Genomic DNA, 144,179 nt, shown 5'->3' on the forward strand with positions numbered 1-144,179 from the left:
TCGAAGGTTCTTGTGTTGTGAGGACCCTTGGAGGGGCAGACCCAGCTTTACCTCGGGCCGCAGACTGTGCTTGGTCGGACCTTCGAAGGTTGATCGTCAAAGGTGCATTGAAAGGCAGCTCGAGCGGTGTTAAAAATGGGGTAGGTTCCCCGGAGAGAGGAGACGCCGTCAAGAAGGGACTGTCAAGGGATTCGTATCCGCCTGGATGCAACCTTTGAGGCCGCTAATTTGGCCATAGATTTAGGCTGTGTTGTTTTTTCTATTGATCTCTCTATCTGTATATAGCGCTTTTATTTTGGCATATGTATATGGAGAAACCTCGTGACTCTGTGGCCCGTTTAGGCTGGTTGATACGGCCTCTGATATGAATTGTCGTGGGGGGTCTCGCGCCTTTGCTCAGCCAATTTGCGCTGAGTCTCCGGGTCAAGTTTGTCCCGAGCTTTACTGATTTCCGCTTTCCTCCATGATCGGACGATGGTGGTTTTTTGTCTTGTGCCCTTTGGCATTCGTTGTTTTTAACTATTTTGGGTCCAATATCCGAGTCGCGTTGCGACTCGAGCTGTAATTAACCCTGAAGTTCTTTCCTGCCTGCATGAGATGATGATGATGGCCTTCTGTGCTTTGAGTCAAGATGACCTTACAGGCGCGTCGCATGGAGGCTCACTCGGCTGGTGATGATGGCATTTATGTCGTGCCCTTAGGCATTTTGCAGTTTAACTACTCTGGGTCCAGTCTCCGAATCGCATTGCGATTCGAGCTATAATCGACCCTTAAATTTCCTCGATTTCCTAGCCGATGATAGTGGAAATTTATGTTGTTTGGTCGTTGAGACCTTTCAGTATGTGGCCCGGAGGCTTTCATAGTTAACTATTTTGGATCTGGTCTCCGAATCGGGTTATGATTCGAGCTCATTTTAATCCTCAAGTTATCAAAATCTTTGGCTGGCGACAATGGCTCTTACGTTGTTTGGTCGTTGAGACCTTTCAATATGAGGCCCGTAGGCTTTCTTAGCTGGCGACAATGGCTCTTATGCTATTTTTGCCCATGGGCTTTTTGTATGCTTTGTTTCCGCTCGTTAAGGTCTTTTAGAGTATTTTTGCCTGACCCGTCATCGGTTCTAGAAGAACCTCGATTTCAAGTCATTGTCGGCGATGTTATGAGCACCTCGTAAGGTTCATAACTCATAGGTTGAGTAGATCTATGCTTTGCAATTTGGAGTAGACGTAATCGGAGCTCGTTTTTTGCCTGTTGAGGGAAGAATGTTTTAACCAGTTCTTTCTAAAGTATATTCGGAGTAGTGGCCTGCAATTTTTAGCGACAGTCGGGCGTCCCCGAGTCACGTTATTTTGGTTGTATCAACCGTTTTGACCATAGTCATATGCGTTTGGTCGTAGCCATTTTTGATCTCTAGTGATAGTTTAGGCATCTACATTGAGGGTATGCCCTTTAGGGATTCTTACAAATATGATGTATAGCCTAAACTTCAGGATTTCATGCCTATTGAGGTCTTACAGTTTGTCATGCCTATTGAGGTCTTACAATTTTTCATGCCTATTGAGGTCTTATAGTTTCGGATTTTCCAGTGCATGGTGATTGGCGACAGTCTCCGAGTTATCGAGTTTGTTTAAGCTTGAAGACTGCTTCTCGTGAACTCGGAGTTGCATTGTGAGGGTTTTGTGAGCCCGGAGTTCCAACCCTGGGGTCATGTAGGCATTTGAACCGTTTAAGTCTCTGAGCATCTCGGGACGTATTCGGCGGAGAGGCCTTTGCCGTAATATGCCAAAATAGCCTTTTTCGAAGCACTAAATGTCGAAAAGATATCCTTTATTGCTTGGCGTAAATATAGTTTGTAAATACATATTGTCCCGTTACTGCGAGCTCGGACCACATGGGTACAGCTCCTCAGGTTGTTTGGCTCGGTGCATTGCCTCCTGTCGGAGTCCCGTTCACCATTTTTCCAAAGCTGGGCTAGTTGGAAAGGAAATCCCGTAGGCCCCTTTGGAATTCTTTTTTAAGGAGTGTGCGTACGTCGCCTCATTAGAAAATCATGTCGGCAAGAAACTTGTTTTGGGATAAAAAGCCCGATTGAGGCAAAAAGAGTGTGACGCTTGCTCGAGGGCTCCTATGGGGTTTTATGATCGAATGCCTTAATAGTAATATCGCTTGAGCATCGACACATTTCAGTTGCTCGGGAGCTGCTCGCCTTCCATGGTGCCAAGCTTATAGGAGCCTTTGCTAACTATCCCAAGGACACAGTATGGCCCTTCCCAATTCTGGCCTAGCTTCCCTTCATTTGGGGTTTCAGGTGTTGAGAGTAACCTTCCTTAGGACCAAGTCTCCGATTCCGAAATATCGGAGGTTCGTTCTCTTATTGTAGTATCTTTCGATTTTCTGCTTTTAGGCGGCCATCCGAACTAGCGAGGCCTCCCGTCTTTCATCGAGCAGCTCGAGGGCCGTTGCCATGGCCTCGTGGTTTGATTCTTTGTTAGCGTTCCAGAATCTGGTGCTTGGTTCCCCGACCTCTACAGGTATTGGTGCTTCAGCACCATACACTAGAGAGAAATGTGTCTCCCCTCTGCTTGATTTTGGAGTTGTTTGATATGCCCACAGTACCTCAGGCAGAGATTCTCGCCATTTTCCCTTAGCGCTTTCTAATTTCTTCTTCAAGTTTTGAATGATGGTTTTATTTGTGGATTCAGCCTGGCTGTTCGCACACGGGTGGTATGGCGTTGAAAGGATCCTTTAGATTTTATTGTCCTCAAGGAACTGTGTTACCTTGCTCCCGATGAATTGCCTCTCGTTGTTGCATGTTATTTAGGATGGGATCCCGAACCGGCATATGACGTGTTCCCATATGAAGTTGATGACTTCCTTCTCTCTTATTTTTTCAAAGGCCTGCGCTTCCACCCATTTCGAAAAGTAATCAGTCATAAATAGAACAAATCTATCTTTACCTGGTGCCGTTGGCAAAGGGCCGACGATGTCCATTCCCCATTTCATAAATGGCATGGTGATAAAATGGAATGTAGCTGTTTGTCGGGTTGGTGAATCATGGGGGCGAATATCTGACACTTGTCGCATCTTCGGACGAACTCCTTGGCGTCCCTTTCCATGCTATCCCAGTATTAGCCTGCTTTGATTACCTTTCGGACTAGGGAGTCTGCCCCGGAGTGGTTTCCGCAGCTGCCCTCGTGGATCTCTCGAAGCACATAACCCGTGTCGCTCGATCCTAGGCATACTGCCAGGGGGCCATCGAACGTTCTCCTATACAGGGCCCCATTTTTGTCGAACGAGAATCGAGCCGCTTTGGTTTGCAAGGCCTTTGATTCTTTTGGATCGGTGGGTAGTTTCCCGTCCTTCAGATAAACGATGTATTTGTTTCTCAAATCCCATGTTAGGCTGGAGGAGTTGATTTCCGTGTGACCTTCCTTGACCACGGACTTGATTAATTGGACAACAAATCTGGGGCGCAAGTCTTCCTCCTCAGCAGACGATCCCAGATTCGCTAGGGCATCGGCCTCGTTGTTCTGCTCTCGGGGTACATGGACTAAGGTCTATTCTTTGAAGCGGTGCAACGTGATTTGGATCTTATCCAGATACCTCTGTATCCTGTCTTCCCGGGCTTTGTTGCTCCCGTTCACTTGACTTACCCCGAGGAGCGAATCGCATTTTTCGTCGATAACCTCGGCTCCCAAGCCCTTGGCCAACTCCAAACCTGCAATCATAGCCTAATACTCGGCTTCGTTGTTAGTTAGCTTTGTGGTTCTTATGGACTATCGGATTATGCTGCCTACAGGCGGCTTTAGGACTATACCGAGTTCGGATCCTCTAACATTTGTGGCACCATCCGTGAACAGGGTCCATACCCCCGATGACATGCCTGATTTTAGTAAAAGTTCCTTCTCTACCTCGAGGACGAGGGATGGCAAAAAATCGGCCACGAAATTCGCCAGGATTTGGGATTTAATGGCCATCCGAGGTTGATACTCGATATCATACCATCCGAGTCCAATGGACCATTTGTCCAGTAGACCCGACAACTCTAGTTTGTACAGTATGCTCCGGAGAGGATAAGTCGATAGGACAAAAATGTGGCGGCACAGAAAGTAAGGCTTTATCTTGCGCAAGGCACTTATTAGTGTGAGCGCCAATTTTTCTAGATGGGGGTACCGAGTTTCGGCGTCCCCCAAGGTTCGACTTATATAATACATAGGAAATTGCGTACCTTGCTATTCTCAGACTAATACACCACTCACTGCTATTTTGGACACGGCCAGGTACAGGTACAGCGTTTCATCCTCCTTGGGCGTGTGCAGCAAAGGTGGGCTAGACAGGTACCGTTTTAGTTCTTCCAAGGCGCGTTGGAATTCCGGAGTCCATTCGAAGTTGCTCTTTCTTTTGAGTAGGGCGAAGAAATGGTGGATTTTACCTGACGACCTTGATATGAATCTGCCCAGGGCCGCAATCCGCCCTATCAGCCATTGGATGGCTTTCATGTTGTTCACCACTGTGATTTCTTCGATAGCACTTATTTTGTTAGGGTTGATCTCAATCCCCCTGTTTGAGACCATGAAGCCCAGGAATTTGCCCGAGCCTACTCCAAAGGCACACTTTTCGGGATTGAGCTTCATATTGTAGCTTCTAAGGATATTGAAAGTTTCCTGCAAATGGGTCAGATGGTCCTCTGCGTGCAGGGATATAACTAGAATATCATCAATGTATACTTCCATCGATTTACCTATTTGATGCTCGATCATTTTATTAACTAGGCGTTGGTATATTGCTCCTGCATCTTTTAGCCCGAAGGGCATCACGTTATAGCAATAGGTACCAGATGATGAATGAGGTTTTTTCCCTATCCTCGGGGTTCATCTGGATCTGATTGTACCTCAAGTAGGCATCGAGAAAGGTGAGGGTCTCTTGGTCGGCCGTGGCATCGATCAGCCGATCGATATTAGGCAGCAGGAAGGAATCTTTGGGGCATGCTTTGTTTAAATCTTTATAATCTACGCACATTCTTAACTTATTCCCCTTTTTTAGTACTACCACTACATTAGCTAGCCATTCGGGATACTTTACCTCCCTAATGGATCCGATTTTAAGAAGTTTCGCTACCTCCTCTTTGATGAAGGGGTGTTTTACCTCAGACTGCAGTCTCTTTTCTGCTTCACAGGTTTGAATTTGGGATCAACGCTCAGCCGGTGGGAGGTTATTTCCGATGGGATACCTGTCATATCTAGGTGGGACCAGGCAAAACAGTAGATATTTTTACTAAGAAATTGAATAAACCCTGTACTGAGTTAAGGGGTTAGCCCCGTTCCCAGGTATACCTTGCGATCCGGGAAGTTCTCGATTAGAACGGTCTGCTCCAGCTCTTCGACTGACGACCTGGTCGCATTCGATTCTTCGGGGGTGACGAAAGTTCGGGGGGCGAAGAAATCTTCCTCATCGTCTCCAAGAGTCTGCATGCTTCTCTCCACGTTTGTGGCCGAGTGTATGGGGGTTGGCATCTCATGGTGGACTGCGAACATTTCCCTTGTTGCCCAGTGTTCTCCATGTATTGTCATGATGCCATCCCTTGTGGGAAACCTTATTACATGGTGCAAGGTCGAGGGCATTGTCCTTATATTGTGTATCTAAGGCCTGCCAGGCAAGGCATTGTACCTCATGTTGCCGTCGATGACCTGAAACTCAGTGCTCTGGGTTGTTCCAGATGTGTTGATCGGGAGGATGATTTCTCCTTTTGTTTCTTCTTCGATCATATTGAAACCGTGGAGGATACGAGGGATGGGGACAACTTGATTGAGCAACCCCAACTATTCTACTACTTCTGACCTGATTATGTTAACCAAACTACCCGGGTCCACAAGCACGTGCTTTATCCTTGTGTTGTTTAAGAGAAATGAGATCACCAGCGCATCGTTATGTGGTTCCCCCATGGCCTCGAGGTCTTCCTCGGTGAATATGAGTGTTTCTTTGGATAAGAATTTTCGGGTTGGTCCCTCTTCTACAGTAGATGTTTTCATTCATTTGGACATGGGTCCTTGGAGATCGTTAGTTCCTCTGATAATCATATGGACACTATGTTGGGGACCCCTCCAATTCGCTCGGATTAAACACGGGGGTGCACTGGACTCTGGGTTGGTTGTGTCCTCTTCTCCGTCGCTTTTGAGGTTTCAGCTTCTCATTTCACTAGCCAAGCCAGGCGTCCTACCCTGAAAGTGAAGATCCTCAGCAAAAAGAAGTATGAAAGATAACTTGCGTTTTTGCAACGAAACCAGCAAGAAAATAATTACTATTATTTTTAGCCCCATGGTGGGCGCCAAACTTTTTGCCGTGAAAATGGTAACAACAATTAAATTTGTAAACGGAATTCTAAAAATACGAGATCTATTCCCAAGCTAGTTTTTAGAGCAGTTGTTGCTAAGAATGCTAAGTATAATAATGAAAAGCGAGCTAAAATGAGGCACTAATCAAACCAAAGGGGCATGTTGCTCGGATGCAAAGTTGGTCGACGGGGCCTCGGGGCCAAGGTTCGAGCCGAGCTCGGGCTACCAAGGGCAGTCAGGAATGGAGTAACAGGCAGAGATATGATTGAGCAAGGCTCTATGTTACCAATATTGAGCAAAGTAGTGAAGAACAAATAAGAGAATGATAAATGCTAAAGCGGCCTCGGGCAAATGAGAACGAACAACTTAGAAGAAAAGAGAGAGAGAGAGAGAGAGAGAGATATTATTGTACTTGTGGAGAAATGGAGCAACAACAGCCCCCTTGCAAAGAGGTGGGGTTCCCATTTATATAGGAGGGGAATTTCTTGTAATACAAAACGTGTTGACCATGAAAGTACAAAGATAGGATGGCTAGATGTGACACCTTGAAAATAGGCCTTAGATAGGTCGGCCTTGTCAGGTTGAGTCGCGTGACTTGGGAACTTTCCCCTTGCTCGTTGCAGCCCGCTACATTAGTCGGAATGCGATATCCTTTGGATTAGCTCTAGACGAACCCCGAGGATGAGTCTCGACCTTGGCTCCGAGCTTCGAGGGCAATGACTACGAGATGACCTTACGATGGGGAATTCGGGCCCCCGGATTCATCGCATACAAGGCAAGTCTTGAATAGTCAAGATGAACACAAGCACATAGAGTCAGTGCAAGTTCAGTCTAAGAAACTCAGTAGAAATATATCGAGGCAAGATAGTCACGAGAAATCATAGAAACTCAAAACGAGAACTGGCCAGTCATGCTAATACACAGAACCAAACGAAAGAACCCTAATAATTAGGGCTTTCAGCATAGATGAGTTAAGATGTAGTAGACTCATAGAATCAGTCAAAATATGTAAGAAATAAAAGTTTAAACATAAAGAATCAGTTAGACAAGGTTTTAAAAAGAAGTTCCGAAAACCCTGATTTTAGAAGAAGATGAAAACACTTGAAATCACATGATTCTTGTAAAGAACCTCAAGGATAGTGTAAAACATTCAAGAAACAAACTCAAATTGTCCTAGATCTGTATAGATCTAGGAGGTGTAGAAAAGAAATTAGGGTTTCGAAAGAAACCAATATAGAGATGAAGAAACCTGTCTAGAATCCCAAGGATCGTAGCAAATATAGAATGATTCTGCTTGAAATCACACTAGAATAGCCGGGTATAGGTAGGAGATGAACCCTAGATGCAAGTCGGCGTGGTCCTGGGCCCTTGAGGACCTTAGAGAAGGCAAGAATGGCATGAGAGTAGCCATTGGAGGCGTAAGAGACGATGAGAGGTCACTGGAGATGGCCAGAGATGGGAAATCAATGTTTGAAGATTAGGGTTAGGTTGAGAGTGTTTTGAGAGCAGAGAGGACCTTAGGGCGGCGGGGTGGGTTAGAATGAATTAGGTTTTGAGGGTATTGGAATTTAAAAAAGGCAAGTTTTAACGAAGGTCGTTGATCTTTTAGATCAACAGCCATGATCTGATGGGGTCTTGGGTTGGGTAGGTATATTTAGGGCCTGGGTCGGGCAATTTAATTAGGAATTGACCTGGGTATTGCGTTGGATTTAGGCTAAAATTGAAATACAATTTGGCTAAGTTTTAAATAGCCAATTTAACCCTATATAATTTATAATAAATAATAAATAATTTCTAAAAAATAATTTCATGTACTAAAATGATTTAAAATATATATTTAACATTTTAAAATATAGAAGATCATTTTATGCATATAAATATAATTATGCATTAATAGGGCTAGTATTGCAAATATATGCAAATTAGCTTTAAAAATGCAAATGCAATTATAAAAAATGCACTAAAAATATTTTAACAATATTTTGGCATAAATACAGAATTTAAATGGCTAAATCACCACAAAAATAATTTAAAGGATAATTATAGGAGATTTTATGAGTAAAAAGGTATGAAATAAATCAATTTGAAGTCTCTATCTATAATAACCCATACTACGTCAAACTTCCTCTGAGTCCGTGGGAGTCCAACAACGAAATCAATAGTGATACGCTCCCACTTCAACTCAGGAATCTCAATCTTCTGAAGCAACCACCCGGTCACTAATGCTCGTACTTTACTTGCCGACAATTCAAACACCGAGCTACATATGCAACAATATCCATCTTCATCCTCCTCCACCAATAATGCTGCCGCAAGTCCTGATACATCTTAGCAGTGCCCAGATGAATAGAATACCGGGAACTATGAGCCTCTTCTAGAATCAACTCACGAAGCCCATCCACATTAGGCACACAAACACGACCCTGCATCCTCAATACTCCATCATCTCCAACTGTAACCTGCTTGGCATCACCGTGCCACACTGTGTCTCTAAGGAGAAAAAAATTAGGATCATCATACTGCCGCTCCCTGATATGCTCAAAAAAGGAAGACTGAGCAATTGTACAAGCTAGAACACGATTGGGCTCAGAAACATCCAACCTCATGAACTGATTGGCCAAAGCCTAAACATCTAATGCAAGCAGTCTCTTATCGACTGGAATATACGCAAGGCTACCTATACTAGCTGACTTCCTACTCAAAGCATCGGCCACCACATTGGCTTTCCCAAGATGATACAAGATGGTGATATCATAGTCTTTCAATAGCTCCAACCACCTTCTCTGCCTCAAATTGAGCTCCTTCTACTTGAACAAATATTGCAAACTCTTATGATCCATGAACACCTCACACGACATGCCATATAGATAGTGTCTCTAAATCTTCAACGCATGAACATTGACACCCTGCATCAATACCGAACCAAGTCCAATACGAGATGCGTCAAAATATACGGTATAGGGCTATGAACCAATACTGGCAATGTGGGCAATACCAATACTGGCAATGTAGTCAAATCTATCTTGAGCTTCTGAAAGCTCGACTCACACACATCCGACCATCTGAACAGGGTACCCTTCTGGGTCAACATGGTCATCAGGGCTGCTATAGATGAAAATCCCTCTATAAACCGACGGTAATAACCTGCCAAACCCAAGAAACTCTGGATCTCTATAGCCAATGTGGGTCTAGGCTAGTGCTTGACTACCTCAATCTTCTTAGGATCCACCTAAATACTCTCTGCTGATACAACATGACCCAAGAAAGCAATTGAACTCAACTAAAACTCACAATTCGAAAACTTAGCATATAATTGGCTATCTCTCAAAGTCTGAAGAATGATCCGAAGATGATGCTCATGCTCCTTTTAGCTACGGGGGTAGATCAAGATATCATCAATGAAAACAATCACAAAGGAATCCAGATAGGGATTGAACACCCGGTTCATCAAATCCATAAATGTTGCTGGGGCATTTGTCAAGCCAAATGACATCACTAGGATGTCGATATCGAGTCCGAAAAGTTGTCTTAGGGACATCGGATGCCCTAATCCTCAACTGACGGTAGCCAGTCCTCAAATCAATCTTTGAAAACACCTTAGCACCCTGAAACTGATCAAATAAGTCATCAATCCTTGGCAATGGATACTTGTTCTTGATGGTGACTTTGTTCTACTACCGATAGTCTATGCGCATCCTCATCGACCCATCCTTCTTCTTTACAAATAACACTGGCGCACTCCAGGGTGAGACACTAGGTCTAATAAATCCCTTATCAAGCAAATTTTGCAACTGCTCCTTCAATTCTTTTAACTATGGCGGGGCCATACGGTATGGCAGAATAGAAATGGGCTGAGTTCCCGGAGTCAAATCAATGCAAAAGTTGATATTCCTATTGGGTGGCATACCCGAAAGGTCTACAGGAAAAACCTATGGGAACTCCCAAACAACTGGTACAGAATTTATGGAAGGAACCTCCATACTAGAATCACGAATATAAGCCAAATAATCCAAACACCCCTTCTCGACCATACGTCGAGCCTTCATATAAGAGATCACCATGTTGGTAGAATGACCAGGAGTCCCTCTCTACTCCAATCGAGGCAACCCTTGCAATGCTAAGGTCACGGTCTTGGCGTGACAATTTAATATAGCATGTTAAGGTAACAGCCAATCCATCCCCAAAACGACGTCGAAATAAACCATATCGAGAAGTAGGAGATCTATGCTAGTCTCAAGACCCCCAATAATAACCGCACACGAGTGATAGACACGATCTAATTAATAGAATCTCCCACCAATGTGTACACATATACGGGAGCACTCAAAGAATCACGAGACACAACTAAATATGAAGCAAAATAAGAAGACACATAAAAGTATGTAAACCCCGAATCAAATAGAACTGAAGTATCTCTACTGCAAATCGAAATAGTACCAGTGATAAAAGCATTAGAGGACTCAACCTCAGGCTTGGCTGGGAAAGCATAACATCGGGTTTGGGCCCTACCACTCTGAACCATATCCCTAAGACGGCCTTATGCTAGCTGGCCTCCACCTCTAGCTGCATGGCCTCCACCTCTAACGGCTTGGCCTCCACCTCTAGAGAACTGACCCCTACCTCTGGTTCCTCTAGATGGTTGAGTGGGCGGTGCCAGCATCATGGCACGAGAGCCCTACTGTTGTGGCTGAGCACCTACTAATCTCAGACAGGTCCTACGGATATGCCTATACTTACCACACTCGAAACATCCATCCTGATACTACGGCTGAGAAAGCTGAGATTGACCTTGACGAGCCGGCAAACCGCGATAATAACTCAAAATAGGAGGTGTTCTAATAGGATCTGGCGGTGCACTATAAGCTAGCTACCCTGAAGAAGGTAAATAAGGACCATGACCCCTTGAAGCTGCATGGGATGTCTGAAGTGCTTAATGAAACGGCCTAGGAAGATGGCCCCTACCAAAAGTACCCGGGCCTCCAAATAAGGCCCCATTGAATCAATCAGAGTGACGAGGCCTCTTTTCAGACTCCTAATCACTCCCCTAAGCGAAAACTATCTCAACTCGTCTGCCCACATTGGCTGCATCCTGGAAAGAAATCTCACTCCCTGACTCATTAGCCATCTGCAGTCTGATAGGCTGAGCAAGTCCCTAAATAAACCTCTCTCTCTCTCTCTCTCTCTCTCTCTCTCTCTCTCTCTCTCTCTCTCTCTCTTTCTCTCTCTCTCTCTCTATAGGAAGTAGAAGAAGAGCATGACGAGCCAAATCCACAAAACGGGTCTCATACTGGATACGGTCATAGAACCCTGTTGAAGGCACTCGAACTGCCTCCGATAGTCCACTTTCTGAGTGATAGGAAGATACTTCTCCAGAAATAGCTGAGAGAACTAATCCAAGTCAAAGCAGGCGACCCAGCTGGTCTAGCCAAACAAAATTCCCTCCACCAGTTCTTGGCGGAACCTGACAGATGAAAAGCAGCAAAGTCAACCCCATTGGTCTCCACTACCCCCATGTTCCGTAACACCTTGTGGCAACTGTCCAGATAGTCCTGGGGATCCTCTGAAGATGTACCGCCATAGGTAGTGGTGAAAATCTTGGTAAACCTATCCAATCTCCACAAGGCCTCAAAAGACATAGTTGATCTATCGCCGGTCTGTGCTACAACACCCGGTAGAACTACCCTAACTAGCTGAGCTGCTGGAGTTTGAAACTGGGGAGTCATCTGCTCCAGAGTGTGAGTAGCAGAAGTCTGTGCTCCTCCTCCAGCCCGAGAGACGGCTGGTGCTGTAGGGAATGTACCGGCCTGAGCAACACTCTCCATAAGGCCCACTAGACTGACCAAAGCATACTGAAGTACCAGGGTAGCTATGAACCCCTCTAGAACCTGATACGGCCCTGCTGGAATGGTCGAGCCGGAACCTCATCCTCAAACTCTACCTGAGGCTCCTCCACTGGTGCTACTGCTCGGGCTCTGGGCTGAACCCTGTCCTTGCCTCGACCTCTAGCACGGCCTCATCCTCTGCCCCTAGTAGGATCTGCCATTGGGGGCTCAGGCTGCTGATCAGCTGATGAAGCGGTATGCGTTCTCTCCATCTGTGAAGGAACAGAGTAGAGAGTTCAATTAACATTGAGAGACCAAATCGCACGACAGAGAAGAATAGAAGTGAAATTGTTCCTAACTTTGTAGCCTCTAGGGAATAAGCACAGACGTCTCCGTACCGATCCCTCAGACTCTACTAAGCTTGTTCGTGAATTGTGAGACCTAGGCAACGTAGTTCTCTAATACCAATTTGTCATGACCCAAATTTCCGACCGTCGGGACCGTGATGGCGCCTAACATCGCACTCGCTAGGTAACCCAATGTTAGAGTTCTATTCACCTTTTCCCTTTAATTTTTTTTATAATTAAAATTTAACAAAACTAAATCAATGGAAATAAAAGCATAGGTACATAATTAACTGATTATCCTTATACTATTAACAAAACCGAAACAGTTACCACCCAGAAACTGGTGTCACAGCCCACGAACATTCTATGAATATCTACAAGTATTGGTCTGAAAGAAAAGTACATCTGTCTCGAAAGAAAATAAAACAGAAATGTAGAACATAGGTGGGGACGCCAGGGCCTGCGGACGCCTGCAGGACTACCTTGGGTCTCCTAGATGAATGCATGCAACTGACCTCTCGATCTGCCACAACGAGCTTCAAAATCTGCACAGAAAGTGCAGAGTGCAATATTAGTACAACCAACCCCATGTACTGGTAAGTTCCGAGCCTAACCTCGACGAGATAGTGACGAGGCTACGGCGAGGAGTTTATAAAACCTGCATACAGTTTATAATAAAGGAAAAAGGAAGTACGGAACGAAATGGAATAGTAACTTGCAGTAAATAAATACGGAACCCAGTTATCCTGCTAGTATCAGCTCTAACCAATCCTTAAGAGAGTTCAATGTTACAGAATAAAATCACAGCAGAAAAAGAATACATAAATAACAAAATGATGCAGCGCGCATCCCGATCCCACCATATAATCAGTAACAGTGTGAACATTCACCCTTATTACTCATGTTACAGCGTGCAACCCGATCCCACCAGTCCACCCTTATTGATCCTCAATATATCACCCTTATTCCTCCTGTTGCGGCGTTCAACCCGATCCTACATGTCCAGACTTATTACTCCTGTTGCGGCGCGCAACCCGATCCCACCAGACAATCATGTTTCACCCTTATTCCTTCTCTTGTGGCGTGCAACCCGATCTCACCATATCAGTACCAATCGCAAAATAAGAACAAGTATTTCACAATTTGTCTCAAACCCTCCATAACATTTATGCCTCAAACCAAACCAAACGGAAATCTATACAATTATAAAACCTCATCACTTAATACTACACAGCGAGACCAACCAAAATGTATCATGAAACACTGATAAACCAACTTAAACCAATAATGTGATACATGAACTACGGAACAATTATACCTTCAATAAAGAAAACAACATCTAACAAGAAGCAATTAAACATGGAAGCACTAATAAGCGTGTAGCAATTAAGATAGGAAAATAATATATTAGGGACGGGGAAAGGAGCAGGCTAAACAGATAATTTGGTGGTGCATAGGTACTTATCACCTCACCTATACGCCAAACACATGGGTTTTCACATAGCAAATAAGTTGGGGATCCCTAATCCCTCAAGTCAAAGTTAGACCAAACACTTACCTCAAGCCAACGGCCAACTCAAAGCTCAATTACCACTTTTCCTCTAGATTCCACCCCCAATATGCTCATATATAGTCATAATTAACTTAATAACATCAATTACCGCTAAAGAAATCAATTCTAATGCATAATTATAAGTTGTCCAATATTTTCCCAGAAAGTCAAAAACCGACCCCGTGACCGCTTGGCCAAAATCCAAAATTCGGACCAAAACCCGATTACCCATTCACCCCCGAGCCCCGATATAAAATTATTTTTGGAATCCAACCTCAAATTGAGGTCTAAATACCCAAATTTTGAATTTCCTAAGTTTTGCCCAAAAATCCCCAATTCCACTATGAAACCCTTAGATTCTAGGATGAAATCTTATGAAAAGAAGTAAAAGATTGAAAGAAATGAGTTAAGAATCATTTACCTATAATTTCGGGAAGAAAAAGCCTTTGGAAAATCGCCTCTTGTGTTCTAGATTTTGAAAAATGGGAGAATGAATGAAAAATCTCGTCTAAGTCTAAACATATCAGCTGCAGATGTCGCATTTGCGACCTGAGCTTCACAAATGCGAAGGTCCCATTGTAAATGCGAGAACCCTCACACCTCTGTTGCCTTCAAAATTGCGAAGGAATGTTCGCAATTGCGAACATGAACCTCCGCAAATGTGACAAAATGATCGCATTTGCGATAACCGCCCTTTCCCAACTTGCTTCGCAAATGAGAAGAAATCTTCGCAATTGCGAGAATTGCTGGCCCAGCCTTTCTTGGCAAATGTGATGAAGGCCTCGCAAATGCGGAACCTGTGGTGTTCGCAATTGCAATTCTTGATCTCGCAAATGCGAGATCAGAGGCCTGCAATAGGTTCAGTCATACCAGCAAAAAATTTTAAGTTCTAAAATACCCTGTAGCCTATCCAAAACTCACTCGAGCCCTCGAGGCTCCAAACCAAACATGCACACAAGTTTTAAAACATCCTCGTGCAATCAAATCGTCAAAATAATATCCAAAACTACGGATTTAATACCAAAACACATGAAATTCTTAAGAACACTTGAAATTCCTCTTTTCTCCATCAGATGCCCGAATCATGTCAAATAAATTCCATTTTTCACCAAATTTTACATACATGACTTAAATATTATATTAAACATGTACCGGGCTCCGAAACTAAAATACAAACCTGATACTAGTGAGATCAAACATTAATCAATTTCTTTAATTCTTTAGATTTTCAGTCTTACAATTTTCATCAAAAATTCATTTCTCGGGATTAGGACCTCGGAATTTGATTCCGGGCATACGACCAGGTCCAATATTTTACTACGGACTTACTGGGATCATCAAATCACGGGTCCGGGTCCATTTATCTAAAACGTTGACCGAAGTCAACAAAAATTGTTATTACATAAATTTTCCAAATAAAGACTTTCCGGAATCACGCCCGGACTGCGCACGCAAATCGAGGAGAGATAAAATGAGGTTTTTAAGGACTCGGAATACGAATTTGAGTTCTAAAACAGAAGATGACCCTTTGGGTCATCACAATTAGCTTCTTATTTTTTACTTTGTTTGGTGATACAGGTGTAACGTATATATTTTCTTCTTTTTTTAATCAACGAGCCTGTTTTTATTCAATACGGAGTATAAAAAGGGAGTACAAAATGCAAAAGAGTTGGCATCCTAAACTCTCTATTCCTACAGAGGTGGAACATGCTCCAACCAATACATATGTAGGTCATCAAATGTTTTCACAAAAGGGAGATAGGGAGTGAGAGATCTTCCCTATGCTACAAAAAAGAAAATCAAAGTACATCAAAATTATAGTCTAAGCAGTTGTCGATCCATGTTAACCTTCCCTTGGGAGATGTTGAAATATTGTATACAGGTGATGGCGCTACAATATAAACCACAATTAGATAAATTCTCTACCCCTTTGTTACCTTCTCAGTGTAATTCACCTTTGTCTCATCAAATAGCTCTATCTTGATTCTTATGTCGTTCACTTCATTTTGTAATCTCCAGGGTATACTAGATGTATTTGTTAACCACTGGACCAGCATCAGGGAGCCACTTTCTATATATCAATATCATGAATGATCAATGCACCATTCAATTCCAGCTTTCTGCAGTATTGTTAGTCACTGTGCCTAGGGGCGTTGCATAAGCGGAATGAACAATATGTGATTGAAAGGTTAGGTGAAGCAATATATTTTGCTGGTACAGGGGAGGATATGCCACTTTTGCTAAAGTTTTTAGCTCAGATAAAATACTAGAGGCGTTCCACTGTTGTAAGTGTGGATTTGGATTTTTTCAGTGTACGTATCTTGGTTCTTGTTGACGATGGTATTCAATTGAAAGAGATCTCTGGCGGCTAGGTTTATGCAATGTATCACATGATATCAAAGTTGCCTCCTTAAACACATTAACAGGGACACGTGGCTTCATCATAGCCCTTGCTCTTTACTTGTTTGTTTTAATTTTAGCCATAGGATCTTCTTCTAGAACTTTCTTGTACATAAACTATAGTTAGTTTATTTAGAGCACGTGTTTTCCCAGCTAGTGGAGGAACACATGTATATATATATTACAACACTGTACAGAATAACCGTCCGAGATATCAAATACAAAGTAATTTTACTTTCAATTGGATTTCTTCTTCTCCAAATTTTACATGGTATCAGAGCATATCAATTTCACTAGATTCAATTGCGATTTAGTATACAAAATTTCTGGAATATCAGTAATCGTTTCATCTTCTCTCGTTGAATATGGTTTTGGCTGAAGATTCTGGTTCCAGTGTTTCCGCTGATTCTCCTGCTCCAATAATGGCGAAAATTGATCATCTTCATCCCTATTATCTTCATGCATCCGATTCGCCAGGTATGGCCTTTTTTTTTGCTTTCGATTGGACTGGTTATGGATCATGGAGGAAATCTATTCTAGTCTCCTTATCTGCTAAAAACAAACTTGGATTCATAGATGGGAAGTTAGTTAAACCAAAGGAAAATTCTGAATTTTTTAATCTGTGGACAAGGTGTAATGATATGGTTTTTGCTTGGCTATTAAATTCTCTTACCAAGAAAATTAGATCTAGTGTAATTCACTCTAAGTCTGCACATGATCTGTGGGAACAGCTTGAGAAGAGATATGGACAGTCTAATCTAGCGCAATTATTTGATCTACAAAAACAAATAATGGAAACTATACAAGGTTCAAACAATATTGCAACATATTTCAATAATATGAAAGCCATATGGGATGAGATTGATCTACTTGATTCTAGAGTTGTATGCAGTTGTGTTGATTATAAGTGTGGGGCTGTAGAGAAAAACAGTGCACTTGAAGAAAGGCAGAAATTAGTGCAATTCTTAATGGGTCTTAATGAGACATATACTGCATGTAGAGGCAATATAATGATGATGAATCCCTCACCTGATATTGATCGAGCTTATTTTCTGTTACTACAAGAGGAAAGACAAAGAAGTATACAACCTATGGGGATTTTACCTACAGACTCTACCTTTTTCTCTATTGCTAGACAGTCATCCATTTAGGGCAAGGCAATCAGAGATTCAATATGAAACAAGGATCATTTTACAGTACTTCAAAGCCCAATTCCTATCAGGACAATCGGAGAAATAATTCAAGCTGCAAATATTGCAAAAGGACAGGACATACTATACAAAAATGCTTCAAGCTTCATGGATATCCCACAAATTTTCAACATGGAGGATTTAAGAACAACAAACCAAGGAAGAATGTACAACCAACTTTTTATAATTCAGCACATAGCAATGCCATCAGCACTTAGCCAGACTCTACACAGCCTACAAATACTGATGTGTCTATTGGATTAAATCAGAGCAAATTTCTCAATTGATGGAGATACTACACCAAGTCAAAATTGGCCAACAAACTACTTCTAATTCTGAAGCAAATGTGACAGTTAACTGTGCTGGTATTGCTTCCTTTACTATCCTAACTACTCCTAAAAATTCTATTTGTCATTTTTGGATATTTGATTCTGGTGCCTCAGAACACATAACTTTTGATGAATCTATTCTTTTCAACATCAAACCATTATCACAACCTGTTTTTGACAACCTACCTAATTCTTTTAGGATTAAAGTCACACATGCTGGACAATCTTATATCCATCCTGATCTCACTCTTAACATAGTGCTTTTAGTTCCTAGTTTCAAATTTAACCTTTTATCAGTTCACAAACTATGTTCACAATTTAACAGTCTGCTTACCTTCTCTGCTACATCTTGTTTCTTACAGGGCCCTTCCTTGAGGAGGCCTCTAGATCCTGGTAAAGTGAAGGATGGACTCTATCTGCTGCAGACCTTTCATCCCATGTCTGGAACTCACCTGCAGACAAACCAAACAATTTCATCTCCTGTTAATAATTGTCATCAGTCTGTTTGCACCTTGTTTTCTAATTCTGAATTTTCTTGTAGAACTTTATGGCATGTAAGATTTGGGCATATGCCCATTTCAAGTATGAAACACATCTCTTCTCTACCACAGAATGCTTTTGTTTCTGATCCTCACCCTTGCTCTATTTGTCCTCTAGCAAGACAACATAAGCTACCATTTCCTAAAAGCACCTCTTCCACATCACACATATTTGAACTTATACATATTGACACTTGGGGACCCTATAAAACAACTACTTATGATGGTTTTAAATATTTTCTAACCATAGTGGATGATTTTAGTAGGGGAACTTGGACCTATCTTTTGAGCAACAAAGGCAATGCTTTCACTATTCTCAAATCCTTTATTGCCATGGTTGAAAGATAATTTGACACCAACATTAAAGTCATTCGATCTGATAATGCCTTAGAACTAGGGAGTGGTTCTACTGCTGCTGCTTATTTTCAGTCTAAAGGGATCATTCACCAAACTAGTTGTGTATCCACCCCTCAACAAAATGGTATAGTTGAGAGGAAACACAAACACTTACTTGAAACCTGTAGAGCCTTGCTATTTCAATACAAAGTTCCTACAATTTATTGGGGTGAATGCCTCTTAACTGCCACCTTTCTTATTAACAGATATCATACCAAATTGCTTCACCACAAGACACCTTATGAAATTGTTTTTGGCAAATCTCCTGACTATAATATACTTAAGTGTTTTGGTTGCCTTTGTTTTGCCTCTACTTTGTCTCATCAAAGAGGGAAACTTGATCCTAGGGCTATTGCCTGTGTATTTCTTGGTTACCCTTTTGGGAAGAAAGGCTATAAGCTCCTAAACTTGCAAACTAACCATGTTTTTATTTCTAGAAATGTTGTGTTTCATGAATCCATTTTTCCTTTTTCTGTTTTGCATTCTGCTTCTTACCCCCTCTTTCATGTTTCCCCTACTGTGTCTTCTTCCAACTATCCTCTCTCTATCCTTTCTTCTCATCCTAACTCTCCTCTTCCTAATGATTCCCATCTGAGTCCATCCTTCTCCTCTCCTCCTTCTTTTTTTTCTCTTCTTCCTTCCTCTTCTCCTACATCTCCTATACAATTACCCTCTAGTTCTGCCTCTTCATCTACCTCCACTGATACCTTTATTCCTATGTCCCCTACCCATTCTGCACCTTCTCCTGTTCTTCTTGAGGCTCGCTTGCGCAGGTTATTAAGAGAACACAAAACACCTGCCTACCTTTCAGATTTCATATGCAATGTTGTCCATCTTACTGATGTTTCTACCCCTTGCTTTCTTTATCCTATTTCACCTAATGTTCTATCCTTTTCCACCCTATCTCCTCTCAGTCGTCAGCTTGTTAATTCTATCTCCCACATTCATGAACCCACTTCCTTTTCTCAAGCTGTTACTCATCTTAGATGGCAGGAAGCCATGGCTAAGGAATTGGATGCTTTATTGGCCAATGAGACTTGGACAATAGTTCCTCTACCACCTGAGAAAAAGGCTCTACCCTGCAAATGGGTTTACAAAGTGAAACTTAAATCTGATGGCAGTGTTGAAAGGCTTAAGGCACGTTTGGTTATTAGAGGTAACACTCAACGTGAGGGTATTGACTTCACTGAAACGTTCTCTCTGGTTGTTAAAATGACTACTATTCTTTCCATTCTCGCTATTGCTGTTAAAAAGGTTGGGGTCTTTATCAACTCGATGTTAATAATGCTTTTCTATACGGGGATCTACACGAAGAAGTCTATATGAAATTTCCTGCTGGTTTTCCTTCCCCCTCTCCCACTTATGTTTGTCGCCTTAAGAAGTCTCTCTATGGGCTTCGTTAGGCCTCGCGCCAGTGGTATGCTAAGCTCATTGCTGCCCTCAATTTTAAAGGGTTCTCCCACTCGCTCAATGACTACTCTCTCTTCTACAAGAAGTCTGGTTCATCGGTCTCACTAGTGGTTGTGTACGTTGATGATATACTACTTACTGGCAACAATGAGCAAGAATTGACTGAATTGAAACATTTCCTTGATGCTGAATTTAGAATTAAGGATTTAGGGCATTTATCTTTCTTTTTGCGCATGGAGATTTTGCAGGAGCCTTCTGGTTTGCTTGTTAGCCAATGCAGATTTACTCTTGAACTGCTCACTGAATTTTCTTGTTTGGATCTTTCTCTAGTCACCTCCCCTTTGGATCCCTCTATCAAGCTCTTTGCTGGAGTTGGTCCTCTTATCCCTGATCATTCCCTTTATCGTCGTCTTCTTGGTAAGCTCAACTTCCTCACTCATACTAGGCCAGATCTTTCTTTTGTTGTTCAACACCTATCTCAGTTTATGCAAGATCCTTGTTCTCCTCACCTAGCTGCTGCCATGCATTGTCTTCGCTACCTCTTAAAAGATCCTGGTCTTGGTCTTTTCATGTCTTCTTCCCCTTCTTTTGATCTTCTCGCTTTTTGCGATTCCGACTGGGGTTCTTGCCCTGATTCTCGCCGTTCTGTTAGTGGTTTCTTCATCAGTTTGGGTGGTTGTCCCATTTCTTGGAAATCCAAGAAACAACCTTCTGTTTCTTTGTCTTCCGTCGAGGCAGGGTATCGCTCCATGTGCCGTGTAGTGGCAGAATTAACCTGGCTTTACCGCCTTCTTGCGGATCTCTCTGTGCCTCCCTCTTTACCGATTCCCCTTCATTCTGATAGCCAAGTTGCGATCCATATCGCTAAAAACCCCGTTTTTCACGAGAGGACGAAATACGTCGAACTTGATTGCCATTTTGTCCACCAACAGTTTCAATCTCAACCATTATTTCTAGTGTTTATTCTCTTTGAAAACTTCAAACTCTAGAAAAACAAAACCAAAAAGATCTATTACTCCCAACTTCTTGTTTTCACTCTTGCTCTGATATGTGTTGACGATGGTATTCAATTGAAAGAGATATCTGACGGCTAGGTTTATGCAATGTATCACATGATATCAAAGTTGCCTCCTTAAACACATTAACAGGGACACGTGGCTTCATCATAGCCCTTGCTCTTTACTTGTTTGTTTTAATTTTAGCCATAGGATCTTCTTCTAGAACTTTCTTGTACATAAACTATAGTTAGTTTATTTAGAGCACGTGTTTTGCCAGCTAGTGGAGGAACACATGTATATATATATTACAACACTATTCATAATAACCGTCTGAGATATCAAATGCAACGTAATTTTACTTTCAGTTGCATTTCTTCTTCTCCAAGTTTTACATCAAATGCAAAGTAATTTTACTTTCAGTTGCATTTCTTCTTCTCCAAGTTTTACAGTTCTTGAACGTAAAACATACCATCTCCCCTTCTCTGATTGTCTTGGTACACATATGACTACATAACTGCAATGTAGGTATCAAATTAATCTAAGTACACAAGTAATTGATGATGTCCATCTCATTGAAGAAGTATTAGGCATGTGCCTAATAAGAGTTTTCTTTGGTTTGGTAGCCAACCTTGTTGACTTGGTTTGGTTGGTAGCCAACCTTGTTGAATTAGTTTGGTTTGGTAGCCAACCTTGTTGAATTTCTTTGGTTTGGTAGCCAACTTTGTTGAATTGTGAAAAGTGTGTGTAAATTGTCAAATATTGTAGGCTTTAGAGGGTGAAGCTTTGGCTATAAAAGGAGAGCTTCAACTCTCATTTCTACACACCAACAAAGAGAGAAAGAAAGAGTGAGGTTTCACAGACAAGGTATAAGAAAATAGTCTGTGAGGAAAATAGAGAGTGAGCGATATTGTAGTGAGGTGGGAATATCAAAAGAGGGTTATTTCTTTTGAGTGTTGTAGTGGTCTTTGGAGTATTTACCTCCGACCTACAAAGTGTAAAATTCCTTACTATAGTGATATCAGTTGCTCCTCTCGGGGTCGTGGTTTTTTTTCCCTTATTCAGAAGGGTTTTCCACGTAAAAATCTTGGTGTCATTGTTACTCTTTTATTCTTGTTAATTACCGTATCTCGGTGCTACATTATTATTCCGCTTTATTACCGTGAATATTATTTTGGTAAGGGGTTTATTCCCAACAACTGGTATCAGAGCACAGGTTCTGCTCGTTCACTGAAATACTATTCACTGTCGGTAGTACTATACTTGGTGAAAAATAAAAATGTCCGGAGTAAAGTACGAGGTAGCAAAATTCAATGGAGATAACGGTTTCTCAACATGGCAAAGAAGGATGAGAGATCTGCTCATCCAACAAGGATTACACAAGGTTCTAGATGTTGATTCCAAAAAGCCTGATACCATGAAAGCTGAGGATTGGGCTGACTTGGATGAAAGAGCTGCTAGTGCAATCAGGTTGCACTTATCAGATGATGTGGTAAATAACATCATTGATGAAGACACTGCACGTGGAATTTGGACAAGGTTGGAAAGCCTATACATGTCCAAAACGCTGACAAATAAATTGTACCTGAAGAAGCAGTTATACGCCCTACACATGAGTGAAGGTACGAATTTTTTGTCACATTTAAATGTGTTTAACGGACTAATCACACAGCTTGCCAACCTCGGAGTGAAAATCGAGGAAGAAGATAAAGCCATCTTGCTATTGAACTCGTTGCCATCTTCATACGATAATTTGGCAACAACCATCCTGCACGGTAAAACTACTATTGAGTTGAAAGATGTCACATCGGCTCTTCTACTCAATGAGAAGATGAGAAAGAAGCCTGAAAATCAAGGACAGGCTCTCATCACAGAAGGTAGAGGCAGGAGTTATCAAAGGAGTTCGAACAACTATGGTAGATCCGGAGCTCGTGGGAAGTCAAAGAACCGATCCAAATCAAGAGTCAGAAATTGCTACAACTGTAATCAACCAGGTCACTTCAAAAGAGATTGCCCAAATCCAAGGAAGGGCAAAGGTGAAACCAGTGGCCAGAAGAATGACGACAACACAGCCGCCATGGTGCAAAATAATGATAATGTTGTCCTCTTTATAAATGAGGAAGAGGAATGCATGCACCTGTCAGGTTCAGAGTCGGAATGGGTGGTTGACACAGCGGCATCTCACCATGCCACACCGGTAAGAGATCTTTTTTGCAGATATGTAGCAGGTGATTTCGGCACAGTGAAAATGGGTAACACAAGTTACTCAAAGATTGCGGGGATTGGTGACATTTGTATCAAGACAAATGTCGGATGCACATTGGTTCTAAAGGATGTGCGGCATGTACCTGATTTACGGATGAACTTGATCTCGGGAATTGCTTTAGACCGAGATGGATACGAGAGCTATTTTGCAAATCAAAAGTGGAGACTCACTAAGGGATCATTGGTGATTGCAAAGGGAGTTGCTCGTGGCACGTTGTACAGGACAAATGCAGAAATATGCCAAGGTGAATTGAACGCGGCACAAGATGAGATTTCTGTAGATTTGTGGCACAAAAGAATGGGTCATATGAGCGAGAAGGGATTGCAGATTCTTGCCAAGAAATCACTCATTTCTTATGCCAAAGGTACAACGGTAAAACCTTGTGACTACTGTTTATTTGGTAAGCAGCATAGAGTCTCATTTCAGACATCGTCTGAAAGAAAATTGAATATACTTGATTTAGTATATTCTGATGTTTGCGGCCCAATGGAAATTGAATCAATGGGCGGTAACAAATATTTTGTTACTTTTATTGATGATGCTTCACGAAAATTATGGGTTTATATTTTGAAAACCAAAGATCAGGTGTTTCAAGTTTTCCAGAAGTTTCATGCTCTAGTAGAAAGGGAGACGGGTCGAAAGCTAAAGCGTCTCCGAAGTGACAATGGAGGTGAGTACACTTCAAGGGAATTTGAAGAGTATTGTTCAAGTCATGGGATCAGACATGAAAAGACAGTTCCTGGAACCCCACAGCACAATGGCGTAGCCGAGAGGATGAACCGCACCATTGTGGAGAAGGTGAGAAGCATGCTCAGAATGGCTAAACTGCCTAAGTCATTCTGGGGTGAAGCAGTTCAGACAGCCTGTTACCTGATCAATAGGAGTCCATCAGTTCCGTTGGCGTTTGAAATCCCAGAGAGAGTCTGGACCAACAAGGAGGTGTCCTACTCGCATCTGAAGGTGTTCGGTTGCAGAGCTTTTGCACATGTACCAAAAGAGCAGAGAACAAAGCTGGATGATAAATCTATTCCCTGCATATTTATCGGATATGGAGATGAAGAGTTCGGGTACAGACTGTGGGATCCTGTAAAGAAGAAGGTCATCAGAAGTAGAGATGTAGTCTTCCGAGAAAGTGAAGTTGGAACTGCTGCTGATATGTCAGAAAAGGCGAAGAATGGTATAATTCCTAACTTTGTTACTATTCCTTCTACTTCTAACAATCCCACAAGTGCAGAAAGTACGACCGACGAGGTTGCCGAGCAGGGGGAGCAACCTGGTGAGGTTATTGAGCAGGGGGAGCAACTTGATGAAGGTGTCGAGGAAGTGGAGCACCCCACTCAGGGAGAAGAACAACCTCAACCTCTGAGGAGATCAGAGAGGCCAAGGGTAGAGTCACGCAGGTACCCTTCCACAGAGTATGTCCTCATCAGTGATGAGGGGGAGCCAGAAAGTCTTAAGGAGGTGTTGTCCCATCCAGAAAAGAACCAGTGGATGAAAGCTATGCAAGAAGAGATGGAATCTCTCCAGAAAAATGGCACATACAAGCTGGTTGAACTTCCAAAGGGTAAAAGACCACTCAAATGCAAATGGGTCTTTAAACTCAAGAAAGATGGAGATGGCAAGCTGGTCAGATACAAAGCTCGATTGGTGGTTAAAGGCTTCGAACAGAAGAAAGGTATTGATTTTGACGAAATTTTCTCCCCCGTTGTTAAAATGACTTCTATTCGAACAATTTTGAGCTTAGCAGCTAGCCTAGATCTTGAAGTGGAGCAGTTGGATGTGAAAACTGCATTTCTTCATGGAGATTTGGAAGAGGAGATTTATATGGAGCAACCAGAAGGATTTGAAGTAGCTGGAAAGAAACACATGGTGTGCAAATTGAATAAGAGTCTTTATGGATTGAAGCAGGCACCAAGGCAGTGGTACATGAAGTTTGATTCATTCATGAAAAGTCAAACATACCTAAAGACCTATTCTGATCCATGTGTATACTTCAAAAGATTTTCTGAGAATAACTTTATTATATTGTTGTTGTATGTGGATGACATGCTAATTGTAGGAAAAGACAAGGGGTTGATAGCAAAGTTGAAAGGAGATCTGTCCAAGTCATTTGATATGAAGGACTTGGGCCCAGCACAACAAATTCTAGGGATGAAGATAGTTCGAGAGAGAACAAGTAGAAAGTTGTGGCTATCTCAGGAGAAGTACATTGAACGTGTACTAGAACGCTTCAACATGAAGAATGCTAAGCCAGTCAGCACACCTCTTGCTGGTCATCTAAAGTTGAGTAAAAAGATGTGTCCTACAACAGTGGAAGAGAAAGGGAACATGGCTAAAGTTCCTTATTCTTCAGCAGTCGGAAGCTTGATGTATGCAATGGTATGTACTAGACCTGATATTGCTCACGCAGTTGGTGTTGTCAGCAGGTTTCTTGAAAATCCTGGAAAGGAACATTGGGAAGCAGTCAAGTGGATACTCAGGTACCTGAGAGGTACCACGGGAGATTGTTTGTGCTTTGGAGGATCTGATCCAATCTTGAAAGGCTATACAGATGCTGATATGGCAGGTGACATTGACAACAGAAAATCCAGTACTGGATATTTGTTTACATTTTCAGGGGGAGCTATATCATGGCAGTCTAAGTTGCAGAAGTGCGTTGCACTTTCAACAACTGAAGCAGAGTACATTGCCGCTACAGAAACTGGCAAGGAGATGATATGGCTCAAGCGATTCCTTCAAGAGCTTGGATTGCATCAGAAGGAGTATGTCGTCTATTGTGACAGTCAAAGTGCAATAGACCTTAGCAAGAACTCTATGTACCATGCAAGGACCAAACACATTGATGTGAGATATCATTGGATTCGAGAAATGGTAGATGATGAATCTCTAAAAGTCTTGAAGATTTCTACAAGTGAGAATCCCGCAGATATGCTGACCAAGGTGGTACCAAGGAACAAGTTCGAGCTATGCAAAGAACTTGTCGGCATGCACTCAAACTAGAAGACAGTGCTACCTCCTCTAGATGAATGAGACTGGAGGGGGAGATTGATGATGTCCATCTCATTGAAGAAGTATTAGGCATGTGCCTAATAAGAGTTTTCTTTGGTTTGGTAGCCAACCTTGTTGACTTGGTTTGGTTGGTAGCCAACCTTGTTGAATTAGTTTGGTTTGGTAGCCAACCTTGTTGAATTTCTTTGGTTTGGTAGCCAACTTTGTTGAATTGTGAAAAGTGTGTGTAAATTGTCAAATATTGTAGGCTTTAGAGGGTGAAGCTTTGGCTATAAAAGGAGAGCTTCAACTCTCATTTCTACACACCAACAAAGAGAGAAAGAAAGAGTGAGGTTTCACAGACAAGGTATAAGAAAATAGTCTGTGAGGAAAATAGAGAGTGAGCGATATTGTAGTGAGGTGGGAATATCAAAAGAGGGTTATTTCTTTTGAGTGTTGTAGTGGTCTTTGGAGTATTTACCTCCGACCTACAAAGTGTAAAATTCCTTACTATAGTGATATCAGTTGCTCCTCTCGGGGTCGTGGTTTTTTTCCCTTATTCAGAAGGGTTTTCCACGTAAAAATCTTGGTGTCATTGTTACTCTTTTATTCTTGTTAATTACCGTATCTCGGTGCTACATTATTATTCCGCTTTATTACCGTGAATATTATTTTGGTAAGGGGTTTATTCCCAACAAGAATATCCCATTATGTACATATTGTACATAGAAGTCTTTTGGCTATGGTTATCTGTTTTAATTTCAATGGCAAAACGCTGCCAGAAGTAAAGGACAGGCTCCCTTTATTTCTCCTTCGTTTTGTTTTTAAAAAGAAGAATAAACTAATAGAAGTTACTACCTAAACAAAGGTTAGGGGTATCAGTAGGCCAAAAGTATCAAACCAAATCTTAGTTGAAAATCGACAGAGCAGAGAGGTCCCAACTTCATTCAAAAACTTGAAGTCATGCTCATTGAAGGATTAAAATTATTGTACTATCACCTCACCTTATGGGTTAAATGACCACGATAGCAAGAACTGCAATATAAAAAAACATCGCTGTCAAAACTAAGAGTAGATAAACTCAATCGCGTCCGAGTTGTAATAGCGTACAACTGAAATCAGAGAGGCGCCCACCTGTTATAATAATCATGTCGGGCTCGTGCTTTAGCACGGGCCTTTGATCATCTAGTATTCTAATATATTTTGATAAAAAAGAAAGAAGAAAAGAACTCGTGCGTATGACATTCTTTCTACTTATATAGAAACCAGAGCTTGGGGTCGTCCAGCTCTGTTGTGCATTTTATTGGCTCTCACAATAATTTATTTTAACTACGTACTTAATTAACTCTCACATGTGACTGACGTGTTGTTCCTGCTGGTTTTAGAGAAAAACTGCCACGTCTGCATACCTGATGACACTGTATATGCCCCTTGTGTAGGCCATGCTGGTTGTAGCTGCATAAGTGTGTATGGAAGTGCACAATTTGATCTAATTTCTTTGGGTCCCATATATTTAGGAGTAGCATATGTTATTTCTAAGACTTATGTGCGGTTACTTTTTTGTGCAAGCGACACATTGAAAATGTATCTCATCTGAGAAATTCACCTGCTAGGTGACTTACGGAATTACGAAAAGAAATTTAAAAAAAAATGCATTAACAAAGCTATAACAGCATAAGTACTTACATTACTAATTAGTATTTTAGGACTTTTCAAGAATTAAGATGAAGACGAAGAGGAGGTGATCCAACATGTTACAAAAAAAATCTGTGTTTTTGTGCAATATGCTATTAGTATTCTCTCGATCCCAAACGTTCGACCAGGTATTTTCCCGAAAAGGCAAAGATTTATTTGTTTGATGTTCTGACAAAATTTTACAAATAAAAACGAATTTCAAGATTGATTTCTTGAAGGAAAAAAAAAGGAATAAGAGAAAACAAAGACAGTAGCTACATTGTTTTATTGAGACATGGTTAGTCTTTAAAAATGATAGGATACTTCAGATTCGGTGTAATATGAATTAAAACATGTGTTAAGTTATAAATTTCTTTAACAACTTGCAAATACGATTCACAAAGGCAATAGCTTGTACAAGCTATTAGGCAGGTCCCTAACCAATTGAGTGAGTTACGAAAACTTTATTGCCCTTTTGTTTCAATGAATCTCTTGTTTTATGAATTTGCTATTAAAAAAATCTTGATATAGCTACACATGGTAATTTTTTTTGAAAGTATAGCTACAAATGATAAATATAGTGTATATGTTTGCTATATCACGTAATTCTCCCTTTCTAAAAAGAACTGAATTAATCATGATTAGTCAATAAAACGTGAAACTTCTAATGGAATCGATTTTTTAAAGAAGTTTTAACAATAAGACTAACACTTCAGTAAATAAATTTGTTCGTCAGCCTCAAACCATTGAGAAATTTACCAATTAACACTCAAAAAGATTAGCGCAACATCATAACTCCAAAAGCCAATCTTTTTAGCAGTATTATTAAGGGGTTGATCGTTTAGAAGGATTAGTAGAAATTTTTTCCAGAATAAAGTTCCTTTAAAATAGCACAAAGTTTGATCAAAAAGATTAAACAATAATTTCACATGATTGATGCACTTTTTATTTGACTATATAAAAAAATTCATCGCATAAAATACTGTATAGTTTAGTTAGGTTGCCGTTTTAATAAATGTACGTCTTAGGTTTTGCAAAAAGTTATGTACTACTTCCGTTATAATTTATGTAACAATGTTTGACTCGCCATAGAGTTTACGAAAAAAATAAAGATTTTCGACAATTGTGATATAAAATGAGCCATAAATATTTGTGTTCACTATAAATTATCTCATTATGTGTACTACGGCCATTTTAAGGCAAAACTATTATCAAATATATATAAAATAATATTCTTTTTTTGAATTGACTAAAAAGAAAAAAGTATCACATAAAATATGATAAAAGAATACCATTTTAAATGGGATAAAAAATTAAATAAGAACACTCATCTTAACACCGTAGGGTTAAGAAAAGGACAAACGAATTATTACAAAACCTATTTTTTCAGAATACAAGTTGGAGTCGGAAATCTTAAAAAGGAAAGGAAGATCAATATATTTTTAAAAAGGCACTACTAATATTTATATAAATAAAATTAAGTGAATAATCAAATTAACATGTTAATAGCGCTAGAAAGCAAATAGAAGAATATAGGTTATTCGATAACGTAGAATTGAAAAGTTTTTAATCAGGTAAAGTTACATGTAATATATGAAGAATACGAACATTATTTTTTTAAATAAGACCAAAAAAAGATTTACGCTTACTATGAGGATAAAAAATGAGTTGGATAACTTATCGTGAAAGCGTCAGAAGAGTTACTCTATGATAACATATTCGTTACAGATAATTATACTTTATACTTCATAGTTTTTTAATTTTTTAGTTTTGGTTTTATATTGCCATTAGACAAGAGGGGTTGCTCTGATGGTAAGCAACCCCCACTTCCAACCAAGAGGTTGTGAGTTTGAGTCACCCCAAGAGCAAGGAGGAGAGTTCTTGGAGGGAAGGATGCCGAGGGTCTATTTGAAAACAGCCTCTCTACCTCAGGATAGGGATAAGGTCTGCATATACACTACCCTCCCCAGACCCCACTAGTGGAATTATATTGAATTGTTGTTGTTGTTGATTTTATATTGTCGGAATCAGTGTTGCAACAACAAATAAATTTAAAATACAAAAGTCATTCATTAATTTAAATGTTATAATTATATACAATATAATATTTAAATTTTATATTATTTTAAGAAAAAGTGAAGTTGATAATAAACAGCACGAGGGGTCGATAATAATAAGCTCCATGGCCGCCCTAGAAATTACAAGATATTGGATACTTGAAAATATACAAGGTTTGACAAAATCAGTTAAAGAGGATGCTAAAAGAACACTCTTGAATTGCCAAAGTTATCAAAACCTCGACACTCTTTGGTAAATGATCATACAATTGAAAAAGATAAAGTTACTATCTAAAAGTAATTTGAGTGAGAGACGCACATCATAGACACACCATAAGTTAAAGACATAATCAAAGTTGTTCAATGTCTATTACACATGATTTCTGCCCCTCGGTAGAAACAAAATCTCAAATTCAAGAGGTATGCATTCTATTTTACTGCAAACTTAATTTAATTATAACTTTTATTACAATATGTATTTGATAAAAAGTTACTTTTACATTAGTCACTGGTACATTGACAAAAATATATATATGAAATTATCTTAGCACAAATTTAGAAATCAAATAGAGGACTATCAGAGATTTGAACTAAACATATTTCATCACTTAAGCTGTCTTGCACTATTTGGCGAATATAGCTCATTTTGAGGTCCTTTTAAAAAGTTTCTGAATGATATTAGGATGATATTTCCATTGAGAATCAGCAGAGAAATAATTAAATCAAAATATAAATTCAGACACAAATTAGTCACATAACAGTTGGGCACAGGCTTAGCCGGGCATACCTTGCTAGTTTTTTTATATTTGATAGTTAAAAGGGATAAAATAATATTTTTATTATAACTATCTTAACGTTTAACTTCGTATTCTATTTCCGACTAATCCAGGTATTACTACAGTTAAATATTCAAATCAATCGAGGGACTTCCGCAGAACTCCTATACATTCCTTACAATAGACGTCATTCTATTCAATTCTTTTATACCTATAAAAAACCCGACCCATTTTCCCATTTCCCTCAACCACCATAACGAACCATGAATGTAAACGTAGCACCATCCTCCTCCATCAATTCTCCGGCTACTTTTTCGGTTAACCGGCGGTCCAGTGTCGCGGGGATTCCAGACCCTTTTCTTCTCTGCTACCGGAAAACTAAAGTGTCCGTCTTTTCTTCTTCTCTTGACAGGAAAATCAGAGCTACAAAAGGCATAGTTGTTGTTGCTGCTGTGGAACTGAAAGAAGCAGAGAAAAAGACAAGTAATCCAGTGAGAATAGTGAGTCTTGTTGGAGAGGATAGTGTTAGCCCTCTCAATTCTGCTCCTTGGCTAGATGTCATGCTTCACGCTGTGAGTATTTTGCAACTTCATTCACTCTCTTTGACTCCAAATTTATATTGTATGTATTAATGAGTTTGAGTTTTGTGTCAGTGTAAAAAGTATGTACACAATCAGTCACTACTTTAATAGTATTGATTGGTGATCTTTAATAAATGATAAGTAATCTGTTATAATAAGTTAAATTACACCGATGGTGTAAAAAATTAATTATACTGCAAGTGCGTATAACTTATCATGTATTGGTACATATTGTTAAATTAGTTACATTGATATTCATATCGGTTATTTTAAAATCTTGAACTCGGTGCTTGGGAAGTTTCATGTGTTTCAACTGGGAGTATGAGGTGCTTTAGCTCAAACGAAATGTGGAACCATAATCGAGTATTTTTTGGATGTTGGGCTGACAATTATTGGAAATGATGTATAATATTTAGAAAATATTAAACTTTCGCTGATGTTGACAGCTTGAAATTGAGGCAGTGCAATTCAAATTTCTTGGAGAGTTGAAATTTTCTCAAAGTTCAGTGTTTTGTTTTGTATACAATGGAAAGGGTTGATGATTCTAAGGAGTTTATCCGCCTTTTTCTTTTTCAAATATCACATTAGTAGAGGAAGAGGGTCATTAGTTTATAAGGAGTTCTAGTTTTTTGGAGTAAATGAGACCAACTGTGTTTTACCAAGTTCTGGCTTTGAAGAGTTTGTAGATGTTAGGGATTATTTTCCTGCTTTTCTCTTCAAGGTGGGAAGGAGGATGAGTATTTTCTGATTCTCTTAGATCCGTTTTCTTTTATTGAGTAATATTGTCAATAGCGCATTGTGGCAGCCTGATTAGAACAAGGGTGTTTTGCATTTCTACCTATTCTTTCCTCGATATTCTTATTAGAAAGTAAAGAGGAAGCTCTCACAATTTGAAGTAGTTTTTTTGAGTAAATAAGAAACAAGAAACTGAACAAAGGGATAAAATATTTGACATATTACTACTTGATAGACAGATGAAGTTCTGTTTTACTGTAACATCATCATGAAAAGTTGATGATGAGCAATGTCCGCTGCTTGTTGTGCTGCTCTCAAGAGGAACTTGTGAGATTTTCAGTATAACAAGATAACCTGCTGAACAGAAACATTGTAATTACCAGAGAAAAAGAAAGCAAAAAGTATTATGTAATAGTAGGGAGCAAAATGGGAAGAATGTAATATGCATCTACAACTTCTACAATGTGGAAAACCAAATGACCAATTATTTATGAATAAGTTCCGGCCTCTTATATTTTCTGCTAGAGACTTTTCAAGTAGGAAGGAGGTCCTGATGCTCATTGTAGCACTACCCAAACACTACTCTAAAATCTCTCTCTCCCCCTTCTATGTATATGCACACAAGCAGATTCTTATTAGACATTAGAGTAGAAATAGCTTGTGTATTGTGAGAACATTGCTTCCCTTCACAGTTATGAGAATATACATATTAGATTGTACTTTGTTGACGATATTGTACCTTGTTTCCTTTTATAAATGCAAGGCAGAGAAACTGAAATGGGTTGATGAAGAGATTGAAATGATTGTCTTTTCTGACAACTTTATTAATTCTCAAGATGAAACTGTCAACCACGTTAGAAATGAGCTGGATCGTGCTGATATTTTGGTGCTGGTTGCTGTCTGTAAGGAAGGATCGGTCAACTGGATACAGACTAACAGCCAGAATGTCCCAAACATCATATGCTTTGACTCCTCTTCGGCACTGAGAAACAAGCTCGGCGGAATTTTGATTGAAACTGAAAAAAGAGGAGACATATTCAGCAGTTTACTTCCATTTTCTCAATCTAAGAAAATGAATGAATCTGTAGAGATAGCCCGAATAGTGTCTGAGGCTTGGGAAAGGCATAACTCTGATGACATACGGTTCTGCTTATTAGTTATAATTAATGCTTAATGAACGCCGGTTTCAACACTACAGAACCTTAGAGCAAAAGGATTCTCCACCCTGAACTGCATGGTGACAAATTGCGGACCTCAGCTATTGAATTGTCTACTGGATCCTAATTATAGGAAGGCACTTCAGTGCTTGAACCAGTGCAGCCCTGTAGATCAAGTATGCAATTATCGGTGTATTGCTTCATATAAGAGTCAATACCTGGAAGAGTTTTCTCTCTGTGTACTACAGAAGAATAACTGTCTTGAGCTCGACGCAAATATCCCTGAAAAACCTTATGTACCTCCAATGACCGAGTTTCGAGGGGAAATATTGTCTTCTGAACTTGCTGAGGACCTTTTTGTGGGTTGGTTAGGGACATTGAATTGGAGTTGGCGCGTTGTAGCAGGGCAGAATCCAGCTTATGATCAATTTCCATGCCAGTACCAGCTATACCATCGGGGAAAAGCTAGAGGATCATTCTGGTATGAGCCAGTTTTCCAGGTAAGAACACTTTAAGATAACTTAGTCTGGAGAAGGCGCAAGTATAGAGTGAAAAGAGGAAAACTTCCTGGAACATTTCAATTCAGTGTATTGGATAATGGAGTTGTTTCAATTGAGTCCTGGACAATTGTGGATGTTTCTGATGATTTAAGCTGGGGTTTGTTTCACTATCATGGAGCTGCACGAGTGGCGGGGCAGTCATATACCGGGGCGGTTCTTGTGAGCCCAGATGGCCAATATCCAGCTGAGAGGAAAAAAGAAAGGTTGGTATCTGCATTGGATAGATGTGGCATCAAAGAGTGGGAGCTATTCAATGTTGATAAATGTTCATGTGAAGGTCCACCGTTGGGGCTTCCAGAGAGGTCAAGTTTGCATTCTAAGATTGAAGTCCAAGAGGACAGGACACATTCTTCAGTATAGGAGCCTGCAATTTTTGTTAAAACTTAACTTGTATTTTGTATATTTTATTGATAGGTCAATCATGGTAAATGGCTGTTGTTACATCCTCTTTAAACCAGATGGAATTCAAATAAAAAGTATTAGAGACGAGAGAGATGTTCTTGCAAAATTATAGCGTACTCATTAAGGAAATGACCTTTTTTTTGTTACAGATGATTAAGGGATGTTTTTAAGTTTCATTAATCTCAAGTAAGGGTGTACATGGACCGGGATGGTTCGGTTTTTATCAAAACCAAATCAAACCAACTATATCGGTTTGGATTGGTTCGGTTTTGTCGGGTTTTTTGGGTTTTTGGGTTTTTTTTGTTACATGAATATGATTTCAATCTTATTTTGTTAAAATTATAGATAAAGCTTTGATAAGTGAATATACGTTTAGTAAATATGAAAAAAATTGACAAACATATGATCTATTAAAATATTCTAATGGGAGAATTTTTTTAGTAACACATGATAGTTATTTTCTTAGTCGTCTAACAATAATTTTTCGTTAATTTACGCTTTCAAGGTTAATACATGAGAGGATCCCAAATATTTCTACATTTTCTAAAGAAAATTCACATAAAATCTTAAAAATATAAATAAAATTTATATATTTATATGTCGGTTTGGTTCGGGTTTTTTTACTCAATACCAAACCAAGTCAAACCAAACCTAGTCGGGTTTTTTAATAGGTTTAGTTTAATTTTTCGGTTTGGTGCGATTTTCCGGTTCGGTTTGAACACCCCTAACTGTAGATTAGGTGGGGCGCCTTGACTGAGGATAAAGCTCAGGAGTTGGCAGGAAGGTTATCGGCAATGGGAGCTTGGAGAAGTAGTGGGGACGCAAACACTATGTGGTCGACGACGGCAGACAACATAAGGAAGGCGACGACAGAGGTGTTAGGTATATCTTCTGGACGCACCGGTGGCCACAAAGGAGACTGGTGGTGGAATGCCGGTGTCCAAGGTAAAGTGGAAGCGAAGAAGGCGGCTTACCTGCGACTAGTAGGGAGCACTGGCGAGGAGGGGAAGACAGCGAACAGAGAGAGATATATGGTTGCTAGGAAGGAGGCGAAGATGGCAGTAACGGAGGCTAAGGCAGCAGCTTTTGCTCGTCTGTATGAGGAACTAGGGAACAAAGGCGGGGAGAAGAAGTTATTTCGACTCGCTAAGGTGAGAGAGAGAGAGCGGCTCGGGATCTGGACCAAGTGAGGTGCATAAAGGATGATGACGACAAAGTTTTGACGGGGGAGGACCAGATTAAGAGGAGATGGCAGTCCTACTTTCATAGACTTCTAAATGAAGAAGAGGATCAGGATATTACACTAGGTGAATTGAGGAATGCGGATAGCCCCCATGAATTAAGTTATTGTAGGGACATTGAGGTCGATGAGGTCATGGAGGCAATGCGTAAGATGAGGAGGGGCATAGCTACCGGGCCAGACGAAATTCCGGTTGAACTTTGGAGAGGTGTGGGTAGAGCAGGCTTGGAATGGTTTATTGGGTTGTTTAATGTTATATTCAAGACTACTAGGATGCCTGAAGAGTGGAGGTGGAGTACAATGGTTCCGTTGTATAAGAACAAAGGTGATATCCAGAGCTGTAACAACTATAGGGGTATCAAATTACTGAGCCATACCATGAAAGTCTGGGAGAGAGTGGTTGAAATGAGAGTGTGAAGGACGGTGTCTATTTCAGACAACCAGTTCGGATTCATGTCGGGGCGATCTACCACAGAAGCTATCCACCTTATTAGGAGGATGGTGGAACAATACAGGGATAAGAAGAAGGATCTTCACATGGTGTTTATCGATCTAGAGAAAGCGTACGACAGGGTACCTAGGAAGGTCTTATGGAGCTTCTTAGAGGCTAAAGGGGTCCCGGTTGCATACATTAGGGTGATTAAAGACATGTATGATGGAGCTAAAACTCGGGTTAGGACAGTAGGAGGCGACTCAGAGCATTTTTCGGTTGTTACAGGGTTGCACCAAGGGTCGGCGTTCAGCCCTTTCCTATTTGCCCTGGTGATGGATGTCATAACGCATAATATTCAAGGGGAGGTGCCATGGTGCATGCTATTTGCTGATGACATAGTCCTAATTAACGAGACACGATGCGGCGTCAATGAGAGGCTAGAGGTTTGGAGACAGGCCCTTGAGTCTAAAGGGTTCAGATTGAGCAGGACGAAGACGGAATACCTCGAGTGCAAATTTGAGGACGAGGTGAAGAACGAGGGAGTAGAAGTGAGGCTTGAATCTCAAGTCATACCTAAGAGGGGTAGTTTCAAGTACCTTGGGTCAGTTATTCAAGGGACCGCGAAGATCGACGAGGATGTCACACACCGTATAGGGTGGGGTGGATGAAGTGGAAGTTAGCGACGGGAGTCCTGTGTGACAAGAAAGTGTCACTGTTACTAAAAGGTAAGTTTTATAGAGCAGTAGTTAGACCTGCCATGTTGTATGGTACCGAGTGTTGGCCGGTTAAGAACCTACACATCCAAAAGATGCAAGTAACAGAGATGAGGATGTTGAGGTGGATGTGCGGGCATACGAGGATGGATAAGATTAGGAATGAAGATATTCGAGAGAGGGTGGGTGTGGCCCCAATAGAGGACAAGATGCAGGAAGCACGACTCAGATGGTTCGGGCACATTCAGAGGAGGTGCACTGATGCACCTGTGAGGAGGTGTGAGCAATTGGCGGTAGTGGGTACGAGGAGAGGTAGAGGGAGACCTAAGAAGTATTGGGGAGAGGTAATCAAGCAGGACATGGCGCGACTTAGGATTACTGAGGACATGGCCCTAGACATGGAATTGTGGAGGTCGAACATTAAGGTTGAAGGTTAGGGGGAAGTTTTGAATATTTCTACAGCGCACTAGAGTGAGACTAGCCCGTTAGGAGTTAGGCTTAGGTTACTACTGGTTAGCTACTGATGCAGGGCTTTATACGCTGGATATTAGTTTACCTTCCATCTCTCTCGTATTTCCTATATTCTCTTATATGGCTGTTATTTTGCTATTTTAATTTCTTTTATGTATGTTATGTATTTTATGTTATTATATTATGAGTCTATCAATAGTACTACTATATCGTCACTTGGTGCTTTCTTGAGCTGAGGGTCTCCTGGAAACAGTCTCTCTGCCCCTTGGGGTAGGGGTAAGGTCTGCGTACATACTACCCTCCCCAGACCTCACTTGTGGAATTATACTGGGATGTTGTTGTTGTTGTTGGTTTGAACACCCCTAACCTCAAGGGAGGCTAAGTGCCATGTTATAATTCATAAGAAGAATGAAGGAAAAGCTTGTAACTGAATTTTCTGTGTATTCAAAATAAGCACTGTACGTGAATTTAAACAAAAAGAATGAAGAAAGAATGTAATCCTATTTGTACACCTGGCTCCAATCTACCACCTAATGTATAACTAACTTAGAAAAGGAATATTCTCTAAAAACAAATCTATCTAAAATATTTACACATAGGCAGGAAAGCTTCCTGATGGTGCAAATGGAGTGTTTTGACATAAATACCCTTCCTGCTAATAAAGAATGGCTAGGATTAGATTTATCACACACTCAAATAAACGGTGGTGATTGAGGCCGTGTTTTAAACCTTGTAAAGTCCGAAATTTTGACTGTGCCTGCTTTCTTCTTCATTTGTTCTTCTCCATCTGAAGAACATTTCTTTCCCGAATCACCATCGGGCAACTCATCTGAAATCCTAATGCCAACATGCCATTTCTATAAATTTGAGGGGAGGTCCACGTGATCATCCTTCAATTTACCCCTTTTTTTTTTCTTTTCCTTCCTTATGATGATGATGTACTTCAAAATGAATGGAAGGCTAATTCTGATTGGACCTGTGTTTTCAATATTCCAGATAGTGATATATTGTTAGTCAATGTGTATTACTATAATAACTAAAACAGTAACCTTTCTGAAACAGAAAACAGAAAGTTAGCAGCAACAGAATATCGAAATAATATCTGAAAAAATAATTTTGGAATAAATCGAGCCCACTGAATGCACAGTGTATCCTTAAGAAAATTATTTCTTTCAAATATCCAAAGTGTTGGAATATTATCCTCCCCGAATAGAACGACTTTAACTCACCAGCGTATTGGTTTTAAAAACTCAGATGACCTGCGAACCACTTAATGGCTGTAAATTACACTGGAATAGATTTGTGCGGAAGTAGTCTTGAAGTTTAGAAAATTCGTAAGGAAAACTCTGAGGAATCAAACGAATTTATAGTCGATGGAAGTACTATTTCTGAAAGTTCACAACTCTTCAGAACAATCACTTCAAAACGGGAGGGAAATTTAAATAAAAATCCGAGAGGAAAATTTAAATAAAAATTCAGAATAGTCTGCGCACGAATTCGATTCGGGTTGGATATTTGGATAATTTAATTAATATTTTATTAAATAATTAAAGAAATTTTGTCCAAAAAAATTAATCCATCAATCTATCCAAATCTGAAGCTGACCGACGACGACGCGACGCTTACCTTCTTCTTAACTCTTTAAGATCTAGAGAAGAGCAATTATATATATACCCATCAAAAGTCTTTTCTTCCTCCAATATGGAACAATGTCCCTTTGTCAAGGAGGAAAACTCAAATATTTTATTTTCCCCGATTTCCCATTCACCCTCTTTTAAGGTAAACCAAACTTAAAAAGCCCAACACATATTACTTAGGGAGCAGCTCCTCTTTCAACATCAAGACAATCGAAGCATTTTATTGCTATGGGGCCGCAAAATCGTCAGCAATGGCTCCTCCTCATCAAGTATTCTTGGATGTTCTTTCCAAAAGCTCGTGTCAATTATATTACAGTGTTCAACAACTACTTCGTCATTTCCAGCTAGTTCATCCTGCATTAAAAAGCAAAAAAGAAGATATAAGAACAAGTGATCACCCATTTCACCAGTCTGATCCGCACCAAAAGTCAAAGCAATGGTACGTATTGTGAATGAACCTGTGTGCCGAGTGTAGCTTCTGAATGTGAAGAATACAGATGAGATCGAGAACAAATTACACGTTTGAGATTGAAACTTCTGATGGATTCAAACGAAAACATGCTTGTGATGGATTAATTATTTCATTAATGACAAGAACCAAAAGCCACTTCTTAAGGTAATATTCAAGTGGGGGAAAGACCATATTTGTCTCTGTACTTTGATAAATTGTTCACGTTTACCCCTCGTTCTACTTTCCGTCCAATTACGCCCCCACCGTTAACAAAGTAAACAAAATCACCCCCAACCCTAACAGATTTCCACCATGGCAATGGGACCTCTCACTTAAACTGCCAATTGGGCAAATAATCTTACCCTAATTTTAAAGACCTGTTGTTCTTCACTATTGCGAATCTAGTTTGAGTTACTGAAAGGATCTTTGAAGTTTGATTGTGTTTTGGTGAGGGAAAAACGTGGGTATATCTAGAATTAATCATTATTTGTTGATGTGAAGCTGAATTGACAAAGAATATGAAAGAAAAAAATCAAGTTTACTTAGACATCGAGTTCCTCGGCGTTTTCACTATGTCAACTTCGACATCTGAGCTTCATAGAATATTTGGAAGTTTTCTGTGTGATTTGAAGCTGGAATTGAGGGGCTAAGTTGTTCCTAATGCTTGGTTGTTGTTGGGAAACGAATCGGAGCAAGAAAAAACCACCATTATTGAGCCGCTTTTAAGTATCGAAGTGGGTTTGAATTGAACTCCAATTTTTGTATTTGAAATCAGCTGTGTGTTGCTAAGTATACTCGGTATTGAGTAGAAGAACTTATTTTTGAAGTTTGAGAGCATTTGGACTGGTTTGGCTCGGACTGAATCGAGTTGTGGAGCTGACAATTGAGGAAAAGTGAGGGGTCTTTCAAATTAGGGTTGATAATTTGCCCAGTTGGTAGTTTAAGTGAGGGGGTCCATTGCCACGGTGGAAATCTGTTAGGGCTGGGGGTGATTTTGTTTACTTTGTTAACGGTGGGGGCGTAATTGGATGGAAAGTAGAACGAGGGATAAATGTGAACAATTTATCAAAGTACAGGGACAAATCTGACCTTTTTCCCTATTCAAGTTGTTTACAAGTGATGCCAGACCTAAATTTATTCACAACATCCGCATGGCGGTAGAAGGACAAAACAAAAGGAATTCAGGCTTGGTCTACAATATCATCAAACATAAGATAAAAGTACTTTAAGCAGAGAGAGAGAGAGAGATACTTTGTCCTGGAAAACAGAGGAACCCATCCGAAACATGATTGGTAGCGCATTGTAATCAATGTCAAACTGGGCAAGCAACTCATTCTTTTCCTGAGTTTGGGTACCCTGCAGAACAAAAGGGACACTTATGGTCATTGGATGATCAAGATTAATATCATGCATACCTGCTTATATCTGATCAGAACAGGATGAGAGATATGGCAGTAACAGATCCACTGATTTATCAAGGTTAAATCAAAGTTTGAGTATAAATTTAAGTGTGCGGTCGACTTCTACAGAGCCAAATTACACAACTCAAAAGATTATTAATCTACAGTGTTATTTGTTAAAATCTCCTAGATGAGAAAAGTTACCTTTAGGAACTAAGGTTTCAGTGCCAATAGAGTTCACATAGTATGTCCACCTCTCTGTTTAACGGAATCTCATCTCTGTGTAAGTCTCAATTGCCATAACTAAGTGTGCTTCCCCAACAGACATATGCCACAATAGTCAAAACTAGTGCTAGCTTGAACAAGATTCTTACTTTACCTTTCGAAAAGCTTAGTCCTCGCTATGTGCTAGGCTAAAAAAAAGATAATGCCCAATTGGAAAGACTAACTAAAGTTCTGCATCACTTATCATTTCCACTGCTTTACTTCCAGTGATCATAAGATATCCAATTTCTCAACGACTACTCTCCCCTGGCTTAAGAAGTGTGTTTCCCCAACAGATATATGCCACAATAGTCAAAACTAGAGCTAGCTTGAACAAGATTCTTACTTTACCTTTCAAAAAGCTTAGTCCTTGCTACGTGCTAGGCTAAAAAAAAGATATTGCCCAATTGGAAAGACTAACTAAAGTTCTGCATCACTTATCATTTCCACTGCTTTACTTCCAGTGATCATAAGATATCCAATTTCTCAACGACTACTCTTCCCCGGCTTAAGAAGTGTTTGCATCTTTGAACACTCCCTTTCTGACTGTACTATAAGCAGGAACGGGCACTCAAAGAACTATATATCACATTTTTTATAACTCCTAATACATCTATCACCAAACCAAGTGGGCTTATTATTGCTGAATGTATTTCCAGTCAAAGCATTAACACAGAAAATGTGTGATGCCAACAAATGTAGCGATACTTTACCACTAACACAGGCGGCAAAACTACTTCAAGGTGGAGATATGGCAAACAAACTGATAATAAATGGATATAGCACAATACGTTATACAGCTTATTTTGTTGATTAATGTCAAAAAAGGAATGTATCAAAGGCAACACCTGGTCTTTTCCAATAAACAATTGGGATTCAGAGATTTAGAGTCATCAGTCCACGTAAAAGGAAAGATGGTATTGGCAAGAATATGTCATTTCTAACAATTTATATCTCAGAAATTTAGAAGATCATTTCTTCAGCATCAATAATGTGTATGCTGAGAAAAAAGAAGCAGCTTGTACTACTTTCTATAGGCTTGTAAGCTAGATAGATCTAAAGTAATGCAAGTGAAGCTTGTATTGGATGTTGAAGTTGTTTTTCTCTTTAACATAAAATGACGTAAAAGAGAGAATCCAGCAGATTTAAGCAGCAATGAAAATTTTTCCAAACCGGTCTGTCAGTCCCCAATAATTAATTCTCGCTGACCACGTCCTATAGGGATCATCGAATCAATAGCAATGAGCCCCGTTTGAGGAGGCTCATATACGGAACGGCGCGAAATCACACATTATATTAGATCATGCTACTTCATCTGAAACAAGAGACCTGCTTTAAAATTTTAGAAATGAGATTCCACACCTTCAGAGAGCTTTGCGCTTCAGTTCTACTCTTTCCGGACTTAGCAAGCAGCCAGAAACAAGTATTGTACTGATTGTTTATGTGACCTACAAGTCAAGGTATTAAAGTTGGATTGTCAATATGGTATGATTTGTCCTTTAGCTTGGCACCAAGAAGAACACAAAAATTTCTTCATATAAACCTGATTAATTTGCGAAATTAAATAACAAATAGAATAGGAAGTACTCACAATCAACTTGTCTCCAAGCCAAGTAATCTCGAAGAATCTCAGATGACGGATAGCAAATGGATCGACCATCAAAATAAGGTGGTTCTTTAAACTCTTTCTCAGGGAAAAACTCTTTCCACTTCATCACATACATGGCAGAGAAAAGAGATACAATGGCAGAGACGATTTCACTGAAATGATGATCAGAAGAGCAAGTTAATATACCATTTAATATTACTGATAAAAAAGAAAGTCAATACAACATTGGGCAAACTAATTGGGGATTGCCCTCGTGCAGTGGCCAAATAGACTCACACTGAAACTTCAACCAATTTAATGACAAAGGTTCGAGAAATCGCTGTAAGTCAGAATTTTCTATAAATGCAAAATATTCTAGAAGGGCAATTTCACCACTCAAACAAGCCAAGCATTTTATAGGACACATTCTGACAATCTCCAGTTGGTTCCCTCTTAATATGTTTTGTTAGCTAACCACTACACTTTCCAAGGAACTTATGAAAGGTGATGAAAGAGTTACCTTGGCCGCCTCTGATATAATAGAGATTCTTTCTTCAAAACAAAGCTGAAAGAAAAAATTAATCTCTTGAGATAAACTATAAAAGGAAAAGGAAAAAGGTTATGTTATAAGTGAATCAAAGATGTTAAAGGAACTAATACCTATATTCATCGCTCACCCCATATGCAAAGATAATATCCTTAAACATCTCTAGCAAAGAAACCGCACATGAGTTCATAAGATTCAATGCCTGCTCATTATTTGGCTTCTGAAAACCATTATCTTCACAAAACCTATGATCAATCAGTCAAGATCAGGACACCAGCAATTCCAAACTAGATTTCACAAATGACATGCTCAGTATTAGACATGAGTTTATACTAGTGATATTATATATATATATAAATATATATGCATGTATTATAACCATGATGTTGTGTCTGATACATTTTAAGGATTATTGGCAACAACCAAGAATGGCTTGAATAACTGCAGTTGTTTCCAGGATATAATAGAAAACTAACTTAGCATATGCTTGGAGTTTCTTCTTTAATCCGGAATTAGAAATCCAGACGTGATAAAGAAAATAGGCATATAAGAAAACCCAACTCCCGCTGAAACATGGATTACATTATCCAGAAAATGCATACTACCTATAAATTTTCATACTCTATCAAAATAAGCAAGAATCATGCCACATCACTTTGACATGGAACTTGGGATTTGAAGCAAAAAGAATAAATCAGTCTAAAGCATATCGCAGACAAGAGCAAGTGCATCGAGTGGAAAAGGAAAAAATACAAAAGGACAACAATAAATCAAAAAGAATGATGTCAACACTTCTTTGCAAGTCAAGCAAAAGGTCATAAAACAATTAGTTAGTAATAGTGAAGATCATTGGGTAGAAAGTACAAGATACCTGTGGAAATGACAACCGTCTATCCGGACTACAATCCAAGTAGATAACATCAACTTGCTTTCACATTCGAAAGACCTCAAATACTCAGGCTTAATCTTATTAATGCCTTCTGCAAGCAAACCAAGTTCCTCAGTAAGGCATGAGTAGTTATCCAGAAGCCTTTTATTGCTATATTTTCAGAGTGAACTATGACTGCTTTCTTCCTTGGTCTTTTAACAGGAGTGCCATTTTCTCGGTATTTCGCAATATCTTCCACCAGCATTAAGATGGACAAATATAAACAAAAGAATGTGGATGGGAAGACACATAATATGAAGTACCACCCTTATAGTGATGAGCAAACTGCACCGCGTATACTTTCCGCTCTTCCTTTCCTACCCTTCTAGTGGGGGAATTTTTCATGGGTTGAGCATAGAACAAGCATCAGTCTTTTTGTGATTGAGAGGATTCACAAAAAGAGTCCTTTAGTGCATATGTCATTTTATATCAAGATATAAGAGCTACACATTACTGCTACATGAAAAAGAACAACAAATAAGATGACTCACCAAGGCTCAAAGTGTGGAATTCAATTACTACTCGCTTTGCTCTTTTTTATGCATACATTTAACTGGGTGTATATTAACATGTTAATTCGAAGTAAATGAACTTAATCCATAAAAACAGATCATTCCTCTAAACTTCTAGACTTTTTGTAAGAAAGAAAGAAGAATTTAAAGCCAAAAGGTGATCCTAAGGGAAAGTTTGTTAGCAAACTCAGAAAAAAATAGAAGTGTCTGCTCTTGAAAACATATTTGTCTCCAACTTGGTTTCTATATTCTGTTTTTGGAGAGCCTTGGGCCTACCGTCAGGAAGGTACCATCCAGCAAAACCACCCATCCCTCGCTCGGGAAAAAATCAAAACCATTTTAAATCATTTCTTCTGCCTCAACTTTTTAAAATTCTTAATCCAGTCTCTTGTTTTCTTCCCTAAAACCAATCTTCCAAAACCAACCACACACATCTATTATTTAACGAAAAGTGTGTTTCAAAATCCAAATGCCATTTTCTTCTCCAAATCTAAAAGATCTGAAAAGGAGAAACCAAAAAAAGGAGTAGTGGCACATGCACCAGCATGCTTATACAGATATATACTTCTCTAGGAGAAGCAGGATGAAGGTACCTACCTTTATCTTGATGGCACAAGACCCTTGACGAAAAATCTGTGGAAGGTCCTTGTAGTTGATACCAAACTGCTGAAAGAGTAATTCATTTTTCTCCAGCTTTTGTGATCCCTATTCACATAGTAACAACACCATCAAGCCTCGAGTTCAAAAAGTATGAGGGTAGCAAACTTGCCTTACAGCACCATTTTTCTTTTTGAGAAAGATAATAGTTATATATGAAATTCATAAGCATAAAGATTGTGCTAAGAGGAGTAGACTTGCCTTAGAGCACCCTTATGATACAAGCAGACAGACTAGGAAAGCCTAAAGTGGAAAGAAAATGTGTAAACGATTAGGGAGGCCATAATTCATCTATTGCTATGTTGTAAGGACCACAGCATATATCTGCTTACGAGAATTGACTAATTGAAAGCATATCACACAATGCAAACTCAAATTGACCGGGAAGTGGAAAAAGAATTAAAGATTGGGAAATCCTTTTGTACTTTTTTAAGTACAGATAGGCGAAAAGACTCATGCATCTTGTGATCTTGACCTATAACTTAGAATCTCAGAATCCAAAGCTTTGGCCCCAAGCCAGTATTAGTTAGCATCAAGTAATGTGGTTCATCCTGTTAGCGGAAACGTAAAAGAAAGAACACAAGATTTAACGTGGTTCGGATCAAAATAATCCTACGTCCACCAGAGAACAATTGCCTTTTTAATATTAACAAAGGAAGGGGAGAGTTTCCAATTACACTTAAGAGAATTTCTCTCTTAATTCTCTACTCACTACAATGTGTTGTATTATTTTTGGGATGGTTTCTACAAATGAAAGATTGCATCTATTTATAGAGGTAAAGACCTCCTCTTGATGTCATTGGTGACATCAAACTACCTCCTCTTGATGTCATGGGTGACATCAAAGGAGGAAGCTTCCTCCTAGCATCCACACCAACTCTTTCCACCAACTCTTCCAATTGGCATGCCATTGTTGACTAAACATAAACCAACACCTTCAATCTCCACCTTGGTTTGTGTTTCGAGCGTGCGTGTGAACAACTCTGGCCAAAACTTCTAAGCTTACTGGGCAACCCCGTTGTAAAAAACAAGAAGAATCAAACCATTGTTGAATATACCACCTCCACCTAACAACTGTTCTCTTCGGAGTTGCATCAGTTGATGCACACCCCCGCCAAGTCCTTGCAGTGTGCAAACTTAGCGAGTGGGACTATCTTGGTCAACATATTTGCAGCATTATCGTCTGTGATAACCTTCACGACCTTGATAGTTCCCTCTTCAACAACATCTCGAATAAAATGAAATCTGACATCAATGTGTTTAGTGCGCTCATGAAATCTCTGATTTTTCATTAGATGAATAGCACTCTGACTATCACATCTAAGAGTTGATTCCAGCTGAACCAAACTCAATTCCGCTACTAAACCTTTCAACCAGATAGCTTCTTTCACCGCCTCCGCTGCTGCCATGTATTCTACTTCTGTCGTAGACAAAGCGGCAATCGACTGCAGAGCCGACTTCCAACTAACGGCACTGCCAACGAGGGTAAAGATGTATCCAGTTGTGGACCTTCTTCTGTCAAGATCTCCTGCATAGTCAGAATCTACATAACCGAGAATTGAAATACCTCCACCACTTTTTCGAAAGGTCAGACCAACACCAGAAGCTCCTTTGAGATATCTCAATATCCACTTGACAGCTTCGCAATGCCTCTTTCCTGGGCTGGACATGTATCTACTTACCACACTTACAGATTGAGCAATATCTAGACGTGTGCATACCATAGCATACATAACGCTACCAACTGCACTGACATAAGGAATCTTTGACATATGCTCCACCTCATCCTCGGACTGAGGCATTTGTAACTCTGAAAGTTTAAAATGAAGAGCTAATGGTGTACTTACAGGCTTGCACGTATGCATATTGAATCTCTTGAGAACCCTTTCAATATACCTCTTCTGAGAAAGATGTACAACACCGTCTTCTCTTGAAATCTCCATACCAAGGATTTTCTTTGCAGCTCCTAAATCCTTCATGTCAAATTCCTTACTCAACAGTTTCTTCAAAGCATTTATCTCTGTAATGTTGTTAGCAGCAATAAGCATATCATCAACATACAACAGTAAATAAATCATTGAGTTACCAGACATCTTCTTGTGATACACACAGCTATCAAATGCACTCCTTGAGAATTCATGTGTAGTCATGAATGCATCAAACCTCTTGTACCACTGTCTAGGGGATTGCTTCAAACCATACAAAGACTTCTTTAGTTGGCATACGTGATCTTCTTTTCCCTCAGCTAGGAAACCTTCAGGCTGATCCATATAGATTGTCTCTTCTAGATCACCGTGTAAGAAAGCAGTTTTGACATCAAGCTATTGAAGCTCCAAGTCAAATTGGGCAACCAATGCTAGTAGCACGCGAATTGAGTTATGCTTCACGACTGGAGAGAAAATCTCATTATAGTCAATTCCCTCCTTCTGACTGAATCCTTTTGCAACCAATCTCGCCTTGAACCTAGCATCTTCCACTTCAGGAATTCCCTCTTTCTTTCGGTAGACCCACTTGCATCCAACTGTCCTCTTCCCCTTTTGTCTTTTCACTAAGAGCCACGTCTGATTTTTGTGAAGAGACTCCATCTCTTCAGTCATGGCTAACCGCCATTGTACAGCATCCTTGCAAGAAGTTGCTTCAATATATGAGGAGGGCTCCAGATCCTTAATCTCTTCTTGTGCAGCTACGAACGCATATGCAATCAGGTTTGCTTGATCTATAAGGCGTTCCGGTTCTCGTGTCTGCCTCTTCTCCCTCCCCTTTGCAATTGTGTATGGTTCATTGACAGCAAGTTCTTCAAGGTCTACATTTTCTGACTCATCTTTAACCTGAGTCTCTTGATCCTTTTCCTTGGCAAGCTCCACCGGAAGCTCCATCTGCTCGTCGTTCTTGTTTCCTGAAAACTCCGCGGAAACCTTACGGGGATCAAGTATAGAGGATTCATCAAAGGTGACATCTCTACTAACTATAAATTTGAGTAAAGACAACCACCAAAGTTTGTACCCTTTTACTCCATCCACATACCCTACGAATATGGCCTTCTTAGCCCTTGGTTCAAGCTTTCCTTCATTAACGTGATAATAAGCTGGACACCCAAATACTCGTAAGTATGAATAGTTAGAGGGTTCACCTGACCATACCTCATTCGGAGTCTTAAAGTCAATTGTCGATGCTGGAGATCGATTGACAATATGAGCAGCAGTGTGAACTGCTTCAGCCCAAAATACTTTGGACATTTTGGCTTGTAGGAGCATACAACGAGCCTTTTCAAGAAGAGTTCTGTTCATTCTCTCGGCAACTCCATTCTGCTGTGGGGTATGCCTGACAGTCCTATGTCTTGAGATCCCATGAACCTTGCAGAATTCATTAAACTCTTCATTGCAAAACTCCAAGCCATTGTCTGTGCGAAGATACTTGATTTTCCGCTCCATTTGATTTTCAACCAAAATCTTCCACTCTTTAAATGCTTCAAAAGCATCACTTTTGCCTTCAAAAATGCACCCAAACCTTTCGTGAGAAATCATCAATAAAAGTGAGAAGATACCTCTTTTTGCCCTTCGATGGAAGTTTAGAGGGACCCCATAAATCTGAATGGATGTAGTCTAGCACTCTTCTTGTCTTGTGTTTGCCAGTGCTGAAGCTGGCCTTATTTTGCTTCCCTAGAACGCAGTGCTCACAGAAGTCAAGTGTGCTGATCTTCTCACCTTCCAAAAGGTTACGATTGCGCAACATCTCCAGTCCACGTGCGCTCATATGACCCAGTCTCATGTGCCATAGTCTTGCCTTGTCATCATTAGATAACTACACTGTAGATGCATTTGCAGGGCCAACAATGATGCTTCCGACCAATGTGTAAAGGTCGTTCACCAGCTTGCCTTTCAGCATGACTAAAGAACCTTTAGTCACCTTTATAGTTCCTGTTTCGCTCATGTACCTGTAGCCTTGTTCATCCAGAGTACTCAGGGAGATCAAATTCTTCTTCAGATCAGGAACATGACGGACTTGTGTAATAGTCCTCACGACTCCATCATGGCAATGAACCCGAACTGAGCCAATGCCAACTATTGCACAAGTTGCATTATTGCCCATTACTACGGTTCCTCCACTTTTCTCATAGCTGCTAAACCAGTCTTTTCGGAATGTCATATGCAGAGTGCAAGCAGAGTCTAACACCCATTTGTTTCCATAACTACTATTATTATTACACGATGTTGTTAGTACATAATCATTATCAAAATCATGTACCTGTTCAACTATGGATGCACTCGCCTTTTCCTTGGACTTTGACACTGGGCAGTCTCGTTCAAAGTGCCCCATCTTGCCACAACCCCAACACTCTGTATTCTTCTTGTTCACACGAGACTTTGATTTGTGCTTTGATTTGCTCTTTCCCTGTTGGCTAGTCCGGCCTCTCATAAAGAGCCCACTTGCCTGGTCATCTTTATCTCCTTCAATGTGCCTTCGCACATCACTAGAGTTAAGTGCCTGCCGCACTTGCTCAAGCTTGATAGGCTCTTGCTATACATCATTGAATTCTCAATATCACGATATCCTGAAGTCAATAAAAATAGCAAAGCACATGCAAGCGTCTCCTTCTCCTTTTTAATTCCTGCAATCTGTAAGTCCATGACAAGTTTATTGAACGCATCTAAATGATCTTGTAACGAAGTACCTGACCCCATCTTAAATGTGTGAAGACGCCGTTGTAACAACATCCTTGTTGTCACTGATCGGTCTTGGTATAGCCCTTCTAGCTTTTCCCATAACTGTTTGGCCGTCTCTTCGGTACCCGTACTTACTTCACAAAGCACGTTAGGTGCAAGGGATAGTTGGATTGCACTCAATGCATCCCCTTCAATCTTCTCCTTGTCGGGAGTTGATATATCCTTAGGATACTTTCCGTCAATAGCTTGGATTGAACCTTCCTCCGCAGTAACGCCATCATCTGGATCTTCCAGATATTGAAGTTGTTGCGTCCACTGAATCTATCAATTTCAAACTTCATGGAACTCATCTTTGCTTGTTCTTCCTCCTTGGATCGTTAAAGAATCTTGTTGTTCTGATACCAATTGTTAGCGGAAACGTAAAAGAAAGAACACAAGATTTAACGTGGTTCGGATCAAAATAATCCTACGTCCACCAGAGAACAGTTGCCTTTTTAATATTAACAAAGGAAGGGGAGAGTTCCCAATTACACTTAAGAGAATTTCTCTCTTAACTCTCTACTCACTACAATGTGTTGTATTATTTTTGGGATGGTTTCTACAAATGAAGGAGTGCATCTATTTATAGAGGTAAAGACCTCCTCTTGATGTCATTGGTGACATCAAACTACCTCCTCTTGATGTCATGGGTGACATCAAAGGAGGAAGCTTCCTCCTAGCATCCACACCAACTCTTTCCACCAACTCTTCCAATTGGCATGCCATTGTTGACTAAACATAAACCAACATTTTCAGCATGCCATTGTTGACTAAACATAAACCAACATTTTCAATCTCCACCTTGGTTTGCGTTTCGAGCGTGTGAACAACTCTGGCCAAAACTTCTAAGCTTACTGGGCAACCCCGTTGTAAGAAACAAGAAGAATCAAACCATTGTTGAACATACACCTTTGATAGAAGCTTTCATATCATTTTCTTTTCACATATAGCTATTCCTTTTAAGACCTTCTGTAATAAGCATCTTGCTTTATGCACATGAAGCCACTATATGCTTATAATTGCTTTCCTTCTGTAGATACTACTAGCATTTTAATAACAATCTGTTACTATATCTGGCAAGTGGACCGGCCTGGAGCCCTGGACCAAGACCGGCCCACTTGATCCCTGGCCCGTGGAGAGGGCCTGACCTCAACCCACAATCCACAACCACTATGTGAGCCGCTAGTGGGCCGGTTGAAGATTTTTTTTTTTTTTTTTTTTGAAGTTTATTCTACTTTTCTTCTTTATATGCATTTAACATTATATTTAGGTAATGTTGAATAAAATTTAAAAATGAAGAAGAAGAAGAAGAATATTTGAGGAACAAATCGTAAATCTTAAGCATGTCACTGTATTGAGGAAATAATTCGAGTTTTTATTGCAAAACTTAAGTAAGCACCTTAAGAATCTCTTTGGCCTCCTTTTCTGACTTTCCAGAAACCACCAACTTCCACAAACAAGTATTGTATAGATTGCTTGTATGACCTGTAAGAAGAACCAATATTCTTTATCATCAAATCTTACCCCAATACCCATGTACCAAGTAATTATAAATTGGAGATATTCAATAGGTGAACACACATTCTGTTTGTCTCCATAGAAGATATGCCTGAAGAACCTCAATTGATGCACAGCTGATAACCCGTGAATGGAATGATGGAAACACACTTAACTCCTTTTGAGAAAAGAACTCTTTCCATTTGGTTACAAATGTAGATGAGAAGAAAGACACAATAATGGAGAGTATTTTGCTGCACAGTCAAATTTCTTGTCAGCTAAGGAAAACCATGAGCAGCTTCATCTCAAATGCGGAAACTAGGACTATTTTACATATCTCACTTTTGATTGTCATCCAGATTAAAACAAGAGGGACATTTTGCATCTTATAATCCATTGTACTTAATCCAGTTAAGTTTCTCGAAAAACAAAAACATATTTCTAGTGTTGTCATCTTACAGTCAGAAGACAAATGAGTGGACAGCAAAGGTGACCATGCCTTGAGATTTCCCTAGTGCCTTCGTAAGGAAAGTTTTGTGACCAATCTCTAATTTTCCCTAATACTGTTTATTATGCATTTCCTCAAGTAAGCTACAACAAGTGGCTTTAGCGAGTTGGAGATGATTTTCCCTCTCATTAGCTAAGTGTAAAAAATGGAAGGAAAAAAAAAATATATATATATATATATATAACTCTGAAGATGAGATGGATAGACATATCAAATAGATCAGTTAAATCATGCTAAAGAAGGGGAATGAAAAGAGGGGGCAGACCGGTGTAGAAATGAGTGGTTAAGAGAAAGATAGAGAAAGGGGAAGAGAGAGAGAGTGGATAAATTATCCAAGAGGTATTGACAAATCATAACGGAGGAAATCAATAAAAGATAAGAGGAATATCAGTATTGGATAGCTAGCAGATTCTAAATTTCACCCTTAAATGCCTCATGATACTTTCAAGTCAAAGAAAGGATGGATTATCCAACAGAATCCATAAGCATAATTGAAAGTAAACAAGTACAGTTATATTGCTACTCAAACAAGAGCCAATACAAGAGCAATGGTGTACTATGCACGCGATATATGAACGCAAACAAGACAACGTGCATCATTCAAATCACTCATTCTAAAGAACCAAAAATCATATTTTGATGAACACAGATAACACAAATTTTTGGGCTATGAAAAAGGTTACAAACCTTGCTCGCCTCTGGTAAAAAGTGGTTTCCTTCTTCAAAACGAAACTGCATAAATTATTGTACCACACTGTCAAGCTTTTCAACGGGAAAAGAAAAATTGTATAATTGTCTAATAGTAATAAACGCACCATACCTGTACTCATCACTAAATCCATATGCAAATATAACATCAGAGAATTTCTCTAATACCTTAATAGCACAAGCATTCATCAAGTTCAAGGCTTTTTCATCATTCGGCTTCTCAAATCCCTGCTTCTCCGAGAAACTAGACATATACAATGCAAATTAGCAAATCAAACAACCCCCAGAAACCCAAAAAGGAATACTTTTTCTCTAGCAGTAAGAGTTTATTCACAGTATCTACAAGACCAATTGACAAGAATCACCACTCTAATTCCGCATCAGCATTTAACTTGAACACCGACCTATACTTCAATAGAATTTTAACAGTAGATCTCTTGATTTCAACACCTTTACCTTAATCACTAAGTTAAGGCTTCATATATCAAGAAGAAAAGAACATAACAAGGCACATGCACACCACAGATATTGCATTCGCGGCCATCAATTTGAACAACAATGATATTTGGGTACATTACTTCGTCTTCTGCCTCAAAACATTTTACGTATTCATACTTGCTGTTCGCCATTCCCAGATGCCGTACAATTGGATTGAAAGAAAAGATTTATGTTTAAGTTATAAATGTCCCCGAAAACCTATTTTTTCTCATTTGAATTTCAGTAAACCTATGTGGCAAACCTAGTTTGCCAGAACCTATCAACCCATTCAGCGACCTCTCTTTTTTAAAAGTTACACATTGTCTATTGAGTTTGACAAGCTCGAGTCTAAGAGCTATTTCAAATTTAGAACTATATTAACAAGTCCTTTAAAATCACACCAGGTTATAGAGAATTCTGAAAAGATAAATAGGCGACGGTTTGCATTTGGAGGTCAACAGTCCAAACGCTCTCTACCAAGAAAACAAATAATAGCATGTTTGGCCAAGCTGGAAAAATTTGCTTATTTTGAGAGGTGCTTTTCAAAAAAGTTTTGGAGAGAACAAATCCACTAATGCCTATCAAAGAAGAGTCCTACCGAGGATCCGGTGTCTAAGGTGTCTAGGAGCATTTTGTGTTTGGCTAGTCAATCTGAAAAGCACTTTTGAGCAATAATTTGTGTTTGGCCAAGCTTTTCAAAAAGTGCTTTTAACTATCAAATTACGAATAAGGACAAGAGATTTACTTAATAGTTAATATTATATGAATAAATAAATAATCTTTTTAATAATAATTAAGTTTTTTCATTTTATTCAAGTAAAACATGAAGAAGAAGAAAAAAAGTATTTTAATTCTTTCAAGATGATTTAAATATATCAAAAAATTATTTAACAAATATAAAAGCATTCATCCCAAAAGTTACCATATATTAGAAAGTTATCCTAAAAATAAAAAGAAATATTTATACATTAGGAGAGTTCAATAATAAAATCTCTAATTCTAAGTATTAGATTTAAAATAAGTAAGGTTATTTTGATATATATCATATTTTGTTAAGGGTATTTTTGGTAAGAATAAAAGTCAAAACTGCTTATAAGGAGAAGCTATTTTTTTCAGCTTCTCTAAAACTGCTTCTGCTTCTTCCCAAAAGTACTTTTTTTTTTTTTCAAAAAAGCTTGGCCAAATGCCCAAGTTGAGGGAAAAAAAAAGTACTTTTTGAGGAAAAAAAAAAGTATCACCCACACATAAGGTAGACTAATCAATCACTGTTCAAAAAAAAGTATCATTCACAATCACACAGAAACTTATCCATCATTCTCTAGGAAAACCATGCCCTCCTCTATCACCCACACATAGGCCACTAAAAATTCTACAAAGCCATCCAGAACCAAAGATATCAGTCTACAATTTTCAAAACAAGGTAGATACACATGAATTCTTTTATGCAAAACGATCATATTGCCCATAGAGCAGTAAAATAAATAGCAGTTAGCGAACTAAGGACATAAGAAACCATCAGAGGCACACATAGATATCAAGGTTTTTCTTTGGGGTTGTAAGTAAACAACAAAATTACATTAAGCAATAAAGTAATGAACTAAACATTAGCATCTGAGTGCAAATTAATTACTTCCAGAGATATTACAGCAAAAAGTAATTCTCAAAGATGAAAATTTTAAACTTAACACACACACACACACACTCTTTAGCTGATGTTTTAATATACCAAATACAACAAAAAGTAAACATTGTCTCAGGGAACCAATACACAGGGAAAAAAAAAGGAGAAAAAATTGAACCTGTATTACATTTGAATTTAGATAAAAAAAATTAAAAAAAATACTGCCAGAACCTGACACTACTTCGCCGGCGGACGGTTGACGGCGGTTGATAACTTGAAGTACCTCTGTCTTTCTTATTGGTTGATTTATGTGCTACAGGGCTGGGGCTCTTGTGAAGGTGAATGGGTGGTGACAAAGGCAATGGAAAGACGAAGAGAAGAGAAGGGGGGTAGGTTGAGGATGGAGAGAAAGGGGATTTGATCCTAAATTATTGGGATTTAATTATTTTTAATTTTATTTTGTTAATTTAAAGCGGCCATAAAAGAAAATCTCAAGAGATACAAAATATGCCATTTTTGGAGATTTCAATTTTCACTCCAGCAACTTGAGCTTCAAAAGCTAAAATGGCTCCGTAAAAAGTCTTTACATAATGGATGGAACTATGCTAGAAGTCACACTCATGTTTATTCCTATTGGTGTATTTGTAGAAAGAGAAGTGGAGGCGCACCGTTTCAAACCCTGGGAATAGTATATGGTCGATTAAGCACTGCTGCCCGTGTTCAATTCGTCTCGGCGATATCAAATCAGATATATGAACTCTTCCCTTTTTGTTTTTTGGGTTTTAACCATCATCCTTTGCTCAAACATGCCTTTATAGTCTTGAAGGCCGACGATAACGGAGAAGGTAATTTGAAAAGGGATTTTTACAATGAAATTATTACATAGCCATATACAAATTAGTTACTATTTCCCATCTCTGTTTTCTCCCCTCTCACTCTCCAGTCTCTATTCTCTATTCTTTTTTTTAATTTTTCTTCCTTCGATGTTATCTATTTTTTATCCTTTCATGTTATATATAATTTTAATGGAATTCATTAATAGATTTAATCATTTTACTATAGAGTTTTAATTTAGTAATTTTCTTTCATGTTACAGAATTGGTGTTCAAATTCAAATTATCAATCAATAAATTTTGAAGGTATTTAACTCTTCACCATTGACCGCCGTTAAAAAGCTTTGAAACTTTGAATTCAATTTTGGGTTTTCAAAAACAATTATTTGTTTGGATAGGATATTATTGCAAACAATTGGAAATATTGTTTGGAGTTTATATCTAAATTTTGAGGGCGTTTGGTGAAGATTAGACTTGATTTTGGCTGAATTTCAGATTGAAACTCGAAGAAGAAGAACTCGGAGAAGAAAAAGAAGAAGAAGAAGATAAGATATACAATATACTTACGAAATTGTATTAAAGTTGTATTATAATTGTATTTAAGTTATATTCTGTTGTAGTTATATATTTTTAAATTGAATATTATATGAAAGTTGAAAAATAGTTGTATAATGTATGAATCGTTGTATGAAATTTGTATTTAAGTTATAAATACTATTTTGGTCTATTTTGTTATTGTTAGAGATAGCTATGTAATTGTCCCACATTGGAATAGGAGTAGTATCCCCTTTGTATAGAGTAGCTATAAATAGCACCTCTTGTATTGCATCACATACAATATCAATATATCATATTTTCTCTCGTGCCTTCTCACATGGTATCAGAGCTATCGTGAGAGATTTATCGCTGTGCATAAATTCCAGCGATTTCGGGAAGTAAAATCAGTCACCGGAACCCTTTTTTTCCGGCGACTTTCAAAGTTGTTTTGCGTCTGCTTTGTCTCGGTCAGTGTTGTGCACAAAATCCAACACTACCACAAGAGTAGTCACTATCCGGCGACCAAATCCCAGTGAAAATGTCCGACGGTACTGTAGCTGTCCAAAGAAAATTTTTCGGCGAAGTTCCAACGTTGCGTGGGCTACCTTCCGGCCATTTTTTGGCGACGACTCTTCAGGACATATTGTTTCCCTTGCAATTCCGAGCCTACCCATCCAGGTTACACCAAATTCCGACCACTTTTTTATTTTTCCGGCGTGAATAGTGATTTCAAAAAGTTGACTTCTGGCCATTTTTTGAAAAAGTTCCTTCAGAACAGTTGGGTCTTCTGGTAATTCCGATCCTACCCCTACTGTTTTTATTTCATTCCGACCACTTTGAATATTTTCCGGCTGCAACAGTAACTTTCCAACTGCTACAGTAGTTTACTATTCTGGTTCAGTGTTCCTTACTCTATTTTCAGTGGATTACAGTTGATTATTTCTCTTATTTGGTAATAATTTACAAGATGTCTTTGGGAATTGATGTTTTTGGGTCTAAAAGCATGAGTTCTGGAAACTCTAATGTTATGATTACCTCGGAACCTTTAATGGGAGGTTCAAACTACTTAGCTTGGGCTTCATCTGTCGAGTTGTGGTGTAAAGGTCAAGGTGTGCAAGATCATCTGATTAAACAGTCTAGCGAAGGAGATGAAAAGGCGATAGCGCTTTGGGCAAAAATTGATGCTCAATTATGTAGCATCTTGTGGTGTTCTATTGATTCTAAGTTGATGCCTTTGTTTCGGCCATTCCAGACATGTTATTTGGTTTGGGCAAAGGCTCGTACGTTATACACTAATGATATATCTCGCTTCTATGATGTGATATCACGGATGACAAACTTAAAGAAGCAAGAATTAGATATGTCTACTTACTTGGGTCAGGTACAGGCAGTCATGGAGGAATTTGAGACATTGATGCCAGTTTCTGCTAGTGTGTCAAAACAACAAGAGCAGCGACAGAAAATGTTTCTAGTTCTTACACTCGCTGGACTTCCTCATGATCTTGATTCAGTACGAGACCAGATTTTGGAGAGTCCGACTGTCCCAACAGTTGATGAATTATTCTCTCGATTACTTCGCCTTGCTGCAGTACCAAGTCACCTAGTGATTTCATCACAGATACTTGATTCCTCTGTTCTTGCATCCCAAACAGTGGATGTTCGGGCATCTCAAGCTATGGAGAATAGACGAGGAGGCGGTCGTTTTGGGAGATCTAGACCCAAGTGTTCTTATTGTCACAAACTTGGACACACTTGCGAAATGTGTTATTCCTTAAATGGTCGTCCACCCAAAAATGTCTACGTTGCTCAAAGCGAGACTACAGGTAATCAGGGCTTTTCTGTATCTAAAGAAGAATATAATGAGCTCCTTCAGTATCGAGCAAGTAAGCAAACAACTCCACAAGTAGCCTCAGTTGCCCATACTGACACTCCTATTGCTGGTAATTCTTTTGCTTGTGTTTCCCAGTCTAGTACTCTTGGACCATGGGTTATGGACTCAGGCGCTTCTGATCATATCTCTGGTAATAAATCACTTTTGTCGAATATTGGTTGAGACTTCTTTCGGGGCGGCTTGGATCATCATCACTGTTTGTGAGGGTTTTCTCAACTCTCCTCCCTCACACACCAACTCAATCATGTGAGTTTCGTGGTGCGCTGGCAGTGGGTTTTGGTTGATGTTAGGAGATTCTGGTGTCTGGACCTCGATCTTATTGGTGTCGATAAGATCCTGTATGACATGCCTTAACTTCCAACATTTCTCGGTGTCATGCCCGAGCATCCCTGAGTAGTATTCACAACTGATTGATCGATCTAAATTCTGAGGTGGGGGATTTGGTTCTCGAGTCTGGACAGGACTAACCAAACCCAATTACCTCAGCTTGTGGAACAAAGCGGTGTAGGTTTCTCCCAACTCCGTGAAAGTTCTCTGTTTCCGCAACCTGTCATTCCTAGCATCTGGATTTCCCTGAAAACCTGCCCCCTGGAGGGTTTCTATACGCCCTTGGTGGAGGATAGGTGTTTTGTGGTGGTGCATATATGTTCTGGGGAGCCGGCGCGCGCCATTGCGGGCAAACCGGAGGCTGGGCGTATGCTTGAGCCTGGTGTACGGAACAATGTGGTTCTCGAGGTGGATATAAATTTTGTGGTGGGTTGTATGGGTAGTTTGACCTGTGAGGTCTGGGTTGGTTGTAGTGCGGCTTGCCAGTCCTGGACCAACTGTCTGCCTCGATCGTGGTGACCTCTTCTTTCTTTCTTCTCAGCGCACCTCCCGTGCCGCTTTGAATAGCCTGGGTTGTGGCTTTGAGTGCCGAATAGTTCAAGATTTTGTCAGAACTCAGACCCTCTTCTATCATGACCCCTATCTTGACCACCTCGTTGAAAGATTTTCCAACTGTTGTCACCAAGTGACCAAAGTAGGTTGGATCCAATGTCTGCAAGAAATAGTCCACCATCTCTCCCTCTCTCATGGGAGGATCGACTCTAGCTGCTTGTTCTCTCCAGCGGAACCCGAACTCGCGAAAACTTTCCCCGGGTTTCTTCCCAGTTCTTAATAATGTGAGACGGTCAGGGACTATCTCGAGATTGTACTGGAAATGACCTGCAAAAGCCTGCGCCAGATCATCCCACGTGTACCACCTGCTGGAATCCTGCCTGGTATACCATTCTAGTGCAGATCCGCTCAGACTTTGGCCGAAATAAGCTATCAGCAGCTCATCCTTGCCGCCTGCCCCTCTCATTTTGCTACAGAATCCCCGCAAATGTGCCATGGGATCACCGTGCCCTTCATATAAATCAAACTTAGGCATCTTGAACCCAGCCGGGAGTTGGACGTCTGGAAAAGGGCACAGATCTTTGTATGCTACGCTGACTTGGCTGCCCAGCCCGTGCAAGTTCCTGAAGGACTGCTCCAGGCTTTTGAACTTTCTCAATACTTCATCTTGTTCAGGGGACTTAGCCGGCTTTTCAATCTCTGCCGGCACTTCCACATGTGGATTGTAAGCCTGTGGTTCAGGGGCGTGAAACGTAGGCTCAGGGGGATAGTATTGTGTATCGTGAGCCTGAAACAATGGCTCACTGGTCGTTCTTTGCAAATGGGCTGATGTTGGTCCCACAAAAATGGGAATATTGGGTGTTGGGAGAGGTTGATGGGGTGGTGGAGCTTGGGAATCATGAGGGCTTCTTTCTTGATGATAAAGGGGATTTGGGCGGCTTGTGGAAGGGTCGGAGTGAGGGTATTCTGGCATGTGTCCCAGTGTTTCAGGGCTCTTTTGGGCTTTGGCTAAGGCTAGCTGCATTGCATTCATCTCTAGTCTCATCCTTTCGATCTTTTCCATTGCTTCTTTTAACAACTGGCTCATTGGCCTTTCTTCCTCATTACTATTCTCTGAAGTAGTCATGCTTGTTGCTACCGGTCCTTTGGATCTGGTTTGGTATGAGTGTGTTGCCAGAGTTCTTTAACAACTAACTTGTCTGGATCAGACAACAACAAACTTTGTTAGCGTTAGAGTTTAACAGATTTGATCATAACACATAGAGGATGCAATGCACCTAGGCAGTTAACCGTTTCTACATGCTTTGCTTCAAACAACATGCGTCATCCCGGTTTGCTCATTCGTCCCTTTTTAAAGTACTTTGGGAAACCCTGTGTTTTATTTTATTTTGTATTTTCTTTTCTTTCTTTATTAAAAGCGGTCGAATCTCTTGGGGATTGCCTACGTATCACGTCCCCGCGTGAATCAGACCAGGCGTAGTTCTGCCTCAAAGTAAAGACACATAGAAATTCTTCCGGAGTCACTTAATTTCATCATCAAAATTTGCTATTACACATTGCTTCAAACAAAACAGCAACAGTACAGACTCCACGGTTTTAAACTTGGTTTGAAGAAAAGAAAACAACATATGGGGAAACAACAAACAAAACGAACAAGACTCGACCAAAGACTAATTTTCCAACTTAGGGACCCACGAGGCATCTTTCGGCCCTTTCGCGGCCCTAGGTGTAAGGTCTCTTTGCAAGCTCTTCAACTCGTTCATAATCCGGTGGACGTAGCCCATGATGGAGACAATGAGGGTTTCCCGAGGTGTTTGCTCGCATGCCAGGCATTTCAGGTAGATGTAATGCCCGATTTCGTCAATCCTTGCTCGAATGTTATCCTTTTCAATGAACAACTGCCTGATTTGTTGGTTCTTCAATCCCAGTGCTTGGGCATTGTCGGCAAGTCGATCCTGGAACAACTCCATTTGTCTTTCCATGCAGGCCATTGCATCGTAACAATGCCTTCTGTCGGCCTGGGCATCTCGTGCTTGTTTGATGATCCGATCATGTAGAGTGGAGTTCGTCTCTCTTAATATCTCGATGCTCCTTTCATAGTCCCTGATGACCTGCTGCAGACGCTGCCTTCGGGCGGTTGTACCTTTTGCCCATTTGACCTTCATCCTTGCTATGCAAGCCTCTGATTGTTCTAATTCTTCTTGGCTCTGGATGACCTGATTTCTCAAACTGGCTATCAATCTTTCGTCGGACCGACACTTCTGTCGGTCGATGTTATTCTTACTGGCTTGGCGAAGGCGGGCCTTTAGGGTTTGGTTCTCTTGGGCTAGCTTGTCTTTTTCAGCCTGCTCCTGGGCGACTTGCACGTTGTTTTCGAATACAATCCTTTCAACTTGTCGCTTTAGCTTCCTGATTTCAACCAGGTAACCTTCCTCTTTTGCGAGCCAGTCCCATTGTTCTTGTGATGACTCAACAAAATCTTGGAGGTGAGGCCGTTTGGTTGGCCGTTCCACAATGTTCTTCTTGTTATGCCAAGCGAGATAGGCCGGCGAGACTTCACCCCTAGACACATCACCTACCCGAGTATTTGCCGTCAGGTACTGGCATTCACTCCATATGCAACGAACTGTCTTTTCAGGAAATTGGCCGTCACTGCTGACCTCGACTGCATAAGTGCTGAGATCTTCATCCGGGTGTAGTACTTGACATCTTCCTAACTGCCTCATCACCCTGTAAGGGGCATAAGGTTGAATACCTCTGAGTCCCATCAAGAGGAAGTGAGGACCAGTGGCGGGCATGTATATGATTTCTTCCACAGAAAGCCAACCCAAAGTCCAGTTTATTTGATCTGCGGTGATGACCCGGAGATAGGATATCCATTCTTCAAACCCTCCCGGTGATCGGAAACCTGAAACCCTTAGGTTATAACCCTCGATGCAGCCCCCATTTGTAGATATGTAGCGCATATACTGAGGATGGTGACACAAGTGTTCGATCATCCACATCTGTAATAACAAGTTGCACCCCTCGAAGAAGTCTGTCCCGGCCTTACAAGCTGTGAGGGCTCGGTACATTTCTGATACTATCATAGGAGCAAGGATGCTTTTATCGTTGGTAATCAGGACTTTAACGATTCCAGCCACTTTCAGATCGATATTTCTATCTTTTCGGGGAAACACCACAAGGCCCAAAAATGCCACCATAAAAGCGAACCGCCTATGCTCATTCCACTTTACCAGATTTCCCCTACTGCAAACACCACTTTCTGGATCATTAAATCCTCCTATGCTCCCGTACCTCTGGTATATGAATTGTAGGGTAGAAAAACCTCTATCCAGTTCAGCGTATGGGACTCCCTTGCTTATCTTCAACAGATCCATGAATTTGTGTGAATTCACAGCCCTTGGAGCGATCAGGTATTTGTGTCTCAAACCTTCAGTGACGTCCATGTAACCCGCCATTTCTTCTAAGGTTGGGGTGAGTTCAAAATCCGAGAAACGGAATACGTTGTGGGCCGGGTCCCAAAATGTAACCAAAGCTTTTATGATGTCGCATCGGGGCCGGACATTCAATAAATTAACCAAACCTCCCAGGTGCAGCTTGATCTTGTCTTGCTCTGACCTTTCCAGATCCTCCCACCATAATCGCACCTCCAGAGGGATCTTGCTCCTAACCGTTACTGGCAAACTTGGACTTATGCACATTCTGCATGTTTATTGGGGTGATTAAGCAAGGATCCAGACTACTTGGACTCAAATACCAAATTGACACACCTTTTTTTTTTTTTTTTTTTAAAAAACGAAATTTGGTTGTTTCTGAAAAGCATGATGTCACCTTGACTATTTAAAACTTTTGTTCTTTTGGATTGTACCTATATTTTAAAAAATAAGTTGAGCCCGATGAGGGTTGCCTACGTATCTCGCACCCCGCGAGAATCAAACTGACGTAGTTCGGGCATAAGCTGAATTTTGGAGACACGCTATTTTCTCTTAAAAATAAGTCAAAGACTCTTTTTTTTTAAAACAAATTAATAAGGCACACATTTTCTCTTTTTTTTTTTTCAAAATTCTGGCCGAGTTTTAACTTTTTTCTGGGTATTAGTTTTTTTCTTCAAAAAATAAATAATTAACTCCCTAACCATTTCTCCCACAACATTCCCAATATTCAGAAACCGGTCAGTATGCAAGCCTTGAAACAAGTAAATGCATAAAGCAAACAGGATGTAGCAGGATGGTCTTTATTCTCAGGTTGCTTGTCCTAGACGGACCCAACCCCTGTGTTGAGTCTCCTAAGTCAAATGCGCATGATGCAAATAAGCGTTCCTACTAGGGATCCGGCATGAAGCCATGTTATACTAAGCTGTAAAACCTTAGGTGTTTGTTCTAGACCTGGCTTACCCGAGCGGACAACTCGAGCCAAGGATGGGAGTTGTGTACCGGTAACCAAAAGGCCATCCGATTTTGCAACTCCACCGAATCCTCGTTCTATTTTGGTATATGACACTAACAGAAAGAAGCCACGACCAGCGTGCACTCCTCAAGAGAGAGAAGAGAGGGGTTTCGGCACAGTTTTATATTTACAGTTCAAATAATATCAAAACGGTAAAAGCAGCATTTAGCACATTAGGCTCAAAACATGTAATAATCAGATAATAAATAAAGCCAAATAATAACAATTATTCTAAGCTCGAATTCTTAACCCTGAACCAGTGGTTCTGGGTCATGTCCCCAGCAGAGTCGCCAGAGCTGTCACACCTCCTTTTTCCGCACCCGCGAGGGCGCAAGGGCGTTTTGTCCAATTAAGGGACAATCGAAACGGGATTGGTTTATTTATTTCAGAGTCGCCACTTGGGAGATTTAGGGTGTCCCAAGTCACCAATTTTAATCCCGAATCGAGGAAAAGAATGACTCCATATTACAGTCTGCGTACCAGAAATCTAGATAAGGAATTCTGTTAACCCGGAAGAAGGTGTTAGGCATTCCCGAGTTTCGTGGTTCTAGCACGGTCGCTCAACTGTTATATTCGGCTTGATTATCTGATTTTATACAAATGTGAACTTATGTGCCAATTTTATCTTTTAACCGCTTTTATCATTCATTGTTATTTTATAGGACTTTCAACGTCGTGAAAACATATCTCGAACCACGTTACATCAATGCACCCGTGGTTATTGACATATCTCGACTCGGTTGCGATTTGGATTTGGGTCACATAAATGTGCACCCGAATTTAGGGAGATATTATTATTAAAGTCGCGCCTAAAGCAACTAGCGCATTATTATTTTGGGGTAGGGCCGTGAAATTTGCTAAACGGCCCGTCCCGGAATCTAAGTATTTAATACATATATTTTGTGAGGGCCCTACAATTTTGTATTTTTATTTGACGAGGCTCATCTCATTCTATTTTAAAAGGAATTTGCGACGTCATGGACATGCATCTCGAACCACGTCACAATCAATGTACCCGTGATTAGAAACACATTTTGGATCCGTCGAGATTTGGATTTGGGTCACATAAATGCACACCCGAATTTAAGAAGGTAAAATTATTAAGTACGCGCTTAAAGAGGCCATCGCGTTATTATTCCAGGAAGGTCGTGAGATTTGCTAAACGGCCCACCTTAGGGACTGAATGCTTCAACATATATATATTTAACAAGGGCCCCACAATTTGTGCATTTTTCTTTATTTTTTTTTTGTCGAGGCTCATCTCGTCCTTATTTCAAAAAGGATATCCTATAGCAACTACGTTTCTTGTTGCGTTTGTCTCTACTAATTGAAAATAGTAGATAGCCCTAATTAATTACATGCTTGCAAGTTATCTATACAGAGTTCCGAGTGCTTGCACAAAATCAGAAAGCACGGCCATGTACACAGTCGGCCGAGCAAAAATTAAGGGCCCAAATCCAGCCCATGCGTGATGGACCAGACTTGGGCCATTGCTCGTTCGATGCAGGCCTGCTTGGTCTGTTTCGACCCAGGCTCGACCTTCGTGAGGTTGAGATTGCAGTCTCCGTGTTCTTTGTCTTAAAACATGATTTACCAGTTATATGAAGCAATTTATCAGAAAGGAAAGAACTTAATTAATAGAGTACGGTTTTCATGCTTGGCCTACATGAAAGGACATATTACAAAGTAAAACTAAGTCTGAGATACAACCTATTTCATTGGGAATATTTTCACCTATCAGCATACATATGTAAACTATCATTCAGCTAATCTATATTGATATACACTGGGCATACAGGCTGCTTCTATTGTCAACACAGGAATGAAAATTATTATACAGTACATGATATCTAATGTAACAATCTATGTATGAAAGTCAACTTCAGGTCTTTTCTTTTTGTATTCATGCTCAATGTTCCAATTACATTTGACAGTGCATTGGTTGTGTACCTGGTATAGAGGACAAAGAAGAAAGGAATGATCAGCTGGGCAATATGCAATAAACACAGCAACAGCAGATACACAGCAACAACACAACAACAAACCAATAGCCCCAAGTGTTTTCCATAGTCCACAGACAACCAGCAACAGTTTCCAGAACAAAGAAAACCAGCAGATGGTCGAGCACCAAACAAGTAATCCCAGAAAAGAGTAATGAAACAACAGAAGTAACAGAGTGTTTGATGCAGCAACACCAGCAGTCCAACAATCACAAGCAGCTCAGTCAGTGCAAACAACAGAACTTGGCCAAGACAGCTTGACCAATACGAACTCTTATGTAGCTTTCAGACAGTGTTTGGTTACAATGTTTACTAGAAATTTCCTTATGCTTTCAGTTTTCTTTAAACTCACAAGACCTCTCTCAAGACTAAAAATTTTCAGCCGCTTTTTAAGTTCTGAAATGGCCTATTTATAAGCCAAACGACCCAGTGCAGCTAAGCTGCCTGGATCCTCCCACTTGCAGACTGCCCATACCCTTTAAACCCATGCCTAAGCATCTTTTTATGCCAGCCATTTGTTCCCCACGCCTGGCTTATTCTTTAATCAAGAGTTATGGACTCATTTTAGTATTCATTTTAAACCCCATACTCTTGTGTCTTGTTCCCCATTGGCATTAGTTTAATCTTAATTTAGTACCCTACTTGTCAGCTCATTTAAACTAATTTTTTTTTCTGTTCTTTTCAAACCCCAGACCACCCCTGTTAACCCTTGATTATTACTGTCCTGCATCACTGCAGCCTCAGGGCATTTTGAACTTCTGAAAGTTCAATTTCAGAACTGCCCTAGCCTGGTTCTTTTAATTGTTTACAATGCAGTTACAAACTAGAATTCATAGATAATGTCCAGCATTCAAATCACAATACAGGTCCATTCAGTCGAGTGAGGTTGTATGTATTAGAATATTTGAACATTCAGTCGTAGGAAGTTAATCGACGATATTTATCAAGTCGACTATACTAATTATAACAAGTAACAATCAGTCGTTCATATAAATCAATACATACAGGGACCTGAAGGGCTTCGGACAACTTTGGTCAATCAACTGGGAACCTATATAAGTTATTTATGCGACGACTATCCTAATCGGACATGTTTATCATAGGATACGTTCAAATCACACATAGAAACAATCGACCAAATAAAAGGTCTTTGACAGAGATGGAAGAAATTAAGAAAATTATCAGACAATAAACACGGTCACAACAAAGCATGCTAACAACTTAATTAGCAGTTGAATAACAAAAAAGGAAAAGAAAAACTTACCGAAAAATGTTTAAACCAAACTGACCCAAATCTGATTCAACTTTGACCATTTGAGGCCGAACAAATTTTAACCAGGGTGTTCTCACACGAGAACACCTTGGTTAAGGTCCATTAGACCTCAAACCCCTGTCAAGACCGGCCGGATTCCCCAGGTGCATGTGTTCTAAGGTCTGGATTTTCAGATCTGGTTTTTTAGAAGTTGTGGGTAGATTCGGACCAAACCAAGCTTGGTTTGGTCACGAGGAGGGTCAGGGGAGTGTTTGGTATGAAGATGGTGAGGTTTGGTATAGGTCCGGGTTCGACTCGAATCTTCAAATGAAGATTCGAGACGAAGGAAGGTGATTCGAGGCTAGGGGGTGACAGATCCATGTTCAGGAGAGTGAGGGGTCTTAGGGTGTTCAGGAGGTGGTCACCGGCGTTCATGCCGCCGGGTTCTGGTGAAAGGGAAACTAGGGCGGCTGCTAGGGTTTGGGGGGGTTTCAGTGTTTGGTGAAGACGATGAGTGGAGGGGGTTCGAATAGGGGGCGTGGGGTACGATAGAAAGATTATATACGATCTAGGGGTTTAGATCCTGGCCGTTGGATCAAATGAGATCTATGGTCAGGATCTATTCACTTAGGGAAGACGGTGTCGTTTTGGGTTTGATAGTGGGTGAGACCGGGTGAGGCTGGATCGGGTCAAAGTTTGACGGGTTTAAGGGGAATGGCCTAGGTCCGTTGGATCAAGGGGTTGGACGGCTTAGATTAATCTGCCTGAAACGACGTCGTCGAAGTGAAGTGATCAACCTGATCAGGACCGTTTGTTTGAGTCAGATCAACGGTTCTGATAAGGATGCTGATACGGCGTCGTTTGAATCAGTGTTTGGGCAGGCCTGACTTGGGCTGGGTCCTTGTGCCGGTTTTGGGCCTATTTTTATCTCATTTCTTGGGCCCAAATCACTCTTTTCTTTGTTCTCTTATTTTAAAACAAAAAATGAAATAACAAAAATAAATAATAAAACAAATGAAATTAAAACAAACAACCATGTGACACTTCAACACAATTATCACACCAAATTAAAATATTTAAGTAAGTTAAATCACAACCTAGAACGAACGATGCATATATATTTTTTGAATTTTCGTTTTTTTTAATGACCGAATTATGGTTTTAATTACCCTGACATACATGCTTTGTATTTTGCTCGGTAAGATTAAATGCAAAATGGACAGACCCACAAATGACTAACAACACACGTCACGGAAAACTCGAAACATTGTACAGCGAAGTCATTTGTCACTATTTTTATTTTCTTTTGGAGCGATTGTCCGTGAAGCAAAAATCTCGTGCTTACAAATAGTTGCTCAACCAAAAGCAGAGATACCATTCCCTTCCTACTCCAATGCTCATTTCCAGACCCCACAAGAACCTGGAAACAAAGTCTTCTTTCACTAACATATTTGCTATTTTTTGCAGGTACGTGGAATTGGCTTGGTCAATTGCTGCACTTTCAGTTAGTGGTATCAGCATCTCAGCTGCTTATTCTGCTGAAAGTGCATCAATTTTACCAAGTCTGTCAATCCATCTCCCAACCCATCTCCCAACCCATATCCACACACATACACATACACCCAAATTTTTCAAGTCTTGGACACATGCTATAATAAACATCACACCTAAGATGCCCTCACCATTCTGTCAACAACAGCTCCAAATATGCTGCCCTCTGCATGCACAAAGCAAATACTACAAGGAGATACCTCTTTCTCCTGATCTCATACAACAACAGCACTCACGATTACCTGTCATCCATTCAAGTCCAAAGCAGGAAATTTCAAGAGACTCAGACCTAGTCACCTTGCTTTCTTCACCTATCAGCCCTCAACAACAAAAGCACATGCATGGCAACAGTTTACCCAGCAATCAGAAGTCAGTTCCAGGCCACAAGCTCTACTGGACAAATAAAGAAAGACAGTGCTCATTCCCTTCTATCAACAACAACAAAAAATAGCTACTCAACCCAGTTCCCTGGACCTTTTTGATAACTACCTTCAACCTAGCTTTCTTTGTATTCAATGTTAAAGCAGAGTTGAAGATAGTCCTCTCCATTTTCACATGTCTTTTGTCACACTCAATATGGAACTTCTACACTTTTATTAGATATAGAATTATTGTACATGGAAGATGATATTCCAGTTCAATACTTCGGTAGATTTAGGATCATTTGTGCAATTTTGTATAGTTGACCTAGGCTTACTTCAGCTTGTTTTTGTACATCCAATTATCTATCGTTTCTAGGTAGATAATTGGAACATCATTATAGGTCTAACCTATCATAGTATTCTTGACAACCAAGTATTCTTTCATCATATGTCTGGAGGCCAGGTTTATGTCCCCCTCCTTTGTTGTACCTTATGTTATATATATGGAAAAGTGATTACAATTTAAAAAAAAAGTTGTAGGAGTTGACCGTAGTTTGACTTGTGTGAAGACAACTCCGGAATGGAGTTTTGACGGTTCGATAGCTCTATATGGTGATTTTGGAGCGTGTCTGGACGTTGATTTGGAGGTCCGTAGGTCGTTTCGACGTGAATTGGCGAAAGTTGGAGGATTTTGGAAAGTTTGACCAGGAGTTGACTTTATTGATATCGGGGTCAGATCCCAATTTCGGAAGTTAAAATAGGTCTGTAATGTCATTTATGACTTGTGTGGAAAATTTGGTGTCAATCGGAGTTGTTTTGGTATGAATCTGCATTAGTCTTGGAAATTCGGAAGTTCATGAGTTCTTAGGCTTGAATCGATGCGCGATTCGTGATTCTATTGTTGTTTCATGTGATTTGACACTTCGAGCGTGTTCGTATGATGTTTTGGATTTGTTGATATGCTTGGTTGAGGTCCCGGGGGCCTCAGGTGGAATTCAGATTATATTCGACACTTTTCGGATCATTGAAGAATAGCTGAAGTGCCGGTTTTTCCCAGTTCTGATTTTCTTCTACGCGCTCGCAAAGATATTCAAATGAAAAAAACAATTAATAAATTTGTGTACTATTATTTCATTTAAAATACTCTCAAACACGTTTTTCAACATTTCACTATTATTTCGAATATTGAAATTCGATATTTGCAAATATTGGTAACCAAACTTCAACTTACAAATAGGGACAAATTAGTGAAGAAGCTATGAGTTCATGTGAATCATTACTTTTGGCTTAAAACATATATATTTATGTGTTAAAATTCACTAAACAGGCAAAGGAAAAAAGAATTAAACCCATGAAGTTAGACGAAACGTGGCAGAATTCCAAATTAAAGTTCAAATCTTATATACTCCTATGCTTGCAAATAATGGCTTCAGTAGTTGCAAGTGAAGTTATGGCCAAATAAAACACCCATGATTCGTTCTTTGAACATCTATAACGTAGATTGACCATGAGTCGTTCGTTGGACTTGGGCTGTACATAATATTTTCCGAAAGAATAAGTCATTTTCATGTTAATTTTTTTCTAAATGTATGTTTGGTTGGTGAGCAAAGAAGTTTCTGTTGAAAAATATTTATTAAATATTGACAATAATGTTAGCAAATTGGATGGCGTTTTCGTGAAACTTTGAGTATTAAAGATTTATGCTGTAATATAATTTATAGTTGTTGGCATGTACTGTAATATAATTTAGGAGTTGAGACAGTTATAGACAAAAAAAACTTTTTGTTAGGAATATATTTTAAGATACTATATAATATTTCCTTTTCTTGTAAATTAGGATCGATATTAATGTTAAAATATTGTGGTTTCTTTTATTTAGAAATATTCTAGATTATTTACTTGCATTCAAGTTTAGTATATCCACATTAATTGTAGAATACAGTATTTTAGGAGAATATCGATTTTGGGTAATTGGTCAAAGTGGGCAACCCAACGTGGAAGACTTTGAAAATGGGCAACCCATTTGCTCATATGCAGCAGTAATTCTTTTAACGTAAGGTACACGCACCAAAAGGCACAAATCTAAGTGCTTAAATATTAATTGCTTATCTTGCGGCTAAACTCGAAAACAATATACGGAACAAATAAAGTACGAAACCATCTCTATCACATTAGAATAGATCCATCGGTTTTCCTCTTCCTGCCAATTTTTCGTTCTCAAAACAATCGAACCGCCAATAGATCTCCTCTGATCCAGTAGCAACATTTGCAGTAAAATTTCACTTTCGAAGAGAAGAGATCTTATATAAGTACAACTTCCATTTGTCATGGCCAGTCAACCCTGGTACATTAAACACACAAATCATAATACTACTGCAATAGGCAAAGATATATTCTAGGTTGTTCTATTATGGGTACTGTTTTATGGAATAGTCTTCTTTCTCTTGTTGTTCTTTTTCTAGTTCTGCTTCTGTTTTGTAGCTCAGGAGCAGATCAGGTAGTTACTGTAGATGTTCATGCAGCTCGTCATCTCCTCCGTTCTGGCCACCGTTATCTTGATGTTAGGTAGAATCTAGCACAAATAAGGTTTCTTTTTTATTCAATATGCAATTCAATCAGATTTCTGATTTGGGTTTCATGCAATTGAACAGGACAGAAGAAGAATTCAAGAAAGAACATGTAGAGAACTCTGAGAATATTCCCTATATGTTTAATACTCCCCAAGGTCTCCCTTTTCTGATTCTTTCAGTTATTATTTGAGACTTATAGCCCGTTTGGCCAGGTCATAAAAATAAACTTATTTTGAGAAGTGTTTTTCTCAAAAGTATCGGTAAGAAGTAGTTCGTATTTGACTAGTTAATTTGAAAAGCACTTCTGAGCAACAATTAGTATTTGATCAAGCTTTTAAAAATTAGTTCTAAATGTATTTTTCTCAAAAATATTTTTTTAAAAAGTGCTTTTGGAGAGAAGCTATTTTTTTCTGTTTCTCCAAAACTGCTTCTGCTTTTCTCAAAAATATTTTTTTTTCTTCCAAAAGATTGGCCAAACATTACAACTTTGAAAAAAATACTTATTTGGAGAAGCTTAGCCAAATATGCTATTTGTCTCTTTTAGGCCTCATTTGGCCAAACAGATCTCAGATATTAAGTACGTTTATTTTTAAAGTCTGAATCTTAATCATTTAGTTTTTTTTTTTTTTTTTACTTCACACCCATTTAATGAGTCTTAATAGGTATGTATGATTAAGATCTATAATAAAGACATAATTTCATTAAGATGATATCGTCCACATTAATCATTAATTGCCACAATCGCCTACCATTATCAACTATTACCATGCCATCCACCACCGCTATACTCAACTACCACCACCACTATACTCAACTACCACCACCACTACCTCCCCAATCATAGCCGCCACCATTAACGACAACCATCACCCAGAATCCCCACTACCCCGCCACCATCATTCTCAACCACAACCATATCCACAAACTCATCCACCTCAACTATTACAACTAACCATCTGATTACCATCAACAACCATAGCCGGCACTGCCCACCATTATAAACTACCACCACCTTCTTCAATCACAACCACACACCATCACACACCCACAATTATTAATTATTACCACCTACCACTATCATTTTCAGCCATAATCGTCATCATTATCAATTACCACTAGCTATTACTCAGAACCACCACCATCAATCAAAACCATCACCATCAACTAAAACTACCACCAACCACCGCCTCTAGTCGGCATTCACAAGCACCGTCGTTAGCCATCACCACCACTAACTACCAAATTTTAAAATATATATATATTTTATTGATAGAATATTAAATAATTATTATTTTATTTGAATTTTATGTTTATTAGTTTTCAAATAAAGATAAATTTTATACATTCAAATGTTAAAAACAAACAGTCTTAATCATTTAGTTTTCAGATCTTAATACACATTTTAATATTCAGATATGTATTCAAATTCAGATGTATTAATTCACATATTGATATTCAGATGTGTATTCAGATCTGGACGTATTAATCTTTTAAAAAAACAAATGATGCATTAGTCTCTATCAACTCATTAATGTCTGTATAGATAATGATGTTTCGAATTTTGGTAATTTTAGGTAGGGTGAAGAATCCAAAATTTATGGAGCAAGTATCTGCCGCTTTCGGCAAGGAAGAAAAGCTAGTTGTGGTAAATCAAACTGAATTTGTCACCTTTCTTATAATTGATCGATATTATTCAACAACGTGCCCATTAAGACCTTAATTTCTCTCGGAAGGTTTTGTTAGTTAGTATTTGAAAGAGAGAATATTCTGTAATTTGACGGGGGTAAGCTTTCTGTCGTGTAGGGATGTCAAAGTGGTGTGAGGTCACTGTACGCAACTACTGATCTTCTTACTGTTGTAAGTTGAATTGTCTCTCTCTCTCTGATTATTAGAAAGACTTTACCAGCATATTTACTTTCCGGAAAAGAACCTGGATTTGGTAAATGATTTAACTTATTTACAATGAGATCTACAATTTTAACGGCTTGTAGCAGGTTAATTACACCTTTTTAGGCTACAATTCTAGGCTTACTAGATTGTTACATGGTTCCAAATACTGATAACATATTCAAATTAACACTAATGATGAACTTGGCAGGAATTCAAGCATGTAAGCAACATGGGAGGGGGATATCAGGCTTGGGTGGAGAGTGGGTTTGCTGTAAACAAACCACAAGATGAACTTTGATCACTCGGTCTTCTCTTGTTGCAGCAGTTGCGCTAGCTATCAAGATATCTTAACCACGAAAGAATAAGTTTTCATTGAAATCACTAGTATATTCTCTGTATTTGACGCTCATTGTAAAACAAAAATATTGCAATAAAGTCTCTGATTTTGACATCTGCATTTTTTTTCGTTGCGGTCCCTAAAATGTACTTAGTATTTTACTCAAGACAAATTGCAAATAGATGAGAAACCAATTGAAATAGAAGAAAGCTTACTTATTGAATGATGTAAAATAGGAGGTAAGCTGCTGGGCGGCTAGGTAGGAGGTCGATGGATGTTTGTTAATGGCAGCTGGCTAAGAGAATTAGTCAAAATACTTTATTCTATATTAAAAAAAAAAATTAACTTTTACCAATCAGAGCTCCAACTACTGAGCTGTTCAGCAACCCTTTGATTCTCAACTGCCAAATGGGCCACCCCTACGCTTTGAATGGAAGCTTAAATTCTTTTTCCTATAGTGTAATGTCCTAATCAACTTGTGCACTTCTATATTTATTGGGCTACCCAATACCGGTTACCTTCACTACCATCATTACTGAATAATAGCTTGTTTGACAAAGCTGTAAAAATCATATTTTGAGAAATGTTTTTTTTTCAAAAGTGCTTTTCTCAAAATTACTTTTGGTGAGAAACAGTTTGTGTTTGACTAATTAGTTTGAAAAACACTTCTGAGCAGCAATTGGTGTTTGACCAAACTTTAAATAATTGTTTCTAAGTGTATTTTTCTCAAAAGTGCTTCTCAAAAAAGTGCTTTTAGAGAGAAACTATTTTTTCTGCTTCTCCAAAACTGTTTATGCTTCTCCTCAAAAGCACTTTTTTTCCTTCCAAAAGCTTGGCCAAACACCTCAAGTTTTGGCAAAAAGTGTTTTTGGCCAAAAAGAAGCTTGGCCAAATAGGCTATAACTCCTTTCACTAATAATACTTCCTCCCTTCTATAATAAGTGACTATTTGATTTTTGGCACGCCCTTAAAAAAATACGAACTCCTACCGAAAAAAATATGTATTCACTATATTACGTTTAATTAAAATTTGCATATTGTTACCCTGTCACATTGAGATATGTAAATAAGGGTAGAAAAATAAAAATAATTCTTTCTTGATTATGTAAAAAGACACTTATTTTGGACAAAAAAAAAACAAAAGAGTCACTTATTATGAACGGAGGAACTCAAGGGCGGATTTAGGGGGGCGGAAGGGGTTCACCCGAACTCTCTTCGTCGATATATTAAGTTTTGAATCCCTTTAATACAACCCAAAAGTATAGCTTAGTGATCAAGGGGTTCAAAACATTTGTAAGACTATAGTTTCCATTTTTTTTTTAACCTTTTCCTTTTTGAATCCTCTTCGCGCGGAGATCCTGCCTCCGCCGCCGAGGAAGTATTAACTTTGTGAATCAAAACTTAGGTAAATAAAAAGAAATCTAGCTATATAATTTTTAATTTCTGCTAGGATCGAGGCAAAGCTTGCAATATAACTTCCAGAACTGAAAAAACATTATGGCGACAGAACCAGCAATAAGCCCCAATAAATAGGCCTAAGGAGCATGTGGAAAATTCAGATAGTTCACAATTCCTAAAAATGACAGGCAAAGATAGAAAAACTGACCGACACACATTTTTTGTATAAAAAGAACAATGTCAGAACTTTTTTTATTTGGTTCAATTACAGATGAAATTGTACCTCTTACAAAAATTTGAGCTTTGATGCTGCAATAAATCGTGTATTCTGTTTTAGTATAGATTTCTATATGGTCCTTCACAAATAGGCTGATCTGAGACTTCAATTCCACAACTTCAAAGCTTTAACAATTAAACCTGTGACACCTTGAAAAGGCTGATAGCAATTAAAGGTTGATTATTGATATGATGCATTTGTTACTCCATTTTCGGAAGAACATAGAAACCAACCTCCCCAACAATACGACAAGTCTTTAGTCAAGAGAGAGATTACGTCAAAAAAAGCACAAAGTTTACAGTCTAAATATAAGATTAGGTCAAAGTAACCACAAGGCACAAGTGCATTAATGAAGTGGTAGAAACAGCAACTACGACAACATAGGTGGGTGAGCATTTAGAGCAGAACAAGGATGCGTGAGGTTGCCAGTTGGTTGTACAACATACTGACAAAAGATTTGCATCAGGCATTTCCACATGGGACCATTATGCTTTCCTAGTTTCCAACACCCCACGCTCTAAGTTGATGTTCGTTGCCTATGAACCAAAATCAGCTGACCAATTGGTGATCTTATTAATGGCAGTCTTTGCTCAGTGCTGAAGCTTCTGCACTTGAAACAAGTTCCATCTTTCTGCATTAGATTTTCCCAAAAACTTTGATAATCCACCCAAAGACGTGATTAAGGTTGATGCAGTCTTTACTGTGGATTTTAAGGTTGTTGAATATTAGTCAAGATGGAGAAATTGGAAGAAGCATCGTTTGCTGAAACACCAACATGGGCCGTAGCGACAGTCGTCACAGTTTTGGTGAGCATTGGTTTCTTAATCCATAGCAGTTTGAACAAGTTTGGAAAGGTAAAAGAAAAAAACCATTTCTTATTATTCTATTTTCGAGCTCTGCAATATATTTCTTTGGGGTGGATTATATGTTGAGCTCTATGCATTTGTTTGAATTCTCTAAATTTGTAATTTGTTCCTGCAGTGGTTGCACAGGACGAAAAGGAAACCTCTTTATGCTGCGCTAGAGAAAATCAAGGAAGGTAAGCCACCTGCTATCTGTATATTGAGCCTTTCGTGATTATTGGCACTCTTGCAGTGGTGGATGTAGAAGGTTTCTGTGAGTTCGGTAGAACACAGGATTGTTTACTCTAACGGTCTAACCCTGTAGATGTGTGTGAAATATACTAGAAAAAATTAGAGTTCAATGTACTGATCACTGGTTTTGATTCTTCTAAAGGCTGCTTGCTCTTTTGAGCTTAACGTTTAAGAATAGGGAGTAAATCATTATTTCCCATTTAAGATGCTTAATGAACTCTTTTGTTTTCATTTTCCTCTTCCTCCTTTTTGGCTGCAAGCAGAGCTTATGGTTTTTGGACTGCTATCACTGCTAATGGGTCATTGGATCATTTATGTTGCAAAGATTTGTGTCAAGTCATCAGCCTTGAGCAGCCACTTCTATCCATGTTCTCCGCCAAGAAACAAGAGCGAATCAGCAATTACGCGATTTGTTTTATCAGGTTCTTCATACTTGAATTCAAGTTCAAGGCTGCTTTTAAGCAGCAGGAATGAAGATCTTTGTCCTGAGGTGCCAAGCAAGAATATTCTACTCAATTTTATTTGACCCCCCCCCCCCCCCCCCGCCCAAAAAAAAAAAAAAACAATTTTCCATTCTGTGACTTTTTACCTTAAACATTGTTTGATCCGAATTTCCATGAGTAAATTTTGGTCGATCTTCACGAGCTATCATCTACAAGGATAGTCTGTAAACAACTTCGGAATCCCTATTCTATTGTTGAAAGCTAACATTTGCCCCGTTAGATTATTCAACTGGAAAGTAACAACCTTATAGCCAAGCAAATTCCTGAATGTGGCACAATTAATATTGAAATGTTTTCTTTCATTGAAAATCCATGATTTTACTATATTTTGTACTCATAGGTTAGTAGATTGGAGGAGTTAAGAAGCCTAAACTTTTGTAAATCAAAAGTTTAAGGTGTGTAGAACTTGAAAATAGGACTATTTTTAACAAAGATTCCTCAGGGCTCTCTACCTGGTACAAAAAGTGAAGCTTGTCTTGATGATGGAACTATGAAGTTCTCTCACATTTTGCATTGCTTCATATAGATCACTTTGCAAGTTTCAAATTGTTTTAGTTGTTGTCTTTAATTAAGTGGCCAGTACTAATACTGGCTCCACATGAGCAGAGAACACTCATGTTAGTTTTGCCAGGGTCTCCAATCGTTTGCTTCAAAGGAGAGCCTGGAGCAGCTCCATCGTTTATTGCTTGTCCTCGGTGTTAGCCATGTGTCTTATAGCTTTTTCGCCATCGCCCTGGCAATGATCAAGGTTGGCTGATCTTCTTCCCGATTAACCTCTGATGACATCTTAGAACTTTCTTTCTACATCCATCAAACGCCATGAATTAGAACTTTCTTTCCACAACCATGCAGATATATAGCTGGAGAACATGGGAAAACTATGCCAAGTCAATGGCTCTTCAAAGATTGGAAGGTGCAAAAATTTCCAGCAGTACTACTATTCTTCATACTTTATTTATAAATTCCAGAATAATTACTTGCAAGTTTAACCTTAGGTTCTGAAGAAGCTGTCCCAAACAACAGGAGAATGGGGCGTATATCAACTTTTACTTTTCACCACACTGCTCACCCATGGAGCCAGCACAGGGCTCTTGTTTGGCTGGTATTTTCACATAAAATCTTGTGTTTCTGGTTGAGTGGATACTTGTTATGTGGTGTTCTTATGCTATCTCAACTTAAGAGGAATAGTATTAGCCCAATGATGTTATAAACAGGTGGCTGAGTACAGGTGAATACTAGATGTCCCAACTCATGTAGATCTAGTCATCAACACAATGCGTCCTGAATCTATTTGAAAGATAAGACATCTGTGTACATTGTTCTGGGCAATGGAGTGGCATGGAAAAGACTTACATACATACCTTAAGATGATAAAACTCTAAAATGCAATAGAGAATAACAAATTCAAGTGCCTTTTGCAGCTAAAGCTATGATCTAGAGTGGTACTGATCATGATCTACAATGCCATTTGGTTTATTCAATGACTATTCAAACTGCCGTTGGTCACACAGGAGTCATAAATCTTAACGACATTGTAAAACTATAAACTTAGCTGCATCATTTGTTGTGAGCTTTAATTCATGTATTCAGATTGAATTATTGTAAACAATTGCATCTTAAACTTCATGTTCTGATAAATTGTTCATCTTCATACTTTAATCTTCTCTACCTCTTGGCATGTGCTGCGATGAGTTCAAGCAATTAAAAATAATTTATTCAAAGTTCTCCTTTTAGCTTTGTTTCAGCCGCCAGTTCTGGAGTTCTATAAATGAAGCTGACTACATGGCGTTGCGCCTGGGTTTTATTACTGTAAGTCTTGTATTGTTTTCCTCTACAACTGAAATATCTTCCTCAATGATCATTGAGGTGGAAGGTGAAGAGTGACTTTCTAAGTCACACTGGCCTATTAATGCTATTTCCATTTTTTAAATAGTAATTTGTTTATTAAATCAGTTCCTTATTCATATTTGGGTTTTGGTTATTTTATGAAAACACTTTCTAACTAATAACCACTGAAGATAATATTCACTTACATAGATGATGTGAATCAGTTAAGAATAGAAACCAAGTAGGCCCTATTTTAGGTACTTCTGTGTAGTTCATGGATTAAGTTCTTGTCAATGCCTTGTTAAGTTAACAGCTAAGATGAGTAGGTCAGATTAATTGATAATAGAAGCATGCACTAACCATGAAGCAGAGGGTCCACTTTCTCGAACTACATTGTGACTTTTCCAGTATTGGTCTAACCTTCCAAACGAATTTGCTGTGGGTGCTTGGATGGGAACATGAACCACGACTAGCACCTCTCTATATTCCTATACTAGAATGGAGCAGCAATCTTATGTCTCTATATTCATTTTGTTTTTGCAGACTCATCAGCTGCCATTAACTTATGATTTCCATAAGTATATGCTTCGAAGCATGGAGGAAGAATTTCGTGATATTGTTGGTATTAGGTACAATGGCATATCAGTTTGAAGGTTATTTTTTCGGATTGACATAACTTCTGCATCATAATAAACTATTTGCTACTCCATCTCCGTCTTCCACATTATGAATTATACTATAAGATGGCAGACTATCAATAACTTCATAGAGAATTTCTGCAGTTTAAATTATTTATGTTCATGTTTTATTATCGGCATTCCATGTTTCCCCTCAATAGCTCTGGTAATCATGTTCGGACACCAGTAAAGACGTTAAGATTGACTGCTTAATTAGCTTGTCTTAGCTTCTCCAGTTTTATGATCTAGACCTCTCTTGTATCACTAATAAAGAACACAAGTTTCAGACTGAGTATTACCATGTGTTGGTTCTTTGACTTGCATCTTACTCACCAGAATCTTGCACCACATACGGCCTTCTTCTTACCAGAACCTTGCACTACGTATTACCTTCTTTAAATAAAAGTCTGGACATATTACTATTAGAATTAGATAAGCTTTCAAAAAGTGATACAATTACTGAAATATAGCTGTTAATTCATAGGACGTCGCATCAATATTAAACTTTCAAAAGTACAGCTCTTTTTTATATTAGCTTGAATTCTTGGAGGGCAGGCAAGTTTCTATCTAAGAATATGGGTCAATTTTTTTTTGACGGATAAAAAAAGGGAAGTAGTCAAGTTTTGCTAAGGGATATGTCCAGACTTTTATTAAAAATAGCTACACCACTTGAACTATCCTAATTACTTAGCTATTCCTTGGTGTGTGTTCCTGGCTGATGGCAATCAACACTTCACGCTTTTCCTTTCTCTAGGCATGGTTTGTTGTTGATGCCCAATTATGTTGTGACTATAGACAACACCTGACATATTTGTCCCTCTGAAGACTAAATACAACATTTCATAAACTGTAAGATATCATGGTTACGACAAAAGTCTAAGATTTTTCTCTTTTTTTCTTTCTTCTATTGCAGTATTCCACTATGGATTATTCATCTAAAATAATCCTTTTGATTCTTCTTTGGTTGCAGTGTTCCACTATGGATTTTCGTCATACTTTGTGTATTTTTAAGCTTTCACGGTAATTTATCCTCTAGATATTCTCTGAAATTTCTGCTTCAGCATGTATTATTGATCTAACAGATAATTTTATCAAATTTTCTTTTAGTTCTAACTACTTTAATGGAAATAATAGATTGAGGAGGTCGCTTAACGAGCTACTTTACAACTTCAGACTTGCTTAGATTCAGTTTGTTTTGCTACTTCAGCATCACAAAATCCCTAATTGCTTAGCATTTGAAAGTAAAAATCCAGCAACAAAAAGGATATGAAAGTCATTGCAACTAGATTACTTTGATCAACAAAAGACAATAAAGAGGATGTTATAAAAGCACATTTATACTTTTATTGAATTGTTTCCTGATCGTATCCCTTCTTTAGAGTAGTAGAAGAGGAACCAGGAAAGATTAATATGTAAATGAAGCAAAAGGCCAAAATGTGTAGTAGGTTTACTGTTGATTTCTTTTTGAATCCTTGCCGTTCTATTGTTCATTTAGTTCTTTCAAAAAGATGATGGATAATTTTGATGATCGTTGTCCAGGCACTAATATCTACTTCTGGATCTCCTTCTTTCCTGCTATTGTATGTCCTTGTTATTTTCTGTTCTCTTTTTGCTTCAGAAGCATAATTCAATTATCATTCAATTTCTGACCTTTTCGAAAATTGTTTTTGGAAGTTAATCCTTCTGGTTGGTACCAAGCTTCACCATGTGGTGGTTAAGCTGGCAGTTGAAATCATGGATAGCAGTCCACGGGAAGGATTTCATCAGTTTAACCTCAGAGATGAGCTATTCTGGTTTGGGAAGCCTAGGCTTCTGCTGCGGATAATACAATTTATATCATTCCAGGTATGCAAAATAACATAAATATTATCCTCAAATTCAAAAGACTTAACAAGAGTAGGCGTTAATTAAATTTAGGTCAATGATATAGCTGCCTCATATATGACTTATTGATTGCTCTTCTGGGTGAATCATATGCAGAACGCATTTGAGATGGCAGCATACATTTGGTCACTGGTAAGAACTTGGGAACTTAGTTTTCTGATTGAGGTAGAGTTGCTTATAATGAAATAAAATAATTTTGTCTTATTGTCAATGGGAAGAAGTAGAGTTGCTTATGAGGAAACGTTGTTCCTATGGGCTGCTGCAGACAGTAATTAGGTATATTTTCCCTTTTGTAGCCAATAGATGTAAGTTCCGGGTACTGATTGTTATTCACAGACCCTCCATTGACTGCATATCGTTGGGTGATCAGAGCGAGTAACATCTTCTGCCTTGTGTTTATCTTGTTTTACACTCTTGGTAGTTTTGCCTTTTGGAAGCCTCTACATAACTTCTACAAGTCTAAAGATCACATTTATTTAACTTTTCAACTCTTAAAGCAAACTACAAAGTTATATTGAGCTACGAGTCAGAAAATATGAGAGAGAGAGCAAACTAGAGGCTTTCATATGTGGTTTGTGTCTGTTTTATATTTTCACCTAATACTTAGAAAAGGCAAAAGCGATAATTTTCTTATGCAGTGATACAAAATTCTCTCCATAGGGGCTAACCCTGATTTCCTTTTCTGGTGCAGTGGGAAATTAAGGGATCATCGTGTTTCACAGAAAATCAAACCTTTCTCGTGATTCGCTTGTCATTTGGGTACCTATCTTTGTCTCATTTTCTTGTTAACTTGTTGCTGAATACACTCATTGTGGCATGACCCGTGTTAACTTGTCGCTGCAGGGTTATTTCTCAATTCTGGTGTAGCTTTGTCACATTTCCACTCTATGTTATTGTTGCTCAGGTAACTAAAAAACACTATGTAATCTCTTTCTTTTGTCCTTGGTTATATATCCTTCTGCATTATTCCTTGAGTCATCGATGATCGAGCAGATGGGTTCCAGATACAAGAAGACAATTGTTTCAGAGAATGTTAGGAAGTCGCTACATGGATGGCGACACAAGGTGAAAACCAGACTCGAGGGTTCAATTGTTAATCCAGAAAGATTATTAGTGACCACATCATTAGACTCAGTGGAGGATGAGACAGATCAAATTCATAGCATTGCTACCAACAGCATAGCGGGATGCTCCCCATTGTTCGAAAATACCAGGGTCTCAAACCAACAAATCGCTTTTGAGCAAAATTGCACGAATGAAATCTCAGAATGTGATGATGAGTTACATGTTCCATTTTCTCCTCGAAATTGAGGAGAGGTTTGGTGAAAAATATGACGATGGATCAAACAATGACAATATAATTTCGTGTAATGGGGGAGAGGATTACAAGGTGGAATCAAACTTTTACTAACTAGTTTCTCGACTTAGTACATGATTTTATAAAATAATATCAATATTGCCAAAACTAAAGCTTTAATGAGTAAATAATTATACATGAAATAAAGCACAAATTTTTATAAATGGTCAATATGGATCAGCGTATGATAACTTGTTTGTCAAGCTAAGGTTAACATGATTGGATATTGGATGAACATGAAGATCAACAATCAATGTTTGATTTAGATACATGTGACTTTCTTTTATATTTATTTTGTTTTTATAAAGTACACACATGTAATGAAGTGTATTTCACCTAATAATTTTCTATAGACAATATTCATAGTATATATTCCTTTCGATCATTTTGTTTTCTCTATTATGACCGGAGCTCTTGTAATCAACATAAAACATGCATCTACTTGATCAATCACTACAATAGAAGTCTCCCTTATATATATGAACCTTCTCCCCAAGTGAAAGAAAATGTAGATCATCATATTAGTGGGCTTTAATCTGCTCAAGTAACAAAGAGTGTACAAACACACAAGCAAAAACTTTTGTTGTTATTGAAAAATCTATTATGACACACAAATTAGGCAACGATTGAACCTCCAAGGCTAACACACGCATCTCAGCTGAAACAAGAATCATATTGCCCATGATTTTTCAACTCAAGGTAGCCGTTACCACAAAATATATTACAAGAAAGATGTCTAAATAAAACATCAAGTTACTTTATGATCTCAAAATGACAAAAGGCATTCAAGTATAACTATGATTCTTTCAAATTGTATACTTTATATTATTTTAGTACACATGAACGTAAATTTCACATATGTATGCACCTATAACATATGTATTACCAACTAATATGCATTTTGGCAAAAGAATAAAAACTATACCTTAAAGGATATGCTTTTCCTAATCATAACAACATGCACAATACATATTTTGATTCAGCAGTTCATATAAAATGACTACTCTATCCTTCAGAGAATTAAATTTCATGAAAAACTACATAGGATAAAATAAAGTAGTAAACAGTTAATAAATGAAGTTAAGAAAAGTAGAACCCGATATATGTTTGTCTCTTTCTTCCCACGCCATACATCGAAGCCATCTTCGTTCTCGCATCATATTCATATCGAAACACAACATAAATTAGTTTCTATAAGACTCGAAAAATACAGTAAACATGTTAGTATAATTCAATGTACACATTTTAAAAATCAGAAAAGAAGTTGTAAATTCATGGTCTATCACATGAGAAAAGAAAGCATATGGTATCAAATAAAATGGAAGAAAAGAGACATATTGCTACTCTTCTGAGCCCGTGTACTATTGCAACCGCTTCTTAATATATTTTTTTTTCCATCACCGCTTCTTCATATAGAGATCATTTTTGGTTTTATCAGATGCCTGAGAATAGTTCACTGTTCAATTTAAAGTCCATCTTTCTATTACTCTAACAATACTGGCTGCATGTGTAGAGAAGTGATGTATCACTGATCACTCGATGAGACAAACTTGTTAGAGAGCATTGAAATTATTTTTCCAATTCAGAACCGTTCCAAGCATTTTCTTGCATTATTTTAATTTAATTTATTATGGTTCCTCCATTCTAACCCAATGAATTAAAGTTCTTCTTTTTATTATTTGTTGAACATTTTCCTTGATTCAACACTTTGATATTGGCGTTAGTGGCGGAGGCAGGATTTTGGTTCAAAAAAGAAAAACGTTTAAGAAGATTGTAGTTAGTGGGAATTGAATCAATGACCTTACAAAGGTTTTGATCCCTTGACCACTAAGCTATGCTTTTGGGCTGTGTCAAGGAGATTCAAAACATAATATATAGAGGTAAAAAACAGATTTCGCCTTATATATACAGCGTAATTTTTCGGTGAAGGGATTCGGGTGAACACCCTTTCGCCCCTGGTTGTCGCTTTAATCCCAAGATTTTCTTTCCTCCATTGATTTGCTTTCTAGTTTCCATTATCCTAAAGGAAGAAATCAAAAGATAAAAAGAATGAAAAGAATAAAAGGAAAACATGTTAGAAACGTTACTGGAACGTCCCCATAATCTTGGAGGAGTTTCAAGTATTCTGGATGTATTATATTTGTAGTATTTTGTCTCCACATTTGTGCTTTTGTTGTTTAAAGGAAAATAAAGCACATGACACGCAAAATATGGAACAGAAATGCCTCTTTCAATTTAGATATCATACCAAATCGTCGCCTTGAGGAAATGGCAACATCCTTGACAAAGTTGCAGCACGTATCACATATTTGCCAATGGCCATGTAGTTGGTTCTAAACTTTGCCAACCGTCACACCTCATCGTTATGTTTTTTCAAGGTTCTGTTTGTTAAATTGTTTTATAAGTAGAATATTTACGTATATGGTGAAAAAAGAAGTATATATATATATATATATATATATGTAAGAAGAATATTTTAGTAATTCCTCTTTTAATTTTTGAGGTTCCCACTTTTATAATAATAATATAGATAGATATGTTTTTGCTTTCACCATTTATGGAACAAAACTTCTCCTTATTAATATTGAAGAATGAAAGATACTTTATTATAAGAATAACATCAGAATTGGACAAGCAAGGAAGTGAAATTGTAGATTGTTACGAATTGTTCGGAATTCTTTCTATCCCGAGATGGCAAGAACATACCTAGATTTCCGTTGTTACCTTTGTTCCACAAATCACAATGACGTCAACTTTCCGCGAAAATTTTCGTTCACTATATTTTTCTGTTTCTTGATAAAATTTCAACTAATCGAACATTAGAACTACTCTTCTTCTTCTCGTTTGGATTATATCTATGTGATTTGTGAAAGGAATAGTCGAAGGCCTATAAAGGAAAGTAGCAACGGTTGGAAACAAAATCAAAATAGGAATGTTAGTCTAAAACAATTGTGATCATTAGTAACTAATGTGAAAGATTGCAACCCTTCAAATAAGCGTGATAATTGCAACCCTTCAAATAAGCGTGATACTATATAAAAAAAAAAGATACTTAATTAATTCATAGGGGTATTTTAGTAATTCAACTTTTAAGTTTAGGGCTTCCTACTTTTATAATAATATATATATAGATTATCAATTTTTGTTACGGAATGCAATGACCTTAAAGTGATTTTTATATGGCAATTGGAAAATGACATCCTATTGGTACTTTACCATGATGAACAAAATAATTTTTTTTACATCAATGAGTAATTTTTTAGAAGAATCACTTAGTATTTGCAACATAGTATATTAATTTATAATAATTATGTGGTAAATAATGTAAAACTAAAACTAAAAACTACTAAATATATAGGAAAATAACGTTTCACTTAATTTTCTCTTCTCAATCAATCCAGACTATTAAAAGTACAAAACTTCAACGCAAAATTGGTCGACCTTTTTATCATATAAAATAAATTTTACATTTGATAAAATTAATGTTTTTAATATTTAGCTATTGTCATAGAGCTTGTGACTTGTATTACGTCGGGTTTTGGGCTATTGTATACACCTTGAGTTGTAGAGAATTTCCTTTTTTATGTGTTGTTGAGTTTTGATATTTTTAAATTACTGTTTCATTTACTTCCGCATGTTTGTTAAGTTTACCTAAACTTAGAGATTATGTACGGTCACGACATTCTACAGAGCAAAATTGAGATCCTCACAATGCAACATATAATGTTTTATTATTATGAGATGGAGAAATTTAGTGGATAAAATTTTAGTGTATGAAAATAAATCTTCCTTTGTATTGTAAGGTTTATGAAAGACGACAAAAATCATATTTTATTCTAAATTTTCTCTTTGATTATCACACTATTAAGTTAAGTGATAACATGTAATTTTTATAATACGCATTCTAAATACAATAACATCGAAAATAAAGTAATAACAAATTGTAATTAACTGGTTAACTTATATACCAACAGTATAATAAATTATTATATTGTTAGTAAGAACAAGCTTGACAACTACATACACTCATTTGAGCTTCACATTGACCTTTAACAGAAGCTGCACGGTCATGATATTTGTTACACTGAACCTGACAATCATCGTCACTTGTACAAGATCCCCAATCTTCGTGAACAAAAAGCCAACATTGCCCAGCTGTCAACTCTGCATGAGTTAAAATATTTAAATTACGAGTTGATGATTCATTAACAAAAACGATTAAAATCAAACAAAATGAAAGATTCTTTTGTTTACTTCATATTTTTCATTTTTTTCACAAATGTATTTTGCTTAATGAATTCAAGAAGTTACAAGAAAACCACTAACACCTCTAAATATTTTTTTTTTTTTTACAAAAACATAGTTTTAAACAATCCATTGGATAATGAATTTTAATGAATGATCATAATCATTAAAAATGTTTGACATTATAAATTTAATTAAAGAACATGATGAGAAGTATCGTCATTAATTTGGTAGAAATTAAAATGTTTACAGGCATAATTAATTATTTTCATTGATTAGAAAATTAAATGAGCTTTGATATTATAAATTTAGTACTAACTTTTGCTAATTAATTAAGGAAAATACCCACCTAGTGATGCAAAAGCGAAGACCATGAAAGTCATAAGGACAATGATTTGTGATGTTGTCATTTTTGGTTCACTCAAATGCATTAAAGTCACTATATGAATAAGGGGGATTAAAGAAGTATGTTTCTGAATATATTTTTATAGCAACTGTTTCATGCGTTTTTCCCATGAACCCGTTACTTGCAAAATTAAATTCTAAGCATTAAATTCTTCTAATTAATCTTCAGTTTCTTTTTTATTTAATGCCACTCGAACAATAAAGAACTATGATGATAATAAAAGAATTTTCACAAAGCACTATGGTTTAGAGTTTGATTACCATACGTAACTATAGTTTGCCTAATTACTATTTAGTGCAACAAATATAACCTGTATTCCGCAATGCGTACAACCAAGGCGAAATACAGAAATACAAAAAAATTAAGAAACAGAATGCTCACAATGAGACTCAACCTCAACACCTCCCTCTTACTAAACAGGTGTTCTAACCAACTGAGTTATGAGAGCTTATGTTGTTAGTGTTCAGTTCAAAATAATTGATCCTTGTTTCAGTACTATAAGTAAATTTGCTATAACATTCAAATATCTCTATGCATAGCAATTTTTTAAAAGTATAACTATTAATCATAAATACAATATATAAGTTAGCTACACCATATAATTTTTCCATATAAAGAATGTGAAGCAATACTGTTTTTCCTCCGAGAGTTCCGGTGTTGTGCCTTTGCAATATTTCCTTTCATTCAAAAGAGTTATTTTATTCCATTTGGAAAGAAAACAAGGTTAAAAATATTTAACAACAACTTTTTTTTAATGCTATGATGTATTGTGCTGTTTGATAGTTTTGCAAGCAAAAAGTTTACCTTTTTATCAAAATTTTGAATATATATATATAATTAAATTTATTTTTAATTTAGTTTAATATATAAAATATAGAGTAAGAATAATTATTAAATATTTTAATCCGTAAAACATATAGCTACCAAAATAATAATATTGGGTATCTAGTATATTTATTTATTGTTTATATGATGATTTGAATAATCAAAATTTATCATCCAGTATAAATTAAAAATATATTTTATAAATTACTATGTATCGAGAAGCCACCATGAAATTATAAAAACCACTTACATATGATAAAATTTCTAAGGAATTTCATCTTAATTATATTACGTAATGCCTTCATAATAGTAGAAGTCTTGTCTTGATCATCCTTTTCTTTTTTCACTTTTTCTGTTTCTGATTTTTCAAATTTTGATATTAAAATAATATATCAAACATAAAGAATGAGTTTAATTTTGAAAATAACATTTACCAATTACAAGCAAATTTTTTCAAGCAATGCAATGGGGAAAAGAAGAGAAATTTTACGATACCTAGCATGTGCATCACCTCCAAAATAGTCATACGATACAATGTCCGGGGTTTCATACCCTTAGGACCATATTTATAACCGTTACCTCAATCCGAGCAAAATCCTACTCCGCAATGCCTTTGCCGCTCAAATCGGCCTCCAAACGTCCCGAATATAGTCACAATTAACTCAATTTATTCAATACATATTATAGGAATTATGAAAATACTAATTTTCCAACAAAATTCGAAATTAACCCAAAAATCGCCCGTGAGGCCCACGTCTCGGAATCCGACAAAAGTTATAAAATATGAACGCCCATTCAACCACGAGTCCAATCATACCAAAATTACTAAATTCCAACAACAAATCGAGCTCCAAATCTTAAATTTAATGTATAGAGAATTTCTACCATTTTCAACCAAATTTACTAATTTCATGATAAAAATAACAATAGATTCATGTATTTTAACCAAAATTGAGTTAGAATCAATTACCCCAATCCATATGGTGAAAATTACCTCAACCATTGCTTCAATCCGAGCTCCATAGCTCCAAATGTGTTAAAAATGGCCGAAACTCGCATTTTGTAATCTGTCCAGGTAAGTCGCAGGTATCGAATACGACTTATAAATCGCATTTGGTAACAACGATTTGCCTCTGCCCCAGAACACAGCATTACCCGCCTTCAGTAAATCAATCATAACTTTTTGTACAAATGTCCAAATGATGAACGGTTTGAAGTGTTAGAATTAGACTCAAAGACCTTTAATTTGATAGGTTGGGCATCACATAAAACCTTATATATATGTACATATGCTCGTCCAAAGTGTGATCTTGTGCGTACTCATTTAGAATTTTAGTCTATAATGAAAATTTTCAACTTGGCTTGGACTTAGGCCTCTTCTTAGACCCCAAATCACTTAGAATGCCTCGTACACTTATTATCATATCCAATTGATATCCATCATATTAATAGTCCTCGTTCGCAGACAAAATAATATAATTAGCGCACGTCAACTTTCTTAATAGCGCTTAAGTACTTCAAATTTTTTTTTCGGGGTGTTACATTCTCCCCCACTTAGGATCATTCATCCTCGAATGAGAAGTAGAGTCCACTCCCAAATACATAACATAATTTAACCCTTTTTCCGTACACCTCCAGCTCCCAAATTTTTACTAAGTCCCAAATTTTTCAAAAATTTCGGCAGAGTCTCCTTTGTAATTGGGCCTATTCACCTGTTAGAGAATCACCAAAACCATCCTAACAACACATTCACAACTCGACAAAGCTTTACAATGTATATCAACAATATTAATCTCAATATTACATGCATTATATTATCAAAATTGATACATTGACATGAGTTGCACCTATTTGAATCGTAACACATAGAAAATACCTTTCGATCCACCATTATTGGGCTATTAAACCAAGTAAGAACATTTTCTTTCCTTAACGTTTTCGACCTTCAAAGTGGGCTCCTCGACTCATAGATTTCGTCATAATACATTTACAAAAGTGATCTTAACTCCCAGACTTATCTAACTAATATGACAAATAGATTCCCCTCATAAGCCAATTACCCATTAACTTTACCTTTAGTAGTTTCCCAATGGAATGATACACAAAGGATTTTCAACTACCTTCTTAGACATAGATACATGAAAACACAAAATACATTAGAGAAATAATAGGGAAACATCATACTCATAGTTTGGCATATTCCCTTCGGGATTTCATAAGACCCGATGTAACTACACATACTTTACTCGTATTAGAAATTCACATAACATCCTCATGGAGAAAATATTGAGAATAACCCGTTCACTTTCTTCAACGCTAAATCTCTACGCCAAACATCTGAACTAAACCTTTGTCGACCTCCAACAATTACTCTAAGATGTTCTGGTACAAAATTGATGATAAAATTTCATATCCCATATATTTGATCACGGTGTAATGCTTCTTCTTTGATATGTTTGAACCTTCAAATCACTAATTCACCTATCACACATTCATATCCAAGGGTAATCCCACGTCATCCTATACCATATAGGCCTGAGGACACCACATAACTGAAAATTACTAATTTGGCCTTAGCCCATAAACCTTGGAATCAAACTTCCAACATCCAAAAATTTCTTTTAAAGATAAGAATTTCACGTCAACACACTGTATGAATTAGAGAAAGTTGTATTAAGCTTTAACCATTGTCACACCTCCTTTTTCGCCCGCGACTCCGCAAAATGCAGCGCGGAAGGGAGTTTTTCCAATTAAAGGACAATCGAAACGAGATTTATTTATTTATTTCAGATTCGCCACTTGGGAGATTTATGGTGTCCCAAGTCACCGGTTGAATCCCGAATCGAGGAAAATATTGACTCTGTTAACAGTCTGCGCACCAGAAATTCGGATAAGGAATTCTGTTAACCCAGGAGAAGGTGTTAGGCATTCCCGAATTCCGTGGTTCTAGCACGGTCGCTCAACTGTCATATTCAGCTTGATTATCTGATATAATACATGTTGAGCATATGTGCGAATTTTAACTTTTAACCGCATTTATCATTATTATTATTTTTATCGAGAATTGCAACATCGTGAAAATATATCTCGAACCACGTCACATCAATGTACCCGTGATTATCGACATATTTCGACTCTGTTGAGATTTGGATTTGGGTCACATAAATGTGCACCCGAGTTTAAGAAAGTAAATTGTTAAAGGCGCGCCTAAAGCGACTAGCGTATCATTATTTTGGGTAAGGTCGTGAAATTTGCTAAACGACCCCGAAGTCTATACAATTATTAACCATTTATTGAGGGCCCCACAACTTGTGCGTTTTATTGGGTGAGGCTCATCTCATTTATTTTAAAAGGGCAATCCTAAAGTGACTACACTTCTATTAAGTTTGACTCTAGAATAAACGAGAAAAGTATTAATTAATTACATGCTTGACAAGTAGTTATTGGATTACAGTAGATGATAATGGTAATTTACACTCGAACTCGTAAAAATAGAGAAATGTTTCATGCCTTTATTCTATAAATGAACTACTAAATCTGAAATTACAAAAATGCATACAAGATTATCAAGATATTCAAAACAAACTAACCATTCTCCAAATTGATTTAAACTAACATTCCTAACATTGATTTAAACTATTAGAATTATCGGCTAGGAAATGGATTCGAATATTGGCCTATATGCTGCCTAACGGGATCAAATGCTGCCTCAAATACAAAAGAAAGCTAGCTATGAAATATGGCAACTAATCCCTTGATTTATTTGCTCATTCTACAAATTACATATTTAACTACCTGGAATTTGTAATTGACAAATACAAACTATAGTTTGAAAACCAAACAGTTCTAGTTAAATACAAGACTACGTCATACATTCCAGTTGAGTTATAAAACTAAACTATATAAATACTTGTCACGTGTCTTATTAAACTATAGATACAACACTAATTCATCGAAATACCCTAGCATTTCATTTCACTTTCACATCTCACAGCCACATTAATATTGATTCGAAAGTGTAACTGGTATTGAAATAAAAGAAGAGGAAGGTGAGAGATCAGCAGGGCCGTAATAGATGCAGCAACAGCAACAACAACCCAGAAACAGATTAGAACCAGCAGAAATCCAGGAATAAAACCAATGGAACAGTTTTAACCAACAACAAATTTAGGACCACAAGTTGCAATTTTAGAAGCACCAAACAACAACATAGATACACCAGAAACCCAGAATAAAACCAGAAATACCACCAACAACCACATGCAGAAACAAAATGTATTCAGCAATGCGATAGAACAGTAGATTTTCTAGTTCTCAAACACTCAAAGAAAAGAAGCTTGAAGCTTCAATGATACAGTAGCAAACTGAAACTGATTTTTAACAGTGGAAGAAAGACTTCACTTTTCAGTTTTGTTTTATCTCTCGACCCTCTCTTTTAACTTTCTCCAATTACTGAACTTTTAGTTCCCTTTTTCCCCTCTTTTTCCAGAAATTTTCCCTTTTTTTTTTCCAGAAATTTCTCTCTTTTTTTTGTTCTGAAAAATCTCCCCCCCAAATTCAGTCCTCAATCTCCTTTTTATACAGCCATCCCCCCTTTCAAACTTAGTGCCCGACCCTTTTCCTTATTCAAGTCAGATTTTTCCCACTAAAATCTGATTTTTCACTTTAAATCCCACTAAGGTAAACTTTTCCATATTATCAGCCCCCATTCCCTTTTTGTTCCCCATTAATACTAATCAATTTATTAGCCTAATGGTATTTTAATAATTAGTGGACAGAGCACTTAAACCACCCATCTCTTCCTGTTTTCAATTCCCAAACTACCCCCTAAAGTCCTGAAATTACTCCCCTACCAGTTTGTGCACCGAACCTTTCTAAGCTATTCAAATCAGTTAGTCATTCAAGCTATGGCATTAAGGGTTCATGGCAGCACAGAAGAAAATGGAAGCTGGGATCAAAAATGAAAGCTGGAATCAACTCGCTGAGCATATGCCTTAATCAGATTGAAATACACAAGAAGAAACAGTCAACTGGGCTTTAAGGGTATTGACAGGTTCAAGATAACAAATGACCAATAAATCCAGTTCAATGAACTGACTATACCAACAGGCTCAATTCTAAGCTCAAAATATACCAACGGGATCATTTTAATACAACCTTAAAACATAAACGAGGCAGGAAGGGAAACAGACAAGTATGAACCAAAACTCAGACTATTATCATGTTAATCTAACATTCAGCATGCCAGACTAATCGACGACACTTATTCAATCGATTACACACATTGTAACTCATAACAATTATGGCAAACAGAAGCAATGCTAGAATTGGACCAAATAAAAAGGTCTAGTGGAGATGAGAAGATGAATTGAAAAAGCATGGGAAATCAATAAAACTAAACTAAACAGATACATAGATAAAAAAACCATAAATACAGAATAAAAGAAAAAGAGAAATACCTCAGAACTATATGGACCCGGGGTCGAACTCGGATTTGGACATTTTGAGGTCGAACAGACCTTAGTCGAAGTGTTCTGAACTAAGAACACTTCAATTAAGGTCGATTAAACCCTAAATTCTCACTTAATTTGGACGGATTCCATGATTTGGAATTTCTAGGGTTCCGTTTTTTTCCGATTTAGGGTTCGAACGTTTCTAGGCAGATTTGAAGGGAACCAGTGGTGGTTTAGGGGTGAGGGAGGTTTGGGGGTCACCTGGTATGAATTTGGAATGAATCGGGGTAGGTTCATGTTTGGCTCGAATCTTCAAACGAAGATTCGAGGAGTTTCAGGAAGATTCGAAGCCAACGGGTACTAGGGGCTTAGGGGTGTTAATTTGGTAGTCATCGGAACAAGTGAGGTCTCAGACGGACTCTTTGATTGAAGATTCGAGACATTGGGTATGGATTCGAGGGAACCTAATTACCAGATCTGGAAAGAGGATGTCGTGGGGAAGCTATGGTGTAATTTTAGGGTCGTTTGGACCCCCGGAACCGCCGTGAGGCAATTTCCGATTTTCGGTGGGCGGTGCACGGTGGCTAGAGGTGGCAGACATGTCTGGTCTCTAAAGATCAGAGACGAAGGTGGAAAGGGGGGGTATGGCTTTGGGGGTGTGGGGTAAGGATTGGCCTTATATACGGAGGGGTTGTTTCGATCCTAGCCGTTTGATCAATTAAGATCAACGGCCAAGATCAAGGGGGTTATACTATACGGTGTCATTTTGTTTAAACAGGGGGTTTGGGTCAGTCTCAGATGGGAGTGGGTCGGGTCATGAAGGAAGGCCTGGGAGCCATTAGATCAAAAGCAATGAACGGTCCTGATCAAATACAACCATACGACATCGTTTGGTTTAATGAAAGAACTGAACTGGACCATTAGATCTATTTGATCAGTGGTCCAGATGGAAAGTGTCAATACGGCATCGTTTTCAATTATGCAGGGGCTGAACTGGAATGGACCGGGTCTTTTGAATGTTTGGGCCTGGTTTTTGGTCTAAATTTTGGCCTAGATCCGATTTGCCTTATATTTTTAACTCTTTTCATTTTCTTCTTTTAATTAACAACTTAACAAAAATTCTAAAAATAAAAATGTAAAACCAAAATTAAACTACAAAATATTAACTCTCAACAACAATTATCACACAAGTTAAAACATTAAAAAAAAAATCACACGATGGCACACTTTAAATGCAAATTTTTCTTCTTTTAAAAAAACCAAATTATGGTTTAATTAATTCCTAATCGCACAATCAAATCCTAAATATGCATGCAACATATATATATATATTTTATTTTAAATAATTAAATTAGGATAAACATTCACAGACAAAAACACCAATAATTATCCAAAAATGCCACGTAAATCCTAAAAATTGCACACCAAGAGAATTTTGTTTTATTTTTGATTTCTTTTGGAGTAGTTTTCGTGAAGCAAAAATCACGTGCTCACAGCTGCCCCTCTTTGTCCGACAACACGAAGGGTTTTCGTGCAAAGATAAAGTGAGCAGATACAAGCGATTTTTGCCCATTGGAATACTCCGTGTGAAGCATTTTTTGAAAATGATTTAACCGAACCTTTGCTTCAAAGGTTTCCTACATATCCCTGGCTAGAAGAGAATCAGGTTAATGTAGTTCGGGAAGTTTTGGTAGCTGGGACTACCATGGGACTTCCTTTTGCTGTTACTACTGTTGCATGTTGTTACTACTGCTTACCGATCTCCTTGTTACATTGTTCTCAAAAGAAAACTAGAGGCTAGACTAAACTAGGAATTACAAAATCTTATGTATCTTCCACGCGCTTTGGTTGCTTTTGCTTTCTTGTCGGCTTGTGTTTCCTCGGGTGCCTTTCTTTCGAAAACTGTTGGGGATGACACTGGCCTTTTGCTTTTCTGAACACAAGTTTTATTATTCCGTTCTGTCTGCTGAGGACACTGCTTCCTACATTAAAGCTTTTTATGTTGGGGATTTTTGTTGTACCCCTCCTCATTACTGACTTCTGTTTGATCTTGAAATGTATTCCTCTATTCTGCAGGCGGGGACACTCCTGACACCAACTTGACTTCTGAAAGATGACACAACCTCCATTCTCCAGGCGGGCTCCTGACTTCTCCAATCTTTTAAATGTAACACCTCCATTCTCCAGGCGGGCTCCTGACTTCTCCAATCTTTAAAATGGAACACCCCCATTCTCCAGGCGGGCTTATGACTTTTCTAACTTTTAAATGTAACACCTCCATTCTCCAGGCGGCTCTTAACTTCTCCAACTTTCTTAAAATAATTCAGCCTCCATTCTCCACGTGGGCTCCTGACTCCAACAATTTTAAAAATAATTCAGCCTCCATTCTCCAGGCGGGCTCCTGACTTCAATATTAATTCAAAATAATTCAGCCTCCATTCTCCAGGGGGCTCCTGATTTCAAAAACTTAAAAATAACACCTCCATTCTCCAGGCGGGCTCCTGACCTCAACACCAACTTCGAACAATAACACCTCCATTCTCCAAGCGGGCTCCTGACTTTTCTAACTTTTTAAAAAATAATTCGGCCTCCATTCTTCAGGCGAGCTCCTGACTTCAACAATTTCTTCAAAATAATTCAGCCTCCATTCTCCAGGCGGGCTCCTGACTTCAACAACTTCTTAAAAATAACACCTCCATTCTCCAGGCGGGCTCCTAACTTTTCTAACTTTTTAAAAAATAATTCGGCCTCCATTCTTCAGGCGGGCTCCTGATTTCAACAATTTCTTCAAAATAATTCAGCCTCCATTCTCCAGGCGGGCTCCTGACTTCAACTATAGCTTAAAGATATAACACCTCCATTCTCCAGGCGGGCTCCTGACTTCAACTAGTTCTTAAAAAATACAACACCTCCATTCTCCAGGCGGGCTCCTGACTTCAACAACAACCTAAAAATAATTCAGCCTCCATTCTCCAGGCGGCCCCCTGACTTCAACAATTTCTTCAAACTAATTCAGCCTCCATTCTCGAGGCGGGCTCCTGACTTCAACAACAACTTAAATGTAACACCTCCATTCTCCAGGCGGGCTCCTGACTTCAACAACAACTTAAATGTAACACCTCCATTCTCCAGGCGGGCTCCTGACTTCTTCGACTGCTTCCTTCAAAACTGGTGTTTTATTCCTCTGAAAACTGCCGGGAATAACACTGCTGGGGAATTATCTTCCTCCTTTTAACAATGGTAGGGATGATATTGATTCAAAGGTCATTGCTTTTACATCTTTGGGTCATCTTGCTTCTTCCAAGATTGCTTTTCTTTTAAAACTTGTATTTCCCTTCTCGTGTACTGCTAGGGATTTTAATTCCTTTAAAACCTGTGTTATCTTCTCTCTTTCCCAAATGGCTATCTGATTTCAAGAAAATTTTCGTAATGAGAGAAAATTTTCTGCCCCAGTTTGATAATCTTCTTTGTGACCCTGTCTTCCTACTATCAATAACATTTCCTTTCCCTGCTTAAAATCAAAGAGAAATTTGTTAGTTTAAAACGTGGTGAGTGGTCGTGCCACTTCTGCTGGGGATGGTTTTCCCTTTTTCCTTTCCCTGCTTTGCTATAAAACTTGCTGGGGGATGATATTGTTTGCTGAGGATGATACTCCTGCTGGGGATGATTTTTCTTTTCTCTTCCTTCCCCGCTCTGTGTTGTCCGACCATTGTGGAGCTTGGTCGAGAATCTGTCGGAGTTGTTCCTGTATCTCGCAAATCTGCTGGGGATCCTCTTGGAATTTGATCCATAACTTTTTAACTGTCATTTTTCCGTTTTTCTCCAACTTCCCTTGGAAATTTGGTCCTCTTGGGCTCTAGACCCATTCATTATTTGGTCTTGCGACCAACCTCTTTTTGCTTTGTCGCCTTATCCTTGGCCTGTCCTATTTGCACTTTGTTTTCCACCATTTTGTCAACTTGTATTAAGCTCTGAAAATCCTTTTCCAAAGACAAACTACTAAGGAGGTAAAGTCTTTAAACCAAGAAATGATAAAGTGATGATTTCAAAAATAGAAAAAGAAGAAGTCTTTCTGAACAAATGCTGGGGAAAAAGAAAGAAAAGAACTTATCTGAGATATAACCAATCCCAATGATCATGTCGTGCATTCCGGATTGATCAATCCAGTCTATTTGTATCAATCAATCTTTCGGATGGCCTCATTTTGCTGGGGATAAACAGGCATTCAACTCTTTTCCAAATGCGGATCCTTTCCGCCAATCTTGTCTTGTCGCCTCATAGTGCCCTTCGAGGGGTTTTCACTAATAAGACTCTCTCATTTCTCTCAACTCCCGTCGCCTTATGGTGCCTGTGAAGGTTTTCACCAATAAGACTCTCTCATTTGGTTTCTCTCATCTTTCGTCGCCTTATGGGGCCTGTGAAGGATTTCACCGATAAGACTCTCTCATTTTATTTTATTTTTCAGCTGGGGATTGGAGTGCTGCCGATATGACTCTCTTTGTTGGGGGTTCTTTCGGCTATCAATTCATTTCCAGCTTATGATCTTCTTCTTAGCTGGGGATCAGAGTGTTATTCCCGACTTCCATTTGCATAACTTTGCACTTCTCGAATACTGATCGGGAGGTCTTTTTTGGACATCAATATGGGTTTTTGTGTATGGTTAAAAGAAAAGAGGTAACAAGAGGTTCAAAATAATTTTGATGGGTAAGACATTACAACTCTTGGAATCAACTTTCTTTCCCAAAATTATAAACACAAACTTCTGCCCCAGTTTTTCTTGCATGGGGATTTTTGTTTTTTGTTACACTATGACCGATCTGTGAGGCGCCTACGTATCCTTCTTTGAGGAATCAGGTCAAACGTAGTTCCCAATTCCTTTTTTTTTCTTGTGACTTTTCTTTTGTCTTTATTATCATTATTTTTTTCTTTTTCTTTCATTTTCATTACTGATTCCAAAAAGAGGGGTATGAAAGAATAAATAAGGCTCAAAAGGGGAAGCAAAGGTTAAAGTGTTTGGATAGAAGAAAGAATTGCCTCCGTCATTTCATTCCCCGATAAATGCTAAGTACAAACAAACAACAATTACAATTACAAGAAATCATACATAATATCTCTTAACTGCGTCAGAATTGATAGCCCTGTCGATGCATTTCCCTTCGATATCTGTTAAACATAAAGCGCCATTGGGCTTGCTTTGTTCAGATTGCGATAATCAACATACACCCTGATTTTTCCATCTTTTTTGGCCCTGGCACCACATTAGCCAATCAATCAGGATATGGAGCGACCCGAATAACCTTAACATTCAGCTATTTGGTTACTTCTTCCTTAATCTTCACACTCATGTCGGTTTTGAATCCTCAATTTTGCTCGACGGGAGGAAATGCCGGGTCAGTGGGCAATTTGTGAACCACTAGATTGGTGCTTAAACCCAGCATGTCGTCATATGACTATGCAAAATGTTTTTGAATTCAATAAGTGCTTTGATTAGTTCTTCCCTGATGTTTGGTTCAATGTGGACGCTTATCTTAGCTTCCCTGATATCATCCGCATCCCCTAGATTGACGACTTTCGTGTCATTTGAGTTGTTTTTTTTTCAAATTGGCTCAACTCTCTGTTAATTTCTTCGAAGGCTTCATCCTCATCGTATTCCGACTCATCATCACAATCTTGTACTATAAGTTCGAAATCAGATTGATTTTTTTAGACTAGGTTGAAGATCCGTCGCACATGCTATGTCATTAGAACCAGTACAAAAAGAACTGTTCAGAAGAGAAAAGAAGAAGAAAAATTAAAACAAAATAAGGAATGAAGAAAAAAAACTTTCACTTTATTAAAATACGGGATAGCAAGGTTTCACACTTTGGCGAGCACAAAAAGAAATCTGGATTACCACCCTGGAATAATCCAGACAACAAGAAAGAAAATCAGAGCCCACTACCAAGACTCCCTTCGGATAGGAAGAGGAATAGCCATTCAATTGTTGATTTTTGCTTTCAGCCCCACAAACTGTACATCTGCCCCAATGGACCCTTTTCCCAATACCATAACTGGCTTGTCATATACCTTTTCCAACTATGCCACCACTTTTCCACTGGTCGACTTTTCTTTGAACCGGCACGGATCATCATCACTGTTTGTGAGGGTTTCTTTAGCTCCCCTCCTTTGTGCACTAGCTCGATCATGTGGGTTTCATGGTGTGCCGGCAACGGGTTCTGATTGATGTTGGGTGCCTCTAGTGTTTGAACCTCAATCTTGTTGGTGTCAATAAGATTTTGCACTGCATGTTTCAACTTCCAACATTTCTCGGTATCATGTCCGGGAGCCCCTGAACAATATTCACAGCTTACTAAATGGTCCAGATTTCTGGGAAGGGGATTTGGCAATTTGGGTTCAACATGACTTAATAAGCCTATCTGCCTCAACTTGTGAAATAGAGTAGTATAGGTTTCTCCCAACGGAGTGAATGTTCTCGGCTTCTGCATCCTTTCATTTCTGAAAGCCTGATTTCCGCGGAAGCTTGGCCCTGAAGGATTCCTGTAGGCCATTGGTGGTGGATATGTGTTTTGTGGAGGAGGATATGTGTGTTGGGGAGCCGGCGCACACCATTGCGGACGAGCCGGAGGCTGGGTGTAAGTTTGGGCGTGATGGACGGAGAAATGGGGCTCTTGTGGTGGATAATAGGGTTGTGGAGGGTTGTATGGATTATGTGGATAATTTGGGTAATGGGGTCTGGTTTGATAGCGAGGGGCTGGACCTCTTGATCTGGACCAAGTACCTGCTTCGACTATTGCGACCTCCTCTCTCTTCTTTTTCCCAAGCGCACCTCCCGTGCCGCTTTGGATAGCCTGAGTTGTGGCTTTGATTGCCGAATAACTCATTATCTTGTTGGACCTGAGTCCCTCTTCAACCATGCCACCCATTTTTACTACTTCATTGAAAGATTTACCAACCGACGTCACCAGGTGACCAAAGTAAGTTGGCTCCAAAGTTTGTAAGAAGTAATCCACCATTTCACCTTCCCTCATTGGCGGATCGACTCTTGCTGCTTGTTCTCTCCAACGGAATCCGAATTCCCTGAAGCTCTCTCCAGGCTTTTTCTCAAGTTTTAATAGTGTGAGACGGTTGGGGACGATCTCAAGGTTATACTGGAAATGACCTGCAAATGCTTGTGCTAGATCGTCCCAGGTATACCACCTGCTAGGATCCTGCCTCGTGTACCATTCTAATGCGGACCCGCTTAAACTTTGACCGAAATAAGCAATCAGCAACTCATCCTTTCCACCAGCCCCTCTCATCGTACTACAGAAACCTCGCAAATGTGCCATGGGATCACCATGTCCCTCATATAGATCAAACTTTGGCATCTTAAAACCTGCCAGCAATTGAACATCGGGGAAGGGACACAGATCTTTATAGGATACACTGAATTGGCTGCCCAATCCATGCATATTCCTGAAGGATTGCTCTAGGCTTTTCACTTTACGGAGTACTTCGTCCTGCTCCGGATTCTTAGCTGGCCTCTCAGTTTTTGTCGAGAGCTGAAGGTGAGGGGTGTAAGTGTATGGCTCGGGTGCTTTGAAGGTGAGTTCAGGAGGATAGTATTGATTGTCGTGAACCTAAAACACTGGTTCATCAGATGATTTTTGCAATGTGGCGGGTGGAGGTGTCACGAAAACAGGAACAACTGGTGGAGGAGGGTTTTGTTTGGGTGGTGAAGCTTGGGGATTATAAGAAGTTTCCCCTTGATAGTATTGGGCAATGGGGAAGCTCGTTGATGGACCAGTGGAAGGGTGTTCCGGAGTCCGAGCTGGTGAAAGGGTAGGAGTATGGGGAAGTATTGGTGGTGTTTGTCCCTTAGCCCAGACTAGGTGCATCCCAGCTATCTCTTGTCTCAACCTGTCTACTTCCTCCTTCATCATTTGCATCTTCGTCTTTTCCTCCTCAACACTTTTGTCCGAACCAGACATATTTTCCGGAATGGGCCCTTTTGATCTTATGTGGTAATGGTAATTTGCCAGAACGTTCTAACGAGCTAACTGTTTTGAAATCTCTTTCTCTGATATAAACAACAAACTTGTTAGCGTTAGAGTTTAACACATATTGCACTTTCACATTGGGGAATGCAATGTTCCTAGGCAGTTAACCATTTCTAACATGTTTTTTCTTCGACTGCATGCGTCATTCCGGCTTATGTCCTTTCTTTATTCACTTTGCCTCTTCTTTTTATCTTTTAGGGGTGGTCGAATCTTATGTAGATTGCCTACGTATCATGTCTCCGCATGAATCAGACCAGGCGTAGTTCTGCCATAAGTAAAATAAAGACACAATTTTGCATTTTATTACCAAAATATGCTATTACAAGCTATCATTTGAAAAAAAAAACAAACGAAATACAGACTCCACACTATTAACATTGTTTGATATGAAAAGAGAACAGAGGGGTAGACAATAGACTTTTTAAAAACCAAACAAGTGCAGACTTGAACTAGGGATACATTAAAGCCTTGAATTTTGGTGCCCGCAAGGCATCGTTCGGCCTTTCCGCGGGTTTTTGTGCCAGGCTTCTTTGCAGGTTTTTTAATTCCTCCATGATCCGATGGACATAATCCATGACTGAGGCAAAAAGGGTATCACGGGGCATTTCTTCACATGTTAGGCACTTCGTGGTGATGTAGCGTCCAATCTCATCGATCCTACCCCTGTGTCTATCCCTTTCCATACACAGCTGTTCTATTCGTTGATTCTTTAGTCCCAATACTTGAGTGTTGTCAACGAGCTGATCTTGGAACCTCTTCATTTGTTCTTCCAATCGGGCTATTGAATCATTGCAGCGCTCCCTGTCTGTTCTAGCATTTCGGGCTTGTTTAAAGACCCGATCTCTGAGAGTGGAATTTGTTTCTCTCAATATTGCAATGCTCCCTTCATAATCCCTTCTCACTTGCCATAGGTGCTTTTTCCGCGCTGTTGCACCTTTTGCCCATCTGGCCCGCATTCTTGCTATGCTAGCCTCGGATCTTTCCAAGTCTTTTCGACTTTCAATGACCTGATTCCTTAACCCTGCTATCAACCTTTTATCGGACCGGCTTCTTCGTTGGTTGTCGGCATCCATTTTCATCTTCCGGATCTGAGCTTTGAGGATCTCGCTTTATCTGGCTAATTTGTTCTTTTCTCCTTCATTGGCAGCAACCTGCACTTTGTTCTCAAATTTCAGATCCTTAATCTGTTGTTTCAGCTTGCCTATTTCTGCCCTGTAACTCTCTTCTTTACCCAACCAATCCCACTGTTCTTGTGACGCCTGGACGAACTCTTGGAGATGGGGTCTTTTGGCCGGTCTCCCTAACTCGATTTCTTTCCTAAAATAAGCAAGGTATCCCGGCGAAACTTCACCCTTGGACTGATCACATACACATGTATTGGCTGTTAGGTATTGACATTCGCTCTAAATTTGTCGGATGGCTGCTTCAGGAAACTGTCCGCTAGGCCCGATCTCGACTACTTGGCCACTAAGATCTTCATCTTTCGGAACTATTTGGCATCTCCCCAGCTATCTCAAGACTCGATACGGGGCGTAGGGTTGAATACTACGGAGTCCCATCAAAAGGAAATGGGGTCCCGTGGCGGGCATATATATGATTTCATTCGTAGGCAACCATCCAAATGTCCATTCTATTCGGCCCGCAGTAATAGAACGGAGGCGGGCTATCCATTCAGTGACCCCCTCTGGTAAGCTAATTCCGTCAACCCTTGTGGAAAATTCCTCTATGCATGTTTCCTCTATCGATCCATAACTCATAAATTGAGGACGACGACATAGGTGTTCGATCATCCACATCTGTAGCAACACATTGCACCCTTCAAAGAAATTTTCCCCGGCTTTGCAAGCTGTGAAAGCGCGGAAGATTTCAGCTACTATCATGGGTACGAGGGTGTTGTTGTCCTGAGTGAGTAAAGTGTTGACAACCCCGGACACTCGTATGTCAATGTTCCCGTCTTTTCTAGGAAACACCAGGAGTCCCAGAAAGGCTATCATGAACGCAACACACCTATGTTCTTCCCACTTTAGGCGGTTTCCTTTGCTACAGATTTTGTTTTCCGGCTTGTTGAGCCCTCATATGTGGCCATACCTGTTGTATATAAACCGCAAAGTACAAAACCCAGCTGCTAAGTCTGGATTGTGGACCCCCCTGCTTATTTTCAGAGAGTCTAGTAACCTGTGTACGGCTACGGCCCTTGGAGCGATCAGGTATTGGTGTCTCAAAGGAATTTTGGGGCTCCCAATGTACCCGGCTATTTCTTCCAATGTTGGGGTAAGTTCAAAATCTGAGAAGCGAAATACATTGTGAGCCGGATCCCAGAATGCGACCAAGGCCTTTATGATATCCCCTCTAGGATTAATCTTCAGCAACCCAGGGAGGCCTCCCAGGTATAGATTGATTGTGTCGCGTCCTGCCTCGCCCAAGTCATCCCACCACATGTGCAACTCCAAAGGGATCTTGTTCACAATTGTTACGTACGAAGTCTGACTTGTGCTCATTCTCCACATTTATTAGGGTGATTAAGCAAAAATAAAATTTATCTGACTCAACCAGTTGGCTATATATATATTATTATTTCTATTTTTTCCTTCGAGATTTAAAGGAAGATCCGGTTCCAAACACGACCTTCTAGCACTTCGGAAATGAAGATTTTAAGGCTGTGAGGGTCAACCGACCAAAACTCTAAAGGATGATCAAAAGTGGCCGTTTATGCAAAGTTAGCCTTCCAGCGTCCCTTCCGGGAACATTCGGCTATTCTTAAAAAAACGGCATCACCCGACTTATTTATGTTTGACAATCAAAAATTGACATTTTTTGACTATTTTTGCAAAAAGGGAGGTTGAACCCGTTGAGGGTTGCCTACGTATCTCACACCCTGTGAGAATCAAACCGGCGTAGTTCGCCGATAATACAAAACTTATTTTGAAAAAAAAACTCCATTTTATTGGCAAATAAAACTATCTTTTTTTTTCTTTCCATTTTCTCAAAAATTCGGCAGAGTTTCGACATCATTTTCAAAGAAAGTGATTAACCCTCGTGCCTATATTTCTCTTTCCTCAAAATATTCACAAGCCAGTCAGCATGCCAGTCCGAAGCAAATAAATGCACAAGTAGAAGCAAGTAAGATGCATCAGGATGGTCATTTTCATTTTTGGTACACCTGTCCTAGACAGACCCAACCCTTGTGTTGAGCCTCCAAAGTCAAATGCACGTGATACAAACAAATGTTCCTACTAGGGATCCGGCATGAAACGGAGTTATTCTAGGTTCATAACCTGGGTATTTGTTGTAGACTGTGTACCCGAGCGGACAACTCGAGTCGAGGAGGGGGCTACTTACCGGGAACCAAAAGGCCATCCAGCTTAGTAACTTATCCGGCCTCTTTCTTATTTCAGGTGTTGGCACTAACAGAATAGGGAGTCTCGACCAGCAAGCACATCCCCAGAGGTAAGAAGAGAAGGGTTTCGGCACAGTTTATATACAGTTCAGATAATATCAAAGCGGTAAAAGCAACATTTAGCACATTAAGCCCAAACATGTAATAAAATCAGATAATAAACAAAGCCAGATTCAACAATTATTATAGCTCAAATTCTGAACCCTGAACCAGAGATTCTGGCTGCTTACCTCCCCAGCAGAGTCACCAGAGCTGTCACACCTCCTTTTTTGCCTGCGCCTCCGCAAAATGTAGAGCGGAAGGGAGTTTTTCCAATTAAAGGACAATCGAAACGAGATTTATTTATTTATTTCAGATTCGCCACTTGGGAGATTTATGGTGTCCCAAGTCACCGGTTGAATCCTGAATCGAGGAAAATATTGACTCTGTTAACAGTCTGCACACCAGAAATCCGGATAAGGAATTCTGTTAACCCGGGAGAAGGTGTTAGGCATTCCCGAATTCCGTGGTTCTAGCACGGTCGCTCAACTGTCATATTCGGCTTGATTATATGATATAATACATGTTGAGCATATGTGCGAATTTTAACTTTTAACCGCTTTTATCATTATTATTTTTTTTATCGAGAATTGCAACATCATGAAAATATATCTCGAACCATGTCACATCAATGTACCCGTGATTATCAACATATTTCAACTCTGTTGAGATTTAGATTTGGGTCACATAAATGTGCACCCGAGTTTAAGAAAGTAAATTGTTAAAGGCGCGCCTAAAGCGACTAGCGTATCATTATTTTGGGTAAGGTCGTGAAATTTGCTAAACGACCCCGAAGTCTATACAATTATTAACCATTTATTGAGGGCCCCACAACTTGTGCGTTTTATTGGGTGAGGCTCATCTCATTTATTTTAAAAGGGCAATCCTAAAGTGACTACACTTCTATTAAGTTTGACTCTAGAATAAACGAGAAAAGTATTAATTAATTACATGCTTGACAAGTAGTTATTGGTTTACAGTAGATGATAATGGTAATTTACACTCGAACTCGTAAAAATGGAGAAATGTTTCATGCCTTTATTCTATAAATGAACTACTAAATCTGAAATTACAAAAATGCCTACAAGATTATCAAGATATTCAAAACAAACTAACCATTCTCCAAATTGATTTAAACTAACATTCCTAACATTGATTTAAACTATTGGAATTATCGGCTAGGAAATGGATTCAAATATTGGCCTATATACTGCCTAACGGGATCAAATGCTGCCTATTTAAAATCTGCCTCAAATACAAAAGAAAGCTAGCGATGAAATATGGCAACTAATCCCTTGATTTATTTGCTCATTCTACAAATTACATATTTAACTACATGGAATTTGTAATTGACAAATACAAACTATAGTTTGAAAACCAAACAGTTCTAGTTAAATACAAGACTACGTCATACATTCCAGTTGAGTTATAAAACTAAACTATATAAATACTTGTCACGTGTCTTATTAAACTATAGATACAACACTAATTCATCGAAACACCCTAGCATTTCATTTCACTTTCACATCTCACAGCCACATCAATATTGATTCGAAAGTGTACCTGGTATTGAAATAAAAGAAGAGGAAGGTGAGAGATTAACAGGGCGGTAATAGATGCAGCAACAACAACAACAACCCAAAAACAGATTAGAACCAGCAGAAATCCAGGAATAAAACCAATGGAAGAGTTTTAACCAACAGCAAATTTAGGACCACAAGTTGCAATTTCAGAAGCACCAAACAACAACATAGATACACCAGAAACCCAGGAATAAAACCAAAAATACCACCAACAACCACATGCAGATACAGAATGTATTCAGCAATGCGATAGAATAGTAGATTTTCTAGTTTTCACACACTCAAAGAAAAGAAGTTTGAAGCTTCAATGACACAGTAGCAAACTGACATTGATTTTTAACAGTGGAAGAAAGACTTCACTTTTCAGTTTTGTTTTATCTCTCGACCCTCTCTTTTAACTTTCTCCAATTACTGAACTTTTAGTTCCCTTTTTCCCCTCTTTTTCCAGAAAATTTTCCCTCTTTTTTTCCAGAAATTTCTCTTTTTTTTTGTTCTGAAAAATCTCCCCCCCAAATTCAGTCCTCAATCTCCTTTTTATACAGCTATCCCCCCTTTCAAACTTAGTGCCCGACCCTTTTCCTTATTCAAGTCAGTTATTTCCCACTAAAATCTGATTTTCACTTTAAATCCCACTAAGACAAACTTTTCCTTATTATCAGCCCCCATTCCCTTTTTGTTTCCCATTAATACTAATCAATTCATTAGCCTAATTGTATTTTAATAATTAGTGGACAGAGCACTTAAACCACCCATCTCTTCCTGTTTTTTATTCCCAAACTACCCCCTAAAGTCCTGAAATTACTGCCCTACCAGTTTGTGCACTGAACCTTTCTAAGCTATTCAAATCAGTTAGTCATTCAAGCTATGCCATTAAGGGTTCATGGCAGCACATAAGAAAATGGAAGCTGGGATCAACTCGCTGAGCATATGCCTTAATCAGATTGAAATACACAAGAAGAAACAGTCAACGGGGCTTTAAGGGTATTGACAGGTTCAAGATAACAAATGACCAATAAATCTAGTTCAATGAACTGACTATACCAACAGGCTCAATTCTAAGTTCAAAATATACCAACGGGATCATTTTAATACAACCTTAAAACACAAACAAGGCAGGAAGGGAAACAGACAAGCATGAACCAAAACTCAGACTATTATCATATTAATCTAACATTCAGCATGCCAGACTAATCGACGACACTTATTCAATCGATTACACACATTGTAACTCATAACAATTATGGCAAACAGAAGCAATGCCAGAATTGGACCAAATAAAAAGGTCTAGTGGAGATGAGAAGATGAATTGAAAAAGCATGGGAAATCAATAAAACTAAACTAAACAGATACATAGATAAAAAAAATCATAAATACAGAATAAAGAAAAAAGAGAAATACCTCAGAACTATACAGACCCAGGCTCGAACTCGGATTTGGACATTTTGAGGTCGAACAGACCTTAGTCGAAGTGTTCTCAACTAAGAACACTTTGATTAAGGTCGACTAAACCCCAAATTCTCACTTAATTTGGACGGATTCCATGATTTGGAATTTCTAGGGTTCCGTTTTTTTCGATTTAGGGTTCGAACGTTTCTAGGCTGATTTGAAGGGAACCAGTGGTGGTTTAGGGGTGAGGGAGGTTTGGGGGTCACCTGATATGAATTTGGAACGAATCGGGGTAGGTTCATGTTTGGCTCGAATCTTCAAACGAAGATTCGAGGAGTTTCAGGAAGATTCGAAGCCAACGGGTACTGGATCTGTAATGAGGGTGGTCAGATGGCGTAGGGGTGTTAATTTTGTAGTCATCGGAACAAGTGAGGTCTCAGACGGACTCTTTGATTGAAGATTCGAGACATTGGGTATGGATTCGAGGGAAACTATTACCAGATCTGGAAAGAGGATGTCGTGGGGAAGCTATGGTGTATTTTGGGGTCGTTTGGACCACCGGAACCGCCGTGAGATGATTTCCGGTGGGCGGTGCACGGTGGCTAGAGGTGGCAGACATGTCTGGTCTCTGAAGATCAGAGACGAAGGTGGAAAGGGGGGGGGGTATGGCTTTGGGGGTGTGGGGTAAGGATTGGCCTTATATACGGAAGGGTTGTTTCGATCCTAGCCATTAGATCAATTAAGATCAATGGCCAAGATCAAGGGGGTTAAACTACACGGTGTCGTTTTGTTTAAACAGGCGGATTTGGGTCGGTCTTAGATGGGAGTGGGTCGGATCATGAAGGAAGGCCTGGGAGCCATTAGACCAAAAGCAATGAACGGTCCTGATCAAATACAACCATACGACGTCGTTTGGTTTAATGAAAGAACTAAACTGGACCGTTAGATCTATTTGATCAATAGTCCAGATGGAAAGTGTCAATACGGCGTCGTTTTCAATTATGCAGGGGCTGAACTGGATTGGACCGGGTCTTTTGAATGTTTGGGCCTGATTTTTGGTCTAAATTTTGGCCTAGATCCGATTTGCCTTATATTTTCAACTCTTTTCATTTTCTTCTTTTAATTAACAACTTAACAAAAATTCCAAAAATAAAAATGTAAAACCAAAATTAAACTACAAAATATTAACTCTCAACAACAATTATCACACAAGTTAAAACATTAAAAAAAATAAAATCACACGATGGCACACTTTAAATGCATATTTTTCTTCTTTTAAAAAAACCAAATTATGGTTTAATTAATTCCTAATCGCACAATCAAATCCTAAATATGCATGGTTTAATTAATCCCTAATCGCACAAGCAAATCCTAAATATGCATGCAACATATATATATTTTTTTATTTTAATTAATTAAAACAGGATAAACATTCACAGACAAAAACACCAATAATTATCCAAAAATGCCACGTAAATCCTAAAAATTGCACACCAAGAGAATTTTGTTTTATTTTTGATTTCTTTTGGAGTAGTTTTCGTGAAGCAAAAATAACGTGCTCACAACACTCAATTTCTTACACAATATACTACGCAACTCGCATACTCGCATCACCATTTCCGATCACAGTAACTGCTCAAAACCAACCAAGTACTAGTATGAAACTCCATTTTCCATAAAGTCTCGTTCCAAAATCTTCGTACACTCCCGATATTATTCTCCCAAATCTACCGTAATCATATTCCATAGTACTCATTCTAGGTCCAATGACCTTATATCACCAAACACAGCTATTCCATCTATTCCGATGTAATCCTGCCCTTTTTGGCATAGAACATTATTTAAATCCAACTCTGTTAGAAGGCCATCTATATGTTCATGCGCCCAATTTTCTCAAATTGCCCTGATCTGGAAGTATCATAGCATGAATAGGAAGAAGACCATTAATCATATAATTGATCGGGGAATCACAATTTTCACGTAACTCATGTGCTAACAATAGCACCCACACGGAAAACTCACGTGCCAATTACATCAATACATATATATGCACGGACAACTCACGTGCTAACAATAAAATACGCATGAACAACTCACGTGCCAATAATATAATCTACATGGTATTCTCAGACCTCCAGTTCAAACATTTATATGGGAGCATTCAAACAGGTATACATTTTCATGATGGGTAAGATAAGACTTTCATGTTCCTGGACTGGTATAAGTGACATGCTAAAGTATAAGCATGTACCAAGTATGTTATCATAGCTCAAATTGAAAATTTTTCATCACTGAGGCATTTATCAAGTTCGTTCAGGGATTTTAACCCCTATGCATCCGCAAATATAACCAAAATAGCTCACGCAATGTTACAGATGAGAAACACAATAGCTTAAAGCTTAATTGTCAATTCTAAGCTTGTTATAGCCCAAACATTTTCATGAGCATGAATAGTTGCCCTGGTGCTCGCACACCTTGATTTACATGCGTGGTCCATACCTATATCCGGAAAGCCTTCTATGTGAAAATATGAGAAATGGAAATTTCAAGAGTTAAAATTTGATTATGGTTGACTTTGGTCAATATTTTGAGCAAACAGACCCGGATCCGCGTTCCGACGATCCCGGGAGGTCCGCAATAAAATATGGGACTTTGGAGTAGAAATGAATTCCGAGGTCCCAAGTCTTAGAAATCAATTTGTGAAAGAAATTATTTTACTGAATTATCTAAGAAATGAAGAAAAGAATTAATGTTTGAAACTATTATTATCGGGCCCGTATTTTGGTTCCGGAGCCCAATACAAACTTGTTATAGTATTTGAAAGATAACTGTGAAATTTGGTGAAAAATAGAGTTTATTTAACGTGAGTTGGACTTCCGATTGAAGAGTTATAAACTTTGAGAGTTCTTAATGAAAATGTTGAGTTTTAAGGTTTAATTCAAAATTTTACATGTTGTTTTGACGATGTGATCACACGAGTAGGTTCATATGATGTCTTTGAGCTAGTATGCACACTTGGTTTGGAGTTCCGAGGGCTCGGGTGAGTTTCGGGTAGGTTCCCGGATATCTTAGACTTAAAACATGGATGTTGCAGGTTCAGAGAAGTGCAAATCTCTGAACCTGCCAGTGCTGACCGCATTGGTTTTGGTGCTGTCCGCGGTGAGGGCTGTGCGACCGCACTCGATTTTGTGCGGTCTGAACAGATTCACTAGTCCGACTTTGGAAGCCTATATCTTTTGATCTAAAATGAATTTTGAGATGATTCAAACACGAAAGTTGTAGCCCTTCGTGTCTAGTTTTCATAAAGGTACATAAATCATAATTTGGATATATGTAGGGAAAGTTACGTCCAAAATACTAAATCATGTCACTGTAGTCCACAGGGAGAGCTGTGCGGCTGCACTCGATTTTGTGCGGTCCGCACGGGGGGTCTGAGAGGGGTATATTAAAACAGGATTTTCAGTTATTTTTCATTTTTAAAAACCCCAAAAACATAAGAGGCGATTTTTCAAAGAATCTTTCTTCTCCTAAACATTGGTAAGTGATTTCTAACTCGTTTCCTTCAATCATTAACATCTTTTCACATGATTTCAACTCAAAATCAATGATTTTCATGGGGGAAATTGGGTGTTTTGGGTAGGACCTAGGTTTTTCAAAAATTGGGGATTTGGACCTCGATTTGAGGTCCGATTTCAAAACAAATTATATATTTGGGTTCGTGGGGGAATGGGTAATCGGGTTTTGGTTCGAACCTCAGGTTTTGACCATGTGGGCCTGGGGGCGATTTTTGACTTTTTGGGTAAAACTTTGAAAAACTTATTTTCATGCATTGGAGTTGATTCATTTAGCTTTTATTGATGTAATTAAGTAACTTGTGGCTAGATACGAGCAAATTGGTGGTGGAATCAAGAAGTAAAGCGATAGTAAAAACTTGAATTTTGCTCGTGGCTTTGAGGTAAGTGTTTGGTCTAACCTTAGCTTGAGGGATTAGGAGTTGTGTCTTATTTGCTAAGTGTTAATTATGGAGTACGACGTATAGGCATGGTGACGAGTATCTATACGTCAGTGTCAAGCATGCCCGTGAGTCTTGTATTGTAATTTTTATGACTCCGTTGTAAATTATTGCACTTCACATGTTATTGAAATATTATTGTTCCCTCGCCGGGATGTTATTGAAATATTATTGTTCCCTCGCCGGGATGTTATTGAAATATTATTGTTCCCTTGCCGGTATATGGTTATATTGCTCTTGTTCCCTTGCCGGGATTCTTTGTAATTGTTGTTGATTTGTAAATGGGAGCGGGTGGCACACCTGCTACGAGATAAATGAAATGGGAGCGGGTGACACGCCTTCCAGGAGATAAATGAAATGGGAGTGGGTGGCATGCCTACCACGAGATAAATGAAATGGGAGCGGGTGACACGCCTGCCACAAGATAAACAAAATGGGAGTGGGTGGCATGCCTGCCATGAGATAAATGAAATGGGAGTGGGTGGCACACCTACCACGAGATAAATGAAATGGGAGAGGGTGGCAAGCCTGCTACGAGATATATGAAATGGGAGCGGGTGGCACGCCTGCAACAAGATGTGAAATGAAAGTGAATTCTGCCTTTGTTTCCCTTATCCTTGTTAGTAGTTGGATTTTGGTTCCTTTATAATTCTCTTGATATTCTATTTTTACCTGTTATTCCCCGAAGCATGCTTTCCCCCTCCCATCTTTACTTGTTTATTTCTGCTTTACTTTCCGCTGTATATTATATAACTGCATAGGTTTATTTGGTAGTCTGGTCCTAGCCTCGTCACTACTTCGCTGAGGTTAGGCTAGGCACTTACCAGCACATGGGGTCGGTTGTGCTAATACTACACTTTGCACTATGTGTAGATCCCGGAGCAGCTCTTGGACCGTAGCTTAGAGGCTACCTTCAGTCCACGCGGAGATTCACGGTAGACCTGCAGACATCCGCAGGCTCTAGCGTCTCCTCTATCCTTTATTTTCTGTTTCATCTCTTTGCTTCAGAAACAATGTGTATTTTATTTCCAGGCCTTGTATTTAGCAGTCTTAGACCATCTGTGGTACTATGACACCAGTTCTGGGTGATTAAGGTTTAAGATGTTGTAATAGACGCATGTTCAGATATTTTATTGCTTTCTTCCGCTTATTCTAAATTTTTGCTATTTACACGTTATTGTTTTATATAATGTTAAAGAAAATAAAAATTGGTAAAAAGGGTAATTTGTCTAATAATTGGCTTGCCTAGATCACATTAGTAGGCTCCATCATGACTCCCGAGGGTGAAAAATTCAGGCCATGACAGATACATAATGGAATAATGGGACAAAAATACTTGTCATTTTGAAGGCCTTTGCCAAGTACGATATCTTAAATCTTGAAGGGTGATTACCATGAATGGCTCCGTAAAGGGCTGGTTTTAGCTGAATGTCTCAAAATTGGAAGCATTTAAATAGTTTTTAGACCTGCACTCGGTTATTGTTCTTAAGTGTTCTTTACCAAATTGATATAGTTTATACAATATTTACTCTATCTATCTAATAAATTGCTCATCAAAGTCAACCATGTTGGCATGATTTTGCTCTTCGGGGATTTTCTACCGGATTGATAGAGTTTATGCTATACTTATTCTACATATTTATTAAGCTGTTCATCGAATTCTACTCAATTGGTATAATTTTTCTGTGTTATGTTAATAAAGTGGTCTTCGAATTTGCAACTTTAATTTCGACTAAACCACCCCAAATTTGCTCCAAATGATCTCAAATTTAAAATAAATCTTCCAAATACCAACATAAATAATTTTCAATCACCAATTTAGTCAAATAATATTATTAAAAAAAGACTCACTTTATGTTGGTACTAAAATTAAAAGCAGTAATGGAGGTTCTCTAATGGTGCTCGAAGCTTCTCAAACAAAGACAAAAGAGTGAGTTTGAGACTTTGCTAAACTTATTATCTGAAGAAGTAATGGATTCTTTTTATTGGGCTCAACTTATGATATTATGCTGAAGCATTCAACCTTGTTGTGTTGGGCCTACTGGAACAAGACAGGAACAAGCTTATTCTAGAAGAGTATAGAAACAAATCTAGTCAGATATACACTGTAAATAATTATTTATTTATGTATTTATCGCAATAGTCTGTTAGGAGTTAGCTAATAAAATAGTGACATGTATATGAGTTATTATACAAAGATTTTGTTCTTTCTTGTATAAAGAGACAAGCTGTACAATACATTATTAATTTAATCAATACACAAAGAAAATTTTCCCAATATTTTTTTATTTCCACTTGGTATCAGAGTAGGTTTAAATATGCTTCTTCACAACATAGATTAATCTTTTATTTTCATCATTTTCTACTCTTATCTTCTCATTAAATGGGTATTGTTAATCAGTTCACTTATCCCCATGTTGTAACATCATCCATTACAATAATTATGCTCCTACCATTTCTATTGGATCTGGGTTAGTGGATTCTGCACATTCATATTATTTGTATCCTCTGATTATCCAGGCATGACTTTGGTCTACACATTATTTAATGGCAAAGGCTGTAGGGATTGGAGAGCAATTGTCATAGCCCTCCCTGCAAAGAACAAGCTAGATAGTTCACTAGCTTGTCATGTTGCTGACTCTAGACTGCAAAGGAACTGGGCCAGATGTAATGACATGGTCCTCTCATGGCTACTGAATTCTCTGTCCAAGGAGATAGTTGAAAGTGTTTTGTACTCTCAAAGTGCGAAGGACCTTTGGAGTAATTTGGAAGATAGATTTGGTCAAACTAATGGAGCCAAATTGTTTCAGCCCCTACTGTTCATTCAGGAGATTTTGCCTCATTCATTGTAGCTAACTATGCAACTAATACCAGAAAAATAAATGATAATAGGGGACAAAAGGGTAGGTTTGATGCTAAGAAAGGGTGTGTTACCTGTGCTTACTGCAAGAAGGTTGGACATAGCATAGAACAGTGCTATATGATCCATGGTTTTCTGCTGATTTCAGGTTCACAAAACAGAAGAGGTATCAGGGAGATATACATGCAAATAGTGCTTTTAATACAACTAAAGAAGCTGAACAGGAGTGATCAAATGCGGAAGGTGCCCAGACACTTACCAAGAAAAATGTAACAGAATTACTCCAACTCCTTCAACAAAGTAAAAATGGGCCAACAAGGATCTAGTACCGTTGATGCTTCTGCAAATCTCAGTTGTACTAGTATAACAAATTTTTTTAATACTTATGCTTGTTTCATTAATATTAATAGTGATTCATAGATTCTAGATAGTGGAGCCACTCAGCATATGACTTTTGACAAACAATCTTTCATCTAATTTAAACCCTTGCCAAAACCTGTTATGGTAAATTTACCTAATTTTCAAAGGGTTAGAGTTACTCATTCAGGTTCCAATTTACTTTTGCGTAACTTGGTCTTTCATAAAGTTTTGTATACCTTATCCTTAAGATACAATCTATTGTTTGTGCACAAATTATGCAGACGCCTCAAGCAATATATTATTTTCATCCCTTCTTCTTATTTTCTACTACATGTACCTTTCAATGAAGGGTCCTATGGGGATTGATAAAGAGTATGGAGGACTCTACATTCTGAAATCAAGATAGACAACAACAATTTTCCGTAATTTGTCCAAGTACATAAGTAGTTTTGTTTCCAAAAGGAAGTCTACTTCCATTCCAGTTTTAGGATCTTGCTTCACTTTTTTTGATTCCAATGTAAAAGAGAAGCTATGGCACTATAGACTAGTCTATATCCCATTGAGTAATATGAAGAATATTTTATCTATTTTTGCTTCTTAAAATTCAATTCCTTGTGTGATTTTTACAATGGCAAGACAATCTAAACTCCTTTTCCCTTCAAGTTCTATCTCTACTAAAGCAGTGTTTGATTTAATTCATGTAGATGCCAAGGGACCATATAGTTCTTCAACATATGATGGATACAAATACTTTCTAACCAATGTTGATGATTTTAGCAGAACCACTTAGACTTATTTGTAGTTGTAGTAGTTCATATTAGTCGGAGTCCGTTGATTAGCAATATGTAACAAGTGTGTCAGGTTCCTTATCTGGTTCTTTGACAGTAAGTTTGTTAGATCATCAAAACATAAAGCTAAGATATTGGAAACCCATCAATTTTCCCCCTTTTGATGATGACAAACTTAAAAATTCATAACCCAAATTTAGAGCATAATTAACCAGATGAAGCAATAGGAACGTCACAAGTTCCCCTTGACATTATGCTTTCCCCTTAATCAGATCCCTGTTTCAATTATACTTCCCCCTTTTGGCATCATAAAAAAAGACACAAGCAAGCAATCATCATAAAGAAGTCTAGATACAAGTCATATATGGAAATCATGGATATCCTCACAGCACGGGGTAGAAGAACCTTATTCACCAGCTCGAATAATAACTAATAAACAGGGAACAAGGCTTTCTTGTGAACCTGTTCCCCTTTCTGGTTTGCATCATCCTTCAGAATAGCATTTCTGAAATTTGACCCGCACACATCCTTCATAGAAGACATTCCAACTGTAGGGACTTTAAGAATATCCCCAAGCAGAGCAACATCAAACACAATATCCACCCCATTAACTAAAGTACAAATACAGTCATACGCCCCGCAATATTACGTCAATATTACGTCCTGCTGTATTAAGTTACGACAGTGTTGTACCCTGCAGTATTTTACATTGAATTTGTCGTAAGGTAATTGACATCAGTCTAAGGAAAAGATTATATGAGGATTATAAGGATTATGCTATTTCACAAGAGATTAGTAAATTCATGAAGGTGAAAGGGGGAGCAAGTCAAAGAAAATAAATTTCGTTGAAATTTGATATTTTGGGATAAAATACGGCCCGAGCATTAATACCCGGTATTTATGGACTAGTGCCATAAAAGATATTACATGACCATGCTAGTAACGTGTACAAGGTATGTTGAAAGAGAGTAGTATTTAAGTAATTGGAGGGAACTTTTGAATTGTGCGGGTAATTGGTTAATTACCGGGTAGCGGCATATTACCTAATTAAATTAATTAGAAATTTTGGATAAGTATTAAGGTGAGAACGTGACAGCAAGCCACATATTGTGCAAATGACTCTTAGTCATATTAGCCCAGGTGGCCATTTAAAGTGAGGTATATAAAACAATGTGGATATTACGTGTAAGATTTTTAAGATTGGCTTAATTGGACTCAAAAAAAATCAGCAAAACTTGAAGTTGCTTCATGTAAGTCATGCAACCTTTTCCTAAATTAAAACATTTCAAAAGAAAGGATCTAGTAAGCTTTCAATCCAGTGAGCTTTCGAAAATTTGTAGCTTCTTTCAACAAAAGCTTTCAATGCAGTAAGCTTTCAACGAAAGTGTTATATCACTCAATCCAGTAAGCTTTCAACAAATATCTTATGAAGATTTGTAGCTCCTTAGCAACGAAAGTTTTTGCTGTTCTAAAGGAATACGGTGTAACCCATCTCAACAATATCGCACGAATTTTTTCCTACTCCAGGTATGTTAAGGCTATCCCTTCCTTCTTTTGGCATGACCCATACGATATGAACGGAACGTGCAAATGCACAAATTCCATGAATGACTCTATTCATAGAAGTATTAGAGACATATGTATTCTTGAATTTTCGTGTGTTATAATATCTTATCATCTGTTCATGGGTCTCAGAAAAATACGAAAGTTGAAAAGAGTTTACTTTATGATATTACTCAGAGGCAAGATGGTATTATGACATTCCGAATGATTTTATTGACGTACTTTTTATGCATTGCATTCATGTGCATTGACCCATGAGCAGATGGCGTTATATACGCGTATATATGTAAATATATGTATATGGGATATGGGAAAAGGTTATGGCGTTATATACGCACCACCACCTGATCAGCTAGTATATGATGATAATGTTGCCCACAATGGCTGAAATATGATTCAAACAGCGTTATATACACATATATGGGTATGTATTCAAATGGCGTTATATACACATATACATGTATGTCAAACGGCATTATATATGCGTATATATGTATGTATATATATGTATATGGGATATGGGAAAGGTTATGGCGTTATATACGCACCACCACCTGATCAGCTGGTATACGATGATGATTTTGCCCACAGTGGCCGATATGATATGATGGGATGCCCTCAGAGGCTGATGATGTTATGAAACATGTACATATGCACGACATGACATTCATACACATATGCATGACGCTAAAAGTAATTTATGATTTACAAAGTTATTCAGACTTGCAAGATGAGTCATGTACTCTATATTTCTTCCATGTCTCTTATGTACTTATTTATATTCCTTACATACTCGGTACATTATTCGTACTGACGTCCCTTTTGCCTGGGGACGCTGCGTTTCATGCCCGCAGGTCCCGATAGACAGGCCGAGAGCCCTCCAAGTAGGCTATCAGCTCAGCGGAAGATGTTGGTGCGCTCCATTTGCTTCAGAGTTGCTTGTTTAGTTAGTATGGTTTAGACGTGTATTGTTTGGTATGACGGGAATCTATCCCGACCATTATGACATTTATGTATTCTTAGAGGCTTGTAGACATATGTCGTGTATGTGAAAGATTGTACGGCCTTGTCGGCCTATGTTTTGAGTTTATAAATGATTATATTGACCTATTGGGCCCATATGTCACGTGTATCTAATGATGTAATAAGAAAGATACATTACGTTGGTACTCGGTCGAGTAAGGTACCGGGTTGCCCGTCGCAGCCCATCGGTTTGGGTCGTGACAGAAGTGGTATCATAGCAGTTCTATCCTAGGGAGTCTACAAGTTGTGTCTAGTATAGTCTTGTTTATGGGTGTGTCGTGCACCACACTTATAAGCAAGAGGCTACAGGGCATTTAGGAATGTTACTCTTTCTTCTTACTCTAGATCGTGTGGTAGAGCTCATTTATAAGAAGTCAAATTTTGAAATTCTATATTATTCGTAATAAGACTATACCTACATTCGAAAAGATGGTTGGAAAGAGGGATAGTTGTGGAAGAGCTCAGTTAGAGGAATTCGATTTTTGTATGATGCCTATGATAAGTAAATATGAGGTCTTTTAGCAGATCACAGGTATATTGAAAGGTGTAAGCTTTCTGATAAAAAGCCTTAAGGCAAGAATGCCTATCCATCTTTATGGTGAAGGATAATAAGAGATTAAGAAGATAAGTACAAGTTTTAGCAAGTAAAAGAAGCAAGATGAAGAAAGGTATGAGGCGCCCAGTTAACAAAGGTTAACAATGTTTATAATTCAGGCAGAGGAACATAAGTTTTTTTTGAGTTATATTCAAATGTAACAGAGGTATATACAATTGGCCGCACCCATTCCAGATATGCCCTATGGGGGTTAATAGGAAATAGTATAAGAAGATGTAATGGATGAATTGTTTGTGTCAGTTGACATTTTCGAAGGATATGGCAAATTTGCTAATAGATCTCCTTGTGAGACACCCAGATGGTACACTTTAAAATAGCGCAACCAGATATGAGTACTACAAAGACATGTACTATAAGCCTTGAAGGGATAAATATTACCTTAGTACGGCTCACGTCCCTAGTAAAGCGAGGACATTAAGCAACTTGAAGAGCCATTGGATAGAGCAAAGGGAAGCTAAGAGCAAAAGAATGCCTTATTCAAGTTTTCAGAACAAAGTGATCGGCATAAATGTTAGCAGGGAATAAGAAAAGAGTTAATAAAGCATTATGAGTAAGATATGATATATGGATGACAACGGATTATCAAAAGATGACAATATTACAAAATCTATAGTCAAATGAAGGAAGAAACGAGAAGTGACAGGCCTTAGGACAACAAAAGAGTATAGGCCATACAATCATGTCCTCATTTCAAGAAATAAATTTGCAACTCTAGCGCGATTACCGAGAGGAAAAGTTAGACCCCATAGTAATAGAACTAGTATGGATTGGTGAACAAGATAAAGTAAACAAGAATTAGGGACTGAGTGACTGGTGATAGTCGCCATTATAAGAACTTCAAATTTTGTTCCGAAAATAATAGAATGGACGACAAAAGAAGATTCATGAGAAATTTAGAGAATGATCATTCAGGAAGACGCTTCCCCTATAGTAAGTAATGTGAGCAAAGTTCAGCTTAAGGGACTGTATGTGCCAGTTACACTAAATCTCACCCTTGTGAGTAAGGGATTTTGCTATCCTTGGTATGGAAGGATTATCGCAAGGCGGGTAAGAGTCATTGATAATGTGAAATGATGCCAAAGTTGAAAAGGTGAAACATCTAAAGGCAGGTCATCGTAGCTCCAACTCTTAGTACTCCCCTAAAGGGGGGAATTTGGAATGATAAAAGGAATAATGCGATAAAAATGAGAAAGGGATGAGATTGCACTTATCTAAATGCTACAGATATGCTACGATTCCAGAACATTATGTATACGCGACGTCAAGGAGAAGAAGTAAGGGTTCCTTCCCGATATGTTATTGATAATTAAGGAGCCAGTGCGAAACGTAAGTTAAGACCAAGGAAATAACCCAAGAAAGATTTTGCGGAATATTGACATGAGGATGGGCCAATGAGTAGTTAGTAGTTAATTCAGAAAGAGCCTAGCTATGGCTAGTCAAGAGGATACAGAACAAGACAGCAGGTCGTGCAAGATAAAGATAGTAAAACCCAATATAGTGAATTTAACCCCACAGTTATGAGATTGTAATACTTGAGAAATATTCAAATAGGAGTTGGGTTAGTTAAAGGTACCGTATGAGTGTTACGAAAATAAAAGATAGTTCTACCAGAAAGATTGTCAAAACTTTAGTTCAGAAGCAGCCATACGAGCAGATGAGTATGGAGGTAAGTAACTAAGGATAATTACAAGTGAGCACGAACATCAAAAATTCTATCAGGAATACGGTATAATAAGCTTGCATCTTTACAAGAGTCAGAGGGACTTCCCTAAGTACTATGACGAAAGACTAACTGAGGAAATAAGGAAGAAGGCTTCAACCTCAGTACAATGACCTAAAGAGGAAATGGTCGTGTGACAACAGTCTCAAAACAACATTGTATGCACTCCCTAAGAAAGTGGCACCTATAGTGGCTAATGAACAAGGAGTAAAATCAGAAGTGATATTCATGATCATATGAGTTGTATGGAATTTCAATATATATGGGCACTAAGATAAGATAAGTATGGACGCAACAAGGGGGCAGAAAGATCAAGAAAAGTAATAGCTTACGTTTAAAGAAAGCTAAAATGGAACGAAAGAAATTATTCGATCAATGATCCAGAGTTGGTTACGTTATGAACATACTTAAGGGTTCAAAGTTTTATGCATACATCATATACACCCATAGAAGACTCCGGTATAAGTTAAAAGAAAGAATTGAGCCCATGGCATAGACAAATGATTGAATTGTTAGAAGATTGTATCCTGGATTTTCCATAACGCCCATGAAAGGCAAAGGTAATAACTGATATCATGAGCCACAGATCAGAAGATAACTTAAGCCTACGTAAAGGCTGATCAGAAGAAGGAGGGAACTAAAGAATTATATAACCCAAATAAATTATGAGTTTGATTATTGGACCTAGAAAAATTATAGAAGTTGTGCTTGAGAACATGATAGAATCACTCTTAATATCAGATGTTCAAGAGAAATAACATAACAACCATGATCTATAATGGCTCTACAAAGAAGCCAGTTAGAAGAAGTACCAGCCTCATAAGAAGTCAGTACGAAGCTCTCACCGGATTGTGTATGTACCAGATGTGCGAGTATTACAATAGAGCTTCAAGTTATGGACGTGAATTACACCTAGGTGGAAGGGAGGTCATAAAAAAAAGATAGAAGATACGATGCGAGATTTTTAAAGTAAGTAAGGTAAAGGTGAACAACGTACGAGATACTCAAATACAGAAGATCGTGAGTAGTCCATACTTCGGATAAAAGGGACAAAAGCACGAGGATTCATTATCTAGGAATCATAGCGGCATCGTCAGTACCATACCTTCCAACCTATGGTCTAGGTATCGAAAAGCTTGACTAAAAGAGTAAAGAAGAGTTAGAGACGATGTGATGTCTCGCTTGATGTTCCAAATGACATAAGGAAATATATGGTGCAAGTAAGTTGAAGGAAAGTTGCGAGTAACAAGCTAAAGTATGGTAGAGCGACAATGTGTTAAGAGAACATGATTAATGATGAGGAAAGGCAAGTGAGAAGGTGACAAGAATGGGTAAGTCCTCGAGATTAAGTCCATGAAAATAAGAGAGATAATGGTTTCTCTAAGTTATTGAAAGTTCAGTATAGCCTGAATGAACTCAAAGGAGTCTAAGATTGATAGCATTTACAAGGAATGAAATGCTGACCTGGTAATAAAATGAGGGTATAATTGTGACAGATAAAGGATGACGTTTGGGCCTTCATTTGAATAATGACTTGAATAAAAGAAAATAGAAGAAGAGGAGGAGAAAAGATTTCATTGGCGGCACAAAATTAGGATACCCCCATAAGGTGAATCACATTGAGACACTATGAAATATGATTATGGAAGTCACTTCAAGTATTCCTCAATGCAACGTAAGCCCTGGCGGTAATGTATTACACAAGAAGTTTCAAGTCTTCAAGTAAAGAATTATAGATCAACATTGAGGCGAATCAACAATGGTCAGATATAAGTTACAAAGTATGACATGAGATTAGGCCATGATTCTTAAGACGAATGGTAATGAAGGGGCATTAAAGGACTGAGATTTATACCTAAAGGGTAGGCAACAAAAGTAACTGGGAACTTGGTAAGCATACCTCAGTAAAGGTAGATTGAAGCAAACATTATGGTATAGTATAACCCATGTAAATGCAGTAAAGTCATATGAATGGGTAACAAGATCTAGGAAATGAGATATGGCCATATTCACAAGTTCTACAAAGTATCGAGCAAAGGACTTCAGTATACCTATAAAGTCCCAGAGAGGCATCATATTAAGCCTTGTATATACAAAGTAAGGCCTAGAGATTGACTAAAAGATAAAAGGAAAAAGAAAATATGAATCGCATAAGTGCACCTATAAAGCCAGGGTCATACAAGCTGCGTGACAGGAGGTAACAGAAGTTGCAAGATTAGGAAGATTTCGACCACAGGTCATGATATGAGCAAAAAGACGAAAGGGGGAAATACCCAGAACAACTGCTTAAATGGAAAGAAGATTAAAGTATTCACAAGAGCTATAAGTTATGAAAATGATAAAAGAATCAGTCAACATTTGAGGACGAATGTTCCAAAGGGGGGGATGATGTTACACCCCGCAATATTACGTCAATATTACGTCCTGCTGTATTAATTTACGACAGTGTTGTACCCTGCAGTATTTTACATTGAATTTGTCGTAAGGTAATTGACATCAGTCTAAGGAAAAGATTATGTGAGGATTATAAGGATTATGCTATTTCACAAGAGATTAGTAAATTCATGAAGGTGAAAGGGGGAGCAAGTCAAAGAAAATGAATTTCGTTGAAATTTGATATTTTGGGATAAAATACGGCCCGAACATTAATACCCGGTATTTATGGACTAGTGCCATAAAAGGTATTACATGACCATGCTAGTAATGTGTACAAGGTATGGTTAAAGAGAGTAGTATTTAAGTAATTGGAGGGAATTTTTGAATTATGCGGGTAATTGGTTAATTATCGGGTAGCGGGATATTACCTAATTAAATTAATTAGAAATTTTGGATAAGTATTAAGGTGAGAACGTGGCAGCAAGCCACATATTGTGCAAATGACTCTTAGTCATATTCTAGGTGGCCATTTAAAGTGAGGTTTATAAAACAATGTGGATATTACGTGTAAGATTTTTAAGATTGGCTTAATTGGACTCAAAAAAATCAGCAAAACTTGAAGTTGCTTCATGTAAGTCATGTAACCTTTTCCTAAATTAAAACATTTCAAAAGAAAGGATCTAGTAAGCTTTCAATCCAGTGAGCTTTCGAAAATTTGTAGCTTCTTTCAACAAAAGCTTTCAATGCAGTAAGCTTTCAACGAAAGTGTTATATCACTCAATCCAGTAAGCTTTCAACAAATATCTTATGAAGATTTGTAGCTCCTTAGCAATGAAAGTTTTTGCGGTTCTAAAGGAATACGGTGTAACCCATCTCAATAATATCGTACGAATTTTTCCCTACTCCAGGTATGTTAAGGCTATCCCTTCCTTCTTTTGGCATGACCCATACGATATGAATGGAACGTGCAAATGCACAAATTCCATGAATGACTCTATTCATAGAAGTATTAGAGACATCTGTATTCTTGAATTTTTGTGTGTTATAATATCTTATCATCTGTTCATGGGTCTCAGAAAAATACGAAAGTTGAAAAGAGTTTACTTTATGATATTACTCAAAGGCAAGATGGTCTTATGACATTTCGAATGATTTTATTGACGTACTTTTTATGCATTGCATTCATGTGCACTGACCCATGACCAGATGGCGTTATATACGCGTATATATGTAAATATATGTATATGGGATATGGGAAAAGGTTATGGCGTTATATATGCACCACCACCTCCACCACCTGATCAGCTGGTATATGATGATAATGTTGCCCATAGTGGCTAAAATATGATTCAAACGGCGTTATATACGCATATATGGGTAGGTATTCAAATAGCGTTATATACGTATATACATGTATGTATTCAAACGGTTTTATATACGCGTATATATGTATATATATATGTATATGGGATATGGGAAAGGTTATGGCATTATATACGCACCACCACCTGATCAGCTGGTATACGATGATGATTTTGCCCACAGTGGCCGATATGATATGATGGGATGCCCTCAGAGGCTGATGATGTTATGAAACATGTACATATGCACAACATGACATTCATACACATATGCATGACGCTAAGAGTAATTTATGATTTACAAAGTTATTCAGACTTGCAAGATGAGTCACGTACTCTATATTTCTTCCATGTCTCTTATGTACTTATTTATATGCCTTACATACTCGGTACATTATTCGTACTGACGTCCCTTTTGCCTGGGGATGCCGCGTTTCATGCCCGTAGGTCCCAATAGACAGGTCGAGAGCCCTCCAAGTAGGCTATCAGCTCAGCGGAAGATGTTGGTGCGCTCCATTTGCTTCGGAGTTGCTTGTTTGGTTAGTATGGTTTAGACGTGTATTTTTTGGTATGGCGGGACTCTATCCCGACCATTATGACATTTATGTATTCTTAGAGGCTTGTAGACATATGTCGTGTATGTGAAAGATTGTACGGCCTTGTCGGCCTATGTTTTGAGTTTATAAATGATTATGTTGGCCTATTGGGCCCATATGTCACGTGTATCTAATGATGTAATAAGAAAGATACGTTACGTTGGTACTCGGTCGAGTAAGATACCGGGTTGCCCGTCGCGGCCCATCTGTTTGGGTCGTGACAGTCAGTTTCAACAAGAAAGAGGTTGACATAAAAGTTTTGGACCTCATCCTAATACACCTTGGGCGCATCCATTTGGAATAAATGCCCCCACCATTGAAACTCAACCATCTCAATTACTTGTCTCACGCCAGCCATATCAGAAATTGCTGGGTCAAAAGTGCAACCCCACAAGACCTTTTGATGCCTCAATCGATCTGTAGTAGACCTTGTCTCACTTTTCACTCTATTTGCAGAATCAGTCCACTTTACAAGTTCCAATTTTCTTTTTCCAGGCTTCACACTTGAATTTTCTTTTCCACTAGACTTGTCCAACACATCCTCATCAGAAAAAGATTGTTCACTCACAACATGTTTCAACTTTCCTCCTTTCAAAACACCTTTAACCTTTGAACTAGGGGTTGAAACATCCTCCACTGAAGTAGATTGCTTCTTCTTCTAAGATCTGTTAACCAATGAACTGGGTTCCTCCGTTGTTTCCTTATTGACTTTCACCATAGGAATGTCCTTGTCACATATCATTTCTCCATTTTTTACCAACCTCTTCTTTTTCTTCTTACTGTTCCTTTTTCTCTTTTGTAGGGCAGACTCATAAGCCTCTCTTGCTTGTAACCTAGTAGTACGTCGCTTAGTAGAGGAATCAGGAGTGATAACTGCCCTTCTCTTGACAATAAAAGTGTCTAGAGTAATGTTGTCTTGATCTTCCTCATCACTAGACCTCATCTCAGGAACCAGAATTTCCAAGGGCTCAACAACAAAGTGTGGAGAGGGTGCAAGAGTAGAACTAACATGGGAGAAGGATCCTTGACCTATTTCCTCTGGAGAGGGGTCAGGTCCTTCACGATAAGTCCTAGTAGTTTCTGTTGGTGTAGAGTTTTCAAAAATCACCACATATCCTTCTTCCACTAACCCCTATGTCTCATTCCTCTAAGACTCGAGCACACCAGAGATTACATCATGCACTATTCCATCTGCAGATACGACCAGTATGTTTGCGGTGACCTCTTTCTCTAGAGACTCCATGGTTACCACAAACACATGAGCAAGAATTGCTGGAGATTGATCAACACCAACCTCTGAGACCCCTATAGACTGCAAAACTCTACCTTGTTCTCCTCCCTTACTTTTGTCGGTGAGAATTTAGTTGAGAGAGATGAAGGATTATCGAATTTTGGGGTTTCTGAGTTCTCATCATTTGGAGTAAGAGAGAGGTCTGAGAGAGTCGCATGAGAACTAGAGAGAGTATGGGAATCTGGTTTGAGGGTGTTTTTAATGGTTGAGACTGGAGTGGTAAAAGAGGGTTCATCAGGGATGGACGAATCAAGGGTTTTCTATGGGGTGTTCTCAATTGAAGAAGGAATTATTGGGTGATTTTCAGCCATTGCAAGGATACAGTTGAGAATTTTCTGGAGAAAAGCTTAAGAGGAGAGTATGATCGTTCAAGAAGAAGAGAGGGTTTTAATGGGAGAAGATAATTATGAGGGAGAGAGAGAGAGAGAGAGAGAAATCGGTTATGAAATGGCGGTAGTGTGTGGAGTTGTACCTTTCAGAGGGAGATGGAAAGGATTTGAAATGAAAAGACATGACAACAGAGTCTAAAAAGGTGGATGACATGGCACTTGATTTTTGCACCTTTTTAAGATATGTATGAAAAGAATGCACATGACTACTAACCTGTGGTGCAAGAACCAGGTTCTTGACCAGTCTTTGAAAATTTTAATCCTCTTTTACCACCCATACAATGCGTCTACAACTTCTATAATAATTATGCGTATCTACCTATAACGGTATTGAAACGAGTTAGACTTGGCCAGAAAACACTTTAGCTAATGTTACCTGAGTGTGACTTTTATAGCCAATGTGATGGGAATAAGGTTCTCAATTTTTCTTTATTAGCTCCATCTCCAGCGTGTTTCTTTCAAAATGTTCTTTGCTCAATGCTTTGGTAAAGATATTTGCGATTTGGTCTTCTGTACTACAGAACTTCATACAGATAAGTCCTTTCTCCACATTGTCCCTCAAAAAATGATATCGCACAACAATGTGCTTGGTTCTTTTGTGTTGAACTGGATTCTTGGCCATGTTGAGTGCACTGGTTTTATCATATAGAAGAGGTACACAGTCACTGTACAAACCAAAATTTTCCAATTGCTGTTTGATCCATAGGAGCTGAGCACAGCAAGAAGTTGCAGCTACATATTCTGCTTCAGCTGTTGAAAGAGCCACTGAGTTTTTCTTTCTTATGCCCCATGAGATGAGACATGAATCTAGAAAGTGAGCCATTCTAGAAGTACTTTTCCTGTCCATAAGATAACCAGCATAGTCAGCATCAACATATCCAATTAGATTAAATTTGTCCCCTGAGGGGTAGTACAAGACCAGGTCCTGTATTCCTTTAAGATATCTCAAAATTCTTTTGGCAGCATTCAAATGAGATTTTTAGGGATTTGACTGAAACCTTGCACGCAGCTCCACACTAAAGACAATATTAGGTGTGCTGGCAGTGAGGTAGAGAAGAGACCCAATAATGCCTCTGTACATGGTTTGATTTATAGGAGATCCAGAATCATCCATGTCCAGTGGAGTAACAGTGGCGATGGGAGTGTCTATCACTTTTGATGCTTCCATATCAAACCCCTTCAGGAGCTCCTTGATGTATTTCTGCTGGCAGATGAATGTACCCTTTGTGTACTGCTTCACTTGAAGACCCAAGAAGAAATTCAGCTCACCCATCATACTCATTTCAAACTTACTTCTTATGAGTTCTACAAATTCTTCACATAGTGAATCAGCTGTTGCCCCAAAAATGATATCATCAACATATACTTGAATGATGAGCAGGTTCCTCTCCTGTTTCTTTAGGAATAGGGTGTTGTCAATTTTCCCTCTTGCAAAACCATTTTCCAAGAGGAACTTTGACAGCCTTTCATACCACGCTCGAGGAGCCTACTTCAACCCATACAATGCCTTATCCAGTTTGAACACATATTCAGGGTGGTCATGACATTCAAACCCTGGAGGTTACTTTACATAGACTTCTTCCTTAAGAAATCCATTCAGAAATGCACTTTTGACATCCATTTGGAATAGAGTGAATTCCATATGTGATGCAAAAACGATTAGGATTCTAATAGATTCCATGCGAGCAACTGGAGCAAACATCTCATCATAATCAATTCCTTCCTCCTGATTGTAACCTTGAACCACTAGCCTAGCCTTGTTCCTTGTAGTGTTTCCATGTTCATCAAGCTTTTTCCTGAATACCCACTTGGTTCCTATGATGGTTCGATCTGAGGGTCGAGGTACCAGGTGCCATACATTGTTCTTTTCAAACTGATGCAACTCATCTTGCATGGCTGTAATCCAGTCTGCATCCTTTAAGGCCTCCTTGATATTTTTGGGTTCTATTTGGGAAAGAAAAGTTGAGAACGCAAGTGAATTTCTGGCTTTTGATCTAGTTTGCACTCCGAAATCTAGATGGGTAATTATGCTGTCAAGAGGATGAGAGCTTTTGTGTTTCTAGTTGGGCATTTGAGGCTCATTTGCAGAGGTGCTGAGTAGATCTAGCTGGTTCCCTTGTGTTCTTCTCCCAGCTACTTATGAATTACTTTGCACTGCATTAACCACTATTTCTTCAGATTCAGTGATTGTAATTGTGGTACCTGGTTCCCTTGAGGCAAAAGTTTCATTGTCTCCACTTGGATCCTTCACTTGACTCATCATGTCTGCCTTTCCATTTGTCATGTCGATGACTTCACCTGGAACCAGTAAGGGCTCCCCATCTTGATCATCCTTGTTGATTTTCTCACATGAGGGATAGGACTCGTCAAAGATTACGTGAACACTTTCCTCAACATACTGAGTCCGCTTGTTGTATATCTTGTAAGCCTTGCCTTGAGAAGAATACCCCAAAAAGATTTCTTCATCACTCTTGGCATCAAATTTTGCAAGCAGATCTTTTCGATTGTTGAGAACATAACATTTGCACCCAAATGTTCTCAGGTGAGCCAGCTTGGGCTTCCTTCCATTCAGTAACTCATAGGGGCTTTTGTTTAGGAGAGATATGATCATGCACCTGTTCACCAAGTAGCAGGCAGTGTTGACAGCTTCAGCCCAAAAGTTCTTTGCAATCCTACTGTCGATTAGCATAGTTCTTGCCATTTCCTCAAGAGTTTTATTCTTCCTTTCCACAACTCTATTTTGCCGGGGAGTTCTTGGGGTTGAGAAATTGTGAGTAATGCCATTTTCGGTACAGAATTCATCAAACTTGGCATTGTCAAACTCTATTCCATGATCTGATATAATGCATGCTACTCTCGATTCCATCTTCACTTGGATTTTCTTTACAAAGGCTACGAATACTTCAAAGGTTTCATCTTTTGTTCTAAGAAACAGAGTCCAAGTGAATCTGAGTAGTCATCCACTATCACAAAGATGTACCTTTTCCTCCTCTGCTTTGCACTCTCATAGGTCCACATAGATCCACATGAAGGAGATCAAGTGGTTTTGAGGTGCTGACATCTTTCTTTGACTTGAATGAGGACTTCACATGCTTCCCTCTAGCACAAGCATCACAAACTTTGTGTTCTTTGAACTTTGACATGGGCAGACCGCGAATCATGTCCTTCTGAATTAGTTTATTCAAAGAGAGAAACTTGCGTGCCCCAGTCTTCTGTGCCATAGCTCAGCATCATCATCAACAACTTTCAAGCAACTCAGATCACCAATTTGTAGAGACTCGAAATCAGCAACATAGATGTTCTTGTATCTTTTGGCCACAAGTACCACTTCACCAGTTACTAGATTTGTAACTGTGCATATTTTGGACAAGTACTCCACCTTGTTTCCTTTGTCACAAATCTGAGAAACACTCAAGAGACTGTACTTAAGACCATTGACATAGTACACATTCTTAATTGAGTGAGTGAGTGACTTTCCAACTTTTCCAACACCAAGAATGTACCCCTTTTGCCCATTTCTAAAGGATACACTATCTCTTTCCCATTTCCAGTCATGTGCTTTGAGCAACCACTATCCATGAACCATTGTTGACTGCTTCCTCTCACTGTTCCCTACATATGGGTTAGATTTAGGAACCCAAGCAAGTTTGGGTCCCTTGTAATAAGCAAGAGGATGAATAAGTGCTCTTTTAGTCCATGCAGGTAACATGCATTTTTTATGAGTGGCACCTGGTCCTTTTTCAGCAGTTACTCTCTCTGCAAAAACTTTGTTTTTCTACAAAAATTGAACTCTAGCTTGGCAATTTTCCTTGAAATGCCCATTGTTCCCACAGTGGGTGCACAACCAATTATCAGATACAGTAACATATTTGATGTGAGGGTTATAAGGAGTTTTCTTCTTTTGAAACCCTATTCCCTGCCTGTTACCACCATTATTTACATACATGGCAATGATAGCTTTCGAGGACCAGGTCCATTTAAGAGACTTCTCAAGATAATTCTTCACTCTTTCCAGTTCCGCTTGGAGCTGCCTATTTTTCTCAAGTTTAGCACACAAATTAGTTCTCACAGCAGTTAACTCTTTTTAAAGGTTAATGTGTGCCTCATAGCTATCTCTTTCCCTTTTTTAGAATTTCCAGGCCTACACTCAGCTTCAAGTTCCTCTATTGTTTCCTTTAAGTCTACAATCACTACTAGAAGGTCATTTCTCTACCGCTCAATACCATTCACTTTTTCCACTAAGGCCTCTTTTTATTTATTGAAATTCTTAATGATTTCCTTATAGTCAACAACTATAACCACCAAATCATCTCTTTCATGTTCTACACTAGCAATTTTTTCCAGTTAGAACCACCTTTTCATTTTCAAGATTACTTATGCTTTCCTTCATATCAACTACACACACTACCAACTCATCTCTTCTTTGTTCAGCTTCTCCTAGTTCTAAGGTCAAGGCATCTTTATCATCTACAAGACTATGATAGGCATCAATTAATACATTTGCTAATGACATGAGTTTCTTAGGGGAGTAGGATTTCAGATTTCTCTGAACATCCCTGAAGTTTACCTCATCATTGTCATCTTCTTCATCATCGTCTGATTGAGCCATCAAAGCAAATAGAAAATCATATTCATTTCCTTCACTTTCAACTGCCATCATGGAACTGTCACCTACATTGGTTTCTTCTTCAGACTCACTGGAGGAATCTCCCTATGCTACAAGAGCCTGCTTCACCACATTGTCAGTAGAGATCTTCCTTTTGAAGTGTTTGTCAGGAACTGAGTTCCTCTTTGCTGCTTTATCAGGGTTGTATTTGGAGTGTTCTTGCTTTATGAGAGGTCAATATTTGATAAAGTTATACGACTTTCCACACTTATGGCAGAGATCATAGTTCTTTACTCTGCGGGGGTTGCCCTTTTTCAGTATTCCTCCATTTCTTCTAACCATATTCTGAAACCTTTTAGTTAAGTAAACCATGTCAATGTACTCCTCACTTGAGTCATTGCTTTCAGCTTTGAGTACTAGGTTTTTTCCTTCTTTGGTTCTCTTCTTTTACTGTCTATCTTCCTCTTCATTTTGTAGGTTTTCAGATTTCCAACTAGCTCGTCTATGGTTAGCTCCTGCAAGCCCTTTGCTTCAGTAATAGCATTCACTTTACTTTCCCATGAACTAGGTAGGATGCTAAGAATTTTCCTCACAAGCTTTTTCCTGGGAATGACTTCACCAAGTGAGTGTAACTCATTTATGATGGAAGTGAATCTTGTGTGCATGTCTTGAATAGATTCATCGTGTTTCATCCTAAAGAGCTCATACTTAGTGGTAAGCATATCAATCTTAGATTGCTTTACTTGAGTGGTTACCTCATGTGCTGTTTGCAAAACTTCCCATATCTCTTTGGCAGTTTGACAAGCCGAGATTCTGTTGTATTCATTAGGTCTTATGCTACACACCAAAATTTTCTTGGCACAAAAATCTTTCTTCACAGCTTTCCTATCTGCATTGGTGTATTCTTTTCTGGTCCTTGGCATCGTCAATGGAAGATCTCCGACACTCTTTGTTGGGATATAAGGACCATCACACATGTCATCCCACAACTCAAAGTCTTCTGCCATGATGAAATCATGCATTCTCATCTTCCACCACCCTAGTATTGCCCATTGAACCTGGGTGGTCTATACGTAGAATGACCTTCTTCAAAATTTGGTGGAGTAGCCATAAGGATCCTTCCTAGGTGTTAGCCTAATAAGATGAACCTGCTCTGATACCAATTGATAGTTTATATGAGTCCACCAAACTATAGAGAGACCAGGTCCTCTTATGAGTTCCCACTGAGAATGCTAATGAAATAGCAAGTAAATAAGATAGGGAGTTTTACATGAAAAAATCCCTGCTCAAGAGGATAAAAAAATCACGACCTACACTAGTAGGATTTCAAATTCATTATGAGAAACTTTTAGATTACAACCTATGAAATATAGGAATTAAATTCTTAATCCCTCACTAACTTATAATACACCTATTACAAGCCACGTTGCAATATACTATTACAAAGACTTTAACTCATGACTAACTCTAGTCACGACACAAACACTAAGGGTTTATAGTTTTACAAGTGGGTTCCTAAGAAACGCTTCTAGATAAGCAAATTAGGAATTACAATGAAGAACAATTACAAAGTTACAACTCAACTAAGGACAACAATATACTAGATTTTGGAACTGGTCCGTAGTAGTGTTAAACTTTGTTCTTGATGCACTTGAGAATTGAATGCTCGAATGTCAGATGGCTTGAATGCTTGAAGTGAATTCTCAAATGTTCAAGTGAAGTTTTGTTGTAATGCTCTTGTTAATATCACTTGAATGACATCACTTGAATGATGTAATCACTTTGTTGGTCAAAGGACAAGTGACTGCAAAACTGTGCTGCACTGTTTCTGTGTACTGTACTGGCAGTCATTTTCCAGCTGTACACAGTTGATTTTGTACTGTTGTTAGGGAAACACAAGGGTATCAAGTCCTTGTGTTGGTTCTCTATCTTCTGAAGTTGTAGCAGTTCATATTAGCTGGAGTCCGTTGATTTGTAATATGTACCAAGTGTGTCAGGTTCCTTATCTGGTTCTTTGATAGTAAGTTTGTTAGATCATCGAAACATAAAGCTAAGACATTGGAAACCCATAACTTAACTATTCATTGGTGTGTGTCACGACCTTAAAACTGACCCGGCCGTGATGGAGCCTATCGTGAAACTATGCCAGCCGACACAACTCTCAAATTAACCATTTAATCAAAACAATCGTCGTTAAGCCTTTAATTAATCAGTTTTCTCATAATATAAGTCTAAATGGACAGTGCAGAATTAATTACACAAGCCCGACATCGGGGTGTCACAAGTCATGAGCATTTACTAAGGTCTGAATACAACAAGAGTCTAAAAATGTACTAAATAGAGTCTAAGGAAGACATGAGGGAGAAAAGTAGTGCTGCGAACATCGGCAGATATCTTGCTAACTCCAATGATTCCGCCACTGAGCAATCAACACCCACTATCGGGTTCAGAACTACCTGAATCTACACACAATGTGTAGGGAGTAATGCGAGTACGCCAACTCAGTAAGTAATAAAGGTAAATGAAAGCTGAGCAGTAAGAAAACACGTAAAACTCAGTATAATGCTACAACAAATGCAATACCTTTCCAAAACAGTACAAAAATTGTTTTCTTCATAAATCAAACTCAGTTTCAGTAAAACCCTTTTTAAACAACTTTAAATAGTTTCAAACGAGTGATAGAAATAGTGAGTAAAAACGATGGAAAGGTAAACAGCCCTCGAGCAAAATATGTACCATAAACCGCCCCTCAGGCATAATATCAACAGACCCAGCCCCTTGGGCTATCTCACAATCACTCTTAATTAGCCCCTCGGGCAAACATGGATCAAGAACAACCCCTAGTGTATCAATATGAAACAACCACAGCCCCTCGAGCTACGATATATCACTCACACTGGGTACTTGCGCTCACTGAGGGTGTACAGACTCCGGGAGGGGCCCCTTACAGCCCAATCACAATATCAAGCCATATCGTGGCATAATCAAACAGGCACCCGACCTTATAACAAGCTACCTCGTGGCGTAACAAATCAGGCCTTCGGACTCATAGTCATGAATCAGTACCACACTGCTACGGCATGCAGTCCGATCCCATAATATCCTCACAACACAGGCCCTCGGCCTCATTCAGTCAGAAATCTCTCAAGCCACTCGACAACAGTAAAACATGATGCTCATCCCAAAATATCATTGAAAATATGAAAAATGAAGTAAAAATGGTTGAGTTATGAAAACAGTAGAATACAACATGACTGAGTACAAATATGAAGTCAAAACAGTAAGGAATAGTAGTAAAAATCCCCTAAGGGTCTAAAATAGTTGGCACTAGGCCCAAATATGGCATTCAGCCCAAAACTTGATAATACTTTTCAAAACACACTGATATCAAACGGGTTTTTAATCAAATACGTGACTTAACAGTCGTACGGGATGGACTAAGTCACAATCCCCAACGGTGAACGACCCCACGCTCGTTATCTAGCACGTGCGTCACCTCAAAGTAGAATAACTATGTGAAATCCAGGGTTTTATACCCTTAGGACAAATATTTACAATCATTACTTACCTCAATTCGTTCCAAATTCTAGCCCGTGATGCCTTTGCCTCTCAACTCGGCCTCCGAATGCTCCAAATCTCCAAGTGTTTCCCTTTGATTCCCTCTTCAATCCTTCTCAAAAAGCTCCAAAATCGCTCAAAAATGGTGAAAGATAGACTAAAAATCATGAACATGGCTATTTAAACATTCTGCCTAGGCCAAAAATTCATTCTTCACGAATGCGGTCAAAGCTTCGCGTTCGCGAAGCACAAATAATTCACAGCCCAAATTTCATCTTACGCGAACGCGAATACTACCCTCACGAATGCGATGCCTTACTCAGCTCAGCCTATGCGGATGCATTTTTCCAGTCGCGAACGCGATGCTTTAGGGCCTGGTGCCCAAGTCTGCTTCACCCCTCTACGCGAACGCGAACCATGACATGCGCTCGCGATGCACAACCAGACTCAACCTTCGCGAACACGGGACCAACATCGCGAACGCGAAGGGTAACTGGCCTGCCTCACTCAACATCTCTTTGCAAACGCGAGGGACCACTCATAAACGCGAAGAGCAAAACTCTGTAATACTGATCTGAAGAAATCTGCAACTTGCAAAGCAAGAATTTGATCCGTTTAACCACCTGAAACTCACCCGAGGCCCTCAGGATCTCAACCAAACATGCCAACATATCCCATATCATCATTCAAACTTGTTCCAACCTTCGAGATGCTCAAAACAACATCAAAACACCAAGATCACATCAGATTCAAGCCTAAGAATTCCAAAAACTTTTGAATTCCGAATTCGATTCAAAAGTCTATCAAGCCTCGTCCGAATGACCTGAAAGTTTTCACACACGTCACAAATGACACAATGGACCTACTCCAACTTCCAGAATTCCATTCCGACCCCTATATCAAAATCTCACCTATCAACCGGAAAACGCCAAAAATCCCATTTTCGCCAATTCAAGCCTAAACCTTGCGCGGACCTCCAAAATACATTCTGATCATGCTCCTAAGTCTCAAATCACCTAACGGAGCTAACCAAATCATAAATATTCCAATCCGAGATCATATACTAACAAGTCAAAACCTGGTTAAACCTTTCCAATTTAAGCTTCAAACTGAGAATTGTTCTTCCAAATTCATTCCGATTACCCTGAAAACCAAAACCGACGATTTGATTAAGTCATAATACATCACATGGGGCTAGTCATGCCCGAGAACTGGCGAGCAAAGTGTAAAAGCTCAAAACGACCAGCCGGGTCGTTACATCCTCCCCTACTTAAACATACGTTCATCCTCGAACATGCCCAAAGTTGTTTCGAAAACCATCAACTCACCGTGCAACCTTACTATGCATATACCTGAGGGTGATCCCACGTCACTTTATCTCATATAGGTCCAATAACATAATGTAACTGAGATTTCACAATCCAACCTAGCCTATGAACCTTAAAACCACATCTCCACTTCTGAAATCATCCATAAGGCCAGAATCTCACATCTATACTCTGAATAAGCCCGAAAAAGCTGTAACAAACCATACCTGCAACCTCAGATGCAATTACATGATATACCACATAACTCAACCACTCGTAGCGATAACTTCTAATCACGGCAGTTGCTCAAAGCAACCAAATATCGATAATAAGCCTCTTATCCAATAAAGCCTCACTCCAACACTTCTGTATACTGCCAATGATAAATGAAACACGTAGAAAGTCACAACCATTCGTGAAGCCCCTTCTCCTTTGGCAAGGACCATAGCAAATTTCTGAGCCGAACCTTGATATTATCTTCCAACATGCTGGAATCGAATCCGTTTGTATTCATTATAGATCCCGACGATCTCATCTAATCCAACATAACTACTCTGGTGACATGACACATCAATACAAACTAAATCCACAACTCGTGCAATTCGCGCACCAATAAGCAACAATTCGAACATACTCGAATCATGATAATGACTCAAATGAGAGAGCTGTACCGCAATCTCACCGGTACCACCACATGCAATGTTGAGAAAACGTCACACATCGTAGAAACAGAACACGCAAATCTAACCCGAAGGAGCATACCTCCACATAACTTTGCTGCAATGAGCGACCCTATCCAAACACTAGCTCACATGAAACACCTCAAGTCACTATGCTCAAACTCGACAACCATGCATAATTCGATGTCTAGAACCAAAACAAATCATCATAACCATGGCGAAGCAATTGACATAACATTACACAAACCTTAAAGGACACAACCGATACGCCATCCGCCGAGCAATACCCCATACTCTTCCCGCTCAAATTCCATTGAGTGGCCCCAATTAAAACGCACCACGTGTGTCTATAACCAACAAATCCCAATGCCTTGCCACACATAAAGGTAACTAATAGATCTCCCAAGGTCATTAATAAGCTCAACAACAATCGGATCAACACATCCCTTAACAATACAACTCGAAGTCAACCAAGCCGACTCAAGTTAGAACACACATCCACATTGGCCTACCAATGAACCCCTTATCAAGGAGTCCTTGAAGTTGTTCCTTCAACTCCTTTAACTCCGTCGGTGCCACACGCTATGGTGCCTGACAGCAAATCAATACCAAAATCAATAACCCTGTCCGGCAACATGTCCAGCAGTAGGAAACACATCCAGAAGAATCCCTCATCACCGGAACTGATTCAATGGTAGGAGTCTCTGCACTGACATCCATCACGAAGGCCAAGTAAGAAAAACAACCCTTCCCAGCCATCAGTTGGGTCATCAAAAATGAAACCACCCTACTGAAAACATAATCCATTGAACCTCGCCACCCAATCCATGGCATGCACGGCTTAGCCAACGTTGCCGTCCTAATGCAACAACCTAGAATAACACAACACTAAGACAACCGGTCCATATCCAATATCACACCAAAATCTAGCATACTAAGCAACAAGGATCCTCTCAGGCCTCCAAACCTCTAATAGTTACCACACAAGACCAATATACACGGTCCACAACCACGACCTAACCTTTTTATGAGAACTCCCAGTCTCCAAATTCATACTGCACGCGATTCACAATATCCGATCCCAATTCAACTATCCGAATATACAATACACCTCTAATACCCAATTATCCCATGAGAGGTACTCCTATAAATCTTTTGTTCCACCAAGCAAATTCGAATATCAGCAGTCGATCCAACAAGAGAGTGCCTCAATACTAATGAAATATCAACAACTTAATCACATTGCCCTTTTTCTAAAACATATACTCTCATCAAGCCACACCAATTAGTAATATCATTTCCCTAATCATCTGAACTGTCCATGCCACCTAAGAGTGTGTGACCTTTCTTTCAAAACCGAACGGTGACCTCACACATGCAAATCTTAATCCTACACAACATACCATATATACCATACCATCCTAGGATAAACATGAGAACTTCATATCCTTTCTGAGCCACAAGCAACTACATACTCAACTAGCCAAGAACTTTCCATTGATCCCATCTAGAAGAATATCGCTATACATCCCATGCTCCTCACGCTAGTAGAAAATATATATCTCTAACCGTGGTAGAAACCATCAAGAACTCTCCGAATTCAATTTGCACAAATCTAGACCGTCAGGACTGAATCCTTCTAACTTAACCAATCTATGTAGGTCACTAAAACCCAAGAGCATTGCCATGAAACACCTGCAGAAACTCATTACCTCATAAGCATCCAAAGAACAAATCATATCCTTACCATGCCGATCCGGCCTACTACCAAGCTATCCCATCTATCCAAGTTCCTTCTGATTTACCTTCAACTTGATACTTCTTCTTGTTATAACACCACAATTCCTCAACCTAGACTCACCACACGAGACCTAAGCATAAAACCATACCGTCTAAGGCTCCTAAGCCACTGGATACTCTCTTAATTATTCCCAAATGCACCACACTCACAATACCTTCCCTGAAGTGAATCACTACGAGCCCAAAGCCATTACCTTCGCCTTCCTGATACTGATATATAGACTCCCCTAATGATATAGAAATATCACAAGTCTTGACACCCTCCAATGCAAACCTCAGTTTCTAGCCGATTATAAAACATGAAAATTTCCAATTATTACATGTAAAATCTTGAATCCATTAGAACCATTCTTGAGGGTCATCCACTCTACTCAAACCGCAATTAGACAGATCAAACGGACCGGATGACCTGTGCTCCATTAGCACTCCGACACCATAGAATGTACCCTCACCTTAATACTACCAAGCAACTTCATGCTCTATGCACCGTACATCCTCTACCAATAACAACTCAAGTCCTTCCATGATTCTCATACACCCATAAAGTATAACATAACCTTTATTGGTATTTATTTTACTCGAGCCATCCTTGGTCTCAACCTCCATAAGCCATCACTGATTCACTCGTACGCCTCAAACTGGAACCAACATAACACATTATCGTGCAATCAACTAATCAATAGCAAACTCCCCTACTTGGATCAAAGCCATAGATCAAAACACATAATAACTCATAATGCATATACTCTATTACTGCCATAATACCATAGTGAGATTAAACTCAATCCTTCATAAGCTCGTGAAACACAGACCATCTAGTACTTTAAATCTTCTGCAAATCTCGCATTCATCTTCGTAATAGTCAAGCCCACTCTCTTAGGCGACCCAAATTTTGAATTGTAACACATATATTTCACTGGTAACAGAGATCTTCCAATAAACAACATAAAGGATCACGCAAACTTCTGAACACTCCACAAGGGAAAACCCACCTGCTTCGCCTCAAACTAATAACTCTTTATACCCTTCCACCGTCATATACATTACATAGTCACTTAATCTTCCTGAGTCTGAACTCATACCACAATGTGAAATCTACTTCACTTTCCAACTAGGCAACATGAAAAGATCCTTCAACACACCCACAACTTGGGCCATACATCAAATCATGATGGGAATCAAGCACAAAATAGTTCTTACTATCCCCAAGCAGACCCTTCTCATCTCATTCAAATCATATGAACACATCTCGCAGTCACCTCATACTCATCACATAGTCATCCAGCCATCACTTCCACTAGTAGGGACACTACCGATCATATAAATTCAAAAAGCACGTGCTCACACAATCAACACTTCAGTGCTCAAGCTACAGGAAAAACCCGGCCTCAAGTCCTCTAGACTAGCCCATCTCGCCCCTCGATTAGGGAATTACAAGCCGTCAATGCACAGCTGATACCGAGTGCCCATGTGCGCATGCGAATGCATAGAAGGAATTCAAAGAGTTACATTTCAAGCTGAATCAAGGACGCACGATAAGAATTCAAGAATGTGAAGTTTTTCCTAAAGGTTCTACAGCCTCCCGAGGATAAGTACAAACGTCTCCGTATCGATCAGCGAGACTCTACTAAACCTTCTCATGACTCATGAGACCTATGTAACCTAGGCTCTGATACCAATTTGTCATGACCCTAAAACCGATCCGGCCATGATGGCACCTATCGTGAAACTAGGCCAACCGACACAACTCCCGAATTAACCATTTAATCAAAACAGTCATCATTAAGCCTTTAATTAATCAATTATCTTATAATATAAGTCAAAATGAACAGTGCAGAATTAATTACACAAGCCCAACATCGGGGTGTTACAAGTCACGAGCATCTACTAAGGTCTGAATACAACAAGAGTCTAAAAATGTACTAAATACAGTCTAAGGAAGACATGAGGGAGAAAAGCAGTGCTGTGAATGTCGATAGCTACCTTGCTAACTCCAATGACTCCGCCACTAAGCAATCAACACCCGCTACCGGGTTCAGAACTACCTAAATCTGCACACAAGGTGCAAGGAGTAATGTGAGTACGCAACCTCAGTAAGTAAAGGTAAATGAAAGATGAGCAGTAAGAAAACACGTAAAACACAACATAACGCTACAACAAATGCAATAACTTTCCAAAACAGTACAGAAATCATTTTCTTCGTAAATCAAGCTCAGTTTCAGTAAAACCCTTTTTAAACAACTTTAATAGTTTCAAATGAGTGATAAAAATAGTAAGTAAAAACGATAGAAATGTAAACAGCCCCTCGGGAAAAATATGTACCATAAATCGTCCCTCGGACATAATATCAATAGACCCAGCCCCTCGGGTAGCATAACATAAATCAAGAACCGCCCCTCTGGAAAACATGGATCAAGAACAGCCCTTAGGGCATCAATATGAAACAACAACAGCCCCTCGGGCTACAACATATCACTCACACTGGGTACCCGCGCTCACTGGGGGTGTACAGACTCCGGGAGGGGCTCCTTACAGCCCAAGTGCAATAACAAGTCATCTCGTGGCATAATCAAACAGGCACTCGGCCTCATAACAACAAGCCACCTCGTGGCATAACAAATCAGGCCCTCGGCCTCATAGTCATGAATCAGTACCACACCGCTGCGGCATGCAGTCCGATCCCATAATATCCTCACAACACAGGCCCTCGGCCTCACTCAGTCAGAAATCTCTCAAGCCACTCGGCAACAGTAAAACATGATGCTCAGCCCAAAATATCATTGAAAATATGAAAAACAAAGTAAAAATGGCTGAGTTATGAAAACAGTAGAATACAGCATGACTGAATACAAATATAAAGTCAAAATAGTGAGGAATAATAGTAAAAATCCCCTAAGGGTCCAAAATAGTTGGCACGAGGCCCAAATATGGCATTCAACCCAAAACATGATAATATTTTCCAAAGCACACTGATATCAAACAAGTTTTTAATCAAATACGCGACTTAACAGTTGTATGGGATGGACTAAGTCACAATCCCCAACGGTGCACGACCCACGCTCGTCATCTACTGCGTGCGTCGCCTCAAAGTAGCATAACGATGTGAAATCTGTGGTTTCATACCCTCAGTACAAACATTTACAATTATTACTTACCTTGATCTGGTCCAAACTCTAGCTAGCGATACCTTTGCCTCTCAACTCGGCCTACGAATGCTCCAAATCTCCAAGTGTTTCCCTTTGATTCCCTCTTCAATCATTCTCAAAAAGCTCCAAAATCGCTCATAAATGGTGAAAGATAGACCAAAAATCGCGAACATGGCTATTTAAACATTCTGCCCAGGCCAAAAATTCCTTCTTCGCGAACGCGGTCAAAGTCTCGCGTTCGCGAAACACAAATAATTCACAACTCAAATTTCCTCTTATGTGAACGCGAACACTACCCTCGCAAACGCGATGCCTTACAGCTCAGCCTATGCGGACGCGTTTCTTCAGTTGCGAACGCGATGCTTTAGGGCATGGTGCCCAAGTTTGCTTCACCCTTCTGCGCGAACACGAACCATGTCATGCGTTCGTGATGCACAATCAGACTCAACCTTCACGAATGCGGGACCAATATCTCTTCGCGAACGCGAGGGCCTTCTTGCGAACGCGAAGAGCAAAACTCTGCAACACTGATCTGAAGAAATCTACAACTTGCAAAACAAGAATTTGATCCGTTTAATTATTCAAAACAACATCAAAACACCAAGATCACATCGTATTCAAGCCTAAGAATTCCAAAAACTTCCGAATTCCGAATTCGATCAAAAAGTCAATCAAACCTCGTCCGAATGACCTGAAATTTTGCACACACATTAAAAATGACACAAAGGACCTACTCGAACTTCCAGAATTCCATTTTGAGCCCTATATCAAAATATCACCTATCAATCAAAAAATGCCAAAAATCCCATTTTCACCAATTCAAGCCTAAACCTTCCGCGGACCTCCAAAATACATTTCGATCATGCTCCTAAGTCCCAAATAACCTAACAGAGCTAACCAAATCATAAAAATTCCAATTCATGATCATATACTAACAAGTCAAAACTTGGTCAAACCTTTCAAATTTAAGCTTCAAACTAAGAGCTGTTCTTCCAAATTCATTCCGATTACATTGAAAACCAAAATTGACAATTTGCATAAGTCATAATACATCACACGGGGCTATTCATGCCTGAGAACTGGTGAGCAAAGTGCAAAAGCTCAAAACGACTAGTCGGGTCATTACAGTGTGTTCCTGGCTGATGACAATCAACACTTCACGCTTTTCCTTTCTCTAGGCATGGTTTGTTGTTGATGCCCAATTATGTTCTACTTATTTAGAAGCGGGAGTAAGCAGGACTTTGTCGTCTTGCTTCCACTCAAGTTCAATTTTACCCCTCGATTTAGTTTACGTTATTTCCTTGCTGAATGTAAATTGGGCCAATTTAGAGTCCTTTTAGGTAAATAAAGTGGTGCTCCCCTTTTGCAATTCCTCTTAGTCGTCTTTCAATCTCTATAGGTTCTCCGATTTTCCTCTTCTTTATTATTTCTTCTTGTGAAATTATTGAGTTCTGTTGTTTCTATCGTGGTCCAAAAACTAGTGTCAATGTAACGAGTACATACAGGGGAACTTCTTAGCTTTTAGATGCCCATTTTTCCTTGTTTTCTCCTTCATTGCTCTTTCTTAGTTTCTCTCAAGCGTTACCCATTGTCTCTACTATATAGAATTAAGAGTATTGACTGAAGGAATAGGTCAACCACTTTGAAGAAACCTATTTCAAGATCCCAGGAGGGAGATACATACAAACTTCAGTGTGAAAAAAGTTGCACTGTTGATCTTATTATTATGCCCACGACAAGACATTAACTCGTGTAAACCATTATCTCTTTCACTTTCTAGGGTTTTTTCTTATGTTCTTAATCTTGTTCATATATCTTAATTTCAAATTATTGTTGTTTATAGATTATTTAAATTTTGATTTTGAGATTGACTCTGTTTTGTAAAATCGATCTTTTGAGTTGTATTTGGCATGTGTTTAGCTGACATGGTTCATTTTAAGATTTTAGTGTATGATTTTGAGGTTAACTAGGTTCACATTCTGCCAAAAGTTAATTGCATTTGCAACCTTAATTTTGGAATTAATTCAGAACTTCGAAGAAAATTATTTTTATAGTTTATTTAATTATTCAATCTTTCATTGTGTGCCACTTTGAAACAAATTGTAATCATTTGGATTTCTTTAATTAGTGCTTATTTCTTACTCTGGGTGTAATTCTATTTTACACCAAGATCAAATCGGATTCAAGCCTAAGAATTTCAAAAACTTCCGAATTCCGAATTCGATCAAAAAGTCTATCAAATTTCAGCCAAATTAATGCGACTCGGGGACGCCCGACCATCGGTAACAAAATCATAGGCCATTACTTCGAATCTACTTTGGAAAGA

At 38.8% G+C, this 144,179-nt stretch overlaps 3 protein-coding genes and 2 pseudogenes across 5 annotated transcripts; 4 read left to right on the plus strand and 1 right to left on the minus strand.

Moving 5' to 3' along the window:
• Nucleotides 1-16,815: 16,815 nt before the first annotated feature.
• On the plus strand, nt 16,816-17,601 carry LOC142177475 (uncharacterized). The gene has a single exon (XM_075246314.1). The coding sequence runs from the start codon at nt 16,816-16,818 to the stop codon at nt 17,599-17,601; it is 786 nt and encodes a 261-aa protein (XP_075102415.1).
• A 13,636-nt stretch (nt 17,602-31,237) lies between these two features.
• Nucleotides 31,238-34,611, plus strand: LOC107788117 (violaxanthin de-epoxidase, chloroplastic-like; annotated as a pseudogene).
• Nucleotides 34,612-38,876: 4,265 nt separating this feature from the next.
• LOC107827470 (tRNA(His) guanylyltransferase 2-like) lies at nt 38,877-55,288 on the minus strand (annotated as a pseudogene).
• Nucleotides 55,289-70,738: 15,450 nt separating this feature from the next.
• Nucleotides 70,739-73,525, plus strand: LOC107815736 (thiosulfate sulfurtransferase 18-like). Of its 2 annotated transcripts, XM_016641357.2 has the most exons (6): nt 70,739-70,958; nt 71,096-71,179; nt 71,266-71,339; nt 72,759-72,829; nt 72,988-73,041; nt 73,283-73,525. In XM_016641357.2, the coding sequence occupies exons 1-6, from the start codon at nt 70,942-70,944 to the stop codon at nt 73,370-73,372; spliced, it is 390 nt and encodes a 129-aa protein (XP_016496843.2). In that variant the 5' UTR covers nt 70,739-70,941; the 3' UTR covers nt 73,373-73,525. The 2 variants fall into 2 exon arrangements, with proteins under 2 accessions (XP_016496843.2, XP_016496842.2); XM_016641356.2 differs by having other exon boundaries at nt 70,888-71,179.
• A 2,000-nt stretch (nt 73,526-75,525) lies between these two features.
• LOC107815735 (MLO-like protein 4) lies at nt 75,526-82,782 on the plus strand. 2 transcript variants are annotated; one of them, XM_016641355.2, is made up of 15 exons: nt 75,526-75,940; nt 76,068-76,125; nt 76,444-76,670; nt 77,315-77,431; nt 77,536-77,596; nt 77,679-77,785; nt 78,418-78,492; nt 79,054-79,139; nt 80,158-80,207; nt 80,727-80,767; nt 80,862-81,032; nt 81,168-81,203; nt 81,763-81,830; nt 81,915-81,975; nt 82,065-82,782. In XM_016641355.2, exons 1-15 carry the CDS (start codon nt 75,821-75,823, stop codon nt 82,380-82,382), a joined length of 1,596 nt encoding a protein of 531 aa, XP_016496841.2. In that variant the 5' UTR covers nt 75,526-75,820; the 3' UTR covers nt 82,383-82,782. The 2 variants fall into 2 exon arrangements, with proteins under 2 accessions (XP_016496841.2, XP_075106089.1); XM_075249988.1 differs by having other exon boundaries at nt 75,801-75,940; nt 76,079-76,125.
• The last annotated feature ends 61,397 nt before the right edge of the window (nt 82,783-144,179 follow it).

The sequence above is a fragment of the Nicotiana tabacum genome, chromosome 3 (assembly GCF_000715075.1).
Source record: "Nicotiana tabacum cultivar K326 chromosome 3, ASM71507v2, whole genome shotgun sequence".
Taxonomy (NCBI): domain Eukaryota; kingdom Viridiplantae; phylum Streptophyta; class Magnoliopsida; order Solanales; family Solanaceae; genus Nicotiana; species Nicotiana tabacum.

Bases quoted from the DNA above. Each gene is read 5' to 3' on its own strand.
- LOC142177475 (XM_075246314.1), top strand. From the start codon at position 16,816: ATGGTTTTGGCTGAAGATTCTGGTTCCAGTGTTTCCGCTGATTCTCCT.
- LOC107815736 (XM_016641356.2), top strand. From the start codon at position 71,025: ATGGGTACTGTTTTATGGAATAGTCTTCTTTCTCTTGTTGTTCTTTTT. The intron at 71,180-71,265 runs GTAGAATCTAGC...GCAATTGAACAG, and splicing joins CACCGTTATCTTGATGTTAG to GACAGAAGAAGAATTCAAGA. The intron at 73,042-73,282 runs GTAAGTTGAATT...TGAACTTGGCAG, and splicing joins CTACTGATCTTCTTACTGTT to GAATTCAAGCATGTAAGCAA.
- LOC107815735 (XM_016641355.2), top strand. From the start codon at position 75,821: ATGGAGAAATTGGAAGAAGCATCGTTTGCTGAAACACCAACATGGGCC. The intron at 76,671-77,314 runs GTGCCAAGCAAG...TAGTTTTGCCAG, and splicing joins ATGAAGATCTTTGTCCTGAG to GGTCTCCAATCGTTTGCTTC. The intron at 80,208-80,726 runs GTAATTTATCCT...ATCGTTGTCCAG, and splicing joins TGTATTTTTAAGCTTTCACG to GCACTAATATCTACTTCTGG.